Genomic DNA, 132758 nt, shown 5'->3' with positions numbered 1-132758 from the left:
CCTGCCATCTCCTTCCAGGTCTTTAGGTCTCAACTTATGACTGCCTCCAAGAAACACCCCCGACCCCGTGTCCCCCACCAGAACTGGACTAGGTTGGTCTGCTTTCGCAGCCCAGCATTGTCCCCTGTCGTTCCCACCACCCTATTATCACCATGTGAGCACTGAGAACGGTCGGGTCAGTCCATGAGCACATCGTTAGTGACTCACTCATCTGCATTGGAGCTGCCTTCCCTGGGGACGTACATGTCTCTTCCCATTTGTCTTCTGCAGTGACTAATGCTTCTGCTGAGGACTGTTTTTCCCTTGGTTTTACTCTGGGAACCCTGGCTTTTCTGTGTGTGTGTGTGTGTGTGTGTGTGTGTGTAGGCAAGATCGTGTCTCTGAAATCTGGCATAAGATAAAAAGGAATGAGCTTGAGCAAAGAAGGTTTTGTGACTTTGTCTCAGACCCTCCCCAACACCTTTATCCTCATCATAAATGAGGCAGTACTTCCACTTTCTACAGAACATCCCTTAGATTCACTTAAGAAAAAAAGATCAAAAGCTATGAACAGTAAAATGACCATAAACTCAAAACCATCAACAACTGAACCTAAAAAACAAAACTAGGCAAGCAAACAACTAAAACAGGAACAGAATCACAGAAATGGAGATCACATGGAGGGTTATCTGAGGGGGAGGGGAAAGGGTGGAGGAAGTACAGGGAATAAGTATAAATGGTAGGTTCAAAATTGACGGGGGGAAGTTAAGAATAGTATAGGAAATAGAGAAGCCAAAGACCTTATATGTACAACCGTGGATGTGAAGTAAGGGGGGGGGGGGGATGCAGGAAGATTGGGGAGTAGAGGGGGGAGGGGGATAAAGGAGAGGGAAAAAAATGGGATAACTATAGCATAATCAATAAAATACTTTAAAAATCCCTTAGAAGGTGCTTAGCTTGATTTTTCTAGAGCTCAAGTTCCTTTTCTACCTTCTCATTTTTTCCAGTGAAAAGCTTAAGGGCCCTTCTAAGTCAAACTGCATAAGAGGAAGATAGAGGACTTTGGTTCAGATCCTGATCTTGTTCCTTAGTGGTTTCCTCATTTTTACAGAGAAAATGGTGTCCACCTCAAATGTGTGGCAGGGATTAAATGTTAACGGCTAACACTCCATGCCTACTACATGCTGGGCGCCGGGAAGACTCACATGCATCTACCTCCTTATTCCTTACACGACCCCATGAGGCGGGTGCTGAGGTCTTGAGATAATCTTTGTTAAAGTCTCTAACACTTTGGTAGGCATTCACTAAACTTCATCTGAATCAGAATGGTATGGCCTGACCCTTCATGTTGCACATGAGGACACAGGAGTGAAGGGACCTGTCCAACATCAAGAGTCATTTTCACAGTTATATTTTCAGTTCATCTTTCATTAAGCTGCTCTCTGGGCTCATTTGATCCCAATGGGCCACAGACAAGGCAAATAGCCATTCCTTCATCTATCCTGTGTCCACACTCTGCTCCAAGTCGGGGTCTTCCTCCACTCCCCTAAGCCCCCATGCCTTTTCAGACAGGGAGTGGCAACAGAAGCAGCATTTCCAAACACTGGCAGCCTCCACGGCAGCCCGCTGTGCTGGGTATTCCCACCTGTGTGCCGTGGCCGCACGGTTCCTTCAGGGCATGCGCTCAGTGTTCTCCAGACCAAAGTTAGTTATAATAAAATTGCATCCGGGAAATTTACCTTCAAAGCTCATGTGCATTACGCAGAGCCGGGACTTGGCAAAGGGTTGGTTGGACAGGGATAAAGATTTTCCCATCCAGCAGCATTCCCAGGCCGTGGTGAGAGCGGCCGCTGACTCTGTGATCTCTCCGAAACCCTGATTCATGTTCAAAAGATCGAAGAGGTTGATGAGCCCCCGAGGCTTTCTGCTTCCGCTGGGTACCAACGAGCCTCTCCAAACGAAGGGCAGGTGGGAGACAGGCCACTCCCTAAGGAAGCTCCTCCCTTTGTTTCCGCCCAAGAAGCCAGGTGGGGGTGTTCCTCACACCTCATTGTCAGTACCAGTCGTCAGTGTCCTGGCAGCTTGCAGGCACGTGTGGCACGGGGTTGGCCAGGCGAGGCATTCTCTTCCAGCGGTTTCCAACGTGTGTAGGATGTTTGTTTTCCAGCCAGCCTATAAATAAGCACCTTAACAGCAAGCCCCAAAGCATGCCCCAGAGTCCCTAGCACAATGTTCGATAAATAATGCTTATTGGTTTCAGATTAAATAACTGCTTTAGCCTGGGGAGCCTGGCGATGCCCTCAATCCATGGCACTTACATGTTTGTTTATCGTCTGTCTCCCCCTAGTAGCATCTAAACTACATGGGCACCAGGGGGTTGTTTTTGATGACGGCTGTATTCCTAGTGCCCAGGCCAGTTCCCGCTCACTGTAGGCATTTAGTAAGTATCAGAAGGATGGAAAGACAGACAGATGATAGTCCCACACAGGCTTTAGCTCCTGGGTGCTAGACACTATGTTTACTACTTTATTCATGTTACCATTTTAAATCCTCACAATTCTGTTGTGAGGTAAATGTTATTATCCCCTTTTTACAGAAAACAAGGCTTAGAAAGGATAAGGGTACATGGTAACCCAGGTCATGCTGATTACAAAACCTGTTTTTGTTTTTGCGTTTGCTTCTATTTTAGCCACTATGGCAGTGATTCAGCAGATCTGGAGTCAAACTCAGAAATCCAGCAACTTTAGGCCCTGGCTGGGTAGCTCAGTTGGTTAAAGCATCATCCTGGTACACCAAAGGTTGTGGGTTTGATCCCCAGTCACAGCACATAGGAGAAACAACGCATGAATGCATAATTAAGTGGAACAACACATCTCTCTCTCTCTCTAGTCAATGAATAAAAAAATATTAAAACAAAAAAAAAAGGCCTGGCTGGTGTGGTTCAGCAGATTGAGTGCCGGCCTGAGAACTGAAAGGTTGCTGGTTCGATTCCCTGTTAGGGCACATGCCTAGGTCGTGGGCCTGGTCCCCAATAGAGGGTGTGCAAAAGGCAACTGACTGATGTTTCTCTCACACATGGATGTCTCTCTCCCTGTCTTTCTCCCTCCCCTCTCCTCTCTCTGAAAATAAATAAATAAAATCTTTTAAAAAATAAAATAAAAAAGGAAATCCAACAAGTAGCTGGCATTCAGATGATGCTGGTACAGATGGTCCTAAGTCCACACTGAGAAGCACTGTCCTACCCAAAGCTGCTTCCAGAAGACCGAGCCCCCTGGCCGTTTAGATGGGGTGTGGATACAGGGATAGGGAGGACCCAGGCGCCCTCCAAAGCATAGCCACCAGCAAAAGCCCTCCTTAGAAGGAGGATGCCTCACTACCAATAGAGTGCGAACATACCTGGAGACAGAATGTGTTTTTCCCAAAGCAGAGGTCTCCAGAAATCGACGGCAGAGAGTAGGACCGCTGTCCTGCTGTAGCCAGGGACATGTCTCTGTAGGACATGTGCTGTATGGCACCAAGCTGTCCTACACTCACCGTGGCGATGGTGAGTCACCATCCAAAAGGACTGGGGACAGGTCTGACTCTGGCAGCAGCCCACTTTATGAAATGCTTCTAGCTCTCTTTCCCAGGGCCCTGGGGGGTCATACTGAGGAACCAACAGGTTAGAGAAGTCAGCAGAGGCAGCCAGGATACACCATTTACCCTGAGAAGTACCCTACCCCGGCCCCCAGCCTGACACTCAGGCTGGCAGGGACCCACAGTGACTGACACCATCACACCACCCAACACAGCGTGCCTGCAGGTGGACGCCATGCAGCAAGGTGGCCACCCCCTCCAGGACCTGGACACAGGTGCCTCGGCCTCTCCGCTTCCAGGGCCCCGAGGGGAGCTGTGTCCGGTGTGTCTGGTGACACCTCGGCCATCAGCAGGGGGAAGACAAGAGGACCGGGCTGCAGGGTCAGGGGAGGTCAGCTGGGCCACGTTTCCATCAGCAGACAAAGCGCGTGCTGGAGCCCACACAACAGAGACCCAGGGAAAAAATAATTTCATTTTTCTTAAAATAATTCGATCAACATGTATTTGTAATTTTAATCATCTTTATGGGGATAATAGACTTCCTTACATATATCTTGTGGTTTAGAAATGTCTCTCTTTTTGATGCGGGCAAGGCATCCCGAACAGACACGCTTAGTCTACGCTCACGCCCTCAACTTTCTCAAACCGCTGGTTCAGACAAAGTCATGCGAAGGAATGCAGACGGGCACTGCATCTGAGCGGAAAGGCAGCGGGACCAAACCAAGGCAGGAAGTCAAACCTCCAGACGACTAGATTTAGCTCATACTTCTACCCCCATTAGAGAAGACCTAAGAAAAGCTCATTCGTTCATTTTTCCGCCCAATCCCTGGAGACCTTCTGTAACTTGTATCGCGCCGTCACCATTTGCATTCCTTCCGGTAACTGATGTCTGTACTTTCATTTCTCCCTGGGGGGACCAGTGACCTTCTAACTGGGCCCATGTGTGAGTTACCGCACTCCGCCCGCAGGCCACCGCGATTGGTTCGGGGAAGGGCCCGCGGCCCCAGGCAGGCCAACCCGGGCCAACGAGACCCAGTTCTGGGACACCTGTTCTAGCGACTGGGAACCACTCCGTCCTCCACTTCTGACGTAGCCTCTGCTGAGCCTTTTCCCACGCGAAGCCCGAACATGGCGCCAACCCCGAAGACCCCGAGCTCAGAGACGGGTCCAAGCGGCATCGTGTGGCCCCGGATCCCACCGCGCCTCTGCCTTCAGGCTGTGAAGTTCCAGGAGCAATAAATTCTCTCCGTGGCTTCAACAAAATGCAAGCCGCTTGGCGTTGACTTTGGCATTTGGTACCAAAAAAGCACTTTAAGAGGAGTCATTGAGGAGGGGTGGTACAGGCTGAATTATGTCTCCTCAAAATTCCCATGTCAAAGCCGTAACCTCCAGTACCTCATGATGGACGTGGAGAAAGGGCCTTTCAAGAGGTAGTCAAGTTAAAACGAAGTCACATGCCTAGGCGCTAATCTGAAATGACTGGTGTCTTTACAAGAAGAGGAGATTAGGACACAGGAAACACACAGACTGAGGGACAAACATGTGAGGACACAGCCAGAAGGCGGCTGCCCACAAGCCACCCCTGCCTACCTGTTGATCTTGGATGTCCCACCTCCAGAACTGTGATAAAGTCAACTTCTGTTGTTAAGGCCACAGCAGAGCACACATACTACAGAGACCTGTCCCTGGGGCCACAGCAGGACAGCAGTCCCACTTTCTGCCATCGATTTCCGGGGACTTCTGCTTTGGGAAACGCATTTTGTTATGGCAGCCCTGGCAGACTCACATAGGGGCTGCCCAGGGGAAAGGTGAGGCTATTGAATGGCGGGGCCAGGAGGGAGGGGACTCAGGGTGAGGAAGTGGTCAGTCCCCTACCAGGGAAATGAAGCGTGAGCTAAGGAGGAGGGGGAAGCAATAAAGAGAAGAACATGAATTCGAGGGAAATTCCAGGCCAAGTTGACACAGCTTGGTCACTGACAATGTCCAGATGAAGGGAGGGTTATCAGGCTTCTTGCTGGAAGCTGATGGCGCTGTGTCCACTAGGGGAGGGGCGACGTCAGCGGCACCGGGCGGGGATTGTGGCCTGTACCTGCTTGTCCCTTCTCCGTCAGTGCCATTGCCCACACCGGCCTGGTAGCCCCTGGGGCTGGACTTGTCAGTTCCCGTTCACACCTCCTCCACTCCCACAGCCTGGAGCGGTGGTTCCCCAGGTGGGGGCAATGTACTGGGGGGGGCATTTCACACACAGGGGGCATTTAGGGTTTCCACAGTGATTGGAGAACCCAGCTGGCATTCCTGGTAGGAGCCTGCCACGCTGGACATCCTGTGGTGTGCGGTTGGGGTAAGGCCGGGTTTGGTCTAGTTCAGAACTTTACCAAGGGCCGTTCATCGCTTTGAACGACTCAGCCGCCCCCGCCGCACACCTGCACTGGACTCAGCAGCCGCCTAAGGCCACGCGCCCCAGGCTTCTTTTATGTCTTCTGAGTAGTTGGCCAAGCTCTTATATGGAAATATTTATATTACTCTTTTTTTTTAATAAATTGCTTTCCTTTTATTTCTGTCCATTATAGTTAGGGCATTATAATGATTATTTTTAAATTATGTGGGTAAGTAGGTTATATTACCTGGGAATTTCATTTTAGGATAAAAAAGAGCATATTACAAAACATGTGACTAAAGTGTGAGCCTGGGAAGGTGGAGACTCAGCCCTCAGGCTGGGGGCAGCCTCAGTGGAGAGTGGGCTCTGAGGCCTTCCTGCCTCTTCGTCCCAGCAGGCCTGGCCTCTCTTGTTGGCCACTTCTGCCCTATAAGGCCATGTGAGGGCTGAGCTGGCAGAGAAAATGAATGGGCTCCCCGAGCTGGCGCCAGCAGTTCTCACGGCCTCCCAGGAGAGGGCCCCTCCGCGGCGCCAGCCTTCCCCGTGCCCCTGGCCCGAGGGGGGTCCCTGGTTAGAAGATCAGGAGGGAGCTAGACTTTCACATGCAAGAAAGGAACATCGCCTGTCCACAACCCCTGTTAGTTTCCTCTAGACAAGTGTACACATATTTCCCATAGTACAGAGGGTTCCAGAAAATGGGAGTCAGGACAGATCAGAGTCTTGAGGACTCCTAGGACCAAGATGAAGGACAGGGAGGGAAAACTGTCTTGGCCTTTTGCCCGGATCTATGTACTGGGTGTGGCACTTCCGGTGGAGATGGCAAAAGCACTGGCTGGGTGGCTGTGGGCCCCAGCTGGCCTGCCAGCTGGCCTTCCCAAGACCCAGGCAGCTGAGACACAAAGGCCTGGTGTCCAGATCAAGGCCAGACGCTGTGGGGGCAGGGCCGCGGGCGCACAGCACATTCCAGGGGGCCCTCGAAGCAGCAGGGGGGCAGTCAGCACCCCCACCTTCCCAGAGGGCCAGGGCAGGACCCCTCTCCAGGCTCCACTCTTGACCCCGTTTCCGGACGCGCGACTCCTTTGCCCCGTCCTCTCCCACCGGAAGTGCTGCTCAGCGGCCTTGCACTCACCCAGGCGGATGCCAGCCGCTCCCCCACCTCAGGCTCCCGCACCAGTCCTCTCGGGTTTTCACCCCGTGCCCATGTACAAAGAGAACTCAGCTCCCCCTCAAGGGCCCCTGCCCAAGATCCACCCCCCTGCCCACCAGAGAAATGTGAAGATGCTCTGAGAGGCTCCGTTAGTGCGGGCTAGATGGGACCACAGATTTCTGAACAAACAAAGTGACAGCAGCTTAAAGAAGACCGGTGTTTGTTTCCGTCTGTTTATCGCATCTGCGGTAGTCAGTGCAGGGCTGGCCTGGGCCCTGCGTCAGGGACCCACGCTCCTTCTCTCTGGTAGCTTTCCTGGGCTCATTTTTCCAGGACCATCTCAAAGCAGGGTCTGCGAATACCCAGGGGCTAGGGCGACTGAAATGTATGTACCGCAAACACCTGAGCCTGGACAAGACGCTGTTACACTGAGCACTGCTGCAACGTCCCTGCCTGACGCTGCACCTTCCCCGGATCTCAAAGGGCCCTCCTGGGACCTCCTCCATGCTGGAGTCACAGGAGAATGAGGCCACTCCCCTGACTAGAAGGACGTCGGAGGGGGTCGCAGAGCTGGAGGCTGGGGCTCGCTGGCCTGCAGCGGACTCCGTCTCACCGAAGCCTGTGGGAGTCAGAACGCCTTGCTATGAGCCTTTACTCCACGAAGGCAGAGGTGTTTTAGAAACCAAAGGCTGGGTGCAGCCTCCTCAGGAAGCAATGCCATCAGACATGGGGGCCCGAGACTCCAGGGTGACCCCTACCAGGGGGCTTAGTCTGCAGGCCACCAGCTGCTCTGGGCTCCCAGGGTACAGGCGCAGCCCCACAGAGCCGGAGGCAGAGCCCAGAGGAGAGAGACAAGGGTGCGGAAAACGGGGGTTCATCCCGGGGTCCCTCCTCCAGGTCTGTCTGACCGAGGCTGGCTCCCTTCTGACTTCCCTGTAATGGGCGCCAACATAGTCCTTCGGGGTTTGAGCTGTTTGGAGACGGGTTTCTGTCCCGGCCTGAATCTGGGGGAAGGAAGGGCGGTGGCTTGCAGGCAGGAAGGCGGAGGGCGGCCTGGTGGCTGTGCCCGAGGCGGCTCCAGTGCCTCTGCCGCTTGCTCTCTTCCCAGCGTCTGGGCTGGGGGCGGGGGGCGGCCACGGGTGGCCGGTGGCCCGGCGCGGGGAGGAAAACGGCGAAGCCGACGCCGCCGGGTGGGGACCGTCTCCGCTCCACAGCGCGTGTGATTTCTGGGAACCTGTCCGGCCCGCGCTCTGACCACTTTTGGCGCTGGCGCCGCCAGAGTCCGCGTTCCTGGAAGTGGCCGCGGGGGCAGGCGGGCGTGGCCGGGGGCCAGGCCGAGGCTGAGTTTCCACCGGGCGGGGCCCAGGTCGGGTCCGGGTGGCGGCTGCCGTACGACTCTACCCGAGACCCCCGGCTGATCCCATCCCTTCCAGGGCGGAGGTCACTGCAGTGACCCCCACGCCCAAGGTTCGAGTCACTGGGTGGAAACTCCGCGGGCGTCGGACTCACTCCTTTTGGGGGGCAGAGCGGCCGCGGCTCCACTTGGCCCCTGAACCAGCGCGGCTGGCGCGGCCCGCTGCTCCGGCTGAAAGATTTATCTCCCGCGGGCGCCAGCCCCCGGGGAGGCTCGGCCCCGCGGCACCCAGAGCCCGGTCTGCCTGGCGCGGCTGGCCCGGGGGCCCGAAGGGGTCGGGGCGCTGTCCCCGAGACCTGTAGTCCAGCGGGGCCCACACTTGGAGCGCCCGCCGCCACCGCCCAGGTCGCTGCGCCCTCCTCAGGCTTTAGGACTGGGCAGGTTTGGGTGCGGCCTGGGAATGTGCACGTCTCGGCCAATGGGGGGGCCACACTTGGAAAGGCCACGGCACCCCTTCCAAATTCTCTCCTCACCCTCTTAGAGTTTCACTTTTGGTTTCGTGAGTCCGTTAGTAAAAGGCTTCATCCTAGGGGCAAAAGGAGCGCTACACATCAGCCTTGGCCTCAGGTTCAGCCGAGCTGTGGGTCTTTCATTATTGGTGGGGAGAAGGGGAAAAAGGGAGATTTGATGTTACTATGTGCACCTTCTATCATCATGAATTATTCTTTTTATCGAAACGATACATCACCTGAGTTTATGTGGTAGCCCCGCTATGACTATGTCCCACACACCATCTCTAGTCCGTAAGTAGGCCTCATCAGGAAGCCAATAAACGATAATGTGAACTTGGTCTGTTAGGTGGGATAGATAGCTAACTGAGGCAGGGAGGAGTAGGGAGGCACGGCTCACCCACTGACTCAGCCGTCGGAGCCTGGTGCGAGCATGTTGCTGGGTGCTCCAGCACCACCAGGAGCACCATGACGCAGGAGGGGGAAGCCCTTGAAATGCTGTGTATCATTTCCACTCTCCGGGAACAAAAGCCTTTGAACCTGTGCTTTCATCCCAAGGCCCGGAGGGGGAGGGGTCCACAGGGCCCAAAGGAAGAGCCCATAAAACAGCTTCGGTTAATTGCCTATCTCTGGTCACTGTCTGTTTTAAGAGGGAATCCCTAATGCGTACAGAAAGAGTCCATAAATACCTTTGGGTAACTGCCCCAACTTTAATTACCTACCTCCTGCCATGTATCTGTTTTACAACAAGATCAACAAATGGGGTCTGGAGCAAGATAAGGATTTAGGAGAACAGACTCCCACACATACCTAAGTTTGGGTGCTCATGCCATCTCCACCCCCACCCCAAGAGCTGGCACCACCTTGACCAGTCAGTCAATATGTAACTTCTTCACCCCCATCTTCCAAACTATGTAAGTTCTTAGAACAAAGAACTCGCTCAGCTCTCTGGCCTCCGGGCCTCAGGCCACGCAGGCACTTGCCACCCCGGCCGCAGGCCGCCCTTACTCTGCTTTGCCCTGAACCTATGCCTTTCACCACCCCCGTCCCCAACCTCGACAAGGCCTAGTCTCTTCCATGAGAACAGAACAGATTACCAATAAACTCCACTGCACACTAATAGACTTGCTGATCTATAATTTTTTACCGCATCGGCAAAAAGAACTGAGTTTCTGGGAGTTCCTCCTGTAACAGGTCTGGGGCAGGTAAGACTGGCCTTTAGGCTCAGACAACAACGAGGGCAGGCCGTGCTCAGCAGCTCACAGAAATCCTGTCTGAAGCACTCCGTGCAAACGATGAGGACAGCCACACAACTCAAGATGTTCTCTGTGTGCCATGTTTGCTGGTCCTCAAGGTGGGTCGACCTGCTACTTCATTCATTTTAGCACCCTTTCTTCCAGTACAGGCCCACATACCACCTTCTGGGCTGACGTCACGCTTCCCACGATGTATGTTTTTCAACTTGCTTAGCAACTAGTGATACTCCTCACTAAAGAGTGTGTCTGGGAACACCCCCAGTGTGAGTCCTGGCAGAAGGGTACTTGCTTTGAAATGTCTTGGATCCAGATTTGTTCTTCTGGAAGTTTATTTTAAAACCTGGATCTTTTTGTCAGCCTCATCCCGACCACAAACTACTGGGGGCTGTGGTGTGACTCGCATCCCCGGGAGAGGGCAAGGACAGCACTCACAGCCCAGTGGGATTCTGGTCTCCCCCTGCCCGGGCTCTGTGGGGGGAGGTATCCCCGCAGGGCGTGCTCTGATTCCAAGAGATCAAACAGCCCATTCCTCCACCTCTGTTGGAGACTCTGGGCCAGGAAGGCAGATGGATCTGCATCCCCCGCACATCAGGAGTTCTGGGCAGTGACCAAAACAAAATTTTCCTGGAAGGAAATTTTATTTTTCCCTAAGCAGCATCTTGCAGTAGTTCATCTTTTGATTTGTGCCTCCTATTTCACTGAGCTCCTTGTCCAACCTGCTGATTAAATCCAGACGCTGCGCTTGCTCAGAGACGTGTTCTTGGTCTTAAGTCCTCTGCAGGCGCTCTGAGACAAGCTCGGTCCAGCTGGCTGCCGGGTCTGTTTGAGCAGGTCGGCCTTATAGGGCTTAATTTAGGTGGCTTCGTCCTCTCATCCAACTCGGGGGGTGCTGTTTTCCAGCAGCCTCTCTTTGGAGATCTGTACCTTCTTTGTCTGCTTTCATCTCAGCTCTTTGCCCTTCAGTAGAGACAGCGGCCAGGCAGTTAGTTGCCTGCTACAGCTGCAAAGATGACTTCATTCAATAGCTGTGTAACATGTCACAGAGATGCATGGCCTCCCCCCTCCCCAAAGAGCACAAGGGCTGAGGCCAACAGAGAGCTGTCGGCTGCAGAAGACTCAGACTTGTCCCTCCATGAAGGCAGAGCTTGGGCAGGCACCTTGATGTCCGTTGCAAGGCTGGTTAGCTTCCCTAAAGTGTTTTTGCGTATTCCAACAATTCGGCATCCAGTCTTTCCCAGCAGCAGTATCTTGATAATCCTAGAATCTGAGTGTTGGATTTATGCGGATTCATTAAATGATTCTCTCTACTTTTGCCTTTGTTCAAAATCTTCATAATTAAACATTTTAGAAAGTCATCTTGAGCCCATGCCGTTTGGGAAACCTAGAGCAGTCAAACAAGAACATCCCAATTAGGTAGGGCCAATGGGATGCTTGGCAAATCTTAAGAACTGCAAAGGTTAGGTAGTGGGTTCAGCGTATACTTCTCTGAACTCGGAATGTACAGAGCAGAGCCAATTTGGGTAGTGCCCAGGTGGAGCTTCAGACCTAAGCAGTTTCTTAAAAAAAAAATATGTTTATTGATTTGAGAGAGAGAGAAACATTGATTGGTTGCCTCCCATACACATCCCCGTCAGGGCTCAAACCTGCAACCTAGTTATGTGTCCTGACTGGGAACTGAACCCCCAACCTTTTGGTGTATGGGACAATGCTCCAACAAACTGAGCCACACTGGCCAGGGCAGACCTGAGCAGCTTTGCCTTTGTGACAGAAGCGTTCTTTGTACTCACACCAGATTAAATAGGTTAAGTATAGTGAGTGGGCAGTGAGCCTTACCCAAGTCACATAAGGAAAGGTAGTTCTTTTTAATAAACCACTTCCCAGAACAAAAAGGGGTAGAGGGATTTTTTTTAACTGTCACTGTTTTCCATGAGCACAAGGCTCAGATAAATACGACACTGCTAATCTGTAAAGCTCTGAAAATGTTGTCTATGTTATACATGTGGTGTGAGAATTAAAATAATCTGTGTAATTCCTCATCACAATGCTTGGCACACAGAGTCGCCATATTTGGCAGATATTATACAGAACAATGTAATGTTCCGTATGAAAAAAAAAAAAAAGCAATCTTTGGGATATACTTATACCAAAACTTATTTGAAATTAAAATTTAACTGGGTATCCACTATCTTGTCTGGCAACACCAGGCACACAGTGAGTTGACAATAAATGTTAACTTTTATTATCATGAAAAGGAAGATTATTTTCAATACACAGTGCCTGGACAGGCTGTCTCCTCCTGCTAAATACAGCTCTTCTTTGAAGACAATCTCGAAAGAGCTGGGCGGGGCTGGTGGCTTGGGAGATGGTGGCCACAGGCTGTTTTAGGCTTCTTCAAACGCAGGCTCACCTACCTTCTCCATGCCCTCTTCCCTGTCTCCACCTTCTTGGATGCATGGAGATGGAAACATGGATGTGGAAAGACGGAGGCTCCCACGGCAGAGCCTCAACATCTGGAAAGGAAGGATTTTTTTCCGTCTCTAGCCACCTCCCCAGCCTCCAGCCCAGAGTTGGGCAACTTCAGTTCAAAAACACCACGTGCAAAGAGAGGAAGGATTTGAGCTCCAGTTTTATTCCTAAAAATCCAAATACCAAGTGGCGAGGGGAAGGGGAAAAAAAGGCTTCCTCTAAAATCCCTGGAAATTGCTGCAGTGGGATGGAACCCTGATGCTTGGAGCTTCAAGGCAGATCTTGAACATTTTTGGTTGTAAGATGGTCTTGGGTCACTCCTGTAAAATAGAACGAATCCCATCTTTTTCCCTGTGATACAACGAGCTCCTTGAGGCTAGGGGTTAAGCCTGTTCGCGCCCACCCCCAGGGCTGGGAACAGGGCCAGGATCAACGTCAGCGAAAATGAACGCCGGCAAAGTGGTGGACCGTAGAACCGGAGACGCGGACGCTCAGCGTGCGACCTCCAGCGGACAACTTCGCTTTACTTCCGCCTCCAAGGAAGTCCGCCGCCCGAGTTCCCAAAGCTCCCGCTTTTCCTCCCAGTATGCTCCGCGCCGGCCGCGTTCCGTGATTGGCTGCACCTGCCCACGTGATGCCAAGCTGGCGGCAGCGGTTGCCGGGGCGACGGCTGGAGAAGTGGCGGCCCAACGGGGAAGGCGCGGGTCCCCGTGGCTGAGCAGCAGGTAAGCCCGTACTCCGGTGCGGCCGGGCCACCCCCGAGCCCGCCGTCCCCGGGCGGGAGGAGCAGCGGTGGGGCCCGAGGTCCGCGCCTCTCCTGAGCCCTCGCCCGGAGGAAAACCGCGACGCACCAGCCTGGCAGCCGCTGCGAGATGCCTCCGCGTCTCGCCTGCGGTCCAGGGCTCTTACTGCAGCGTGGGCCCGAGGCGGCAGCCCAGACGTACCGAGGACAGGCCCAGCTGCTTCGCGTCACTAGCCCCTGATCTTTGCTGCAGTGGGCCACACTTGGGAGAGGTCCCCAAGTCCTCCAGCTGGGTAGTGGCGGCGCGAGCGGGTGGCCTGGGACTTCTCTATTATCTCCATCAGCTAATCTCCCTTCCCAGGCACCGCAGTTAGACCCAGAGTTTATCCAACCTAAGCAAAAACAGGATGCTTGCTATGCAAATTCTTCTTCCAAACACATCCCATAGTCTTACCCTTAGGCCCAAACCCTATAATACAGAAATTCAGAAGCTGCCACTACAACCCTCAGAAGTGAAGAAGTTTTCTCTAGTTTCTGCGTAAAGTAGAGCAGTGGTTCTCAAACTTGAATGTGCGTAAAAGTCATCCGGAGAACTTGTTCAAAACGATTGTGGGGCATCGCGCCTGCCGTAATATTCTGTAGGGTCAGGGTGGTGCTAGGAACTTCCATTTGCGCAATCACCGCTAGGTGATTCTGATTGAGGCGGTCTGCACTTTGGGTAGTGCTGTGTAGCCACTGGGATCGCTCAGATCGGTCTGGATTGAAATTCCCACGTTGCCACTTACTAGCTGAGTTATAGGGAGCACTTCTACCTCTCTGAGCCTCCGTTGTCTCATCTGTAAAAGGAGAATGTAAGTCATGTTCACCGCCCAGGTTTATCGTGCAAATTAAATGTGAAGCTTTTTGCAGTGTCTGGTATACATTAAACCCTCAATAAATGAACCTATTATAATTCAAAAGTTTAGAGAAGTTTTTCTAAGAATGTCAAGAGTAATAGAATACCCAACAGTGGCTCACCTTCACAGCAGAATCCTATTCAAATGATGGTGGTAAAGAGCTTCTCTGAGAAAGTGATGTTTATTAAGTACAGGGGTTTGCCAGGTAAAGAAAGAAACGGGGAAACTGTCAACAGGCAGTGAGAACAACATGTGCAAAGGCCCTGAGTGAGGAAGGAGCTTGAGGTCTCAGAAACAACAGTTTTCTTGTTCCAGGACCTTCAAAAATGCTATTTCCTCTGCTTGGGCTTCAGTTATTCGTTAAACGTCTTGGATGCCTTTCATGCCAACTTTGCTAGGTTCTGGAGATACAAAATTTAAATACAGGTTCCTGCCTTGGTAAACAGGGTGATGAGAATAACAGTAGAAGTAGATGTAGGGTACAGAGGTACCCCGAGGGGGAGAGAATCTCCTTGATGGGGATGGAAGGGGGTGGGGGTTCATGGAAAGCTTCCTGAGGGCGGTCAAATCTGGATGAAGTTAGTGTGGAGAGTGGAGTTCGCCCATGAGGTGGGGGGAGTTCACCAATCAGAGGGCTTGGAAAGAGCATGGTGTTTGGGGGAATGACTGGGAGTTCACTGTTGGCGGGGGCCTAACTGGGTCAGTGGTAGAAGGAAGCAGGGAGAGGGACGGGGGTGGTGGTCCAGAGAAAGGCAGGAGGGGCGGACGGTCCTCAAACAGCAGCTGCCTTTCTCCTCGCACCTTGGGGACCTGGCAGGCGGGGTCCATATCCTCCCTGGCCCTCTCTGCTACTTCCAGATGGCCGCCCCCCTCCTTTGAAGTACGTGCCCTGGGCTTTCCCACTTGCCAGCCCTCCTTGAGGCTGTCACTCATTGGGGGCACACCTGTCATGGGCACAGCTGCTTCCCTTGAAGGCTGTGGCTCCTGGCTCACTGTCTACCTCTCCGCTCCCTCTACTGCATTTTTGATTTCGGCGTCCTGGCCGCACACGTTTCTCCATCCTCCTTACTTTCAGGCATCTTTCCCTCCATTGTCCTCATCTGCCCACTGTGTGGCCGTGAGCTTTTTATTGCTGCACCCCCTCCACGTTTTGATTGGAAGCACTCGTCCCCCTGCCTGACCCCCCTCTGTCTTTCCCGCTCGCTTTAATGTGCCCTCTTGAGCAGGTCTTTGACCCCATTGCTTTTTCACTGGCTTACAGCCCCTTATGCACCTGCCCTTCCCCCTTCTCAACGAAGCCCCGCTTCAGTGCTCCGCCACTCTTACACTTGTTTTCTCTTTTCCCCGTCTTCTGGAGTAACCGCACCCCGATGAACCTAACTCAGACACGGATGGTGGCTGGAGAAAGCTGAAAATCGGACAGACCTTTTGGCAATGTTTAATATTTTTACTTGGGTGTAGCTCGAGGGATCAGTGACTGTTTATTTACATCAGATTAATTCTAATGCCTAGCCTTCCTTAAAGTACATGAATTGACCTTATCATTAAACTGTCTTCTATTCTAAATACACTTTGTGGTCTTGACTGTTTGAATTACGCATACCACATTACAGCACATTGGAAAGCCCTAAATAAGGAAAATAACCTTCCACAGTCTCAGCAGCAACCTTTGCTTTTTTCATTTACACCACCCTCCAGGCCTGGCCCACCTTCATTTTTATGTGTAGAAATAATTACTAATTACAGAGAGGAAAGAATTACTTTTGACTTTAGCCACTCTATTTCCTAGTGCTGCTGTAATAAAGTACCATGAATTTAATGGCTGGAAACAACACAAGTTTATTATTTTACAAGTCTGGAGGTCAGAAGTCTGAAATGGGTCTTGTTGGACACAAATGAGGGTGTTCATGGGCTTGTTCCTTTCTGGGCACCCCAGAGGAGAATCCCTTCTTTGCCTTTTCTGGCTTCTGGAAGCTTCCTATATGTTCTTTGGCTCCTGGCCCTTCCTCCACCTTCAAAGCCAGCAATGGCTGGCCGAGTCTTCCTCACTGTGCATCGCTCTGGCTCTGACCCTCCCGCCCCCGCTTTCCTTGTAAGGACCCCTGGGCTTACAGCGGGCCCCGCGGATGATCCCGGCTGCCGTCCCTATGGTCAGGCCACGATGGGCAGGCGGAGTGCCACCTGCAGCCTCAGTTTCCCCTTGCCTTGCAGTACGCCGTGCCGCTCGCGGGGATAGGGGTGTGGGGTCCTCGGGAGCTGTCATCCTGCCCACCGCAGCCGCCTTTTTCTGGTTTCACAGGTGGTTAAGTGAGAGCCTTTCTTCTGCCTTGGAGAGACTTTTGCTGTGAGAATTCACAGTAGCCGTTCAGTATGGGAGACATCCTGGCTCATGACTCCGAATTACTTGGACTAGTGAAAGAGGTAGGTATGTCACACCCCAGTCAGGGAAAAGGACCCTGGAAACGGTCGCTGCTGCTGTTCTGTGTGATTCAACTGTCCGTTGGGCGCCGAGAGAGGCGGCGGTGAGCAGGGTTGCGGCGTCCACCTGGAGGTGCAGCTTTGGGATTTGTGGGCATGATCATGAATAAACTCGGAAAGCTGTCCCCACGGAGGGCTGTGGACAGGGCCTGGGCAAACAGCCGCAGTTAGGGGAGGTGGAAGCAGAAGGGTGTGGCTGACAAGCCGGAAGGAGGGCAGGGGGCACGCACAGCAGCGGAGCACAGGGTGCGGGACCAGGGGAGCGGGGCTCCGAGGACGCGGTGACGCGTAGTGCTCTGTGTACAGACCTCTGAACACGTGACACGGCCCAAAGCCATCAGGCTGTCCGGCTGCCCCTCACATACCTTTTGCAGGCTGCTGCACACAAGATTTGTTTCAGATAAACAATGATAATGAACCAGGGAGCTCACACTTTCTAAAAAGCAAACTTTTTTTCTGTAAAGAAACATCTTTTTTTCTTTTTACTTGGTGCCCTGACTGGGAATCAAACCAGCAAACTTTTGGCTGGCAGGCCAGTGCTCAGTCCACTGAGCCACACTAGTCAGGGCACAGAAACATTTTCCACGCCGCTGTCTTTGAAGGCTTTTAGTGCCTATGTGGGTAAGTAAATTCTAAGCTGGATCCCAAATTACTTCTACCAAAGGTGACAGTCCATTAACCCCATTAGAAATGGGTGCTACTACTGAACTAGTACAATTACATCGAAGGCATTTACTTTTTACATATTAAAACAGAGAGCTGTGTATACATTTGTGTTTTCTTTTATAGTATTTAGATTTTGCTGAATTTGAAGAGACGTCCAAAACATTTTCAAAAGAATGCAAAATAAAGGGAAAACCATTGTGTAAAACAGCAGGTGGCACTTTAAGGGACTCCAAATCACTGATAATCCAGGTAAGCATTTACTTTTTAAAAAATTTCTGTTGGTGATCAGGATGCTCTCAATTTGTAAAAATAAAAAATGCTGCCATTTGAGAACATTGGAATCTTCACTGGGGACGTGGTCACAGTGACTTTTTGACTTCTCGGGCGTCCACGCATGGATTAGTAGTGTCACCTTCACGCCTTTGCACCCTGCCTCGGAAGTGGGCAGTGACAAACGGTCTTTCACACACACACTTCGTGGGGAGAAGACAAAGAGGAAACCTTGCTGTGCTTAGACACCGAGACCAATGTGACCCCCACCCTGAGTTGTCTGAGGTTGCCAATTCCAGGTACCGGGGACACAGTGGCGAACAAAACGGGGCCAACGTCTGCCCTACGCGCTTGCGCCCTGCTTGGGGAGACGGGGGCAGGGAGCGGGCAGGCTGATGGGCAGCGTCCTGGCCTGAGCAGCTCTGTGACTACGAGTGAGCTGCCAAGGGCAGACGTCACATGGCCCTCAGCTCTCAGGGTTAGGAGGGCCTCAGAAGTCCTTGCTTGGACCGCTGTTTGGTATCTCCATCCCACTCGTAACATTCTGGGGAAGTTCACCTTGACTGCACGCAGCAGCAAGAGAACAGACCATTTCCTGAGGCAGCATATTTCAGCTTTGCATGATTTTATTCTTTTAATGGGTTTACTTTGTTTCAATATACCCTCTTCCAAGAAAAATTTGAGACTTGTTTTGAGAGGGCCCCAGAGTAGCTGGAAGTTAGGCCACCATTACAGCCTGTCTGCTCCTGGCCCCTGACTTCCTGGAGGCCTGGCAAGGGGTGCAGCTAAGCGGGGACACCGTCGGCATGGCCTGTGGGGCTCCAGGTGGGGCTGTGCCCTCTGCCCAGAGCCCACCTGGGCCCCAGGCCCCTGGACACTGCGCTGCTGCCACACTGATTGGGACTATTAGGAAGTTCTTTCCGTTCTGCCTTGTACCTAAATTCCAAAAAAAAAAAAAAAAAAAAAAATGCAGCAGGTATTTGTGATGGGTCAGTTATTGTTCTTCTTGGGAGGCAGCTGAGGTGGTAACTGCCATGTCCTTTCTCCAGAATTCTCTGCTTCAGCCACCGTGTGGTGAGTTGGGAAGCTGCCTCTGCTCTGTGGAATCAGGCTGCAGCCCCAAGGTTGCACCGGTGCCGGCCTGGGCTCCCTGCCCGCCTCCCGCCTGCTTCTGTGCGGAGGGCCCAGGCTCTCTGGGTGACCGCTTCCCACCATGCCACCTCGGCTGGCTGTGCTTCTGGCAACAGGGCACGTGGCAGCGCCACCTCCCGGGCCTGGGTTTGACCGTGTCAGTGCGGGAGCTCCTGCCACTCGGGCGCTTGGCGCTGTGCTGTCAGCGAGCCACTGACCCGGAGGCTGGTTCCGCTGAGGCCAGCCCGCGCTTACCTGCCGCAGGCTGCGGGTCAGCATGTCCAGAGGGCGGCCGCACTGTATGTGTGCGCCTGCGAGTCCTCTTGTCTGCAAGCCTTTGGCCAGAGCCCGAATCCTTCCATTTCAGAGGCCCTAAATGTCTTGTCGGTTCCTTATAAAGCCCCGATTTGATACTGCAAAGGGGTGGAAAGCCAGGGTCGGCCTGCAGGACCCTCAGCTTATGGAGCTCGAAGCCCTCTGCATCTCCCATTTTCTGTCCTTTACCTTCGAAAAGGAGCCCTGCCTTCCCCACCCCAAAGCCCCGGCGTAGTGGGCTCTCCGAGGCATCGGGCGGGTGCTCGGCCTTGGTGTGTTGGGAGGATGGGCACCCCGTGACGGCTCCGCTGGCTGTCTTCTGTGCAGGAGGACCTCCTTGCGGCGTTTGACAGTGGAGACCAGAAGGCCTTCTTCGGCTTGTGGGAGGAGCACATCCCCGGGTCCCTCCGAGACGGCGACTCCCTCGCCCGGAAGCTGGAATTCTATCTTCACATCCATTTTGCCATCTATCTGCTGAAACACTCCGTGGGGAGACCCGTAGGTTCCCCGTGGGATGCGGGTTGGTCCCAGCAGCGCATTAAGGGAGAACGAGAGCGGCTTTCTTCCAAATGAGCTCTGGTTTAGTTTCACGGCCATTTCATCGCGTTGCTGAGGGCTAGGGGTCTTGTGTTCTGATGAAGGATTTTCCACCTCATTCCCAACAGTTTATTTTCTAATTTACATGGAGAGTTAACGATTTGTGTGATGAACGCTGCATGGTTTTCCTGAATACCTCAAGTTTCTGAAAACTCAGCATACATATACATACATGTATGTCTAAGAACACACATGTAGACCACATATTAGACCATATATTAGAAGAGAAATTTAGGGTAAACAGCAGGAAAATGTGCACCTATTCGTGCAAGTCCGTTCGAGCGCTGAGCTGGATTTAGCTTCCGCAGTCTTTTCCCAGGCAGGGCTGGAGACGTGCGGAGAGGGGAGGCTTGGAGTGCCGAGCAGCCGGTGAAAGGGGAGCAGGGCCGAGCTGGCACTTGACCACGGGCATTTGGTCAGTGGCTTCTCCAGGCATTGCCTGCCTCCCGAGGACCTGGGTTGCTTATTAAGCTGCCGGGGAGCCGCAGGAGGGCTCGGCAACGGGGGAGCAGCCTTCCAGTGTGTTGTCGTGGCCATTTCTGGGCAGTTGCTCCTCTGGGTGGTGCCCACGTGGGCCCAATTGTGAGAGCTTTTCATTGTCTTTGTAGTTATTTCTGCATAAGGTAAAGCAATAAGCATTGTAAATATTTTACGTCTGGTGGTCAGAAGAGGGCTTCACGACGGAGGAGCAGCGAGGGACATTGATCCGAAGAGCGGTCTTCCCCAGCACACGAGGCTGTGAGGGGTGACTGCGGAGAAATTTATTTATTTATATTTAGAGGAGGGGAAGGTGGGGAGAAAGCCTGAGAGAAATCTCGATATGCCTCCTGTGAGTCCCCAACGGGAGACCTGGCCCGCAACCCAGGCCTGTGCCCTGACTGGGGATCGAACTGGCCTCCCCCGTCAGGTCGCAGTCCGGTGCTCAGACCACTGAGCCCCCCCAGCCAGGGTCTCAGTTACCTTAAGGAAGAAAAAGAATGTGATATAGAAACTTCTATTTCAAAAAAACTGTTCACTTTAGAAACCTCTCCTAAGGGAATCATGGGAAGGCACACAAATATTTGTGATCTCTGAAATATGGCAACAGTGCCCATATCAAGTAATGGGGAATTGGTTAAATAAATTGTGGTAGACCCACAATACGAGGTTCGGTCTTGCCATGAACAATGATGTATATGACAAATTTTAAGGATGTGAGAATGGTAATAAAGCAAAAGGCAGCATATTGAACATGTATCTGTTCTCTGATATTCCCGACAGCTCTATGAAGGGGTGAAGTTGGGGCTGAGGGTAGAACGACCAGACAGCACACTTGCCCGGCCAGGTGGGGAGGCTGCTGGTGACATGGCCGCAGAGAGAGGCCAGGGTGGACGGGTGGACAGGGCATCAAGCAGGGGACCTGAAACGCACGTCTTCCCTTCCACGTAGGACAAAGAGGAGCTGGATGACAGGATTTCTTACTTCAAAACCTACCTGGAGACCAGAGGGGCGGCGCTGAGCCAAACCACAGAGTTCCTCCCTTTCTACGCCCTGCCTTTTGTTCCCAACCCAGTGGTGCACCCATCTTTCAAGGAGCTCTTCCAGGTCAGTAACAGCCTGTGACCGCATGTCACAGGCCGGGCAGCACTGCGGTGGCGCCTTGTTTATGCTGGCGGTGTCTGAAAGGAGCTGCACAAAGCGGCAGATGTGCTTCTGTTTTAGTGTAAGGCTGCTCGGATAACTTGCTCTGACACGCTTGTCTTGTGCCGCAAACCGTGATTTGTTTTGCCTCGCCCCGGGCTCGTCAGGCCGCCGTGACTATTTTTAATGGACAGCATCTTAAATCCTGTTGTGTGAGCATTTTCAGGATTGCAAGGACGAGGGATGCAACACGTTGACAATCAGCCTGAAAAAGAACTGGAGTATTTTGCACAATTGCCAGTGATATATATTTTGTTAATAATTTGCATTAACATTCTCACTCACTTGGCATATACTTGGCCACCTGATTTGTACTATTATTTCCATCAGCCTATTTGCCTACATCTCTTTTGTTATACTTTATTAGTTAACATTTCAGCATAATTACTAACAAAAGTTACCTATTATAGTAATTTTTGTTGACTTATAAAATTAATGTGTCCCCACTGAGAATTTTATTGAAATGTATGTTGAGCTTGAACTATTTCGATGTAATGGATTGCCTTTTCTAAAGACGTCACACTGTTTCCAAGAACCTATACGGAGCTTACCCCTCTGTCTTTAACCAACAGTCGCAGTTCTTCTGAGTCAGTGCATTTCGGTTTTCTGGTCCATTACGATTGAGTAAAACAACTTCCATCGCTCTTCCACGGCAGCTGCTGAACAGACTGTTGACTGATTCATCAAAGGCTGGTTGTGAAGCAGCCTAAGTTGAATTCCGTGCTTTCGTGTGTGTGTTTTCTTTGTTTGGCCAGTTCATGGCCAAACAAAGTTTGGTCAGGAGGAGATTTACCTCCTCCTCCTCCTCCTAAAAGGGTTAGGGCGGGGATGAAACTTAAAGGACGTTCGCTGTTCTCACAGCGAAGACCTGTGTTTATGGAATCACAGGGCTGCAGCCCAGCTGGCGCTGAGGCGGGGCCGAGCGGGGGCTAAGGGAGGCCGACGTGGGGCACGGGCGGCAGCCAGGGAAGGAGGCTGGCGCGGCTGAGGCTGCGGCACGCTCAGGAGTGAGAGGCCTCAGCGTTCATGGAGTCGGTTTGTTCCTTTTTCCCCCTTTTGCTGCTCTCTACGTGTGTTCTTCTAATGGTCGTCATAGATACATTAGTGTGTATGCATCATAAAAGCTAAAGCTCCCGCCTTTATTCTCTTCCTGACCATTTCAAGGACCTCAGAACGCATTAGCCTCGTTCAACCCCTGTCCAGTTTATGTGCTATTATTGTCAAATATTTTAGTTACTTCAATCCCGCAAGTTTGAATGTTTTGCTGCTTTATGTAATCAGTGTGTGTACAGCTGCCCCTCCCCCTTGCCAGTGTGCTGCTTCTACTCCGCCTCAGGCCGAGGACCCTCCGTCTGGGATCGCTTTCTGCTCCACGTTGAGCGCCTTCCTTTAAACCCCCTGTGGCTGCGGCCCCCTTGCTTCAGCTCTTGTCTGTCCGAAGGTGCCTTTACTGCGTCTCAGGCAGAGCTCAGGACAGCAGGCCCGCAGTGACCCTCTTCCCGCACCTTGAAAGTATCATTTCGTCCCCCAGCTCCCGCTGTTGCTGTTATTTCACCCCAGTGTGTCTAGGGGCACCCAGATATTTGTTTTGTTTTGTTTTTTAATCTGTCTTGATGTATGTTGGCCAACATCGCCACCCTTTCCTGAGACTCTTTTCTGTGTAGCTGAGCTCAGAGAGCCTAACTGTGTGCTGGTTTCCTGCGGCTGCCATAGCGGGACCACAGACGCGGTATCTTAAAACAACAGGGCCTGATTGCCTCTCAGCCGTGGAGGCCAGAAGTCCAAAATCCAGGCGTCCGGCCGCGGGGCCGTGCTCCCACAGAGCCGCCAGGGGAGGCTCCATCCTTGCCTCTTCCAGCTTCTGGAAGCTTCAGGTGTCACTTGGCTGGTAGCAGCATAACTCCAGTCTCTGGTCTGTCTTTACACAGCCGTCTTCTCTCTGTGTCTGTGTCTGAAATTTCCCTTTTCTACAGAGACGCCATTCATGTGGGCACTAAGAGCCCACCCTGCCCCAGCGCCACCTGAGCTAATGACGCCTTCCGGGCCCATCCCCCGTGACCTCGCAGTCTGAGGTGGGGGCGTCAACATACCTTTTAGGGCACACAGTTCAACTCCCAACACACACATTACAGATAAAATTATCATGTCGTGTCAGGGAATTACAAAATCTTTTTAAAATATGAGACTTTGCTTATCTGGCAGCATGTTTTCGAAAGCCTGGGAAGACCCTGGATAGCCTGGGTGGGGCGGGAGGCGTGGGTGAGGCTGTAGAGCGGGGCTGGAAAGGGGAAGGGTGGGAAGGCCTGTGGCTGTGGGGGGGGGGGGGGGGGGGGGCTGTCACAGAGGGGAGTGGGGAGGAATGTTTAGTGGTAAACAGCTTCATATTGGTGGGACTTCTTATCTATCTATCTTACCTATCTTATCTATCTTATCTATCTATCGAGCAGTAGATATCTTTGTACCAAGACTATAAGGGAAGTTGCCCTGAGAAAGATTGTTGCTTGTCACCCGTTTTTCTTTTACTACTTAAGTCATTACTTTTCTTTCTCAGTGTGTCTTATTTGAGATAAATGATTCCTGTTTAAGGGCCAGCTCAAAGTAAACGTACGTGGTAATTCTTGACAGGGCGGAGCCTCTGAGGGGCCGCCTTTTGTCCGCACTGAGGCGGGGTCTGTGGAAGCGGGCCCCCTTCCCCGGGGCACCGCCGGCGATGGCGGTGGCCATGCGTGCCCGCCAGCGCCACATCCACCTGAACGGGACTGAAGTCCTTTCAGTGTTGAACCTAATAAAGTTGCTGGTCATGCTTGTGTTTAAATCACATGAAGTACTCAAATCATGTACAGGGTTATTTTTTCCCTGTTTATGAAGAACTGTTTTTTCCCTGCCATGGATACTTGGCTCTTCTCTAAACGAACCGGCCGGCTGTCCGAAACCGCGTGTCTGACAGCGCCGGCCTATTGAGCCCGCCAGGCGCAGCTTGACAGTGCCGTTCATGTTCGGTGATCTACCTTTTATTTTATTTTGCTTTTTTTTCCCCTCTCTTCAGGAATCTTGGACTCCAGAATTGAAGTTGAAGTTGGAAAAGTTTCTGGCTTTAATTTTTAAAGCCAGCAACACACCGAGACTTTTAACATTATATGTATCCTTTCGAAGCTGAGGGAGACCTCCGTGGTGTCAGCGTGGCACGCGGGCGTAGACCGCCGCGCAGACGGGGCGACCCAGAGGGCTGCCGTCGGGGCCCGCGCTGCATGGAGCCCCGGTGGGAGGCCGTGCCAGGGCCCGAGTCGGGCCGACCTCCGTGGCAGAGGATCTCTGACACTGCCGTGGGCCTTCTTTCATGCCATGTGTTCTTGGAGCTGTGTTAGTAGGAAAGAAGTGTCTGCCTTTTTGGAAGAGAACTCCCTGGAATAACTGTCCCTTCATTGTAGAAGATCGTTCAAGCACTTTTAAGGCCTTGAGGCCCTGCTATTTGGGCCAAGTGACTTGTTTATCAAATCGGGTCTTTTTAAAAGACAGCTTTATGGAGGTGTAATTTACATACCATAAAAGTGTACAAGTTAATAACGATTTTTTAGCAAACGTATGGAGTTGTGCAGCAGCATCACACTCTAGTTCCAGGCAGACGCTTTTGAGAGTAAGCGGGGGCACGGGCTGGACAGGGTGCCTGCCGGGCAGCCCCAGGGGCACCCGGAGCCCGGCAGGGAAGGGTGGCGCGGTGGCCACCCACGCCTGGGAGGCCGGCTTTCCAAGCCTGTTAGTCATTAAGGACACTTCTCTCCTTTTATCTGAACGAGAATGTGTCACAAGTTATTTCACAACAAGAATATAACATTTGGAATTGTAAAGTGAGTATTTGTTCAAATGTAGTGAAAAATGTAGGCCGCGTTGCTGCCTGCTGTCTCCTGCCTTTCTAACTCTGAAGCATCGGACTCCCTTCTCCTAATAGACCCCTTGGTCCCTGGGGGCCCGTGGCCCATGTCGCCTTCGGCTTCCGTGGCCTTCGGTGGCTCCTGTCGCCTGAGACGGGGCGCGGCCTGCCCAGCTGCAGCTCTTCTTGCTGCCCCTGTAACCCTACAGTTTCATTCCAACACCTGCCTCAACCCCTACCCACCGGGGTGTTGGCACAGCTGATCTGTTGCCTCTCAGAGTTCCATATAAAATGACAGTTTTTAGTGAAATGAGGACTTTTGCAACCTGGCTTATGGTTATTTTAGTGTTCTTTTAAAAGCATTTCTCAGCTTAAACTTAATGGTGCCAATGTGTTAAGATTCTAAAAGAAGTTATTTACGTCCTAAATCATATTAGTTTTATTAATAAAAGCACCCACTTTATAGGAATAATACGAAGATTGAGTTAACACATAAAACTTTGCTTAAAACATCCATCACATCATAAGTGCTTGTTAGCTGTTAGTATTATAAATGTTTTTACATACTTGTCACTCCTCATCCTATTTGCCATGCTTTGAAGCAACTACATTTAAATATAGCAGGTAATTACAAACATTTCTTTTCCTTGTCACATGGAAATATCTGCAGTTCAGTTCAATACATATTAAACTGAGTATCAAGCTAGGAGTTAGGGATCCAAAAAAAAGGCCAGGACCTTGTTCTCTTAGTCAAGTTGGAGGTTTTCCTAAAAACATTTTTTTGATTTAACCGTTATTTTATTTTTTGTGTTACCATTTAGTCCCCTTATACTGCCCCTCCCCCCAAGTTGGTGTTTTAAACAATAAAATGGAGTCTGCTACACGGACAGAACAAGGGGGAGGGGCCGCAGGAAGAGGGACGGTGTGTGCAGAAGCCTGAGCCGGGCGTGGGCATGGGAGGCCGGGAAGGGCTTGCTGTGCGGAGCCGCAGGCCCAGGAGAGGGAGTCGGGGCGAGGCCGGGCCGGCAGGAAGGCGCGTGGGAGGGCCTGCAGGTGGCAAGGCGCCTTTGCAATGTTCTAAGGAGAAAAACACGGTCATGTTATGTTAATAAAAAGTCACTCCTTTTACTCCTGATTATAAAATGGATCGTATTCCTTACAGAAAATTTAGAAAGCACCAAAATGCATTTGCGTACAGACATGCACCCCAAAGGATGTGATGTTTACAATAAAAAGGGTAGATACTTGTATATATGTATGTATTTTTTAGGATTTTTATCAAATGAAGAGCGCATTTCCCTGATAGCATTAAATATTCTTCTTAACAGGGGTGTCCAACTTGCAGCCCAACCCAAAATTACAAATTTACTTAAAACCTTTTTTTTGTTCATCAGTTTTCGTTACTGTTTGTGTATTTAATGTATAGCCCAAGACATCTCCTTCCAGTGTGGCCCAGAGATGCCAAAAGGTTGGACATCCCCTAGCTGTGCACCCAAGAGAAATGAAAACATGTCCACCCAGCAACTTGTACCTGGAGGTTCACAGCGGTATGATGCGGAGGGGCCAAGAAACGCAGAGGACCCGACATCCATTGACTGATGGGTCGATAAATACAATGTAGTATAGCCACACAATGGATATTCTTTGGCAATAAAAAATGAATGAATCACTGATACATGTTGCAACATGTAGGAACCTTGAAAACATTGTTAAGTGAAAGAAGCCAAGAACGAAAGGCTGCATGTCATCCGATTCCATTTGTACGAAAGGCCCAGAAGCAGCCAATCTGCAGACAGTGGTTGGTGCTTGCCTAGGGCCAGGGAGGGTGAGGAGAAGAGGAGTGGGTGCTCATGGATGCAGGGTTTCTTTTTTGGGGCGATAAAAGTGTTCTACAGTTGATCGTATTGATAGTTGCACAGCTCTGAATATACAGAAAACCATTGAAATGTACACTTCCAATGGGTGAGTTATATATGTGCATTACATCTCAATAAAGCTGTTACCAAAAAAAAAAACCCAAAAAACAAAACCCTAAGAAAACCCCCATGAAACGGGTTCACTGCCTTGCTTCCAGTCTCGTGGCGGCCAGGTGTGCAGGAGCCGAGGTTTACACCAGGCCGTCCGGCTCTCAGGGCCTGTGGTCTCTGTTGCCACGCTGTGCCGTTTCCACCCCAGTCCCAGTTTCCTTAGGATGAAGGTTTAGCGCTGAAGTTACAGAGTTAAAGAATCTGAATTCAGATTTGCATTTTTAGTAAACGTCTTGGTACAGTGGGGAGGGTCTTTGGAAGGGAGTAAGGAGACCGGTTAGGGGGCCGTTGAAATAGGACAAGACTCGGATGCGCACAGAAGGAACAGGTGGGGAGAAGAGGATTTATCTGAGAACAAGCCGTCCAAGTGATGAGACGTCGGTAAGGGTCTTAGCTGTCCTGGCTGTTTACAGCAGCAGTGAGACGTGGCCTTCGCTGTCCCGAGGGTCCTCTCAGGTTGGCCACGCGAGGTCAGCGACCCACATGCTTCCCCAATGCCCATTTTCCTGAGCTTCCTTCTCACCCCAGAAGGAGAATGGACAAAGTCACAAAGGTGAATCAATTTTTAAAAGATTTTATTTAGAGGGAAAGGGAGGGAGAAAAAGGGAGAGAAACATCCTACAAGAGAAACATCAGTGGGTTGCCTCTCATACGCGTCCGGACCAGGGACCAGACCCACAACCCAGGCGTGTGACCTGACTGGGAGTTGAACCGGCGACCTTTCATTTTGTGGGAGATGCTCCAACCAACTGAGCCACCCTGGTCAGGGCTAGATTAAAATTTCTTCAATAACTTTGCCACCTCAAGTTTTAAGTAGTGAGATGGAGAGAATTCCACAGATCTGGAAAAGGAAGGCTTTAAATGTCTAAATGTTTGTGAAGTGCTTTGCAATCATTTTTATCTGAGATTCCTTGAGGCCCACTGCTCAGGGAGGCTGGTGTTTTTTAGCTTCGCCTTGCACGTCAGGTGAGTAAGACGGGGAGAGAGAAGCGAAGCCAAGCACCGTGCCAGTGTAACTCTAACGGTACTGCCAGGAACGCCACGGGGCTCGGGAGGAGTTCTCTTAGCATCTTCACTTTGGCCTTGAACCAGTCTAATAGCAGCATGGAGTATCCATGCCTTATGGAGCATTTCCATTTTTTACCTTCCAAGGAGGAATTCCAGTCTTAATTTGCTTAGCAAAAAAAAATGATGGTTTTCCATGATTAGTCATTTTTACCAGAGCTGTTCATTTTGCAGAAAGGTGAGAAAACCTTTAGTTAACATGAAATTGGAAGAGTTGGGGCTCTTTGCCTGAGTTTGTCTTTGACACTGCGTCATGAAAACCGCTTGAGTGGCTGGGCCGATCGGCCGAGTGCTGGAGAGAGCGTGCCACGTGCTTTGGGCTGAGCCCGAGTGCCGCTGGCACCGCCCGCAGTTCCCAGCTGGCGCACGAAATAGCACATCTGCCCTTTCCACGCAGAGGAGTGTGAGCGAGGGTTTCAAATCTTCCTGCCTCTTTTCTTCATGTGTCTTTTTAGGGAGTGAGTTCTGTAACGAAAGGAAGCCTTGGTGAAGGAGTTAGCTCTTTGCCTTCCAGGGAGTTGACACATGAGCGCTGCTTTAGTAGCTTCAGAAGGGAAGAGTTTAAATGTTTTTGCCCTTGGTAGCCTTGCAAGTCCCAGCCCAGCAGTTCTGAATTCTGGGTCTGCCACCTGTCCCACCCCTCCTGCAGCTCAGGGGACAGACCCCGCCGACCCTTCGCGGAGAAGCTGTGGTCCTGTGCCCGAGCACAGGGGAGCAGGGAGCAGATGGGGCTCCTGAGGTCAGCGGGAGATGGGCCCTGGGTTGTGCAGCCTTGGAGCACCTTGAGGGCGCTCCAAGCACACGTACGTGAAAGGTGTTCTAGAAGGAAGACTTTAAATATCACACAGAGCCGGGATTGGGACAACAGTGAGTGAACTTGGGTTTCTCCCATCCAAAGTGTAGCGTTGCAGGGAAAGGGGAGAAGTGGGATGGGGCCGGGAGCAAGGACACCGCTGAAGATGCGCCTTTTCGTTCCCACAGAGCCTGGCGCCGCGCGGCCAGCAAGTGCTGCCCATAGGGAGGGCGCGGGGGGATTCTAAGAAGGAACCTAGAACCTTCCCAGGCTACCTGCGCTAAGTGGGGTGGTTTATGCTTTATCGAACTGGCAGAATGAGCACCTGGAATCTTCTAGATTCTAGTTTTCTCCAGTGTCAGCCAAGCAGCCCTTACTTAAAATGACGAACTGTCCTGCAGTTACGGATTGTCCCCCAAACAACCTCACAGGGCAAAGACAAAGATGTGGGTTTGGTTCAAGTGTTTTGTGACCTAATTATGGAAAGAAATGCTGAGTTTGTTTCTTGTACCTAAAGAGAACTAAAAGAAACTGCGTGGGGTCCAGTCTAGGAAATAAATAGATTTTGTTAGGAAAACCAGAGATGATTCAGTTGAACTACCAGAGACAAGAGATTAAAAAAAAAAAAAAAAAAAAAATCAGTGATTGCAAAGCACTTTGTAACTAAATGTGTCCTGAAATAGAAGTGTTAAACACAAACAGTGTCAAGTTCATTGTTATAGCAAAATATGATAGGACACATGGCACTCCCTTCAGAAAAATGTAATTTTTTATTTTATGGGGTTATTACTTGTTTCATTTTGACATAAATATAAATGTCTTCCTAGAAATGTTGCAGCACCTCCACCAGCAGCTGGTGGAAGCTGAGCGGAGGTCGATGACGTACCTGAAACGGCACAACAAGATCCAGGCAGACTACCACAACCTCATCGGCGTCACGGCGGAGCTGGTGGACTCTCTGGAGGCCACGGTCAGTGGCAAGATGGTAAGGAAGGTCCCCAGTTTCATGTCTTTTCGACATAAGGGTGTTTTATGGGCATGGACCGAGTTGGCACTCGGCCACGCCCAGCCACGCTCTTGCCCCGCTGTTTCTCAGCGCCAATGTGTGCACTGGAGCCATGTGTTTCTCAGGCCGCCTGCCATATTTCATACCTTTTTCCTGACATGTTAATCTCCCAAGTCTTTATTTCTCTACCTGATTCTTAATGTTAGCCAAGAACAAATTGGCAATAGAAAGAAATTGTGTAGTGGCATAGGAATAAAGTGGGATACTCTGCCAGTAGATAGGAAAGCTATAGATTTTCTTTTTTTCTAATTATTTATTTATTGATTTGAGAGAGAGAAAAACTTTGATTTGTTGTTCCACTTATTTATGCCTTCATTGGTTGCTTCTTATATGTGCCCTGACCAGGGGCTGAACCCATGACCTTGGAATATTGGAACAACACTCTAACCAAGTGATCTACCTGGCCAGGGCCTAGATTATCTTATATTGATTTTGTATCCAGCTATCTTTCTAAACTCTGTTTATCTGATAGATTGTTTTAATCGATTCTCATGTGTTCTAGATTGGCAGTCATATCATTCTGAATAATGTTCCTTTTGTTTTGCTTCTTTCATTATTTATCATAACTTTTTTCTTAGCATGTTGACTAAAACATTGGGACATTGTTAAGTAATGTAATCGTGGGCACCTTTGTCCTGTTTCTGACTTCAGTGGGAATGACTCTAGAGTTTTTCATAATAAAAAGTAGAATGCACAATAAAATCTCTCTGTGGAAATACAATTTTTAAGAGATGGATGTGATTTGAAAAATGTAATCCATTTTTTACAATGAATGTAATGTGACAGGGGGAAGGTCTCGCAGTCATTGCAATGGAGGTGGCAGGCGAGGCTGGAGAAAAAGAGAAGCACGTTTATCTTCTGCCTCCCTTCTTATTAAAAAAATACTTGCCATCACCCCGGTGTGCCTGGTGCAGCCAGGATGACCGGACGCCAGGTGTGGCACACTGGCCGGGGCGGGCCTGCGAGCTCCATGGCGGGAGTGTGCAGGCCGAGGCCGCCGACCAGCGGGCTGCGGCAGAGGGGCCTCCGGTATCAAGGCAGAGAGCGGACTCTTAACCAGCTTGTTTTTAATAGAAAAGAAATACATGCTCATGGGGAAAAACTGAAACAATTCAGAGGAGGATATAGTAAAGAGCAAAAGCCCCCTCCCATACCCAGTGCCTTAGCCTCGCTCCTTTATGGATAGTCAAGAGTAACGTTTTCTCCTGTATTATTCTGGAACACTCCTGTATGCAGGCCTGTGTGTGTCCGCGCCCAGCAGCCCGCGTGCACGCAGCCCGCCCAGGCCTCCTTGGGATCCTGTGACCCATTACTCTTCCGAAATGCCGTTCCGCTTCCGATACGTCTTGGAGGCCTTTCCCACTGCCCCTCGTTCTTTGTAATGCCTGTGCCCTCTCCACTGTAAGGGGGGGCCGCAGCTTGTCAGCTCTCTGACGGTGAGCGTTTGGATTTGTTTGCTGTAGCAAAACTGTCACCATGAACATTCTTGTATCTACTGTATACTTTCGAACACAGGTGAGATAAGATCCTAAGGGTGGAATTGCTAGGTCGAAGGCTGTGGGCATTGGTAGATACACCGAACTGTGTCCCCTAAGATTTCAACGGTGCCTGTGCGCCCTCGACGCCCCGCAGGGTGTCGGCGGGCCTGTCTCTCTGCACTCTTGCCAACACAGACGTGATTATATCCTGAGAGCTTTGCCAGCTAGGTAAGCAAAACTTAGTCTTCTGAAGGTTTCAATTTACGTTCCTTTAATTATGAAGGAGGCTGAGTATATTTTCATGTATTTTTTGCCTATTTATATTTTGCTTTTTAGTCCATTTCTTTCTATCCTTTCCTCATGCACCTGTTTTAAGCAAGAAGGTAGCATAATCAAACTCCCTTGTAAGAGAAGTGGTTCCAGAAGTCGAGGGAGGAAACAGTGTCAGGAGAGAGGGGTTGACCCAAAGTCTCAAAAGCCACAGAAAACTCTAGAAAACTATTATAGAACTGAAAAGCATCCAGTGTTTTGAACATTGAGAAGGGCATTGGTTGTGCTTTAACTCCCAAGAGCTCCTACGTTAAAGCAAGATGTCACCCCTGGACCTTACAGAGAGCCTGTTGGGGGACAGCTGGGCGTGCCCAGTGCCTCCGCGGTCCCCGGGTGAGTCTCGTCCTTTCACCGGCTGTCCTCGTGTCCTCTTCACAGATCACCCCCGAGTACCTGCAGAGCATCTGCGTCCGCCTCTTCAGCAACCAGATGCGGCAGAGCCTGGCGCACAGTGTGGACTTCACGAGGCCTGGGACGGTGAGGCTCTGTGCCCCTGGCCTGCACCCCTGCCCCCTTAAAATAACAAAACTGAAAACCTGGAAGGGCAGCGGAAAACAGCATTCAGGAGTCTGCGCCTCAGTGAGCTTTGGGGGTCTAAGAGTTCCCAGGAGGAAAAGAAAGCAGTTTTAAAAAAGCGAGTAGCTGGAAGGTGACCTCCTAGGGCCCGGGGGGGGGGGGGGGCGGGCGGTGCGGCACGGTGTGGGTGTGGGGGGCGGCTCCGCCCACTGGCGCTGATGCTGGTAGGTCCCAGGGCGGCACCGGAGCGAAGCGGTAGGAAACCCAGGGAACTGATTCTCTCTCTGAAGTAGTGGAAGTTGTGTGGCCTGCGGCAGGGACCCCCTCCCTCCCAAGTGCTAACCGTCCGACCCTGCTTGGCTTCCAAGATGAGGTGCTCTCCGCGTGGTTTGGCTGTAGACAGGGCAGGGACTGTCTCTTCTTTTATAACTTTTTACTTGGAGTAATTGCAAATACAGCAAAGTTGCAAAAAGAGCACAGAGTACACTTTGTATTCCCTTTACCCAGATTCAACTGTTGGCAGTTTATTCATTTGTTGGTTTACTTTCTCTACACACATTCTGTTTTCTGAACCATTTGAAGACAGATTACTGAAGAGTTTATTCCTAGTGTATTTCTTTTTTTTCTTTTTCTTTTTGATTTTATTTTTTATTTTTAGAGAGAGGGGGAAGGAGGGAGAGAATCCCTCCTTCGATGTGAGAGAAACAGCGATCAGCCACCTCCCTCACGTGCCCTGACTGGGGACTGAACCTGCGACCCAGGTCTGTGCCCTGACAGGGAGTCAACCCGGGTGTCCTTTTGCTTTGCAGGATGACACCCAACCAACTGAGCCACACTCGTCAGGGCAAGCGTTTATTTCTTAATAGGAGTATTATCTTACATAACCATATGATGTCAACTCCAGTAATTGAATACTGATTCCATATTCTTATCTAACCTGTGCATTTTCCAGTTGTGGGAGTCGAGCCATTTGTGTCCGTTACAGGGCTCTCCCTGACCCTGGTGGCCGGGGCTCGGGGGTCGCATGGTCGTCGCATCCCTTTCGCCTTCTTTACTCTTGAACGTTCCGCGGTCTGTCTTTGTCTTCCGTGACATTGACATTTTAGGAGAATATGGTTCTTCCCCTCTTTTAGAAATAGAACATGTCTCCTCTTATATTTGATGTTTTCTTGTGATTAGATTCAGGTTTGCATCCCAGGCCAAACTGTTGCGTAGGTGATGCTATGTCCCCCTGAGGATAGCTCACCAGGAGGCGCGTGGTGTTGAGTTGGGAGCCTTAACCAGGGGGGGTGAGTGAAAAACACCCGGGGAAGTTTTTGAAGTTCATGAACCCACGGCCCTGGAGCTCACACCAACCTGCTGCTGGTCCAGAGACTGAATGGGTGCAGCCAGGGGCGCTCGACTAGGTAGGAAGTGCCGGGGGCCTGGAGGTGCCCCCCTCCCGGGGCAGGGCCATGACTTCTAATTAAGGGTTTGCATATTACTGTTAGCATCTTCACAAAATATTAGGGCCTTTGGTAGCATTAAAAAGTAATTTATTCCCTACCTCATTCTCAAGTTGGTTTGAAGAAGGTTATTATTATAGTATGAGGAAACACAAATATGAGAAATTTAAAAAATGGAAAATAGAAGTAAAGAAACTGTGGTTAGAATGCGTGAGAACAGAAAGCAGGTTGGTATTTCCTGTGGCTGAGGGGATGGGAGAGTGGGGAAATGCTGGTCTAAGGGTGAGACCTGCTGGCTGTAAGGTGAGTAAGTTCTGGGGATCTGCTGTGCAGCAGGGTGATTACAGCTGACAGTGCTGTGTTGTGTACTTGAAAAGTTGCTAAGGCAGTAGATCTTAAATGCTCTGAGTGCAAGAAACAAAAGGTAACTGTGAGGTAATGGATGTTAACTAACCTTATGGTGGTGATCATTTCACAATATGTACATGTATCAGATCATCCCATTGCACACCTGAAACTTACACAGGGTTATATGTCATTATCTCAACAATGCTGGGGGGGAAAAGTAAATTGCCATTAAAGGAAAATAAGGGTAGGAATAATAAAAGCAAGCCAGAGCTAAGGCCAGTGCAACAATACATGTCACAGGAGGCTGCACACCTGGAGAGACAGGCTCGGGCTGGGCTCTGAGCTTCGCAGCAGCGTGTGCGAAGAAGGGACCTGTGAGCAGTTACGTGAGTTACTTATCAGGAAGAGACAATAGTTCTGTGTTATTTATTATGTAGTGTTTGCTGCCTCCAAGTCCTTGTGTGACGCACGCAACCTAAAAAGCCCAGCAGTAAAATGAATGCCCAGCACACATTCCTAGAACAGGCCATTTCTATGTCACTGGGGTTCCTGATGTGCCCTTTAGACCGTGAGCTTGTCCCAAGCAGGCGTATTACTATTATCATTTAAAAGCAAGGTGAGGCACATTTCTAAAAGAAGGCAGGTGATCAAACAGCTGCTCCCCAGAGTTATTCCAGTGCCTAGCCCTGAGGGTTGTTCCTCTCGTGGATCTTTACAGAAAGGACATAGAAACATGGCTACAAGAGTGGAGGTCCTTGACCACACCCCCGAGGTGCGTGCGGAGGTGGCCCAGGGCTGCGGTGTGTGAGGACTGCACCACGTGGGGACACCTGGCGTTTGAAGCCGCAGAGTCTGTGTTTCGAGCTGAGAGACGCAGCCGTTTTTTTTAATGTCAGTAAAGCACAAAGAGACACCGGGGTTTCAGAAAAGGAACCTCCTTGTGAGCCCTCCCGCGCCAGGATGCGGGGCTCGAGCCACACCCAGAGGACTGGCTGAGTAAAGGCCGTTACGGAGCCGAGTGTTGACTAGCGAAAGTGGTGGCTGTTCAGCAATAATAGCCTAGCAGGGTCTGTGTCTAATAGGACCACTCCTTTCTTCCCTGCCTTCCATTTATTTTTTATTTTTTCAAAGATTTTTTAAAAAGAATTTATTTATTTCTTGTTAGAGAGAGGGGAAAGGAGGGAGAAAAAGAGGGAGAGAAACATAGATGTGCAAGAGAAACATGGATTGGTTGCCTCTTGCACGCCTCTAACTGGGGACCTGGGCCACAACCCAGGCTCGTGCCCTGACCAGGAATCGAACCGGTGACCTTTTCGTTTGTGGATGACACCCAACCCACTGAGCCACACCAGCCAGGGCCCTGCCCTCCATTTATTTACTAATTCAGCAAAAATTTAGTTTATTCCAGGTTTGTGTTATCAAACCCCATCCTGTCTTGTATATGCAGGAATCCCTGTATTTCCTTTTTCCGATGGTGGAGTGGTGTGTCCAGCCTATTTAACACTCTTCTCTTGTTAATAAGGAGCAGTTTAAAAGGGAGAGGGGCTCAGCCTAGCTGACATTTTCCCCCTTAGAAGCTAACATTTGTCCACAGCTAGTCCTGCCACCCTTCCCTGTTCCAGAGCCACAAAGGTGCAGCCCCTCGGCCCCAGAAGCGGGGGGACGGATGAGCTCTGTCACCTGGACACACAGCCTTCCCTTTTTACTGGCCATGAACTTAGGAACAGTCAGTAAAAGCTGCCAACAATCATCTGTCCTTGCTATGGGTGTGGGGTCATGGTAAAAGCACAAAAGAACATTGTCGTTGATTAGGCATAGCTAGAGTCGATGTATGCTATCAGATTTAGAATGTATGAAGAGGAAGTTAGGGGACAGTTTAGACGGGATTTCTAGTGACCGAACTGATGGGATTTAGGATTTGGAAGAAGAAGGAGGTTGTTCTTTAATTTTTTAAGGGAATAAAGTCTACTTTAAATCCAAACAGTACTATTAGTTTCAAGATCAATAGATGGGCACAGACCAGCCTCTTTTTCGGCGTGTCTTGGCCAGCCCCTCCGGGGGGGCTTTGCTGGCCTTGAGTGTTGCGGTCCATTGCACTCTGAAAAGGGGCTTGGCTGGGGCCCATCAGAAAACTGCTAGTATCTGTAACGTTTGGTACATTTTGACAAGGGCTTTTGAATTTGGCTGGTAACAATCTGGTCTTCTGCAACTTCACTCACTGTTGAAAGTTCAGAAGGGCTCAGAAAATAGCTCCCTTCTTCCCCACCGAGTTCTGTACCAACTGAAAAATAGGACAAAGAATAAAGGGAAGAGCAGCTGAAAATATCTTGTTGATACTGACAAAGCTGATATTGGAGAATATGGATTTTATTTGTAGGTAGTGGGCTTCCCTTTTATTTTAAAAATGGCATTCTGTTCAAGGGTCTTAGGGTTTGCAAATTGATAACATACCTAGGGAATACCTAGAGTGTTCCAAAGGAGAAAGAGAAGTTTTTTAAATAGTAAAAAGCACACGTTCGAAAACAGTAGCTCCTGGGAGGTAACCCCCCAGCTGCCCAGTGATCTGGGTGATGGATGCCAGGTGGTCCGAACTGGAAACACTCCTTCTAAGCACGGCAAGTAGTTACCTTGAGAGATACATATATTCCAGCACATGAACATTCTTTTTTAAGTTCTTTAGAGGTTCATCTGTGGCGTTTAGGCATATCCAGGAAACTGATGGTTTCCTCCTTTTGAACCCTGGAATTAAGGAAATGTACCCACCCGGCCATGGGCAGCTCTGAGCAGAGTTGCCCCGTGCTCTCCGGGCAGGCTCATTGCCTGGAATAAGGGGGGCAGGCAGGGTTGGGGGGAAAGATCAGCCTGGGGGAGGCCCCCTGGAGGACCTGCCGTGAGTGGGAAGAGACATGTTTCCATTCTACCCGGTTCACGCCCCGAGAACTGTGTCCCAACATCTGCCCACCTTGGCAACACCAGCGGTCAGACCCAGGTGCTAATATTGTTCCTCCTACTGGGTTAGATGAGTAATTTTGCTGACATTTCAGACTTGTTTTCTGAATTCCTTACTATTTAAACTGACAACAGGAATAGGAAATTCCTTTAATCAAAAAAAAAAAAAATCAAGGGTTAAAAAATATAAAAACGTATATGATCAGGAGCCATTTGAAAGGAGGGTTTGATGGCTCACTCCCAGATGGGAACCGGCCCTGGAGTCTCTCTGAACAAACAGAGGGAAGCAGCGGAGAGAAGCACCGTCAGCGAGGGCCAAGGTGGGGCTCCGTCAGGGTTCCGGAGCACCCACCTTCGGAAGTCAGCCTTTGTTCACTCATTCATTCAGCAAATGTTGCTGAGTGCCCCTGTTTGTCCAAGCACTGTCCCAGGTACTGGGGACACGCTGCCACATCTCCAGCCGGTGTGGAGCTCCGCATCTGCTGAAAGAGAGAGACAGAGAGATCATTGCAAAATAGCCGCCAATCCATAGGCTAAGCGTGGACAATTACCATTTGAGTTCTGTGCTGACATGAAGGGCCCTGCCAGCGACTGAGGTTTCCTCCCTTCTCTGCTTATGTATTTTTTTTTCCTGGAGTTCTTTAAAACCTACTGCAAACATTGTCTCATTTCACCTGTAGATAATTCAATAGTATCTCTAACAGACAAGGGCTTTAAAAAACAAACCAGAATGTAACCCAGTGCCTGATACAATAAACACGTAATTCCTTAGTATTATGTAATATCAGTGTAGTCCATGTTCAGATGTCCCAGCTTCAAAATATTTTTTTACAATTGGTTTGAGTCGACCCAAACAAGTGCCACACACAGCATTTGGTTCTGTTTTAGTTCATGTTTAATAGAGCATTGCCTGTAGTAGCCAAAACAAACAAACAAACAAACCAAAAACCCAAACCCAAAACACCAACTACAACGTGAATGCGCATAAAGTGGGCAAGGATTTGGCCTACAGGCAGAATTAAAGGGGAGTGGGGTGGGAGGGAGATTGTTCATGTTTTTCTATAAACACGCCTATAGTGTTTGCATTGGTACAAAGTACAACACGTATTCAAAGGTAAAATCTTAAAGAAAGGAACAGGATAATTGAGTGATTGTCATTGCTTCCTTCTCCCGCTGCCTCTGACCAGGCAGCTCTAAGCGCCTCTGGGAGTCTGGCTGGGAGAACCCGCCCTTTTATCGCTCATTCCTTGAGGCGGCTTGGGAAATACGTCAGTAGTGTATTGATTAACCTTGGCTTGGGCTAATTTTTAAATCCTAATTGGTCATGGTTGGAGAATTCTGGTGGACCCAAAATTTTGCAAGCCCGTTGATTTTGTACTGTTATTGGGGTTTAGGATTAATGCATTGCCACCCATGTTTAATACGGTCTTTTTCCTTCTGTTCCCTCGCCCCCGCCCTTCCAGGCTTCAACCATGTTAAGAGCCTCCTTGGCACCCATGTAAGTAATCGCTCTCAGAAATCGTTCTTATGGGCAACAGCTGTGGGTAAAACCGGAACTCCAAGCAACGTGCATAAACGTTCACGCGAGCAGCCGAGCCTAGAGGGATGCGTTTGATTAGCTAGAGCTCCAGGTGGACGGTGAAGGACACACCAGGAATTACCAGTGCGGTTGTTAAACCAGAAGTATATTTTAATGTTAATTCTATTTATTTTGGTGAGGTAGCATCAAATGGAAAAAACTGCGGGATATTTCCTATAATCTGTAGAAGTCAGCGTACGGTCACCAGACAGTCCGCAGAGCCTTGCAGTGTCTTAAGTCCTACGTACTCTGCCGAGGGGCCGCAGGGCAGCTGCGTGCGCGCCTGCGCATTCCCTTCCGGTCTGTTCGGTAGTCGCTGTGCGGGAACTTCTTCAGGCGTGTGTGTCGCACCAACAGGAAGTTGAGAGCCATGACACGGCGCTCCTCCCGCCTCCGCCCTGCCCGCGTCTGGCTGACCCTCCCTCTGTCCTCTCTGGGTGGCCGTGTGTAAGGGAGCGCTTCTGGGTGCGCTGCCGGGCTAAGAACCCCGCCTCTGCCGCCCTCGCCGTGACCTTGAACTCACGGAACTTCTCCGTGCCTCAGCCTCCTCACTTGTAAAATGTGAATAATGACTAACTATATTACAGGATTGTAGTGCGAATAAAAATGAGTCACTACGTACAAAGCGCTTAGTGCAGTGTTGGGGACTTAACAAGCTCTCCGGGTGTTTGCTCCTGTTACCCCCAGGGGCCTGAGAGGCAGGGTGACTGGCAGAAGGTAAAGGCGGGTAGTTGGCGGAGAGGGCGCCAGGCCGGACCGCGGAAGCTGGAGGCGGCGGGGGCGGGGGCGGGGGAGGCGTGAGCGGCTCCGCTGGCAGGCAGTGTGGTTGGTAACATCGCCATTATTAGGACCCAAGGATGACGGCGCTTGTTCCCCCGATAGCGCCCCAGCCGCATACACCAGCACTGCCAAATGGGGCTTCACAAACGGGGCTTTTTTTGTCTGGAGCAAGAGATTATTCAAATTTTAGGTTAAAATATTTTTAAATTTTGAAATAATTCCAGAGTTGCAAAAATAGTACAAAGAATGTCCTTGTGCACTTCACCCAGATTCCCCAGCGTTAATGGCTTACGCAAGCCCGGCACAGCTACCGGGGTCAGCTGACCCACAGCGCTCGCTCCCGTCGCCCGTGCCGCTGGCGCCCTGGTCTGGCCCGGCATCCCCGGAGGACCCGTCGGCCCTTCGACGTAGCCGTCCCGTCGTAGTTTCCTTTCGTTTGAAATCGTTCTTTGGTCGTTTTCTTTCATAGCCTTGACACTTTTGAAGGGTACTGGCCAGTTATTTATCAATGAAATTTAAAACGTATCTTTATTAGTTTTTGAATTCACAATAATATCTGTCTCAGGAAAAAAAACGCGGCAGGACAATCAGTGTGCCCGCGTGCCTGGGTCTCCCGCGTGGTGTGTGGCCGGAAGCAGCTGCTCCTCAGCGCGGGCACTGAGGCCTCATTTGCTGACCTCTTTTCTAGTCTTCTCTTCCAGGCCCTAGGAGAGGATCTCATTTTGTCTTTTAAAACGTAACAGTAAAAAAAACTAACGTAATTTTTCCCTCTGTTGTAATACACGCTTATTATAGAAAATGTGAATGCTGTAGAAACACAGGAAGAAGAACGTTGAAAATTCCTGAAATCTCACCCCCCAGAGGCACTGGCTCTGTTGCTGTTCCACCTTTGCACACACGGAGCCCTGCGTCTTTAGTCTTCCCACCGAATCCTTCACGGATCCCCATTTGTTACTGTACAGGGAGCCTTAATGTTTCCTGCATGGTATTGGGAGGATCATATTTTTGTTTTTTAGTTTCTTTATTTTGAAGCAATCACAGACTCACAGGATTGTTGAGTTCCCTGGCCCCCTCGGGGGTGACTTCTTTTTTAAATCCTTACCCAAGGATTTTATTTTATTTTTTTTAATTGCCTTTAAAGAGAGAGGAAGGGAGAGAAAGAAAGAGACAGAAACATTGACGTGAGAAACACCGATTGGTTGCGTGTGCCCTGCCTGCGAATCAAACCCACCATCGTTTGGTTTATGGGACGATGCTCCAAGCAGCTGAGCCACACTGGCCAGGGCGTGAGGTGACACCTAACATGACTGTGATATAGTAACAGAACAAAGGGGTTCACATTGATACAGTACTGTTAACCAGACCCACAGACCACATCACATGTTCATCGGTTTTACAATGCACGGCAGTCTTCTATTCAATAGAACAAGACAGATTGGGAAGAGACCTGGTTTAGTGACAAAGCCTCTGAGGTGGTTCCTTTAGCTTCCAGCCGACCACAGCAGGCCTTGGGTGACCGGCGCTGTGTAGGTCTCTGATCCGAGATCGCCCCTTGTTGAAACCTGGCCGCCCCCAAGGTCTTCAGCTTGGAGTCTTCTCAGGGAGGGTCAGCGAACTGTCCTGCTTACTGTCTGCCTGACAGACGTGTCCCCCTGGCCGCTTCCTCACCACGCCCTCTGTCCCCACGGAGGGCCAGCTGTGCCCCTGACGCCCGTCTGTCCTCACAGTCTCCCCGCTCGGGCCCTCAGTGAAGGGTGTGACGCCCGCTGGGCCATCTCATCCTCATCAAGGGAGCCCTGGCCCGAGGCGAACGCAGTGGTTTCTCAACGGTGCAGGCAGGGCGTCCTCGCTTCAGGGAGAGAGTGCTCCAGAGCCCTGGTACCTACGGCAGGAAAGGCAGAGCTGAGCAAGTTGCAGCTGGGGTGGGGGGCCTGGAGCCCAGGCCTCTCTGAGAGCCTGGAGTTAATTCTAGGGGCGGGGGGTGCACACAGCTGGGCCTCGGCAGGTCCCTGAGCTCTTGGCGACTCTAGGCGGGATGTTGAGATACCCAGGAGCTATGGTGAACTTGCCCTTTGCCCTCTTCTTTCCCTTTGTGCTGCTGAGTAGGAAGTTGAAGGATGTTCCATTACTACCGTCCTTGGATTATGAGAAACTGAAGAAGGATTTGATCTGGGGGAGCGACCGCTTGAAAGCTTTCTTGCTGCAGGCTCTGCGCTGGGTATGTGCCTTCCCATGAAGTTAAAAAAAAAAAAAAAGGAGGGGGGGAGCTGGTTTGCTTGGCTGCTCCCTAGCTTGCGTCTTTTAACCCAGCTCCCAAAGCTCTTTCTCCCTGCTGCCTGCTGACACCAAGAGCTAAAGTAAGAGCAGCTTCTGACTCCCTCGCCTGCCATGGCACCCACTTAAAAAGTGCATTGTACTCTCCTATTAACCGACTGGTGGGCTGCTTACCTCCCCGGGACACCCTGATTTTGTTTGGTTAAATGTGTAGTTACAGGGCCTGCCCGCTCTGTGAACAGTTTCCTCTGCAGTCAGCTTTTCCTTCACTGCTTTTGCTTTTCTTCCGTCCAGCGCTTGACCACGTCCCACCCTGGAGAGCAGAGGGACACCGTGCTGCAAGCCTACGTCAGCAACGACCTCTTGGACTGTCACAGCCACAGCCAGGTCGGTGGGTGATGGGCCAGGCCCAGCAGGCCCGTTTCACGCGAATGGTGGGGGCAGGTTGCGGGGGCGGGAACAGGGCGTCCGTTTCTCTGCACATTTTCGCTCTGGTGGCCGTTTGTCAGCCTTGAGCTTCCATTGGCGCCTTGGATCTGCTCTTCACCCTGGATGTGGCCCACGTGTCACTTCTAATAGAGTCCCCAACAAGCTGGAACTACTCGATTCCATCCTGGAGCTCTGCTCTGTCATTTTTCGTTTTCTCAAGTTCCTAAATCTTTCCTTCACCCCGTTTCCCGTGAGTCCTGGAAACCCATTAGGACGTGTGGCAGGCCACGCAGGTAAGCAAGTCCAGTGTTTTTCGTCTCAGCCTGCCTTAAAACGTGTCCCTAACACCACATCTGTCTATAGCTATGGACCACGTAGTAGGAAAAGCCTGGGATTTCAGTGAGATGAACTGATTTCAGACGTCCACGCCCCCCGCCCCTATACATGGCCCTGAGTGTGTCCCTCTCTGGGAGTGCCCCGTCTCTGGGGAACAGCCAGCACCTGCCTCAGGAGGTTGCCTGGGTGACTGCCTGGGGGTACGAGGTGGGGGCACTGAACTCAGGGCCCAGCACTGAGTGGTCAGGACCCAGTCCCCACCTCCCACCCTCTTACCTGTCACCAGCACCGGCCTCACTGGCCAGGAGGCGGATGGAGGTCTGCAACATGGCTTCTGTGTCAGGAAGACCCTGCATTTCATGGTTTCAGTTAAATAGTTATCTTCCTGTTGTTAAACTTCAGGGAGGGGGCACGGAGTGTCAGCACTTTTTGAGGTCACTGATGAAACAGCGCCCCTGAGAGCTGACTGCAGCGCCCCTGAGAGCTGACTGCGTGGTAATCTGTCGTGCGCATGGGCAGTAGCATTCGAGTTTCTAGTCTCCAGTTGCTTCTTTGAATTTAGTCTTATCGTTCCCAGGAAAGAGTAGTGTTTGGTTTGAAAAACAGTCTCTCAAATTCTGGACTTCTTTTTTTTCTGTTTGTGTTTGCAGTGGCATTGAAGCCATGAGGCATGGAGCAGCTGAATAATACACTGTTATGACTATAAACTCAGATTCAAACAGTAAATTCAACACTGATTCTTTCTGAACTATGACGTTTCATTGACTCTAAGGTGCACACGCCCATTTAGCATCTCTGAAGTCAGACTGTGTTTCTCAGTCGGTGTTTAAGATACAGTTTAATTGGCAGTGCTTATTTCTTTCTTGGTTTTATGTTAAAAACTAATGTCCCTCTAGCCAAAGGTGTCTTACGTTTTCTGATACACATTTCTCAAAGTGCTATAATCTCCAGAGCCACTGAGCATGTATCTTCCTCATGTCACAATTTTTAATTGCTGTGGTTTATCTTTTTTGTAATAAGGAGTGAGCTGGAGTCATCTTAAGATGTTAGAGCAGGAAGACGCTTTACAGAGTGTAACGTGGGTGCTGTGTCTCCATCACACCAACGGCCTTGGCCCTTCTGGCCGGGAGGACCGGCCGAGTGGTTCTCAGAGCTGCAGCATTATGGCCAGGAGAGCTCAGCAAAGCACAGGTCATGGCGCCCCCGCAGTCTCCATTCAGTGGTTGGAGGTGGGCCTGGGAATCTGCATTTCCAGCGAGTTTTCAGGTGATGCTGGTGCTCCTGGTCCCAGACGACACTTTGAGAATCACTGTTCTAGACCAGAAATCTTCACTCAAATCTCTTAAATTGCAAAGAATTGAGTTTTTCATTTTTACTAATTGTTTTTGATGTCATGTAGCTACATTTCAAGTTGCTGGAAGTGCTGCTGTATCAAGTTTCCCACATTTGACATTACCGATCTAACATAATATATGCACTTACACAAAGGCACGAGGCCCTAAACCTAAGGCCTTTTGTCCTATTTTCCAGAATCATGTGGTCAGTTGTGAAATATATCATTAACACAGTGTAGAAAATAGATGTGACCAGTTTAAAGAAAAATAATAAAACAAATACCAATGTTTCCAACTTGGAAGCTTCTAGATTGCATGCCCGTTCCTTCCATCAAGAGGTAACCACCATCTTGACCTTTTTAAAAAATGGTGGTAAAATACCTAAAATATATCATCTTAACCATTTTTAACTCTAGTTCAATGGTGTTAGGTATATTCACCTTATTGTGTAACATATTTCTAGAACTTTTCATCTTGTAAAACTGAAACTCTGCCCTCATTTAACAACAACCCCCCTTGTGCCGCTCCCCCAGCCCCTGGCGACCGTCATCCTCTCTGCCTCTCTGATCTGACTGCCCTCGCACCTCCTGTAAGTGGAATCGTGCAGTATTTGTCTCGTGGTGACTGTGCTTGTTTCTCTTAGTGTGATAACCGCCAAGTTCAGCTGGGTTGTAATAGGTGTCAGAATGCCTTTCCTCTTGAAGGCTGAGTGATATCCTGGGACGTGTGCGCCCCAGAGCTGCTCACCCGTCACCCGTCGATGGACACGGGGGTCACGCCTACCTTTTGGCTGTTGTGAATAGCGCCGCCCTGAACATGGGTGTGCACGTCCTGACTTTTGTCTCGATCACTTCCTTGCTTTTCTTGATAGTTTCCCCATTTAACTATGTGCCCTAAAAAATACAGTGTTGGCCAAGCACACACACCTTGCTCTGCAAGGAAAAGGTACTCTTCCCACGTTAGATGAAGACATGCAGGAGAGGGTGGACTGATCACCCTCGCTGCATCCTGGTCAGACAGAGCTTCCCAGGGCCCTTACTGACCGCCTCTGGGGGCATCTGCAGTGAAGGTCAGGAGAGGATCCTGGAACCACAGGGCACCTGGCAGGGCTGAAATATGTATGAAGGAGGAACCTCCAAAACTTAGAATTTATTTATGAAAAAGTGTGTGTTTATTGTTACCTATGTAAACTTAGTCCCCTTCAAAGTACTCTCCAGTTGTTACAATACAGCTATCGGGACATTTTTTCAACTGCTCACAACAGTTTTTGGACTCATTAATCTTGATGCCTTTTAGAGTTTCTGCCATTTTTTTTGTTCCATCTCTTCAACATTTGCAAAACATTTCCCTTTGAAGACTTTTTTCATCCCGGGAAACAAAAGAAAGTCACTTAGGGTGAGGTCTGGTGAAGAGGGAGGGTGAGGTATGGGGGTCATGCCGTTCTTGGTGAAAAAACTGCTGAACATTCAGCACGGTGTGGGCAGGTGCACTCGTAAATCACACGTCAGGAAATGGGCAAATGCATTTAAAGAGTCTTCAAAAAAAAAAAAAAATTCACTGAGGCTGAACACAGCCTCTCACAACAACGCCAGCTGGTGTACCGATGGGTTCCTAGAGCACTCATGTAGCGTGGGAAGCCTGTACCACCCTCTAAGAAGATACTCCCATGTTTGGGGGGTCTCCCCTCATGTAATCAAGGGGAATGGTGAACTGCTTTGAAATTTTGACTTTTGAGCTCACCTGGTCTGGTTGACCCCTAGTTCTCAGGAGCTGATCACATGAGAACACTTCCGCGGAGTGAAAAGATTGGCCACATCTGGTGATGCACACAGCGGAGTGTGGACAGGGAGCTGGAACTTCATCAGCCGTGGTCTGTGCTATCTAAACACAGACAAGAGCCAGCTCACCAGCCCCAGGCATTTTGTGCTCTGTTTAAAACTGTTCCCTGGTTTACTGCTTTGGAACACTGGAAGTATTTACTAAAAGTGCATGCTCTGTGTCCTAGCAGAATGACTCCTGAGAATAACCCCAACAGAAACGTGTGCATCTGTTCACTAACGTTGCACGAAACTGTGCACAGTAGCTCCACTCGTGAGGACTCGTGAGGATGTTTGGGCTCTAACCCAAACATCCCTCAGCAGTAGGATGGATAAATCACCTGCGATATGCTAATATTTGTACAATTGGATACAGATAGCAACGAGAACAGACACATAACATACAACATGGGTGAATCTCACAAACAGTATTGAATTTAAAAAGTCAGACATAAAACAATACATGTGCATGATTTCATTTATTAAAAAAAATCAAAGGCAGACAAAACCAAGCTGTGATTTGGAAGCCAGGAGAGGTGTTGCCCTTGGGTTGGAAGGGGACCCCCGAGGGCTCCTGGGGCTCTGGAGTGTTCTTTCTGGGTCTGGTTACTGGTTACCCACATGTTCATTTTGTGAAAGCTCACTGAGCTGTGTACTTATGGTCTGTAGTTTTCTGTGTGGACGTTATATTTCAATAAAAACCTCAACTAAATAAAGATGGGGCAATGGCATTAGGCATCTTGGGACACATGCTTTGGTTAATAGCTTCTAGAGAAAGGATGTAAGGGAGTAAATTTTTTGAGACCGTGTATGTCAGAAAATATCTTTATCCTTTGTACAGAATTCTGGGTGGTAAAGAATGTTCCTTCAGAGTTTCGAAGATAGTGCTCCATTGTGTTTTGGGTTCCATGTTGTGGTTGCAAAGTCTAAAGCCGTTTTAATTCCTGATGCTGTGTGTGTGGCCTGTTTCCCTCTCTGGCTGGATGCGGACCCTTCTCTTTATCGTGCTGTGTTACACTCCCCACCGACGTCCTTCAGGAGGCGTGTTTTGACGCGCTGCCTGCGAGGCCTTGGACCCGATCTCGTTCGTTCGTTCTGGGGCCGTTCCCACAGTTGCGTTGGTGCTGAGGCCCTCTGTTTGCTCTGCTCTCTGTCCGAATGTTGGACCTTTTGAACTCGTGCTCTTGTTGCCTTTCCTTTTCTCTCATATTTTCCATATTTTTCTTTTCACTCCACTTTCTGGGAGACTTCCTCATCTTTATTTTACAACCATTCTGTCAAGTTTTACATTTCCTTTTTTATGGTGTTCTGTTGTTTCATGGATACAATTAGCTTCTTATATCTCTAAAGATATTAGCGACAGACTTTTGTTTATTTTCAGTTTTCTTATCCCTGCACAATCTTGTTTCCTCTGAGTTTGCCCTTTCCCCCGCCGCAGCCCCCTGCCCGCCATCTTGTTTGTTTTGGCCCTATTTTCCGTATTAGAAACCTTCCTTGGGTTTCCACTGGGCCTTGGTGACCTGCTCATGTGTAGAGCGGGGGACTGAAAAGCCGAGTGGAAGTTGCAACCATGTAGGTAGCGAGGCACCCCCAAGGGTGAGCCGGTGGCAGTTGTGGGGGCATCTGTTAGGAGCCGCTGACTTCAGGATCTGTAGCTGTTGCCCTTGGGCTGGTCGTTTTCCGCCAAAGCGAGTCTTCTAGTCTTCCACCCACAGGGTAAGGGCCTGGGTGCCAGCGTTCGGGGAGCCTGCAGGGGAGGAGGGCTGGGGTGGCTCTCTGGACCCCTCCCCCCATTTTGGCACAGAAGCTTTCCCACCTGTGCCTGGTGTCCCCCCTCCAGCGACCCCTGTGCTACCTTAACAGGAGAACGCGCCAGACCTCTGGCGAGAGGAGGGTGGCAGTGTAGGAGCAGCATGTGCTGCTGCTCTCCCGCTAACATTCCTGCGTTCCTTCATTCGTTCCTTATTTCCCCCACTTGGTGAGCCTTCTGAGGGTTAAGTGATCTAAATGGGATTAACTCCTCAATGTCGATGTGGCATTCTTGAGTCTGCTCGGTCTGTTCCCATCTGTAGTCCCACTTCCCAAATTGTGCTGTTACAGTGTCTTTTTCTGTTCTCTCAGATCTTGAGAATTCCTGTCATCCTTAAAAATCCATTTACTTTAGTTTTACTGTGGTTTCAGGGAGCAAAATTAGTTGCATGTGTTGGATCTGTTGTACTAACCTGGAAAAACAGCAGCAGCAAGAGCAAATGGCATTGCTGCCTTTGTGGCTGTCACTGTTCTAATGCTTTGTATAATTGATTCCTTTTTAAAATAATTTTTTTTATTTTTTCAATTATATTGAACATATGATATTATATTAGTTTCAGGTGTATGACGTAGTGATTAGATATTTGTATAACTTCAGAAGTCATCACCCCGATTCAGTCTAGTACCTATCACCTAATTCTTTTCATTTAAAAGTTTGAATAACTGATATTTATTAAATCTCAGAACAAATCCGTTGGCAATCAAGATTCCCAGACGAACCGTCTGGTTTCGGTCTGTTTATTTCCCGCGTGGTAAGTGCGCACGGAGGAAGAGCGCGGTGGCCCGCGGCCGGGCCGTGTTGGCCTCTCGCCCTAACACCCTTGCTCTGGCCCCTTGCTGTCCCCACAGAGGACCGTGCTGCAGCTGCTGCAGGGGAGGAGCGACGTGGTGCGCCAGTACATGGCCCGGCTGGTCAACGCCATCGCGTCCCTGGCAGAAGGTGAGCCGCCAGCTCTTCTTCAAGGGAAGGGCAAGGTCTTATTGCTGTTTCTTTTTTTCCTTTAAAAATGGATGATCTTCCCCAAGTTTCTTAGAGATGATATATGTTTCCTCAGTTTATTCCTGTTTAATGTGTGTAAGGGATATGTGAGTGTGTGTGTGTGTGTGTGTGTGTGAAAATTGGATGTTGTCATACTGCTGTAGTTTATGTCAAAGCAAATTTTGACAGTTTGGGGTTTCTTCTGTAAGCCTTCTGGTGTTACTTTGTAAGCTTTCTGGTTTTGTAACATAGGACTTTCTGTGTTGCTTTCAAATATATGTATATGAAATATATACACACATATATATTTCATACACACACACACACACACAGATAATACATTTTCTATAATTTCCTACTTAACGTGAATTCAGTTCAGGGACACATTTAAAACTGATCCCAATAAGCATTGCACCATTTCCTTCAAAAGACTATAACGTCTTAAGAGGATGTAAACGTTCCAAAGATAACATGCCACCATAACTGAATTCAAATGATTTTACAAAGTGTCACAATCTTCCATAGTTCTAGTCTGAGCTCTTTTTAAATGGAATAAAGGGAGTTTCAAATTATAATTATATGATGACACTCCAAAAATTTGTCCGTTCATTTATTTGTACATTCTTCCATCCATTTAGCAAACAGTTATCATAAGGCAGGGTATGTGCCAGGGACCAGTCATATAATAGTGTTGAAATTTATGTTTAGAATTAGTGTCTGTATCAAGCCACAAGTCCACAATTAGCTAGTGACGGTTCAAGCCTTAGTGTAGGAGTCCAGGTCTGGTCCCAACCTGCCCAGGCCGTGGGCATGTCTAGCAGGAGCACAAGGTGCACGGGCCATGGCCAGAAAGCACTGCTTGGTTGCCCGTCTTACCAAGCCTAAGGGGCTCCTACCCGCAGGTCCCCTGCCCCCTTTCTCCACAGAGATTTGACTTGGGGTCCAAGATTTCAGGGGAACACAGGACAGTGCTCCCCTCAAGAGCACAGTGATGAATGAGAAGAGTGCTTTTCTATCATTAGTTAATTAACTAAAACCACCTTTGCAGAACAAATATGTTTTAATAAGTTTTTTTAGAATCTAAAATCATATAAACTCTACTTGTGTTAGGTGCAAATGGTTTGCATAGGAAATGGTTTTGGGACAGCCCTAGGGGAGGCGGGGTAGAGAGTAGAGCAGAAAGGGAAAAGGACTCCTGGCCGTGGACAATAGTGTGGCGATTGTGGGGGAGGGAGGTCTTAGAGGGATAAATGGTAATGGAGAAAATACAATAAAAAAATGATTTTGGAGTATGACCTTAACACCAGATCAATTCTCTCCCTCTTTCGCTCTCCCGCCCCCCCCGGCTGTGTGACCAGGCCGCCTCTACCTTGCCCAGAGCACCAAGGTGCTGCGGATGCTGGAGGAAAGGCTGCGGGAGGAAGACCAGGACGTCGTCACACGGGAGAATATTCTCGGGGCCTTGCAGAAGTTCAGCCTCAGGTGCTGATGCGCAGTAGGTCATGGTGGCTGCTGGGACCTCCAACTGGGGTTTTTGTGAGCCACAATTTTGTGTTTATTCCCTCCCAGTGAAAGGCAGATGACGCTTTTGAGCTAATGCCGAGGGCAGGCTGGGTGACTCCTAAGGCAGAGCTAGAAAGCTTGGCACCAATCCACTAAACCGTCCTCTGCCAGCTGCTGCAGATGGAGAGGGACTTCTTTAAAGTGTCCGTGCAGCCTCCTCACGGGCACGACTATGTTTGGCCCCACGCGAGGTTGAGAGCTGTGCTCCCGAGCATGTGGGCAGAGCTCTGCGCTTGGGCTCGGCGCCTCTGAGACCCTGTGCACATGTCCCTGAGCCTGCTGTGACCTGGAACTGCTCCCCCCCAGAAATTTAAAATCAGACAGCCCTTCTTGAGCCAGATCTGATGTCCACACAGGCCTTTTTTTTAAATCGACAACTTTATGGAGGCGTGCCGTACATACCACCAAATTCTCCCATCTTGAGTGTACAATTCAATGATTTTTAGGGTATGCACAGTTGTGCAACCCTCACCATAATCTAATTTGAGGACATTCCTGTCCTCACAAAAGGAAACTTCAAGCTCATTCACAGTCACTCCGCATTCCGATCCCTGGCCCCAGGTGACTGCTAATCTACATTCTGTAGACTTACCTGCACTGGATATTTGATATAAATGGAATCAGATAACGCGTGTTCTTTGTGCCCAGCTTCTTTCACTTGGCATAATGATTTTGAGATTCATCTGTGTTGTATAGCGTGTCGGCACTTTGTTCCTTAGTATTGCCGAATAATGTTCCGTTATGTGGAGGCCGCATTTTGCTTATCCTCTCGTCAGCTGGTGGAGGTCTGGGGTGTTCCCACTTTTTGGCTCTGACGTGCAGTGCCGCTGAGAGCTTTTGCAGACAGGCCTCTGGGTGGCTGTGTTGTCCTTTCTCCGGGGTAGGTGTCTAGGAGTGGAATTGCTGGGTCCTGTGCTGATTCTTCCAGCATCCCGAGCCCCTCGTGGCCACCTCGCTTCCTCTTTGACTTTATGAAAACTTCTAGTACCTTCAGCCCCTCAGTTCTTCCTGTGTGTCCTCTTCTGAACACACATTCTTCCCATCAAATGTGGGGGACCCACCAGTCTGCCAAGGGACACATGTTTGGCAGGGAAAAGCAGCAGGTATTCAGTTCCTGCGATTTTCCAGGTTCTTGCCAATGAAAATTTCTTATTCTAACTCTCTGAATTGAAAAGAACTGTAAATAACCTCCCATTATTACTTCCCCAGATCACAGAAACATTTCAGTTTGCTTGTAAAGATAACAGCTTGGTGCCGTTTGGAAAAATTTTAGAAATTCAATAGCTGTAGTTGAGTGATTGAGGTAAGATAAGGTGAAGAAATGCTTCTGCCTGGTAATGTGGATATTTCCTGCCAGTTTTGTGCTTTCCTCCAAGCAGTCGCTTCAGCTTCCTGTTCTGGAAACGTGCTCCATGTTTTTGCAGTTTGCCAGGGTCTCCGTGGTGAGTGCAGAATGTCGTCAGGCTTACCGGGAGAGTGCTGTCTTCCTGTGTTCTGATAAATGTCCCTGAGCACGTGGGTGCGAAGGACCGTCCACGTGGTAGCTGTCCCACAACCTGGCCATCGGGAGGTGCGCAGGGGAGATGCATGGAGGTGCCTCCTCCGTGGTGTTTCGGTTTTCCAAGAATTCAGACGACTTCTCGTGGGGATGCTAGGCTTGGTCGCCCCAGTTCTGAAGGCTGGCACGGCGGCCAGCACTGCCCGTGCTGGGGAGGCATCGGGTGTTGTAAGAGGTCACCCCTGGACTGTGGGTGGAAAATAATGCTGCGTAAGTTGTATTACCCAGGTCATTAAATCATCCTTACTCTGTGGAGATCTGGATCAAAATGCTACTGAGCTGGGTTTTTACTTTTTTCTTTTATGTTTTTCTTTCTTTTTACACAGCTCCAAGTGTCTTAAGCTCAATTATAATAGACTAGAGTTTAGTAAAAATCTGTTGGTTGATGAACTATTTCTATGGCTCTGTTTCCTGGATTAAGTAGACAAAAAGCTATCAACAAATATTTTAAATATTGGAAAGGAAACTTTCAAAGCAGGAGGCCTCTTTACTGCCTTATCTCTCTTTAATCTCTTAATAATATCCTGTGATTTGCCGGGTTCCGGCCAATGAAAATTTCTTATTCTCTTTATGAATTGAAAAGAACTATGAGTAATCTCCAGGGTTATTACTTCCTCAGGTCATAAAAACACGTCATTTCTGTTTGTTTATAAAGATAACGGCCTGATGCTGTCTGTTTGGAAAAATTATAGAAATTCAATAGCTGCAGTTGAGTAACAGAGCTAAGACGAATGGTGCAGAATTCATCGCCGTCTCAGCTGTTCGGGCCTGACAGCGAGGCGCCCCCAGCGCCAGCACCCCGCGCACTCGGTCTCCCCTGACCCGCTTTGCACTCCTGTGTGCGACACGCATCGCCAGCTTCAATTTACCCAGAGGCTCTCTCCTCCCAGGCGCCCGCTGCAGACGGCCATGATTCAGGACGGCCTCATCTTCTGGCTGATCGATATCCTGAAGGACCCCGATGGCCTGTCTGACTACACGCTGGAGTACTCGGTGGCTTTGCTCATGAACCTCTGCCTCCGGAGCGCAGGTCTCACCGCCTCCCGTCCCCATGCCCCTGGCTCCAGTGTAGGGGGAGGTGGGGAGTCCTGACCCTTGAATCTGGGTGACCCATCAGCCTGATGGGACTCCTCTTTGTCTCCCCCATAGAAAAGTGAAAACGGGAGGAGTGTAAAGCTTCTCAACTGGGTACAAAGCTGTGAATCCCTGAAGCCTAAGTACCATTCTGGCCTTGAAAAGAATGTTTTATATACAAAAGATATATACAAATACACATATGTAATCACATACATACATATAATGTGTATGTAATGCCTGCATTAAGAGGATATTAAATCAGTTTATGTTTTTCTTAATCTTCATTGTATAATTCGAAGGTAGGAAGTTAAGGATTAGGGTCCCTTTTGTCTGAAGGCAGAGAAGTGTGTTCCCAAGGCTGTGCAGGATTAAGCTGGCAGCTGAGCAGGGAGAGTAAACTGTGCTGCCCAGCCTGAATCACCCACCTCCCCCCAAATGGGGATTCTCACGTGGACGTCACAAGTCATTTATGTGCTGGGTCAACAGAGGCAGTGATTTTACCTTCCTGCCAGTTCCGTCCCATTTAATGATCTGTTCCTTGGGATGAACGAAGCTTCTTTAGAGGAAGTGCCAAGTCCGGCCTGTGGCTGGGCTCGGTCTGGGTAGCCCAGTGTTGGCAGGTTGCCTGTGTAAGTAGCTGAGGGCTGTTTGTTAGATGCCCCGCACCCCCGGATGCTCTGTAATCTGAAGCACCTGTTGTTGACCGAGTACATGACTGTTTCAATCTTTTTTAAAACCTGCACACAAAGTCCTAGCATTAAAATACCCATGAGGTTATTTTTTTAAAAGATTTTATTTATTTATTTTTAGAGAGAGGAAGGTAGAGAAACATCAATGTGTGGATGCGTCTTGAGCGCCCTGTACTGAGGACCTGGCCCGCAACCCAGGCCTGTGCGCTGACTGGCATTCAAACCCGCAACTCTTTGATTTGCAGGCTGGCACTCAATCCACTGAGCCACACCAGCCAGGGCTAAAATATCCATGAGATTATAATCAGCTATTCTCATGGTCATCAGTTTACTTGCAATGAGTGTTGGGGTGATGCCGGATTGCTAAAACTGCTGCGTGGCTTCGATGATGATGCTCGTGCTCAGGGTCGGGGCAGGGGGCGAGGCGTGTGGTCACAGAGGCGAGTAGCTCCGTGCTCTGCCTGAGTAGACAGCCCAGGCGGGCGCCGGCCTGTGCGCACTCCTTCACCCACGGCACCCTTTCAGGGAGGTGCGAAGAATCCCTACAGCATCCCAGAGGAAGCCGCCGGGGCCCAGGTGGGCTGCATGACTCACCCAAGGCCACAGAGCTCATGAGCACAGGAGCCAAGATTCGTATTCCAGTCTGCCTGATGATCAGCTATGCTTCTGAGTTCAGACGAGTCATGTTTTGTTCTGTTTTGCTTTCCTAAGGCAAGAACATGTGTGCCAAGGTGGCAGGCCTCGTGCTGAGAGTCCTTTCGGATCTGCTGGGCCACGAAAACCACGAGGTACTCCACGCTGCTCGCCTGGGCGTGGGGAGGGCTGGCCCGCGGTAGTTTCTGCGCTCTCCCCCCTCCACATATTGGCATCTGCTACGTCCAGGCTTTCACAGCCTCTGAGCCCTGGACCTCTAGCTGGAAGCCCCTCCCCCACTCCCCCTTGGTGCACACTGCTGTCACTGGCGCGTGCTGGCACCCTCCGCAGTGCTGTTTCCCTCCTCGTTGTCCACCCGCGCTCCATTCCTCCCCACCGTGGACAGTGCTCTGTGGTGTTTAATGTGTGTCTGCGGGCGCACAGTCTGCAAGTGCATTTACTGTCGTGTGTGTATTCAGTGTGTAGAAATAGTATTGCACTGGAGAGCCCTACTTTCTTGCTTTTTTTCACGGTGGGTTTTTTTTTTTAAGATTTTATTTTTAGAGAATGGGGAAGGGAGGGAGAAGGAGAGGGAGAGAAATGTCAATGTGAGAGAGAAACATCGACCAGTTCCCTCTCATAAGTGCCCCTACCTGGGGACCAAACCTACAGCCCAGGCGTGTGCCCTGACTGGGGACCAAACCGGCGACATTTCAGCTGCAGAACGACACCCAACCCACCAGGCCACGTCGGTTGGGCCTCACTGCGTTTTTCGGGCCTTTCTGTGTTTCTCTGTGTGCCCCTCTGCGATGAGCAGCTCTCACTGCGCAGAGCAGCCCGCGTTCGCAGCACCCCTGTTTTCCCGGTCCGCCCCCCAGGGGTGTGCATCTGGTTGCCTCCAGCTCTCTGCTGCCCCACTGGTCCCCTGTGGACAGCCCCGCACTTGCCCCTGAGGGCCTGTGCCAGAGCTTCCCTGGCTGCTCACACCCTTGTTATTCCGGCTTACCCCGCACATCAGTCTCAGGTCAGAGTCCTGGAGGCTGTCCCCCAGGATGGCTTCTGCTGTCACAGGTGTCTGCCCCAATGCAGGTATGGTTTTTCAACGTTCTTTAGCTTTTGGGTCACAAGTTCATTCCAAATAAAGTAGAGGTGTGGCTAAACTAATAAACCGTATGACATACTGCTCACCTGCTTTCTACATATGCCTTTGCAAAGAGCGGGGCATCGGCACGATTCTACCTGCAGCCAAAGCCTCAACAAAGATCTGACCTGTGTGGCCAGATCAGGGCCTTAGGAGGGCGGGACTGAGTGTCGCTGAGGCACAGTGAGGCACGTGCCCCCACCTGCCTGCCCCCGGTTCAGGCAGACAGCTCGCGTTCTGTTTGCTTCTCCCCTGTCATGCGTTCCCACGGGCCCATCCGCGGAGAGACCTGGGTGTCTGTTACAGCACGTGCCATGCCCTGGACACTTCAAACCAGTGAACTCTCTGCTGCTTCTGGACCTGAGTGAACTCTGCTCTCCATTTTCTTCAACTCAGGCGGTTAGATCTGGTGGGGAATCCATTCTGTCTCTAATAGTAACGGTTGGTTTCAAGTGTTGGAACCAAAATGTCAGCCCTGGAAACTGAATAGACCAAAGGATTCAGATCATGTTGTGAATGGTTGGCAATGTATTTGCTTTGAAAATGAGATGGGAAATCTACCTATATTGTATTTGAGAGCCTAGAATTGTTTTTGCTACCCAAATAAATGTTACACACATGTATCCTATATACGATAGTTGTAGCCTTAAAGACAAAACCCAGAAGAAAACCCATAAAGAAAAGATGCATATAATTGACCATATGCACATTAAATTTTTGTGCATAGAAAAAGATGCCATAATCAAAGTCAAAAGACAAATGACACCCTGAGAAAAAAATGTGTGTCACATAGGACAAAGTTTTAGATCCCTGATATCTGAAGTACTCCTGTAAATTGATAAGCAAAAGTCAGACCAAAAAAAGAAAAAAAAGCCACCAGCAAAATATGGTAAAGGATATAAACTGGCAATTTACCTAGTAGTAAATCTTGACGATCTATAAACATGAAAAGATGTTTCATTTTGCTAGTCATCAGGGAAATGAAAATAAAAACAACTGTAAGATATCTTTTCTATCCATTAGGATGGTAAAAATGAGGGGTGATAAGCCCAGTGCTGGGAAGTGGTGAGGGTCCATGGCCCCCTTCCCCGTGGGGCGGAGAGAGTGCAGCTTGCACTTACCAGGCGCCGGCGTGCGCCCCGTCCCCTGTGGCCTGAGGTTGGGGTCACCTGTCCTGAAGAGATGACACTGAGGGAGACCTAAGGGCAGCGGGGGAGGCGTGTGTGGTGGCAGAGCAAGGCACCCGTCCGGCGTTCGGGGGGGCCTCCGCTGGGGTCGGTTCCCGCTGACTGTTTAAGGATGAATCGTAGGTTTTCAGGTGGACACATGTGGGAAGTGCACTCAGCAAAGTGCGCTGTTGGAACGAGGGCCAAGGCATGTCCCAGCACAGGGTGGGCGTCCCTTACGTCGCGTGCAACTGCAGTGTGAATTTCCTGGTGGCAGGGAAGGAGGGGCACTGGGTCCTGTGTGCCGTGCTGAGGAGTTAGGCCTGGCCAGGCAGGCTGCGGAAGGGGTCCGAGGCAAGGAGAGGGCCGGTGGTTTGGCCGTGCAGAGGGATTTCGGCAGGGACGTGATGGCGGGGTCGAAGGGCGCACATCAAAGGCAGAGGCTCATTCAGAGGTGTGGGGTGGCCTAGGTCACGGGCGTGCTGTCTGAACAAGGACAGTGGCAGTGTGGATGGGGGTGAGCCTATCCAAGGCAGCTTGGAGACTCTCCAAAGGAGAGTGAAGGAGAGGAGCCAGTGATGACTCCAGAGTTTCCAGCCTGAGTGACCGGCTGATGTGAATGGCGCAGTGGAACAGCAGGAGTACGCTTTGCAAGCAAGGGAACACTTTGGTTCTGGACTCTTTGTTGTAGCCGTCACTGGGACATGCAAACGGAGATGACAGTCATTTGTAGACACTTGCTGTCCGCATCGGCTAGGGTGTCTCAAGTGTGCTGTTTGATAATTGACTTGTACAGTACTTGAGAACTTGCAAATGACCGTTTTTCTTCTCCCCTTAAAGATACAGCCATATGTGAATGGAGCGCTGTACAGCATCCTGTCTATTCCATCCATTCGGGAGGAAGCAAGAGCAATGGTAAGAGACGTGCTTGAGACCTGCATGTGTCAGCTTCTGTCAGTGCCACCGGTCAGAAGCTGACAGCCAGGACTTCCCGGATGAGCCCAGGGAGGGGCTCTCAGACGGTTACGAGCCCCCCGGAATTGTGTACAAAATACCTATTTGCAGTTTTCTGATGATACTGTAGTTTTTATCAGATTCTCAAGGGATCCCCAGCTCCTTCAGTGATTAAGAACCACAGTGTTAGAAAGTTTCCAGCAGGGTTATTTTTGGAAAGTTGTAGACTTTTTTTTTTTTTTTTTTTTAAATTTAAATGACTCATTTAGATTTGGGGTTTGAGGAATGCTTACGGATTTCGTAGTAGCAGAAGCTTAGCAGGAAAATGGTGAAATGGAGAAAACCATCGCTCAGATTGACCTCCTGGATTCCCAGAGGAGCGGCAGCCACGTGAGAACCGGTGCAGTCAAAACGCTTGGACCTGCAGGCGCTCCGCCAGCAGCCGGATGGGACGGCGAGGCTGGTGAGGGTGGCTCACACCGTGCATCCTTGGCTGAGTGGTTTGCCAAATGGTGAATTCAGCACTTAATGTTTACATTAGTGCGGTGTCGGCAGCGCAGAACAGGCCACGGGTGATTACTGTTGCATTCAAAGTTGACAGATGCAGCCAGATCTCACCACCAAACCACTGGAGTTTTGTCCTTTTTCCTTGCAGCACATGAGACCAGGTTAACAGTGTGCATATTAAATGCTGCAATGAAAGGACTGAATATATTTCCAGAGGCTAAATTCCGTTTGAGACCAACAAAACGTTCTTCCGTTGGGTTTTGCTTTCCTAGAGAATTGGTAAATCTTCGAATTGGTCATCTAAATTGCATCACTGGTTATGCCAGAGATAAAAACTTAACAACCATTCTATGTGGTCAGTCAACAATGGGACTTAATTGCCTACTGCTTTTAAGTAAAAAAATCTGCTTTCTCAATACAGAGCAGAGGAAAATAAACTGTATTATGGTATTAATGGACATTCGGGGCGGGGTGGGGGAAATTGTCAGCCAAGCTGAACACAAAGAACAAAACATGTGGGCTGCAGAGAGAGAGAGAGAGAGAGGGAGGAAGGGAGGAAGGAAAGGAAAGGAAAGGAAAGAAAGAAAGAAAGAAAGAAAGAAAGAAAGAAAGAAAGAAAGAAAGAAAGAAAGAAAGAAAGAAAGAAAGAGAAAGAGAAAGAAAGAAAGAAAGAAAGAAAAGAAAAGAAAAGAAAGGGAGGGAGGGAGGGAGGGGAGGAGAGGGGAGGGAGAACGGAGGCCACACAGACTGGAAACCCATGCAAGGCAGCCAGGAGGGAAGACCTGCAACACGAACGGTGGAGAAGGCGGGAGGGACCCACAGAAAAGGGCCTGGGACCAGGTCAGGAGGGGAGACTCGCATTGTAGGACCTTAGAAGATGGCCATTAGAGGTCACCCTGGGCAGGGAGAAAAAGGTGGCAGAAAGGGACAGAGCGCCAGAGATGTGTATGACCACATCCCCAGGGCTCCCTCGGCTGCAGCTGGAGAGGGGAGACAGATACTGGGGCAGAACAAAGGCTGGATAAACAAGGTATCTAGGGAATCCCCAAATGTTTGGAAATTAAAGTGCTGACTGACACTTGTAAGAGTTATCTGTTGCTGCGTAACAAATTATCCGAAAGCTTGGTGACTTAAAAACTTTTTAATTACCCCTCTCACCTTCGGTGGGGCAGAGTTCAAGAGAGCATTAGTAGGGTGGCCTTCGTTAAGAGCCTTGCGTCAGTTTACAGTCTAGACTTGAGCCAGGGCAGCCAAGGCTTGACCAGGGCTGCAGAGTCCGTGTCACAGCGCTTCCGCGGCAGGGCGCTGGCTTCCCCGAGTGAGCCATGCCAGAGGGGCAGAAGGTGCGTGGGGCGGGAGCCGTGGAGTCCTTCATAACCTAGTTCCAGAAGTGCTGTCCCGCCGCTTCCATTCTCGTGTTTACACAGACCAGACCAGCCATGCACGTGTCGGGGGCAGGGAGCCCCTCCAGAGCAGGAATTCCAGTGGCCGGAGGTCCTTGGGGCCATCTTGGAGTCTGGCTGCCACTCATTTCTAAGTCACCTGATCCAAGAAGTCACATCAGGAATAAGGGGCTGTTAATCTTTTCGACATGTATTACAAACATGTCCTATATTTTTCGTTTGTCTTTTCATTATGATGCTTTGCGTTACCTGGTAGCTTTAATTATCATCGAATCTATTAATATTTCCCTTTATAGTTGCTAATAGAAGTTTCTAGACAGCCTCTAAATTATTGAATTATTGACTCTAGAAAGAAAACCTGGACTGTTCATATAAAAGTATAAGCAGTGTAAGTCTCCCTCTGGCATTTTAAGAGGCATTAAGGTCACCAGCCCTGGAGGGACCCCATTAGCCTGGGTGAGGAAACTTTTGGGCACATCACCTAAGCAGCTGCCTGCTTAACTCTTTATAAGAGAGGCCTGTAAGGGAGGTTTTGGCCAACACTTCAACACCCTGAGATTTCCCACACTTCTCTCTTATCCTTGAGGAAGTTTTTAGATCGATCAGGGCATAACATTGTTTTTGCATAGAAGAATAATAAAGATAACCAGACAGCGAGGAAAAGAAGCACCGTAGTCTCACTCAGGCGCAGCGGCTCGCCGCAGCGCTGGGCGGGGGAGGCAGGCAGCCGGGCCTGCCATCCGTTCACTGTCCTCCTGGGAAGCGGCCGGCAGTCTGCGAGGGAAGCCACCGAAGGCTCCGTATCTTGGATTCATGTACTTTCCTCTGGTCATTGATGCAGAGAAGAAGGAGCTCTACCATGAAGATGCTCATTTCAACATTTTTATTGTGTAACACTGAAAAACGGGAAGCAACGTGAATGCCCAGTAACAGAGGAACTGCTAATGAAATTATGGCTCTTTTGCTCAAAATACTAATAACTATTGAAGATGATAATTAGGAAAAGCAGTATGGAAAAATTTTATTGTATAATGAGAGATAAAAGCTGACCATGACGTTATAAGACCGTTTTTGCAACTGTGTAAAACGTTGTGTACTTGTGGACAGTAACAAAGAATACATGGAAAATTATGTTAGTGCCAAATGCTCTTATGGTGGTCTTACATAATAGGAGGGAAAAGGAGAGGAAGACAAATGGGTGCCCTGAAGCCCATTTGAACTTGAAGAGATTGCTGAGGTCTGGGCCCGGGGAGGGGATCTGGTCACCAGCACTGCCCGCAGCCCACTGCACGGCCTCCTGTGCTCGGGGCTGGGGTAGTTGTCGGCCGAGGAGCTCTGCCCTCGGAGGTAAACCCAGCCAGACACCCTGCCCTGGGCTGGAGCAGACTGGTGCCCTTCAGGTGGGAAGGCCCCCGGAGTCTCTGGGAGAGCTGCGGAGCTCAGTTCGAAGACACCCAGCCAGGGGGAAGGACCACGGACTCCACAGGGCTACTCCAGGGACACACCACGGCTTGTACCCTGATGCCCGGGCCCACAGCTCACACCTGGGAAGCCAGAAACTCTGCCTCTGCTGTCCCCAAAGGGCTGGATGTCCCTGCTTCCCACCTGTCACGTCACCAGCTTCCAAATCAGTCTCCTGTGGCTACACGGGATTGGCAGAACCTAAAGCATGTGCCTGGGGGATTTTTTATTAAGAAAAATTCCCCCAAATGACCCTCCTAATTACAGAGCAGGGATTTGTGATTCCCCCACTCCCACTGCCAAGTGACAACTGAACTAGAGCTATACGAAAGAGCAAATGAAAACAAAAAGATCTTTCAGTATACGAGGAGGTGATCATTTTCTAAAGTAACCCCTAGGAAGAAAAAAATAGAGGGGAGCCTGAACACGTTATTTGTCGCTCTCCACTGATAGGAACAGTAAAAAGGCACGGACATTGACTGGTTGGTGGCCATCTGATCCTTGGCCCTTTCGGGTTTATCACACTGCTTTCACTTGGTATGTTCTTCCTCTGCCCTTACCTTGGGTGGGGGTGGGGAATGAGGACACCAGTTTAGGAGGTTGAGAGGCAAAAACTCAGCTCTCCTGACAGCGGAGGGCCTGCTGCTTGGGTAAGACAAACCCCGCGTCTGACTGGCCCCACAGAGGCCTCACTGCCAGCCACACCTTCTTTGAGATGCTCACCTCAACGTAGAAGCTTCCCAGGCTCTTTCCTTCCCGACTGTTCCTCAGGTTCCTCAGCTCCTCCTCGTGGGACATGTCTGTCTCTGCCTCCTAGTTGAGTGCATTTCTCTCTACGGTTCTGTCCTAACCCTCTTCTCACTCTGCTGTCCCTGGAGACCCTTGTTTAGTCCCTTGGCGTCAGCTACCAGCTCTCTCTCCTGAGCCACACACCCTCCCAGACACAAGAAGCGCAGTCTCACCCATTTATTGAGCACCTTCTGAGCACCTCCTGCTCAGAAGTCTGAGCAGAAGAATTTTTATTGTGCACATAGAAGGAAGTGTTTGGGAAGATTAGCTGAAACTATTCCATTGAAAAGTAGTTCCCCCCAAAAAACAAAAATGTTAACAGTTACTCTCTCCAATGCTTTAGGGAATGGAAGACATCCTTCGCTGCTTCATCAAAGAAGGCAACGCTGAAATGATCCGCCAGATTGAATTCATCATCAAGCAGCTTAATTCAGGTCCGTCTAATGCAAGAATCTATGATCTAGATTTTGAATCTTTCACATAGGCCAGGAAGATGCGTGGGCTGTCATAGAGAGCTTGTCATATCTTGGAGTTTATTCAAGAGCCCAGGTGAACCTAGAAACAAAATTTCAACCCGGTAATATAGGCCACATTGTCCCCAAATCAGCAATCACTTATCACAGTGTGGGCTTATAGTCAGTAAAAAGAATTCAAAAGAAATTACAGAAACACTTCTGTAACCATAAGCCCTCTGTGGCTCTGCCGCTCCTGATCCTTCCCCCACCTCCAAAGAGTGCTTCTGGAGTCCTAGGGTAGATGATGAAGGCAGATGCCCATCTTTCTAGCACCACTGTAGAAAATGTCTTCCTTCTTCCACACTCATTCATTCACTCCAGAAAAATTTATGTTGCCACTGATAGCATGGGAGGGTGTGATCTCTCTATCCAGCTTCTGCCATTACTGTGACAGCCCACATCCCATAATAAGCAGAACAGGCCTGTGAGGGAAGTCTTGGATGGGACCAGGGTGGTGAGGAAACTCTCAGCTCTTCCTGTGACTCCTGCCACCTTCATCCTGGCTCGTACGTGTGCCAGAGGCACCTGGCACTCCAGCGTCCACGGCCAAGCGTGCCACCCACGTCTCCCTACGTGTCTGTCCTCGACACCCAACTGTCCACAGCACTGAGAGTGCACAGATCCTTTTCAGCACATGCACAAGGTTTAAAAAATTGAATCTCTTGATCTCTACTCTGATCCCTAGTCAGCAGCTTGACCAAAGCCAAGCAAAAGGGCAATGCCACGCCCGTCCCTCGAGGAAGCCCACAGGTGGCTCTTCCGGCTCATGGTTCACAGCCTGGCAGTCCCACACCCCAGTTAAATCAAAACCTCTGGGGGGCCCCGGGTGTGAAGGGTGTTGAAAGCTTCCAGGCGACTCCAGTGTGCAGCCAAGGTGGCGGACCCCTGCTCGGACGGATGCAGAAGTGGGGAGGCGGGTTGAGGACCTGATGGGGCCCCGGACCAGCAGCAGGCAGCTGGGACAGAGTGGGGGCTTGCGCGCTCGGCTCCCTTTGGGCTGGGGGCCCATTTCCATCTGAACCTCCATCCTCTGGTCTTTGTGGAGCAAGTAGGATCCACCCCAAATTCAGGCAGACATGGGATAGAACTTTATTTTCTACAGCAACCTCGATTCTGATTTTGAACACCCATTCTTCTGGGATGCGGGGGCATCTTTAAAAAAATAAAGTGAAAGGAAACCTTCCCCGCAGCCCTGGCTGAGGTTGCCCCTAACCTCCTCTGGGTGGGCAGGCCCCAGTGGGAGGGTGGCGAAATGCTGGGGCAAGTTGTTCCCTATCTTCTCCGTGGCCACCAGCTGTGCTGGGACCTCCTGCCCCAGCCAGGGTCCCCATGCAGCCGCGCAGCATGTCTGCGCTGGGATTTTCCCTCAAGGTGGACTCTGTTTCCATCTATCATTTATCAAGACTCACCACCTCCATTTCCTGGTCAGTCTTCCTACTTCCTGACTAAAAAACATCTCTTTCTCTTACATAAAACTGGCCGTTGGACCAACATGCCAAAGAATGTGAGGAGGGAGGGGTCAGTTTACATTTCTGTAGGGGATGTGCTTTGGCAAGAAGTTATCTGGGCAGAGCTAAAGCTGTATGACCTTGTGTATCCAGGCAAGGCTTGGGAGGTACCTGCTTAACTCTGTGAGTTCCAGTTGAAATAAAGACTATCTGAAGTATTTTTTATCTCAAGCACCTGGGTTATTCCATGCCCATAGGACAATGGCAAAACCCAGTGGTGATTACCCAGGAGTCCGCTGCTTTGAAACAAAATTAGAAAGTCCTTGACCCTTTGGAGGGAGGTGCAGACACAGACACACAAATAGCCCAGCCCGGGTGGCTGTGGCGTCACGTCGGAGTGAGCTGACCAGCCCCGGGATGGAATCTGGAGAGTGTCCAGCCCAGGCTACGCCCTCCAGTGCGCGTTAGCAGCAGGGCGGGAGCGAGGGGTAGTTTCTAGTTCAAGATCCTTGAAGTGGCATTGCCGCCACCTGCATTTAAAGTTGGGCTTTCTTGCTTTGTTTTAGTATGTTTTTCCCATAGAGTGTTAAGGTCTTTGGGTACAGAAGTCCTGGGGTATCTTAGGAACCTAGCCCACAGGTGGGGGCGGACTGCTCTGGTGAAGCCTAAGTTGGATAATCCCAGCCCTCAGGTAGGGGACCTGCAGACACTGGCCAGTCACTGAAGAAAGGACAGGAAGGCCTGACAGGTCACTGGGCCGGAACAAGGCGGAGCTGGCCTCACTGCTGGGCCCTCAGGAAAGGAAGGAGACCGGCAGCTCCAGCACCAGCTCTGTTAGTTGTTTGGGTGAGGGCGCCTTGTGGGGAGCCACGGCTCCCGGAAGCCCAGATGGGTGGGGCCAAGGTTTGCATGGTACCTCCGTTTACAGGCCTGCATCTTTGCAGGGACAGGAGCCTGTAGGCTGGCCTAACGAAATGTCTGAGTCTTTAAAATAAAATGTATTTTCATATTTGAAAAAGAAAGGTTTATCACCGATAAATAGAAAGTGCAGCATTTCCATTTCAAAAGCCACTCACTAGCAAGCCCTTCACTGAAGGCAGAATGGAGGCAAGGGCCTTAGGTAATTAAGCATCACAGTAACATCCTCCTGTGCACAAGTGGCTTTCTGGACTGAACAGGTTCCATGACAATGACAGGACCCAAGGTAGGCGTGGAGGCATGCAAGCTCCAGCTGCTACTTGTGCATTCTAGTAAAAATGGAGAGGCAGATTCAGAGTTGCTTAGGATGATTTCAAACCGTGGCTGAAATGGTACCAGGAATGCGATTGCTTCGATGGAACCTGCTGGTCATTATGGTGTTTACACATCTCTGTAGAGGCCCAAGGGCGTTGTGGACCAAGGCTTCTAACTCTGTTCACGGCTACTCATTGATCTCTTTCTTTATAGAAGAGCTCCCGGACGGTGTTCTTGAATCTGATGATGACGAAGATGAAGATGATGAAGTAAGTTGGGGGCTGTTGCCAGCATGTAGGAAACTTGTGTCAGACTCTTCTGAGTGCCTTGAAAAGTCAGTCCAGAAATGGGAACTTTCCTCCCCGCTGCATTCCTCAGTTCTGTAGGTCGGCTGCTGTTCCGCTGGGTGCTTCACTCCTGGTCCCGCCAGGGGTGTCGCGCGGCCGCCCCTCTCCGTGCCCACGCCGGCCTTGCACCCTCTCAGCCTCTCGCCGCGTGGCCCCGATCCCTCAGCGGTACAGCCTGGATGCCCTTATCAGTTGGTCGCTAGGCTCCATGAGGGAAGAAGTGAAAGCGTCCAGTGCTCTCTGGGCTCAGTGGTCTCAGGACGCTGCTCCCGCTGCGTTCTGCTCAGGGTACATCCTGGGCTTGTGGGCCAACAGTCAGATCCCACCGACGGGGGGGTTCAGGGCGTGGCCAGGCGGGCGCCATGTCTGAAGCCCCTCGGCCACACAGTGCTGGGGTGGGGTGTCTGTCGCCGGCCCGGGGATGCCGCGCCCCATGGCACCTGGGATCTGTGAGATGTCAGAAGGGAACAGTTCTTCAATAGGAGTCTGTTGCTTTGAAGGGGCCTGAGTCTTCACCTGTCCCTGGACGGGAACAGTGGGCACGAGGTTCCCAGCGAGAATCTGCAGCGTGAGGGATGGGGCTTGGTTCAGAGCTGGCAGAACCAAAGTTGGCCGTCTCTCGATACGGGTTTCCCCAGCTGTTCAAAACCTGCTTGCCTGGTTTTCCAGAACGTCAAAGTTCACAAGTGTTGTGAGTGAGTCTCATGAAACCGTTAGAAAAGGGTGGCTCACGGGCTGAGGGATTTTCAGATGACAGACTCTTTCAGACCTCGAAAAGACATACGGCGTCCTCTCTAGTGCTCCGTGGCTGTAAATGATGTGCGGTCCTTCCATTTCGTGGGGAGTGAATGCTGGAAGCTGTCTTTGTATTGGAGTTGTGGTCTAGCCGTTTAAAAGGTGTGTAAAAGCCAAGTTTCTGTTCCCTGATGTCACCAGCTGGGGCAGACAGTCAACTTCAGAGGCCTCCACCCCCCAGGACAGCTGGGCTGAGATGGGCCTCCCACCTGCCAGTGGCTCTTCCTGGGCTGTAGGTGGCGCCAGTGGGTGTTCCTGCTCCCTGGGCCAGTGGGGTAGGTGCTGTTCTGGACCTCAGCAGGGCAGCCGAGCCAGCACCTCCTCCAGGCCCCTTCCTCCACAAAGAGGGGTCAGAGAGCGGAGAGCAGCCTTGGGTCACCAGAGAGTTAATGATGAACAGACTTTTTCTAGAAGCAGGAAGATAGTCAATATTTTCGGCTCTGCAGGCCACAGGGCCTCTGTTTCAGCCACTCAAAGGCCATTCTAATGCAAGATGGCCATCGGCAGTACATATATGGATGAATGTGGCCGTGTTCACATCAAACTTGATTTGTGGACTGTAAAATTTGAATTCTGTATGATTTTTATATGTCCCTAATTTTTTCTCCAACATTCAAAAGTGTGAAAGTTATTCTGAGCTTGCTGGTCTTCCACAAACAGGCCTCGTGGTCCTGTGGCCAGGCCAGGGCCTGGCCCAGAGCGGGTCTTCCGAGGGCCCTCTGTCACCGCGTGAGGGCTCTTCACTCGTGTAAGAAGGTTTCACAGCACGAGTCCAGGTGACTACGAGGACGCACGTATTACTGCTGGGGACAGGGACACGAGGAAGCGCTCAGCACGGAAGCAGCAGCAGGAGAGCTTCGGCAGGACCGCCTTAGCTCACTGGGAAGTCAGAGAAAAGGGGGCCGTGGAGACAGGTTCAGGGGATCAGCCTGGGACGCGCTGCCAGCTGCCGGCTGCCTGTCCTGGAGTCGAGGAGACGTGAGCCTGTGAAGAAAGAAGCGGGGGCGGGGGGCGGGGGGGGGTGAGGGAGGAAGAGACCGCAGAGGGGACCTGGGTTCTTTGTCCTGAGGCTCTTCTCTCTCTCCTGCCAGGGGACCCTCGGGAGGCCTCAGGGGAGGCTTTCAGCAGGCTGTTCATCAGTTCTCCGCCTGCGTCCCTTCAGGGTCCTGGCCTCCTCTGACTGGTCGGTGGCAGGGCGGGGGGTCTTTAGTCGTTGCAGTTGGTTCTGGCGCCCACCTAGTTCTGCTTTTCTCGGCCTGGAGCTGAAACTCCACTGAGGCCTGGGTGTTGTCTCCAGGGAGGAAAGGTTACCCTCCCTGGTGCTTACTCTCCCAGTTTTGTCCCTGCCAGGCCCTGGGGCCTGGTGACCCCCTGCGCCTGGCCGTCAGTTGCGCTGCCCTTGTGTCCAGCTCTCTGTCTCAGTTTCCCTATTTCACTTGCCAAGGAACTTTCCCAGCTTCTTACTGTCCTGTCTCAGCCTGTGCCCAGCTTCTACCAGCCTGTGGCGCGGGGCCCACTCCCTGCCTCAGTTGGCCTCCTCGGGGCTGTAATAAGGCTCCCCCTCTGTGGCAGGCCCTTCCGCTCTGTTTTAAATTATATTTTGAGCTAATATTTATTTAATTTCAATAACTTTTTGTCACTGTGTCCAAAAGTTCCGCTTAAGATCTATTTTTTCCCTTTCTATGTTACCTCTTTGGGGCTTGTTTTGTTTTGTTGCTCTTAACTCTTTTATTTTTGCATTACAAGGGAAAATTCATTTGGTTCAGCTGTTCTGGTTAATGAGGGAAATTCACCTTTTGGAAGTTTCCCTATGGAAGCAACTATAGCCTATAAATGGAGGAATGAAACTGGAAAAGCCGGCGTTGGGGCTGCCCATCACCTACCAGCCCCAATAAGCGGAGACAGGGATTGGATCTTTGCGGACGCTTTACTCAGACGGCCCAGTCGGCGGGTTTGTGCCCGTACAGGCCGCACTGCGTGTCCTCGCGAGCCAGCCTTTTTACAAACGAGAACAAAGTGTGGTGAGGGATTTGCAATTCAGGGAAAATGAGGTTTTAAAAAACCCCATAGGGTTCTGGCCCTGGGCGGTCGCCCCGCCTGGGACCACAAAGCCCCAGGCAGCTCCGACATCTTTAGCTGCCTTAGCTTTACCCCAGGGGGCTGTCTGTCCCTCCCTGGAGCTCACTGGCTGGACATCACCTTGATTGCTTACGGTCTCGGTCTCTCGGTCTCTCGAGCAGCACAAAGATCAGTCAGTCACTGTGATTTCCCGGGTCAGGGTGGGCCGTGTCTGCGGCTCCCGAAGCAGCAGCTTTTCCACAGGCATTTGCTGCTTAGGCTTATCAGTTTCCTGAAATGGAGATTTTCCAACTTTTGAGTCCCCCTTCAGGAATATGGAGATCTTTTAATTTTCTGGATTTTTTGCAGCTCTAGAGAATTTTATTTCAAGAGGGTAGTGTTTGAAAATACTTGTGGTAACTAGAGTTTTCAGAAGGTTCCTGGAAGGGGTTTAGTTGGGAAATTGTAAGGAGTCGTTTGGGTCCTCTAACTGGACTCTCTGTGATGAACACAGTGACCATCTGTGATGACCTGATGAGCAGGTCAGCAGATCCTAGACTCTCCCTCCCTCGCCATCCTGACCCTGCGCCGCCGAGCATTGGCCAGGGTCGCCTGCTCTATTGTACTCAGCTTTCACCGAGAGTAGGTGCTGCTTTTAAAGTTGCCTTTTAAAATTAGGGAAGGATGGAGCGTGGGAGAGAAAGATGCTTAGACCAAAGGAAAACATCCGAAATCCATTTGAACAAGTGGCCCTGTTGTTCAAATGTGGCTGTCAACCTCCCCGGGTGACAATTTGAAAGGAGACGGCACAGTGATTTTCAGAGCCTCACAGTCATCCTTCATCTTGCTCAGCAATAAAAAAATTTTTTTTAATTTAATATTTAGACCCAAAACCCGGATAGCAGAGCCATCGTTTTCGGTTGGTGCTTTGCGCCTCCCAAGGTCCAGTGGCCCTGTGGGGGAGGGGCCGGACCCTGGGGGGCGCGGCGACATGCCCCCTTCACCTCACACGGAGCTGGCATCTGTGCACTTATGGTCTCGGCCACAGGTCCTGCTCCACTGGACACTCTCTAATTTATAAATATGGAACAACTTGTTCTGATTGTGCTTACTTAGTTACGACTAAGTATACATACTTTCATGTGCCAGAATTAAAAAATTTAAAGCTGGAGCTAGAAATGTTTTTTCTGCCTTGTAGGCTGTCCAGGATATAATGTCAAATGGAAAAAGGCAATTGCAAAGTAATGTGCCCAGTATGCGTCTACTTCAGAAAAAATAAACATATAAACACACATCCTTATGAATTACATGTGTGCTTATAAATCCGCGTAGGTGTGGAAGTTACGCCCTCTTTGCTGACACTGGAAACTGTGTACGTAAGGTGGTAGGGAGGAGGAAGTGTGGGTGAGAGGTGAAGCAACGCCTGCCAACTTGGCGCAGATGCGACGGGAGGTGAGAAGTGGCAAGGGCACAAGGGGTGAGTGGACAGAGGTCCGTTGCTGGGCACCGTTGTAGCCTAATGGGGCCAGAGCCAAACAGAGCGGTTGGGAGAGCACTTAGGACGGGAGGGAACGGAGCTAATACGTAAGTGCCGCTCTTTCCACAAATCTGGCTGCGTGGAAGTCAGTCACATGAGAGGAGGGGGATGGTAGCTGGGGGGAGCATTTTTGTCTGGTTTTGAGAGAGACCTAAGCATGTTAAAATGCCGATGGGACGGACCCAGGCCCTGGCCACGTGGCTTAGTTGGTCGGAGCATCATCCCTACACCGAAAGGTTGGGGGTTCTGTCCCCAGTCAGGGCACATATGTGGGTTGCGGGTTCTGCCACCAGTTGGGGTGCGTACAGGAGGCAACCAACCCACGTTCCTCTTATATCGATGTACCTGTCTCTCCCCCCTCCGCCCTCTAAAATGAATACGCATATCCTCAGTGAGGATTTTTTAAAAATTCTAGCTTTAAAAAGAAATGCTGATGGGAAGGATCTAGTCGAGAGCAAGGGCCTGACCATTCGAGGCAGGAGGGGAGACAGAGGCTGGCGTCAGGGTGGGGTTTTATTATTTTCTAAATTGCTTCCTGTACTCTCTTGGCCCTCAAGCTCCAAACTCATTTGGACCTCCAGAGAAGGAAAACCATCACTAGATAGGCTTGCACAGGACACACAAGAGGATGGACTAAACGCAACTACAACCTGAAGGTTCAGGGCCAACTCATCTAGTGCTTTGAAGAAATGGATTATTTAATACAATTTATGTTTATATTAACTTGTGTAACACGTTCCCAAAGGAGCCCTGGTTCCAACGTCCTTGACTCAAATGACTCGTGTCTCTTTATTGCGGTTAAGTCGAGCTCCCTTGTGCCAGCCTGTGAGTGGCTTTCTACGTGGAGGTGAAAGCCCTTCCTGTGCTATTCCGGACACTGATTTTAAGACAAATATTCTCCCCTCTTAACAAAATAGGTTTAAATGCCAGGTGAAATCAGCCATGGACTTTTGCTTGCTGGTTGCCATCAAATGACAGTCATGTGCTCAGCAGCTTCCTTCTCGGCCGACTTCTCGTGTCTGAGTCATTCATGTATTTACTCAGCAAATATGTTAGGGCCTTGGAATAACATTATTCTAGTAAAAGATGAGGAAGGGATGCAAAAGAAATCTAAGAGTATCAGTGGTTTTAAAATAAACTCTAATTGGTCTTAAAATTTTACTTCATCTTAACTGGCGTATAATACTCTTCAAATGTGTTCTGTTGCCTAAGACACAGTAAGGTCAATTATTGACATCTATAAAACTGAGGGAAAGATAGCATCCCTCATATTTCTGGTTCTTCTTTGTAATTTCATCCTTGGAATACATTCCTCTCTTCCCTGAGCCAGAGAACTTTCTGACAAGTCAGGTTTGTGTTTTTCAGCATCTTTTCATATTAATGGTGCAGCTATAGGTTAAGAAAGGAAGTCCTCTGATCTCCTTTTTTTAAACCAGTGACCCATCCTTTAAAAATAAGACAAAGATATTATAAACAAATGTTTCTTTTATTCTTTATTTTGGAATGAATGAGTCTTTTTTTTTAAATAGAGTGTTTAATATTTTACTATTTATTTATTTTTAGAGGGGGGAAGGGAAAGAGTAAGAGGGCGAGAGAAACATCAATGTGTGCTTGCCTCTTGTGCACCCCCCACTGTAGACCTAGGTGGCAACCCAGGCCTGTGCCCTGACTGGGATTCAAACCAGCGACCTTTGGGTTCACAGGCCAGCACTCAATCCACTGAGCCACACCAGCTGGGGCAGAATCCTAAATTTTTAAATACAGTTTTAGATAAATTTTTAAAACTTAGAAGTTTGTTTTTAATTATAAAAATAGTTTGAGGACATGTTACACATGGTTAATATAAACATAAATCGTATTAAATAATCCATTTCTTCAAAGCACTAGATGAGATGTGCTTGCGCCCTTAGATTATAGTTGCATTGAGTCCATTCTCTTACGTGTCCTGTCTAAGCTGATCTAATGATGCAAAATAAAACAACAAGGGTACTTCTAGCCTGTTTCTGCATAGGAAAAAGAAAAACTTCAAGATGTCAAAATACTGATTATTGGGCGATAATGACCATACTAATTATACTAGATATAACAATAGCTGGGAAAAGCGCAGCAGAACTACAGAGCGCACATTTGTCTCGGAGAGTCTAGAAAACACAGGGACACCCACGCATGCATCAAATTGGCTCTCGGAGCCACGTCATCACTTGTCACTTAGCCTCTGAAAAACTTCACTGTGCAGGTAAGAGACAAGGAAAAAGACAAGTCTTATTATATTAAAATAATTATGTATTGTTTTATACTGTAAACTATAATAAATATGTAAATGTATTATGTGATATAGAATGATAATATGTCATTGTGAGCATAGTTTAGACGTCAGAGACCCCCGAATGGGTCTTGAGGCCTCTGAAGGTTCCCCAGGCCACACTTTGAGAACCATTGGTTTACAGGTTTGTTATATACAATGTCTATGCAATTGGGTATTAAAATGTTCTCCTCATTAAATAGGTGTGATGGTTTTTCACCTGTTCCTCGGGGTCAGAAGTTGTCTCCTCAGCCCTTCTGCCCCCATGCCTTGCGCCTGGCCCCATGGCATGTGCACAGCCTCTGAGGAAAGGAAGCTGGGCAGATGCAGGGAGGGGCTGGCCGGTGGCTGGGTCTGCCACTGACCACCCCTCCCCCAAGGTGGCTGCGGTAAACTCAGACCCAGTGACTTCTCATGTAGTTGACTGAGACAGGAAGGCTAGACTTTCTTTTCTCTTAACCATATTTCCTAAAGCATCATTCGTTCCTTTAGAAAAATTCGGTGTCACTAATTTTCAAGGTAAAACTCAATACGATGCTCTCTTTAGATGCATTTACCAGTACGAGGCCCTGGGTGGAAACAGTGTCCAAAGAAAGGCAGCCTCAGGCAGCAGACCTGGATCTGGCTTTGCTGAGGGTGGGCAAGATCAAAGCCTCGGCACAACATGCTGTAAGCCCTTGGTGAACGAGAGCACCCATTATATCGTCACAGTGCCCGCATCCACGTCCGCAACAGGCTGACACTGTCCTCGGCCTCGGCCCCGTGCCTGGCTGGGAAGAACCACATTAAGCACCCATGTTTCTCCACCGGGCATCCCATGGTGCTCTGGCTCTGGGAAGTGGGGTGGCCGGAGAGGAGCCTCAGGTATAGCTGCAGCCGCAGGTGGTCTACAGTGGGATCTATTAATAGGAAATTTGAGGTCCAGTAAGGCTAACAGATCAGAAGACAATAGCCTTTGAAAAGATACTTTGTTACAGCTCCCCAGAGGTGGGGTATGCCGTGTCCTGGGGGGGTGGGGGCGGTGCCAGGGTCCCAGGGAGGCGGAGAGGGAAGGGAAGGGTGGCTTCTGTGGGAGGGGATGGGGCGAGGCGCGGGGCCGGTGCGCACGCGAGTGAGTCCAGCAGGCTCTGGGCGGACGGCGGCCCCGGCCGCCTGGTGCCCGGTCCTGGGCTGATCAGGGCAGGTGGGTATGGCCCTGGAACGAGGGTCCATCCATCCAGTTGGGGGGTGTGGGCTCTGGATTGCTTGGTTTGCATTTGAAACGTCTGCTCCCAAGTGAGTTGTTGACTCCCTGGGAACTGGTCTCAGAGGTCGAAGTGTCAGAACAGGGCAAAGGAAGCCGGGGTAACCTGCGGGCTCGCAGAGGCGGCCCTGCCGAGCTTCCCGGCCTCCCCTCCCTCTTCTCCCTGAACAGGACTCTGCGAGCAGGAAGGAGCGCAGAGGCCTCGCGTGGCCTCACCTTCCCTGTGGTTCTTCCTACTTCCTTCCCCCCACTATTGCTGCTGCTGGGTTCCCCGTCGGGGACAGTTACTGCATCCTCATATGTGGCCGTAAGATTCGCACTGAGCCCCTTCATATTCACCCCAGCTGAGAAAGGCCAAAGCCTTTCCGAAGGAACTTTTATTTAAAAACTTAGCCAGTAAGAGAACGTTAGAGTTTTCCAGTTCCAGCTCTCAGCAGCAGAGGAGGTGGCCACCCCGCTGAGGAAGCCCAGGGCCAGGGTGCGGGCGACACCAGCCAAGGAGGGCTCACTCTGGCCTCAGCGGGGGGCACGCAGCGTGGGGAGTGGGGGGCGGGGGACAGGCCCGCTCGGAGACCTGTGGCCAGACTGAAGAAAATGGAGAAGCACCGAGCATTTGAGCCCGGGAAGGGTGTTAACAGAGCTCTGCCTCAGGGAAATTCATCTTGGGCCAGTGTTAACTTAGCTTAAGATCCAGAAAGGTCAGAAACACTTAGCAGTGCTTCCTGCATGCCGGTCGGCCAAGAGCTTTCCAAGCTTCCTTCCAGGTATTCCTCACACCTCCTCCGTCCAGGGGGTTCTATCATTTGCCCTATTTTATGGCGGAGAAACCAGCATTGAGAGAGGTTCAGAAGCTCGTTCCTGGGGCCCTAAGTGGTGGAACCGAGATTCAAGCCCCGGGAAGGTGTGCGGGCCTGTGTGCCTGCCCTGCCTTCTGCTGCCTGCTCCGTGGGGGGCGCTGTTAGGCTTGGCCAGAGGCAGGGGGATGTTCTGCAGAGGCTCCCTGAGGGAAGAACTGGCAGAAATGGGTGACTGCAGGGCATGTCCTTAGGCTGGAACCGAAGGCTGGAACCTTGGGCCCCAGAGAGCTGGGAGGGTGGCGAGGCCTTGGGGTGGGGGGCATGATGGGCCAGGGTGAGACTGGATTCTGTGTGGAAGGCACACACCCGTGTCTGGCGGGGACAGACGGTGGTGGGACCTGGAATCAGCCCGTTTCTCACCAGGCCCCCTCTGGTGCCCTCGCCACTGCGGGGCACTTGGGCCAGGACCTCTTTTCTCCTTGGCCGCCGTCACACTGAACCTGTGGGGCGGCCGGCCCACCTGATACTGCTTCAGATGCACGTCCGAAGAGCCACCAGCCGGCCTGCCAGGGTTGGTGTGCTTGGCGAGGTGCCGGCACACTTTTAATTCCATTACCTAATTGGCAAAGAGCCGTCTGTCTGATGTCTGCCTTGCCTGCTGGGCCTTTCCATTATTTAACCAAGTCCAAAAAAAAAAAAAAGAACAGTGTTCCCAATTAAAACTTTTGCTTTCTTCTGGTTCTAAATTTGTTTATTTCTATAACGTGGCCCCTGTGCTCTCAAGCCTTGGATGGGATGAACCAGCCAACAGGCTGACTCATGGCGCTGCCCTCATTTCCACTGTGGTTTCTATGGGAATAGACGTCCGACGGCTCAAAACAAGGTGAGGGCTCGGAGACACCTGATGATTCCCAGGCATTTACACACCTTATTTGTCCAACATGTTTCCATGGGAACAGGTGCACAAACGGTTGACCAGTGCTCTACAGTAAACTATTTCTTATCTAAATTTTTACAAATACCAAAGCAGCGCATGGCTTTTTCCTATGATCCCAGATTTCTGGGATAGTAGTACTTTTTTGTAATGAGACATGTATATTTCTCATTTTGACCTATTTGATAAATCCTTATACTTAAGTGCATTCTACCTGATTTCATTTTAAAATTTTTATGAATAAACTTGTTTCTACTTACCCAATCAAATCATTCACTTGCCATTCAAAGATGAAACACATAGTGTTTTAGGTCTGGGAATGCAACTTGGGAAAAAATAGCATGTGACGTGTCATCCCTTCCAACCTCAGAATCCAAGGCCTCGGTGTCCCAGGTAGTAAGTAGGACTTTGCCTGCATCACTGTGACTTGGTTGTGGGGACTCAGGATCTGTGTGACTCAGGGCATGTTTTAGTTGGCATCTAAATTCTGTGTGCCACATATGAAACATAAAATACTGAATGTGTGTGCTATATAAAACACAGAAATAGAAGCAATTTTCTGTTAATAGTGAACAAAATGAGCAATGTAGCATATTCAATTTTGCAGAATGACAGAAACTGCAAGAGGGGCATTCGTTAAGCAGTTGTGAGTCACGGCATGTTACCCTTGGGCTATGCTGTGCTGCTGAGAGTCACACAGACATGAGTCAGACCTTTGAAGGGAAAAGCAGGGTGAGTTCCTCTGAAATAGAAAAACCCAGAAGCAGAGTAAAAGTTAACATTGCCCTGTGGTGGGCACACTGCAGAGAATTAGTTATGTAACTTATTTAGTAGCTGCTCGTGTGCTACCTTTTGGCATTTATTTTGATATTGCATGATTGATTCATCTTTTTTTTCTTAGTTGCTATTTATTCACACTGCCTTTTATTCTCCACTAGTGAACTCAAAGTGCTACCAGGACAGGGACAGTGTCCGCTTTGTTCTCCAGGGCTCCCCGCTGCTTGGCGTGGCTGTGGCACACATTGGCTGTTGACAGGAATTCACGGAGTAAAGGCGCACAGCAGACTGTTGGGCGGAGCCCTGGTAGAGTCCCCCCAGGGAGGACTTCTCCCTGCAGAGAACTCCCCAGCAGAAGGTGAGCAGGCAGGTTCACGTGACCCCAGCCCCGGAGGCTTTGCACACAGTGCACACATCTGTATAGCCACCATTCTGGTCATTAGAAGCCCCCTCGAGTCTTCACCCTGCTTTTCAAGCTTGTAGCAATGGAATCACACAGGTTGATATACTCTGAGTACAGCTCAGTTGCTGCGTGTTGGTGAGTGTACCACTTAGCCTTTGCTAACCAGTACAAACCGTGCCAGATCTTGGTGGCTTCAAAGAGCAAGTCTTTTCCTCCTGATTCTGCGGGTCTGCTGGGCAGATGCCTCCGCTGGTTCCATCCCACCCCACTCCCCTGGCTGCCTCTGGCTGGGGGTCAGCAGGGTAGGAAGGTCCGCAGTGGCCTCCCTCGTGGCCTGGCAGCTGGGCCTCTCCCCTCCAGTGGGTTTGCGGGGCATCTTTCTAGGACCATCCTCACCAAGAGGGTGGAGGCCCCGGAACTCTCATGGCCTCGCTTCTGTCACATCCTACTGGTCAAGGTCCCCGCCAGCCCAGACTAAAGAGATAAGGAAATAACTCCACCCCTGCGTGGGAGGCTGGTGCGCTCTGCAGAGGGGTGTGTGGGAGGGCGCTGTGGCTCTTCTTCCACCACAGGGAGGTTCAGTACAGAACCAGCCATTTTAGGGCAACCTTTGCATACATGGCAAACATTTTGTGGTTTCAAAAAAAACCTGAGAAGTTGTTTACAATTGAAGTGAGAGTTTTAGCAATCCAAATTGACATTTGTTTCCACCTAAATTTTAACCAAGTGGGAGAAGCCAACTGCTTATTTCAGTCTGAATCTCACCCTAAACTAGTCTTACTGGTGTCTATCCTCAGTCCTCAATTTCAGAAACTTCATTTTCTTCTAACATCCAGACAGTAGTGTTGAAAGGAGTAAGTGAAATAATCAGCATAAAACCTGAGCAGGGAGCCTGGCGTATAAACGCTGTGTTCAGACAGCAGTAGCTTTTCTGTTTCCTCCTGCTGCACTGAAGTCGATTGAGCTCTGGGAACCTTACAAAAACCGATGTAGCGAAAACTCAGCTATTTAACAAACATTTATTAAGCACCCATTGTATGCCAGGGACTACTCTAGGTCCTTACTTATTTTTCTATTTGTTCTACCGGTTACTGAAAGAGGGGTGCAGAACTCTCCGATTGTACTTGGAGCTTTGCCTGAAGGGGGGCAGTCCGACCCCTTCTCCCTCTGGGGCTGGGGGACAAGTCTACTCCAGGACCCCGGGGGCGGGGGAGTTGACACCGAGCCCGGGGCGCCGTCTGGGTCCCTGAGAGCTGTCTCCTTGGCAGGCCAGCTCATTGCCGCTCACGGGGTGTTGGGTCAGATTCTCCTCTGGCGTCATGTGTGCATTTGACCAAGTGCGCTGTGTCCTGCTTCCAAGTCCAAGGTGACAGGGAACAGACAGGGCCAAGCACAGAAGCCTCCTTGTCCCCATGTCATCAGGCAACAGCAATGGCACAGGCTCCGTGCACGTCGCAGTGAGTTTTAACATCACCGGTGCGACCCAGAGGCGGGCTGGGTGGATGGGGACGGAAGTCTGCTGGGGCAGGGCCCCGTGTGCTGCCGGCCGGAGCTGGAGGTGGAGCTGGGGCAGGCGGGCGCTCCAGGCGGGGCTGGGGTGGCAGCAGGAAGGAGCGACAGGGGAAGCTCTCCGTGGGTCGGAGACGGGGAGGGAGGGAGGCTGTTGCTGGACAGACTTCCGGTACAGCTGGCCCATGAGGTTTCCCTGAAAAACCAAATTCGGATTCCCACTCCCCGACCCCATTACTCCCCTCAGTCCCGAGGAACTTGAGAAACTCTGACAAATTCTTACTTTTCAAATCCGCTTCATCCGGATTCTATCAGGGCTTTGAGGTTCGTCTAAACGTTATTTCAGAACATACGTGGTTCATTGGATATAGTTTCTCCTTTGGACATTCTTGCCGGCGTGTAAGAAAATACCTTCCTTGTGCCAAGGTGCGTTTGCCGTTCTGGGCTGGTAGTTTCTTGTTCGCCTGCCCGACCTCTACTCACTCAGGGTTGGGGGGCACACTTAGTCCCGGAGTCCATTTTCCCCTTAGCCCCTCGTTAGTCAGCTGAGCTCACTTGGATGACCCCTGGTTAGAAGCAGCGTATGGTGGCCGCACACTGGTATGGCGTTGGCCTTCTCCCTCTGTCCCACAAAAGCTTCCCCTGCTGTTCACTTCCAGTCCTGCTGAGCCTGCAAGTCTCCTCTGATTACGTATTTTAATACGCTTGGCTTTTCACAGAGCGACTTTGCCATTGCTGCCATGTATCTTGCTGCTTTCGCTTAGACTTCAGAAACGGTTTAAGCCAGCAAATTGAGCAGCTAAAGCAATGGGTTAGAGTAGAAGAAGTCAAGAAGTAAAGGTCTGGGAGTTTCTCTGGTCTCCGTCACATGGGCATTCACTGAGCTGGGCCACTCGTTAGAGCGGCCACCATTACCCCGATGGGCTTTGCGAATGGGGAAGTCGCTGTCTAGGACAACCTCTGAGCATCACGGTGTGTCCCCAGGGATCCTGGGCCCGCTCCGGCCCCGCCCTGGGCACACGCTCCCAGGGAGGCGCAGCACGGGAAGGGCCCACTCCGCCAGGGGAAGCCCGCCGAGCACACTGCCTGCCCAGTCACCTCGGCCCACCTGTCCTCTCCCACGTGGAGCGTTTCTCCCTTATTGTCACAAAGAGTGAGATTTACCATTCAGTGTTCTAAGGGGTCTCAAATTTAAACCGTCGGTAGCAGCCTTATAATTATTTCAAGCGGAGAACACACTCGATACTTTCGCTTGTCACATGGAAAACCCCCTGAACCCATTCCGCTCTCTGCATCATATCTGTAAGAATCTGAGTTTTCAAACGCATTTAATGGTTAACCTTAGTTTTTTTTCTCAGGCCAATGGCTTAGAATCTGGTTTGTCTGGAGTATTATGTATCTAAGGCCTCCAGTTAAGAATCTTGTAGCGTCATAAGATCACTGAGCGGCTGCGGGGAAGCCTCGTATTAGAACACCTAAATTCATCTCACCTCAAGTGCCTTTTCTGTGAGGCATTCTTAGTTTCTTGGAGGAATCGGCTACCCCGGAGGCCGGGCCGCCGTAACCCGACGCGTCCTGCTGACGCACCCACTGACCCGGTCGTGTTAGTCCAGTGCCTTCCCACAATGGTGCTTAAACCCCGCCCCAATGAGACATTTATTCTCGAGGCATTTCCTTATTCATCACCTCCTTCTTTCCCAAAGGAGACTTCAAACTGTGTTTTGTTTGGAATTCACAGGCAGCTGAGGGCGGGGCAGTAGTTAGGGTGGCTGGTGTCGTTTTCACAGGGGCCCCTGGCCCGGGGCCTCACCATCCGAGTGAGGCGAAAAAGTCCTGGCCACTTATACCGGGGAAGCGAAAGGAAAGCGGTTGCCTCATGACAGCTAGAAAGCCCGAGTTGTAGTTGCCACTGAATGCGCCCTAGGCTTCCTGTCGCAGAGAGTCCTCCTAGCACTCAGATGCTCTGATCCCTCGGCCAGAGGGCCTGCCCTCCGCAGGCATGTGCCTGGTAGGCCCTGTCCCGCACGGCCACCGCACCTCGCGGTTTCCTCCACCCTCCCCTCTGCAGAGAGGTTCCTGAGCATCACTGGGAACGGAGTGAATAGCCCTGAATTAAACTCTCGCTTCTCTTTGTTAAATTGCCCTTTCCAGCCCAACTGGCTCGCTGAGCTCACAGTTACTCTTGATGTCTCAGGAGCCCTGACGATGCCTCTCCATTTCTTTTCCACTGATATTAGTGTTTCTTAGAAAAACGGTGACAGTGACTTGTTTGTATCTCTGCTTAAATGGCTTTTCAACATCAGAGAACTGAAGGAATCCCCTCTGTCAGTAAGTCGAGATTGTAAAGGAGGCAGCAAGATGGTCTCATTTGCTGGATGGAGAAACCGAGGCACTGACAAGCGTCATGGCCTTCCAGGTTACAGCCTCTAACCTTTCTTAACCAAGGACTGTCCATCAAAGGGTGCGCCTCATGCTCATGCTCTTAGGTCCCTGCGTGTAACAGCAGCACAGCGTTCTCAGAAGCAGCAGGAGTGCTTGCCTGTGCTTCACCAGCAGAGAAACTGGGGGGCGGGGGGCCCGCCTGCCCACATGCACCCAGCAAGCCGCAGCCTGGGTTGGCCGCCGTTAAAGGGCTGTGTGTACTAGGGACCAAATGCAGGACACGTCCTCTGTTTTGGGAGGTTAGGGAAGGCCAATTCATGACCAATAAATTTCACTATAAAGTACTTTTAATGAAAAAAACTTCAACTCGTTTTAACTAAAAAAAACAAAATGAAGTAAGTGTTTGGGTGACTGTCTTACTGACTTGTTTTTGAACAAGCTGATAAATCAAGCTCTCGCGTGGGATCCCCAGTGCTGCCCAAGGTACAGGCTGCCCGCAGGTGAGTGTACTTGTCCGGGCACTTGTTTGTGGTCCAGGGCAAAGAAATGCTCTCGCCAGCTTCTACCACGGCGAGCCGTCGACCACTCATGCCCCACTAGAGCGGAGTTGTGGACGTTGGCTTTGTTCCTTCACATTTCAGGTTCCATCGTGGCAGGGAAGGGGCATATCACCAATACCTCTGTGGAATCGTGATGAGTTCGCCCATTTCCAGCTGGTGCCTCCAAGGCTTCGTTCCCTGGAGAAGAGCTGAAACGCACCCCCGCTGCCCAGGGCACCCTGCCACTCACTGCACCGCAGAGCCACTGCTTTTGTTCCCAGGGAGCAGTCGCTCTCCTGAGATAATCACAGGTGGCTCACACTATTTGGTCGCTGAGGTGTTGGTATTTTAGGAAACCGAGCTCAAAGCCGGGGCAGCTGAATGAATCTTGCCCGGCTGTCCCAGGGCTGACCTCAGGGAGGCCTCGGAGATCGCGTTGCTGCTACGGGTCCCCGAGTGAAATTTCAGGATGGTGGGTACCCAGCGCTTGGCAGAGCTGCCCGGGAGAAGGCAGCTCCCGGGCCGGGGGTCAGGCTGGCCACGAGCCTGGCGTTCCAGGGAGGACCAGAGATGCTCTGCGACAGACAGAGAGAGCGAGCGGGATGAGACCATGGCCCGTTCCCTGTCTCCTCGAGCTCAGCCTCAACCAGACACTGGGGACCCGCAGGCCTCAGAAGACCTGCTCAGTCCAGCCTGTGCCTCCACAGGAGCAGGCTGCTCTGCAGGGCCCCCGGTGGCCAAGCCCCAGGGCCAGGCTGTCACCATGGACTGTCACCATGGACTGACACTTCTCTCAGGTCCGGTTTCCACATTGGACAGAATGACAAAGGACAGGTCCACACAGAGGCACTGCGAGAGGTGAGGGGTGAAGTGCTACGGAAATGCAAGGCGGGCTCCTCCGTGCTTCTGTGGTGAGCGGGTGCCCCGTAAATGCTCTCCCGTGTGCGCTGGCGGGAGTCGACGCGGCCCAGGCCACCGGTAAGACGGGCCGCTGTCAGGGAAGGCTCTGGGTTGGTCTGGAGCCTGCTGGCTCTGGTCTGCCTTTGGGAACCACTTAGAATAAGTCTAATCCCCTTTTCTTAAGACAGCTCTTCCTGGTTGACACTGTCTATGATGTCAGGTGGCGCTGACTATCTGGGTCCTAAAAAGTGCCTGGAGAGGCAGGGCTGCAGCCCCCAACCACCACCCCCCGCAGCATCGGCCCTACCCAGAGGCAGCCCTCCTGGGAGTGTGAGCCTTTGGGTCCCTTGGAAACCGACTCAGAAAAATCCAGTTCACAAATGACAAGGGCATCTAGAATGACTGGAAATTAGCTTGAAAGTAAAACAAGGAACTCGTGTTTGCAGAACAGAGCTTTCTCTTCCTGTTGGCAAGTGTAGAGGAGCCAAATTACAGGGTGTTGAGTGGACAAGGAATCGGGAAGGATCAGTTAGATGACCTCCGGGACTGTTGTCGCCAGGGTGTGCTGGCCTGCATCTCCCATCCGCCTCGAGACCAGCACTTGGGCTGCCAGCTCCCTCCAGGGCTCCCCCCTGCCGACTCCCGCCATAGCAGGCCAGGTCCCTGAGTTCATAGGAACACAGTCCTTCCTTAGTGCCTCTGTCAGCAAAGGCCTGGTCTGTTTTGTACTGATCTTTACCATTTAACCTGCAAAGTCAGCGCGATCTCTGAAGTCTTGGCGGGGGTGGGAGAGAGGACCCCAGGGTCCCCGATGCTGCGAACAGTGCTCAGCTGGCATTTGATTAGGCACAGGTGTGTAACATCTCTTATATGCTGCTGTTTTGTTCGTAACTCCTCTCTTTTTACAGTTGGAAACTTGAGATTATTATAGATTCACATGCAATTGTTAGAAATAATACAGAAAAATTCTGTTCCCTTTACCCAGTTCCATCCAACGGTAAAGCTTGCAAAGCTGTGCTCTAACACCCTAGCCATGATGCTACCAGTGATGCATTCAAGACCTAGAAGGTTTCTGTCATCACAAGGATCTTTGTGGCCACGCCCTACCTTCCCACCCCCGTTTCCTGTTAACCCCTGGCTACCCCTGATCTGTTCTCCATTTCCACACTTTTGTCATTTCAAGCACATTATGTAAGTGGCCCTGACCAGTGTGGCTCCATCGGTTGGACGTTGTGCCTCAAAGCAAAAGGTCACCCTCTTGGATATGGTTCGATTCCCAGTCAGGGCAGGTGTCTGGGTTGCGGGTTCAGTCCCCAGTCGGGGCACATGTGAGAGGCAGCCAATCGAAGTTTCTCTCCCTCTCTTTCTCCCTCCTTTCCCCTCTCTCTAAAAATAAATAAAACCTTTTTTTAAAAAAAGAATGTTATGTAGGTGGAACAGCCCATAACTGTCAAGGACTGGCCCTTCTACACACAGCGCTGCACCTGAGGGCCGTCCAGGCGGGCGTGCACCCGTGGCTCGCGGCACATGTGCCGCCGTGTGTTCAACCGCCCTCCTGTGGAAGGACAGCAGCTTTATTTGCAATATCCCCAGTTTTGGGATATTGCAAATAAAGCTTCTATAAACATTCACATCCAGACATTTGTGTGACAGTGGTTTCCATTTCCCTGGGATAAATGCCCAAGAGCATTGTTGCTGGGTGGCACGGATTTGCACGTTCAGCTTTTTACGAAATTGCCCAACTGTTTTCCCAGGTGGCTGGAGCGCTTCCATATTCCCGTTAACAACGTGTCAGTGACCTGGGTTCTCCGCATCCCCACCAGTGTTTGGTGCTGTTGCCGGTGTTTATTTTAGCCATTCTGGTGGGCGTGGAGGGATAGCTCACTGTGGTTTCAATGTGCATGTCCCTAATGGCTAATGTCCTGTGACCTTGTCAAATTCAGTCATTAATTCAAGGAGTCTGGGGAAGAGGCAGTTCCCTGGGATTGTCTACATAGACAATCATATCATCAGCAAATGGAGACAGTGCGATTTCTTCCTTTCAGAGCTGCTTGCTTTTTATTTCCCTTTTTCACCGTATTGCTCTAGCTAGAACTTTTCGCACTACGTGGAAAAGAACCATGAGTTCAATTTCCTTGGTAGTTATAGGACTACTCCAGTCACCTGTTTCCTTTGGAGGGGCTTGACGTAAGATGCGCTTTTCTCCCTCCGTTGCCGGATGGGTCTGTCTGCAGTGGCCCCTTCTATTCCTTTTGCTGCCTGCAGGGCCTATGGCGATAGCTCCTGTCTCATTCCCAAATTGGTCATTCGTTTTCTTCTTTCTTTTTCTTTGTCAAGCTTGCTAGAGTCTTGACATTTTTATTAATCTTTTTAAAAAACCCAGCTTGTTTCACAGATTTTGTTATTTTTTATTTTCATCGATTTCTGCTCTTTTTATTATTCCCTTCCTTTTGCCTGCTTTGAGTTTATTTTATTTTTCTGTTTGTGAGATCTTCTGTTTTTTAATTTCTCTCAGTGCTCTCTGCTGTTGCTCAGTGAAGCGTGTTTATGATGGCTGCTTTAAATCCCATGTCAGATAAGTGTAGCATCTCTGTTATTTTTGATGTTGGCATCGATTCGTTGTCTCTCTTCATTCTCTTTGAGAGTCCCCTGGTTCCTGGTATGATGAGTGGGTTTTTGTTTAGACCTGGGTATTTTGTGCATGATGTTAGGAGACTTTGGATCACGTTCAGACCTTGTTCTAGCTCCTCCTGACATCGCCCTGGCAGGCAAGGCCGGCCCATCCCCTTCCTGCTCATGTGGTACAGGCCCCCCTCACCCCTTCGACTCCCGGGTGCTGGGAGGGGCGGAGGCTCCTCGGTCCTGCAGGGCAGGGTGGGATGGGAGTTCTGGGTCCCTCCTAGGCCCCTGCCTCCCCGGCTGCCGGGTAGGGATGCCTCGTTACCGCTCCCCATGCGCCCCCGGCCACCATGGGACCGTGGTGACCAGTGGAGAAAATCTTGACTCTCCACTAAAGGGGGCACATCTCGTTACTGCCGAGCAGGCGTGGAAGTCCAGACTCCACACGTGGTCTCCACTCTCACCTCCGGGTGGGAGGCCTCGTTACCGGCCAGCAGGGATGAAATTCCCCCCCTTGTCCTTCTCTGCTATCACCGCAGTGGGGGGTGTTGGGCACCCCATTACAGCTTGGCACGGGCAGAAGCCTGGGCCCCCCGAGGCCCTCGCTGGTGTGACTGGGGGTGGGGCAGCCGTGTGCCCTGTGGTGCTTGGTTATCTTCCAAAAGTTCTGCTGAGCTAAGATCCCCTTCTCCTGGTCCTTTGGCTAGAAGGGGCAGCTTTTGAGGGGAGTTGTTAGTTTGTTTAGTAGTTGTTGTTGTTGTTTGTCTTCCCAGTTAACGTTCCTGGGTGGCTGGCTCTTTTAGCTCCAAGTCTGAAATCTGAAAGGTGAAAAGGAAGCCCGAGGACGCGCCACCCCTCCTCCCTGTGCCCCAGCCAGCCCGCCTCCTCTCCATTTCTCGGGGCCTCCTGTGTTTCCATGTAGTGCCCCGTGTTTTGGGTTGTACTTAGTGGGAAGAATAGGGAAAGGTATGTCCACGCCTCCTTCCCCAAAGCAAAAGCACCCCTCTCTCTGCTGAGTCCTCCTTTTGTCTGTCAACTGCTGGAGAAAGGCAAGCCTGTACTAGGCAGCTCTGCTCCCCTCATAAGGCCTGTGCACACGAAGGTGCTTAACAGTGGTTTGCAGGGTGACCAATCTGGCTGTTGACACGGTCCCTTGACCTCGTGGAGAGAGGGATTCTGGGACCTGCGACAAGGCAGGACTGATGCACATCCTGTGGGCCCTCTTCACAGCTGGGGTCCTGGACGTGCTCCGTGGACACTGAGTGCCCTAACGAGGGGGCCGGCGCCCTCCCATCCTCTTCATGGGAACGGGTGGCAGGGGGTGGGGGTTATGTGCAGAGGGCAGTCTGTCCCGAGCCCCTTTGAAATGCAGACCTGTGCGTTGCTGTGGCTGATGCCTTCTCATTCATGGCAGGTGTCCCCTTGGGGACCCGCCCATCTGGGAGCTTGCGGCTGGCATCCAGAGCAGTCACCCCATGTCTCCTTTGAAACAGGAGGACCGTGACACCATGGAAGCCGACCTGGACAAAGACGAGCTGATCCAGCCCCAGCTTGGAGAACTCTCAGGCGAGAAGCTTCTGACCACGGAGTACTTGGGAGTGAGTACGGCGTGGCAGGGCGGGGTCCTGAGATAGAAGAGTGGGAGAGGGACCGTAGGTGGCTGGAGGCCCTGCCACAGCACGCGAGGGTCTGGTCTGGTCTGTGATGACACTGTGTTCACGGGAAGTTCCGTATTGGCCAGTTTGTCTCCAGTGGCCCCAGCTACCTGTTGCAAACAGACCCGCTGGTGAACAGAAGAGGGGTTAGACCATGACCACAGGGCACACGCTGGGGACCTTCATGGCACCGGAAGGTCTGCCCTCCTCAGCAGCACTCGCCTAGCCTGATGCTTTTCTCGTGCCTCATCTGCCAGAAGGGAGGGTTGTGGTGGATGTGGAAGCCGCCTCACACGGCTGATGGCGGAGACCATCAGACAGGCGGTCGCCCACCAAAGCAGAGGGTGGAGAGAGCGAGAGAGGGGCTGAGGGCAGAGGGCTGATCCAGCATGGCAGGGGCGGGGGGCGGGGGGGCCCCCGAGAGGGACAGAACGGGAACCATCTGAGGGGCCTGGGGAGAGGCCGGAGGACACAGGCCGGCGGGGACGGCCGGGGAGGTCAGTCCCGTGTTTGAGCAGCCTGTGGAGCTGCGTGTCTGTGGTGGTCGAAATCTGAACTCCGCCAGCTCCCGGGTGGCCCTGGCGCGCAGCCAGCTCCGGGAGCCCCTGCTGACCCCGCACCAGCGAAGCAGGGACGGCGCGCCAGGAGGGAGCTGCCACTCCACCCGCCAGGACAGGGCAGGGTCGGGGCCTCGGGCACCCCCTCGATCAGAGAGCGCAGGGCTGAGCCGGCGGGATGCCGGGGCATCAGGCTTCTGAAGGGAGGAGCCATTACAAGGGATGAGGGCCCGTCCAGACCGAAGCCCTGTGACTACCGGCGGCTAAGCCCCTGGGGTGAAGGGCAGTGGCGTTAGCAGGAGCTCGGGCACCTCGGAGCCGCGGGTTGCCTGGCTCAGTCACGTGGGCCCTGCAACCTCGGATGAGGTGGTTGGTGTGGAGCAGAAGGCAGAGACAGTGACTTGGGAGGGAAAACCACGTGGGGTGCAGGCGTCGGAGCCGTCACAGGATGAGCAGAGCAGGACGCACCTGTCCGGTCCCAGTGCTGCCCCCCGCAGCCCAGGCCCTCATCACCCCGCCCCGGGCCCCGGGCCCAGGCCCTTGAGATCTTAGACGGGGGCTGTGTGACAGGGAGGTCGGACCAGAGGACGGTACTAGCGGCTGCAGTTGAGGCGGCCTCTTCTCCGAACTGCGCCAGTGACGGGCAGAACTGGGACCACGCTTCCGCCCCGTTCGGAAAGCTTCCTTGCGCGTCACTTCCTCCAGAGCGTAGAGGCCCCTCCCAGCGTCTCGCTCCCGTCGGCTTCCCACCCCCCCGCCCCGCCCCCGACGGCTGCCCCACGCCCGGCGCGGCTGGCCGCTGTCCCCACGGTGTAGGTGATGCCTGTTGATTTTTTCCATAGGAAATTGACCCTTTTTCCCCTTCTCCCTACCTTGAATAATAGTATATAAACCCAAACAAGTCTTCAGTAAAAATCAAGAAATCACAGATGTAATTCCAATTTAAAAAAATAAATTTAACTTTATCCTTTGAAATAATTATAGACTCACAGGAAGTTGAAAAACCTGCAGAGGGTTGGCTTGCCCCTTGACCCAGTGTCCCCAGGCCTTAGGTAACTGTAGCACGTGGCCGAACCAGGAAACTGAGGCGCGCACCACCCGCCGACTTTACTCAGACCTCACCAGCTGTACCGTGATTTCTTTGTTAAACAACTTTCCTTAATTATTAACATAATATAAGCACATTACAGGAAACTTGGAAAATAGGAGGAGGACCATTCTTGGCTCTGTTAGGCCGCACAGCCACCACCAGCGTCCGGCGTCTGTCACTGAGTCCTTGCACCGTCCTCGCATACTTTTAGCAAAATTGAAAGTATCATTTATGTGCAGTATTATAACCTTTTACTTAATGTTTTAAATAAACATTTTCTTTATAACTCAGTCTTTATCATGGTCAATGGCTATAGAATATTTCAGATGAATATGCCACATTTTACTTAATTCTTCCCCTGTTACTGGGACAGTCAGACTGTTCCAGTTTTACTCTACAATAATTTTTTCACAAGCAACTTTGTTTATTTAACATTTTCCATATTTTGTTTTTTTTTCACTAGAATTGACACCCAAGGATATGAACATTTTTACAACTCTTGATATAAAATACCTAATTCCTTTCCAAAAGAGCTGTCTCAAACTTCCATGCCACTAACATTTTAAACAATTGCTTGCAGTCGGGGCGGGGCGGGGGGATCATTTCTTTCATTGTCACTTATTGAATGATTTCTTCTCGGTGAAATTGTAGTTTCTAATTATTTATGTTGGACACTCAAAAAGAGTCAAGAGGCTTTGGCTAGAAATTAGTGATGAAGATTTATTCAAGGGTCTTAGGGTTTGTAAACCAGAGGCAGCGCTAGGCAGTACCCGGAGCCTTCCGAGGAAAGAAGGAAGCTGAGGGCTCTGGCAGCAAAAGGCGCATTCCTGAGAGGACGGGGTCCTGCGCTCTCAGCCTCTGGATTGGTCAGAGAGGGTCATCCTGCGGAGGAGCCGTGGCCTGGAGCCTGGATGACGGATGGTCTGGAGACCCAGCGTTCCTCCCCAGGCCTTCGGGGGTGGTCGGGGGTTGTCTGGCGGTGTGATGTGCGTCCAGGCACTGATGCAGGACTGGAAAGTTCAAGAATCCAAGTGCCCGGGCTCGTTAAAGCAGGAACAGAAGCGTTTCCTCAGGCCTCAACCCTCTTGATTTTAGTACTTTAGCAACTTGAGTATGGGGACTTCATTTTATTTCTTCAGTCTATTCCTCGCTCGTGAGGTTGGTCATTTTCCTATTTTCTGGTGGTATTTTCTGTTTTATGGCTTAGCTATCTGAATTCTTTGCCCAATTATCTTTTTAGTCTTTTACTTATTAAGTTGTAAGAGCTCCTTATCTAGCGAAAAGGTTTACCTTTAATTGGTTGAATTTACTGCAAATATTTATTTTCAGTATGTTGTTTACCCGTTAATTTGGCCTATCTTTAGTATACTATATATGCGGAAATGTTGATTTTTCATCAAACTAAATCTTTTTTTTCCCCTCTCGCTTTCAAAAGTCAGCCCTCTCCAAAGATGTGATACTACTATATTCCACTGTTTCATCTCCTTTTTTCCACTGCTCAGTTTTTTAAAAATTTATGCCACTAAATGGTATAATATGCCAACCTCAGGGGAAACTTTCTGCACACTGTGGCATGGTCCTTCCTTGTTGATTTGCAAAGCCTCGTGTCACTGGAGACGACCCACACGAGCTCCTGGGTCGGCCCTCGGGGCGCGTTCTCCAGCCCACCTCCTCTTTCCCCCCGCAGATCCTGACCAACTCAGGGAAGACGCGGCGGAAGGGGCCGGCCAGCGCGCAGTGGGGTGGCGGCGAGCCCCTGCGCCGGCCCGTCACCCCCGGCGGCCACAGGAACGGGCACCCACTGTAAGTCCAGGCGAACGGAGGCAGGGATTTATTTTCTTAGGCTTCATTTTAATCAACTGCAGTGTAAGGTGTATGTATATGAAATTTTAAAATAAAACGTTCCTATCGAAAAGCATTTCTCTCTTTATTGGTGCCTTTGGGGCTTTTTGAAGGAGTTGGAATCTCCCTTTCCCCCCACCTCCCCGCCAGGTTTTTTTTCCCCCCCGAAAAGGGAAGTGGCTGGATCGCAGGACCCCCAGGGCCGCCAGCCGTCCTCCAGGAGAAGCCAAGGGTGGGCCCTTGCAATTTCAAAGGAAGGGACCAGCAGAGTAGTGGGCCCACCCAGAAAGGACGTGCGTGGCTTCTGTTCTGCAGCCTCTCGCTGCAGCGTGGGGCTCTTTGTTGGGATGGAGTGTCACAGGTTAAGACACCAAATCAACTCATATTTAGATGGATTTTTAAAGCGACTATAAGCATGTTTAGCTGCCAAGCCTTATTCATAGACTTACTTTTACCCTGTTTACATAAACAAAACTTGAGTCTGCTTACCCAGAGCCCCTGGTCCCCCTGGGGACCCAAGGGCCTAGACAGACGCCTGTGTGCTCTGGGGGCCCAGCGTGGCTGGGGAGAAGCATCTTCCATGGCCCCTTTTCCTGCCCAGAGAATGCGGGAAAGGAACAGGTATGAACAGAGGCTTAGGGAGAGCAGGCCAAAAGGCCTGCATTTGTTCATTAAACACGTATGGGCCGTAAAAGATTCCCAATGAATATGCCCTACTTTACTTAGAAATCCCCTAGACCTGGACATGTTTGTGGTTTCCTGTTTTACTTCATAGTAATTTGTAATAAACAACCAGGTGCAGGAGATAGGGCACGAAACCAAGCACAGAAAATGCCCGCTCCCACGGAGCACTGGGCACCGCGCCTCAGACGCCAGAGCCCCCGCCCCCGGCTCCTGCCAAGTACCATTGCCTGTCTGGTGCCTGGCCTACCATTTCAAGGCCCGCATCATGGATTGCTGCTCTGAGATCTGTTTGATTTGATTTCAAAACTAGTTATCGTGTCCTTTGTGTTTCAAGGTTTTTATTTTTAATTAGTAATATACTACCTAATATAATACCTTTAATCTCTTAAACTGACAACCAGTATTTTTTAGCCAGAGAAAAGTTGAAAGAGTGTTACAAGGAAGAGCTTCCAGCTGTTAACACTTTGCTACCTTTGCACGCTCAGCTCTCTCAAGCTCTTGCTCTTTTCTATGTGCATAATATACACATATACATTTTCATGCTGAACTGTTTGAAAAAAGGTTGCAGCCTTTCAGCACATGTCTCCTAAGAATAAGAACATCCTGTACTTAACGGCATTATCACACCTAAGAAAGGTAACATTAATTTAATAGTATTGTATCGTATGTTAAGATTCCCTGATTGTCCACAGAATGTCATTTATATCTGAGGAGTTTGGTGGATTTTTTTTTTAATCCTCACCCAAGGATACATTTATAGATTTTAGGGTGGGGGGAGAGGGAGAAACATTGATGTGAGAGAGAAACATCGATCAGTTGCCTCCTGTATCACAACCGGGACAGAACCTGCAACCTAGGTACGTGCCCTGACTGGGGACCAAACCAGCAACCTTTTGGTTCAGAGGATGACGCCCAGCCAACCGAGCCACACCTACCAGGGTTGTGGGGGTTTTTTGATCCAGAATATAGCCAAGTGTCCACTACTAGTAAATCCAGTTTATAAAGATAACGTCTTTTTGAATGGAAGAAGTTACAGGAGCTAATAAATTCATCTTGGTCGACATGGGAAAGAGGACACCAAACCATTTTTAAAAAATATTTATAAATTATCTTTTAAAATTATTATCACCCTGGCTTCCCAGAGAGGCGAGACTGACATTAGATTATCTTAGTCAGAGAGAGGGATAGAGGGGGCCTAAGAAATACAACGGGCCCAGTTAATTCTTGAGTCAGATGTTCTCCTTGGCAGAGAAAGACGGACATTTTTCCAGGCCTGGGAGTGTGCGTGGCTGTCGGCTCACTGGCGGACGTGGTCGCTGCAAGGAGTGAGAGCCCTCGTCCTCCCGAATGGTGGCCTTCCCACTGTAGCAGGGCAAGTGCCTGTCCCCCGCTCCCCGCACTGGGCGAGTTCAATAGACACGTCTGTCGGTCTGTGCCAGACGCTGTGCTGACTGCGGGGGATGCAAAACTACATGAGGTGGGAGGCCCGTCTCTGCGTCCCGCAGAGCACGCACCTAGGAGGGGCGGGAGAGGTGGCAGGCGTGATGTGATCAGGAGGGGACGGCAGAGTGCAGGGGTGGCAGACAGAACATTCTGGAGCTTTAGGTCAGCCCCCTTAAAAAGTCAATATACTGGGCCCTGGCTGGTGTGGCTCCATGGACTGAGCACGAGCCCGTGAACAGGGGGTTGCCAGTTCGATTCCCAGTCAGCGCACAGGCCTGGGTTGCGAGCCAGGTCCCCAGTTGGCGAGAGGCCACCACACATTGACGTTTTTCTCCCTCTCTTTCTGCCTCCCTTCCCGTCTCTCTAAAATTAAATAAATAAAATCTTTTTTTTTTTAATCAAAATACTGTCCACGCACACCAGCCCCCTCCGAGAATGCAGTGTTGCCAGGACCCCGCAATGGCCCGCATCACACGCATTCGAGATGCGAGTGCTTTGGGAGTCAGTGACCCCGCTTCTAGGACTTTATACTGAGAAGAAGTCAGAATTCTGCAGATACATATAAAAGGGTGTTATCGTCACATTACATATAAAATGAAAAATTATCTAAGTGTCCAAAGTAGGAGGCTGATTACAGCCATTACATATTCACCCAACACAGCATTGAAAACAGTGTTTTAGAAAAATATTCAATGCACGAGAAGAGCCTTACAACATATTGCTAAGTGAAAAAGCAAATTAAAAATAGCGTGGATCACCTGAAACCTATATAATTTTATTAACCCATGTCATCCCAATAAATTCAAAAGTAAAAAAAAAGTAGTGCGGAGCTAGCCTATGGCCACTCACAGTGATCCCAAGTTTTTGTATTTTTTTTTAGTATATATATTTGCATTTTTAAAAAGGTATCAAAGGGTAATAGTAGTTATGTCTAGGTTTTGGGAGGGCAGGACATGCTATAGATTCTATACATTTTCTTCATTTTTCATGATAAACACAGGTTTTATAATCAAGGAAAGACAGGTTGAAAATGGAAACAAACCCAGCAGTCCTTGTGCAGCGGGGGCCCTCCCTCCCTGACCGGGCGCCGAGCGCGTGCCTCCCCCGCCCCGGCCCCACTCAGCCTGCTTTCTCCTGGGCCCAGCCTCAGTCCTCCATGCATTCTAGAACCCCTTCTCCTCCCGCCCCCGCCCAAACTTCACGCCATCTTCCTGTAGCGCTCCTGGCTCCGTCTCCAACCCCTCCCACTGCCTCCCTCACCACCGGCCCTCTCTGGCTATTGCCGGCCCATTCTCCTCTCCCCACGGGGTCCGCAATGACTTCGGCAAGTTGTTGTTGCCTGGGCCAGGGTGGCCTTCCTGCAGTGACCCCTAAGGACACGCCGCACCCCTCCCAGTTGCCACTGCAGACGACGCCTGCCCTGGGAGCTCTCCTGCCTCCGCGTCCTGCGGCCACTGTGGGCTGCCCGCCCACCCCGTCACCCCTCGTCCTAAATGCCACTTCTGCAGGCCCCGCTTAAGGTCCCCATCCCGTCCTGCTTGTTCCTTGCTTTCCATTAAGCACCACCGACCCTGCGTCTCTAACTCCAGCCCAGGCTTGTCCCCCCAGCGCTCCCATTTTAGCGTTTTCGAGGTGAACACTGCCGTCCTCCGGGCCCCCTGCTTCAGGGAAGGGTGTTACTGCCCCCAGACGCCCGAGCCAGACTCCAGCCCGTGGCCTGCGGAGCCCTCTGCTCCGCACATGCCCCCCCAGCCCCAGCCCTAGCCCTTCTCTCTGCCCTCCTGAGCCACTCTCCCAACCAGCCTCCCTGCCGCGGCCCGCCCTCCAAGAGCACAGGCAGAATGAATGACCTTTCTAGCACGTCATCATGGAATGTCAGTTCTGCGACTCCTATTTCCTTTAGAGATCAAATATAATCGAACCCTGGCCCACAGGGTCCTTCTCGATGGATCCCTCCCCCAACCTCAGCCCTGGAAGCTCCCCGGGGACACCCAGCACCCGGCAGCCGCCAGTCTTTGTGGTGCCTTAAATCTTTCTGTACCAAGGCAGCCTAAGTAGTTCTCTGCCCCTTCACCTTGCTCATGGCGCTACCCCTGCTGGGAAAACTTCCCTTTTTGGGCCCCAGGTCAGAGCTCAGGTCTGGCTGAATGACACAGACAGACACACGCAGGGTGTTTCCTGTCCTCTCAGGGCGGTTGTCTGTCTTTGCTACTGAAACCGACATTCAAGACCAGCCATTTCGCAGGGCTCTCTCCGGGGACAAGCGGGCAAAGGCTTGCTGGGCCGTGCCCCCTGCTGCGGCAGGCGGCTGGTGCCTCCTCACTGAGGGGGCTGGGTGCCCTGCTGCTGTGGGTGCAGGCCTGGCCCAGAGGGTCCCTGCCCGCCCCCTGGGATGTGCTCGCCCAGGCCCCGCCTCTCCCGCCGGGCGGGGGTTCTGGTGCAGCAGAACAGCCACTACGGGTCGGCTGGATGAACGGGTCTCTGCCCGCCGCCTGCCCGGCCAGGTGCCGAGTGAGGTCCCGCACTGCACCGTGTAGGTAGCGTCCCAGGACACCAGCCCTTCCAGGCCTTGTGTCTGCCTAACTCCAGTTGTCCTGACTGACGTGACAGGTCACGTCTTTTCTGATCAGATTCATCCCTTCACTAATCTGCTTCGTCCTTGGAGAAGAAAAACCAGAAGCCTGGGCCTTAAATTGGTTGAAATGTCATGCCCCACGTTGCCCAAAGCCAAAAAGATAGAATTGCATCTTTGAAAGCTACCAAGCCACATCATCACTGTAAAAGAGCTAAGCTAACATGCGCGAGGTAAGGGCGCTTCCTAGTTTCTGCCAATACCCCCAAAAAGGTTTAATATCTGCCAACATCAGTTTTTGCAAAAGAATTTCCAGTACTTCCACTTTCTGTGTGTGTTTGTGATGCTACAAGGTAGTCAGCAGTCCAATGTCTGTCGCTCGCGGCATTGATTGCAGTTTTCCGCTGTTTTCCTCCAGGCTGGAAGACCATCCTGTTTCTCCCCAGAGGCCCCGACCTACCAGAAACGGCTGCCTCCCGTCCCCGCCCAAGGCCCACCTTCCAGTCTGCAAGTGGGGGGAGCCTGGTGCTTCGGAGCCTCGCGTTTTGACTTCACGTAAGAACAGTGGCAGCCGGCGGGGATGGCTGGGGGCTGCCGATTTCTAGGATGTAATGAAGCAGCCACGGCTGCAGACCCAAAGAGGCGGGGCCTCCCACTGGCTCCTGGGAGCCCTCTGAGCTCAGCCACCGCCCTGTCAGAGGCCCGTGTGCCTGTGGCCCCACAGCCGGACCTGCCTGTGGCTTTTCCTCCAGGCCCCCGACTCTCAGAGCGCAGTGTGGCCTCTCACGTCTGCAGGCTATTTGGGCCAGATTTCTGATTGGGGAAAAACTCGTTTAAGGTGATGTTCCAGAGTAGGAACCTCAAAACGGTGTGGACCTATGACCGAGGTGGGTCCCTCACACTTGGAGCTGAGGTGGTCAGCAACAAGCAGCAAGGACCGCCGTGGGACTAGTTTGCAAGCACATTCTGAAGCATCTAGCCGAGTGCACCAGAGACCGGTGCGCGGTACAAGCGCCTCTCAGATGCCAGGAAAAACATATGCGTTGCCTCAGAAACGTACAAAGTATTTTTTTTTAATTTTCAAGAGGAAATTAAAAGGATATGAGCAAGCCAGATAAGACTCTAATCTCCATTCAAATAGGAAAACAACAGGGGAGCAGGTCAGATTCCTGCTGACTATTCCAGTATTCCAGTATGAGGAACGTCTGAGAAATTCTATCATCTGTTCACTTTTGGATCCCAACGCTTCCAAACCGGGGCTTGAGCAGCAGGCCCGTGGGTCACAGCATGCGAAGAAAGCCAGGCCGTTCTGGACTCGGGGCGGGGGTGGGGGCGTCTCCTGATGCTGAGCACTTCTACAGGTCCTGCCAAGTTGGCTGTCTGTCATTTTACACGTGTTCTGTTAGAGCTGTAAACTCGAATCCGCCTTCACTCTGAGGCGACTGGCTCCATCTTATCCAAGGGCTTCTGCCTCCAGGGTGGGGGTTGCCAGTGGTCTGACGGTTCTGCCGACTTGGCCTAACGCCATTGAGTTTTTAATGGTTTCAAGTTCCGTAGGCCTGGACCGCCAAAAAGTTGCACTTTGGGTAACTTATTAATCAGTAACATCCTAGTTTTACCAAAATGACCACCAGCGTGGCCCCCTGCCTTGCGCTGGTTGCAAGCATGTCCTATCTGACGGAAAGATTTATCATGCTATTTCCTGCCAAGTGGCGGCATGGGAGGTTGTCAGGGACAGAGGGGGCGGCGCGGCAGCTGATGTTGTTGGCGATGGCGACATTATTGTTATTTTCAAGAACAAGATGCTGGGTCTGTCAGGGTGAAGGCCCAGGTGAATTCTGGTTCCTCAGATAAAGGCAGCGGGCGCCCACCAGCGCCTCAGCCCTGGCGATCGATCACTGGCTGTCCCAGTGCCTCGTCCTCGGAGGCCGCAGCTGCGCACCAGCCCCTCCAGGTGGGCGACCTGGCGCCAGAGCAGCTGCGCTTCCCAAATCCTGCTGTGGGGGCACCTGTCGGCCTGCTCTGAACGCTGCCACCGCCACTGAGACCATGTTCCCTGTGCCCCGCCCTCCGCCTGCTCCTGTTTTCTCAGGACTCACCCTGTGCCCAGCCACTCCCCCCGCCCCCCGGCTCTACGGACCCCTGTCTGCCCTCCACCTGCCAGAGACCAGACATGTCAGCCAGGCTGCCGTCGGCCTCGGGGCAGCCCCTGGTTTCCCCTTTAAAATCCTTTTACTTAACAGAAGCTCTTCCCTTGGAGAAGCCAAGCCTCCAGAGCACAGAGTCCGTCTCTGGGGCACATGCTGTTCTTCCTTCCGCCTTGTTTCAGGCCTGCCCAGTGCTGCCACCCCAGGTCCTAGGTCCCTGGGCCAGGGTCAGCTCCCGGCGGGTCTCGCCACCGCCACCTCTTCCCCCGGCCACCCAGCCTCTGCATGTAGAGGGGTGGCAAGTGGGCTTTGGCGCCGGCGCTCAGGGTGCTATGTGGCAACTGGGTGTGAGGCTGAGGCTGGGTTCGGCCAACCCATGCTGATGAGCAAGCGGGGAGGAGGGCAGCGCGGGGGCCTCCGTGGTCCTCAGTGTCTTCGTCTCATCCCGTCCCGTCGGGAGCCTGATCTGACTTCCTCCGGACCCTCCCGTCGTGTGGTCCTGTGTCTCCAACCCTTTCTTCCACGTCTCCGGTCTTGCTCACCTTGTCCCCCTGGCCCATCTGGCTTCGCCCAGACACTCCACACAGGTCCCCTCCAGCGTGACTTGCCACTGAGCCCGACCCCCTGGCCCTCACTCACGCTGGACATTAATGCCCTGCCGGGACCCTGAGTGGGAACCCCTGACCAGGACCTGCCCATAAAGGAAACGCCCTCCATGCCTGTGCGTTCAGTCAGCACTCGGGCAGAACTCAGATGAGGAGCCCGGGGATCCTCAAGCGGCTTGATCGGAGGAACATGAGGCTGCAAAGCACATTCCTTTCAAGCAAAGGACTCAGCCCCATGGTGCCAAAAGGAAATTGTTCCCCAGGGGAAAAGCCAAGCATGTGGGCTGAGGGAAATTATTCTCATTTCCCCAACAACCAAGACGACCTTGAATATTACCTCACGTGCCAGGGTTCAAAGGCCCAGCTGTGTGGGAGACGGATGAGCAGGCAGGAAAACAGTGCTTTGGCCCAGGAGGCCTCGGGGCCACGCAGGCAGCTGCCCTCTCCCCGCAGCTCCCCACTCGCCTGCCCGCTCGCTCGCTCGCACGGGGCCCTGTGCTCACACGCTTCTCCTGCGGCGAGACTGACCGTCTGCAGGGCGGCCAGCAGTGGAAGGAAGGGCAACCGCTGCTCGGTGGATGAACCGAAACCACTGAGGGTCTCGGGACAGCGCGGCTTAGTTCCTCTTCTCTCCTACGGGAAAGGGGGCTGGGTGGGGGTGAGCTGGCCCCCCGACCGCCTGAGAAAGCCCCCAGCCCTGGAGGGCCGCCTGCCCCTGGGTGCCACCCCGTAACACCGTGAATGGTAGCCCCGCGTTGTCTGTGGCTCCACCCAGTTAGGATTTCACCCCAAGCTCCTGTTTCCCGGGCCTTAGAAGCCCACTGGGGCGACAGCCCAGACAGGCTGGCGGGGGGTGCATTGGAGAACGGACCGCAGACGCCGAAGTTCCAGTTCCAGGCCCGGCTCTCGTCGGAGACGGTCCGGTCAGCAGAGCCACCCATTGGGTTTCACACCAGAAACAGATTCTCGTTTGGGTCAAAAGGGAGTCATCTGCAATTCGGAGCTGTGTCCCTTGCTACAGGTTTGAGGAGACCTGCCGGAGAGGTTTATTTTATATTTAAGATAAGGCAGGGGCCACACTGTGGAGGCGCTAGAGGTTTTTAAAGGAGCGGAAAGGATTAAGGAAGCAGCGAGTCCGGACCTGGCCGCAGCAGTGCTCCGAGGGGCGCCTGGGCCCCTTCGGCTGTAGAAGAGGGGGAGGCGGGGCCCAGCCCGTCCCAGGCCCCGGGGGAGCTCCTCCTTGCAGTGGAGGGTCCTCTGGGCCTTCCCCGGCACCTCCCCGTGAAGGCCTCCAGGGGGGCCCGGGCAGGGGGGGCAAGGAGGTGGCAGCCCAGTGCTGCCGGTGGGTGGCCTGGGGGATTCGGGCCTGGGGCGGCTCCAGGTAAAGAAAGCCCCGCCTCCGGGGCCTCCAGAGTCAGCCAATAAAACTACAGGACACCCGGGTGAATTTGAATTTCAGAAAAACACCAATAATTTTTCCGTGTGTCTCTGTGCTCCTGTGTGGTGGGGCCAAGCAGCGGGGCCGGAAGGCAACTCCATGTTTTGTGGGCTTTCCCATGAGACGGAGAGGGGCAGCTGGGGAGGCCACGGGCTGATGGCCTGCGCGTTCCCATGTGCACGTGTTCCAGCAGAGCGCACCCACTGCACCCCCTGATCCGACTGTACCCCACGTGGCTGCCCCGCCAGTTCCCAGGCTGCACAAGGAAACAGGCCCCCATCCCTCACCGCCAGGACCCATCAGGGGCTGTGGCCTGGGGCATGTGCTTTCCTTGGCTTTGCAGCCCAGCGCGGGAAAGAGCCCCCTCCAAGAGGTTCCAGAACAGAAGCCAACTGCGCTCTCTCTCCTTCCCCCAGCCTGCAGGGATGCCAAGCCGGGAGAGTGGTGGCCAGGACATCGGGGAGAGCCTCGCCTGCCCCCCTCGGCGGCCCCCACTCAGCCGAGGGGGGTGCCCTGGGCCCCAGGCGGTGGAGAAGCCACCAGGTAGGGACGGGAGGTGTCCCGAGAAGGCGCCTCTGAGGCCCAACCTGACGGTGGGAGAAAGGGAGCGTTTCTCTGGCGCCTGAAGGGAGGTGCAGGGACGCCCGGGGAGTGCAGCCGCCACGCCTGCTAATCTCAGGGTGAGGGGACCGTCACCTGAGAACCATCTGTCCTCAGACCGGAAGGAGAGGAAACTCATAAACGTGCCCAAGGGACCGGTTGTAAGAGCTGTCAGGTGAACACGTCTGGGGCCGTATGTCACGCAGGGTAACTGGAGGGCAGCGTCCAAGCTCAGCCACGTGCTTTGGAGGCGCGGGCGGACGGGCAGGAAGATGGAGGGCCGGGCCAGGAAGTGGGCTGACTGCCTCACACAGAAGCGGCAGCGCACCCGCCGCCCCCGAGCAAAGGAAAAGAAGGTGTTTTCTCTCCCTCTGCACCAAGTGACCACAAACTGGCCCTTGATGCCTCGCTGCGGGGCTTTAGAATCTAGAAAGGCCCTTTCAGGGTCAGGAGCCTCAAACCCAGCCAGTCTCTTGAGCACCGGGCGCCTGCAGCGCCCCCTGCCCCCTCCTCCTGGCCACTCAGAGCCCGGGGAGCTGAGGGTCCTGAGACAGAGAGGCCAACCTACTGCACTAAAACATTGGGCCGGCGGCGCATTGACCGTGACTGTGCCTCGGAGTCTCTGAACTGAAGGCACGGTGCCCCAGCGACTGGTCAGGCCCCTGTGCCCGCGTGTTTCTAGACCCGGGAAGCATGTCTATCAGTGCGCCCGCAGCGAGCCCCAGAGAGCAGGCCCCCGCCTCAGCTGGGGTGGGGGCTGGCTGGGCCAGATCAGCAGCTCCTTCTGCAGCGGGGCCTTGGGGGTCTGGGTCTGAGCGTGGGGGCGCCGGGCCTGAAGCCACCTCCGTCCCGCGCAGAGGTTCCCCGTCGCAGGGTAGAGGGGTCAGGGAACCCGGCCTGCTGGCCCTCCCCTTCCTGGGCCTCCGGCCCCTCCCCCACCCCCGCAGGTTCCCGCTGGAACCCGACGGGAGTGGGAATTTTAGCTGAGTTCTAGAGGCGGAGGGAACACCCGGAGCTGCCACTGCCACCAAGAACAAGCAGAGGCCCTGCGGAGTGGCACCCGAAGTGGAGAAAGTCAGAGGAAGGGGCAGGGGAGGAAGGAGGGATGGGAAGGGTTGGAGCCCCTCCCCCTGGAGAGCAGAACTGGGAGGGGCTGAGCAGGACAGACTTGGGGACCTGGACTGCGGTGGGGACTCAGTTCTGGGCGGGACAGAGGGTGCAAGGGTGGCAGGCTGAGCCCGAGGCTGGGGAAGGGTGGGGGTGAGGGAGCAGGGTGCCAGGCGTCTGATCTCCTCCAGCTCACACCTGACCGGCTGGGGACCTGGGCACCCGCCTCCCTCCCAGTGGCTGAGGGTGAGCTCTGGGACTGGAAATGCCCGAGGCCCAGCCGGTCAGGTTTCTCCGGCTCACGGCTGAATGGCACCCGCCTGAAGTGGGGGGCTCAAAATGAGAGACCTCGCAGGTGGGCCAGAGCCGAGGCGGGACCGCAGCTGCCCTGGCCTTCCAGGTCCCAGAGCGGCTGCGGCTCCGCCAGGCCAAGCCGGGCCTGCTAGGACCCATTCTTAGTCCTTCCTGCAAATGCTGAGTCATTTCTGACACTCATCACTGGGGACAATCCTCTCTCCCCAGAAATAACTGTTTCCATAGTAGACGGGGGACCCCAAAGGCTCTTTTCATAGAAACATCCCCCCTTGTTACACATAGTGGGGTTACCAGTTGGCCCTCCAAGCTTCTTTTGGGCACAAATGCCCCCCCGGGGTTATACCCATGGGTGCCCTTTCCTCCATGTCGGTCCCTTGAGTTCAGCTCTTATTGGGGGCGGGGGGCTCTGTTTGAGAAAGAGGGGGATGGAAAGAGGCCACAGTGTCTTGCAGTTCCATCTTCCCCTCCCCCACTGGCGATCGCCCTGCCTGGAATATTCTTTCCATACCCGCAGCCGCCTCTTCACCAGGCTGCTCCATGTATCAGCTAAGTAGTTCTTCCTCTTGTCCGACCTCGAAGTCCAGTCACACCGCTGCATTCCAGGGCCACAGAGCCGACTGTGTGGTCACGTGGCCCATGACCAGCCCCAGCATCCTCAAAGGCAGGGGCTACGTGCAGGGTGTTTGTCCCAGTGTTTTCTCGCCTGGCCTAGAGCTGGTTCTTAACATATTTGTTGGGTGAATCAGTAGGAGGAAGGCAGAGATAGTGGCTCTCGGCATGGCTGGCTGGGTTTGTCCCTCAGCGTCCCCCAACACCTCTCTCCCTGTCTCTAGGGTGAGGACAGCCCTGCCCCAAGAGACGAGCTGGCTGGGTGGGCGTGCCTGGCCGCTCAGACCTGCAGGTTTGGGTGAATGGTAAATGGAACTGTTGCTCCCCTCCTGTGCCTTAGGCCTGACTCTGAGGTGGTTTGAAAACCACCGCAGCCCCAGCCCCCTTCAGGTGGGTGGCCTCCCACACGGGTCTCTCTGCGAATTGCCTTCTCGGAGCCCGGGAGTACCAGGTTCAGGCCCCACCATCCCACTGCCTCCCCCACCCGCCCCCTGGCCAAGTTTTCCTTTTATTAAAAAAAAAATTTGCTTCTCAGACCCTTAGCATTGAGTAGCTGGGGAACGACACTGTTAACCAGGATTTAAAAATACATTTATTTTTTAATTTTTAAAAAAGCATTTAACCGAAAAGAGCCAAGGTGCTCCCCTGTGAAATCTGTCCGTCCAGCCCGCGAGGGCACCTGCGCCGCGGAATGTGCGGGAGCTGGTTTCCAGCTGCCCCCCCGGGCAAGGTGAGGGGCCACAGTGCCCGGATGGTCTCACGGTCCCCCCAGCCCCCGTTGTCCGCTGCTGTCTGCCAAGCGCCCTGCTCGGCGAGACGCCGGCTCACGGATCGGAGCCCCGCTGGACAGGAAGGGCGCTGGCCTGGGCGCCCCCCACCCCAGGTGGCCCGAGGCCAGGGGAGGAGTGGGCTCCTCAGGTCCAGTCCTGGGCCACGACCAGGAGCAAACAGTGGCAAAGACCCTGTCCCGCCACAGACAGGAAATGACTCTTCTGCAAGTATTTCAGCTTTTAAAAAATGAGATGAGATTTTTACATAGGTTTGCACATGTGCTTTGTCCCCCTCACATTCATCCCAAGAGGATGTGTGGCAGTTCACGATGACACGTACACAGTGCTTCCAGCCAAAGGAAACCACAGCCCAGGAGGCCCGGAAATGGGGCCAGAGAGCGCACACTGACACCTGGGAACCCTGCCACAGGTGCTCCCACCTCATGGGTGAATTCTGCGCAGGTGCTCCCACCTCATGTGGGAACCCTGCCGCAGGTGCTCCACCTCATGTGGGAACCCCGCCGCAGGTGCTCCTACTTCACCTGTGAACCCTGCCACAGGTGCTCCCACTTCATGCTGTGTTCTCTCCCCAGTCCCTCTTCCCTTTTCAGGGCTTTGTTAGGAAACACCCGCAGCGATGACCGATGGGGAGCAGGGTCTCCCGGGGGCCCCTGATGACCTTCCTTTGTACCTTAACGCAAAGGGTGGCTTGGAGAAGTGGAATAACACAGGATCCTCTGCCCAGGGGATTATGACTCAGCCGAATTCCAGGCACAAGTGGAGATAAAGTATCTCCAGAAGCCTTTTATTGCTCTTCCCTTCCTGCACAATGTTCTATTGATAAGCAGAGGTCTTATAAGCAGACTAGGCCTTTCAGTAAATAGTTACCTATCTTTCAGGACACCTCCCAATTTACGCCTATGTTGAAATTTACCTTTTTTCCTAGTACCCAGCACCCTGTGTTTCTGCAGCAAGTTACTTTTTCTGAGTCAGAGGGCACTGCCGTCCTGAACTTCCCTTCCACGTGCTTCTTCTGCTCGGCCCTTAATCTGGCCTCATCTCCTGCCAAACCATCGCTATTTCCTGGCTGTGGCTCCCGGCTGCCCAGGCTGCTGAGCTCACGGCGCTGGGGGGATGGGGAGCCCAGAGGCCTCTTGGGGCCAGGCTGACCCTTACCAACAGGCATCCACCCCTATGTCTCACAGTGTCCTTCCCAGGAGGCCCTGACACCAACACCCCTGCAGAGTTTAATGACAGTGGCCGGCATCCTCAGTCAACACCGCCTCCGCCCGTGTCCCCAGCAGCAGCCCCTGGGTAGTTTGGAGAACCTCTTGGGGGTGGACTCTGCCAAGCCAAGGGGTGGCTGCCTGGTGCTCGGCTGACGGTCCCTCCCTCCACCGCTAGTGGGAGGAGCCAGCCAGAGGGAGCCCCTGTCTGAGGGTGCCCCCAGCAGCAACGCTACGCCGGCCAAACAAGGTCATATTCTAGGGCAAAGAGGAGGCTGGCTTTTAAGGTGTGTTAGTCAGGGTTCTTCAGAGAAACAGAAGCAACAGGATGTGTGTGTGTATGTGTGTGGGTATATACAGAGAGATTTATTTTTAAGGAATCAGCTCACATGATCGTACAGTCTTGAAAAGTCCAAAATCTGCAGTGGGGGGCGGGCCACCAGGCTGGGGGCTCAGGGGAGAGCTGAAACTCCAGTCCAAAGGCTGGCCGATGGCAGGGCTCCTCTCTGGTCAGGGGAAGTCAGTCTTTTCTACTCAGGCCTTCGGCCGATTGGGTAAGGCCCACCCACATTATGGAGAGCAATCTGCTTTATTTCCAAAGCCCACCTATTTAAATGTTAATCTCATCCACAAAATACCTACACAGAAACAGCCAGAATTATCCCTGAACAACTACCCGGGCACATGGCCCCACCACGTTGGCACGTAAAATGAACCCACACGGAAGGGTTCTGACGCGTGCGCTGCTGAAGGATAGGGCCCTTTTCTGGCCGCCCGGGGGCCGGGAGATTCTGGGTGCCTGAGCCCTGCTGTGCAGGCCTTTCTCTCCCTGTACTTCTTGCCAGCTCACCTCAGCTGCCCTCAGCCCTGCAACTTGACTTTACTGCCCATCAGCTCCAAGGCCCCATGGGCTTTCAAGCTGGCCAGACACCCCGGGTCTGCCTGGCTAGCCCCCCTCCCCCCGGCCCCGGCCGCCCCATCCTGTGACCATGTGGTGGGACACCCCCAGGCAGCCTGAGACTCCGCCTCTGCCATCACCACTGCCTGGAGTAGCTTCCACTGCTCACCTGAGTAGTTTACTAGTTCCTCTCAGTTGTTTCTTTTTATTGTTTTTTAAAGGGACTTTTTGAAAAGATTTTATTTATTTTTAGAGAGGGAAAGGGAGGGAGAAAAAGAGGGAGAGAAACATCCATGTGTGGTTGCCTCTTGTACACTCCCTACTGGGGACCAGGCCCGCCACCCAGGCCTGTGCCCTGAGTGGGAATCGAACCCGCGACCCTTTGGTTCTCAGGCCAGCGCTCGGTCTACTGAGCCACACCAGCCAGGCCACTGCTGTTCCTCTTTAAAATGTAGAAGGGCTACCTTTAAAAATGGCCACGATGGCCATTTTTATGTGTATTTCACCACAACTTAAAAATAATCAACTGCTGTAAGAATGATAAAAAAATCAAGATTAAAATAGAAAAATAGAGGGGGGGGAGTCATTTTAATGAAATGAGGCTGGGTAGGAAAGCGTCAGTGACACCGCTCATTCACTGTCAGAGCCTTTGTTCCCTGACCCAACGGCCCCCTCCGGGCTCCCCAGTGCTGCTGGCGGGAATCAGGCGCTCCCTCGGGGTCGCGGGAAGGCGTCCCAGGGACCCGTGTGCGGGAGACTGTGGCATGGCGAGATGGTTTATTCAGCCAGAGGACCCTAGATTGCACATTTTGTTCTAGGGAATTCTCATCGGCCTTCACCTGCCAGCCCCAGACCCCCTGCACCCCGGAGATCCTGGACCTGAACCCACCCAAGGCCAAGACCTCGGCTCTGGCCGCCCCGTTCTCCTCGTGTGGCCCCCGGCAGGCCAGCCGCCCCGGCTCCACCACGGCCTCCCTGAGGGGCCCGCAGAGTAAGTCAGCCTGGAGGGAAGGGCTCTGGGCTCCCCCCGCCCCCCGTGGGACTAGGGCCCCAGCCGGGCTTCCTTGGGCCTAAGAACCCGTTCTTCATTGTTCCCTCCATTTATGGAATTGCCTTGGGCCCCAGGGACTCATACACAAGACCGTGGAGTGCAGCCCTCCTGGCGAGGCCACTCAGATAAGAAGCCCCTCTGCGGGCTTGCCGTGGTCTGCCCCCCAAGCCAAGGGGCCCGGCCACCCCGCCGCCTCGAGGGCTGGCCAGTGGGGGGCCTCCAGAGGGACTGAGAGGCTGTCCCTGGGGGTCCCCCTCCTGCCCTTTGGCTCACTGTAAAACCTCTCCTTTCTCTCTCTGTCCCCTCCCAGCTAGCTGATCACCCTCCTCCACTCCCCAGCTGAGCCCGGACCTTTCCACAGAGCTTTATTAAAAATAAGGGGAAACAAAAGAGAAACCGGACCTTCCAACAGAGCTTTATTAAAAATAAGGGGAAACAAAAGAGAAACCGAACAAAAGGATGTCCTGCAGCATCAATCAGTCACACTCAGGATATGCGCATCTCTGTGACTGGGCCTCCCCCAGGCCCCCCTGCCTTCCTGACGTGGCCCCGGGCGCGGCCACCTGGGGGCCGCTGGGCGGGAAGTGTGTGTGTGGTTCACGCCATGGCTGGGACGCCCATCTGCTGGGAAACACGCCCCAGCACCCGCCTCTCGGGGCAGGCCGCCGGCTTCCTCACACGGGCTCAGAGCGAGCGCCCGGCCGGCCCGCTCCAGCCTGCGGGGGCCGGGCTGCACCGGACCAGTGCCGAGGGCCGTGCTGCTCGCAGGAGCAACAGCCCACAGCTGACAGGCCGCCCGTGTGGCGGGCTCAGCGAGCCGGGACTTACGTCCCGTGGCCTCAGCAAACAGGAGCGCTCGCCAGCAAGACTCACGGACACCCCGCACCAAGCAGCCTGCTTCCTGTGAGCAAAGCGTGTGACCAAACCAGTCATGCCCTGGCCGCAGAGCAGGTGACCCAGGGGAGGGAAGGCCCCCTGTATTTTGTTTGCGCAGAGCCGACTGAAAGGAGGAATTGTGAGGGACAGAGGGGGCTCTGTACGGGGACGCCCCGCGCTGGCCGCCTGCTCTGGCTCTTCCTCTGGCTCTTCCTCTCCGGGCAGCCACGCTCACAGGAGGTGAGAAGGGCTTCTTCCCCAGTGTCACCACCCCCCGCGGCCCAGCCAGCCTCCTCCCGTTTTCGCCGGCCAGCCGCTGCAGGCGGCAGGTGTGAAGCGGCCGTTGTGTGTGAACCACTGGTGGCGGGGAGGATGGCCGGCCCCCAGACAGCGCGGAGCAGGCCCAGCGCCGCCCTGTGACCCCGGCTCCTCTTCCCCTCCTGGCTCGGCCAGACAGGCTGTGTGGGACGTCCTGTCACTGCCCCTCCCTGAGGGCCTCACAGGCACATAGCTGGGTGGACAGCGGGGCCGGGCCAGCGAGCGGGGCCTCCGTGCGCCCGGGACAGCTCAGCCAGGGCACGGCCACGGCCGCGGCAGGGACCGGCCCTCCTTACTCGGACCAACTACGAGGAAACAGCAGTGATTTAGAGTAAGAGAAACTCATCCTCAAGCCATAGGCCCCGGCAGCAGCCTTGCTATTTTCTTCCCCTTGTACAGTCTGGTAAGAACGCGGTTTGTCCCCGCCTACGGCTCGGAATGTGGCTGACCCGAGCTGCCCTGCGCTTCTGCCCACGCGGCTCAAGGCTCAGAGTGCCAACCAGCTCACAGCCCATCTCCTCACCTCCGTTAAGACGGGGACCATGATGGCTCCACTGGCAAAACGGCAGGTTCCCGCTGGGGGCGGCCTGTGCTCGCTTCTTGCCCAGGTGACAGCAGGGCCCAACCCTTAGGACAGAGGAAGGCAACTCGCCCACAGAGCCACCAAGGCCCACGCATCTGGAACGGCACCGCAGCTGATAGCAGCCTCTGACCTCTCCTAAAATAGAAATATTGGAATAAATTAATCAGTATTTAGATGGCACTCGTGTGTGTATGTGTGTGTGTGTGTGAACATAATCACGTCTTCCCTTGGGCACTCCTTCCGCCCTGGCCGGGCCCTTCGCGGCAGACAGCGTTGCCCCACTGGACGTCAGGGAAGGAAAGGCGTGCGGTTTTCAGTGGCCTCCTGACTGCTCGGCAGAACTGTCCCATGAGATGCCCATGAACTAGTCACAGGCCGGCACCTCGGGTTACTCTCGTGAGCTCTTGGCAGTGGCACAAGGCTGGGCACGTTGGAACTTGACGGTTGTAGGACTGGCCCTGCGGCCACATCTTCATTCCCTGGAAACATGGGCGCCCCTCCCTGTTCCGGGGGAAGAAGCGTTGGAGGGCGCGGCTCTGCCTTCCGGGATGCCAGCCTCCAGGCACTCTCTGCATTCCTGGCTTGTCCCAAGGAGGGAGAAAGGGAAAACTCAAATGCTTATCCTCCGGGGGTGTCTATGTGAGTGGAGACTGGGTCCCCGAAGTGGAATCACTTCCTGGGGAGCCATTGAAAAGGCAGAGGAACGCCATGGAAAGTAGTCTTTCCCGTTCTCCACAGCGAGCCCACCCCCTCCAGATTCCTCAGATGCCACCGACTGGCACGGCCTTCCCCCTGCCTTAGCGTGGGAGCGGCTGGCTCCAGAAATCCGGGGGAGTGGGAGGCAGCTCTGTTTCCGCCCAGCGTCTCCCTGGTGTGAAGGCTGATTCTCCCTCCAGCCTTCAGATGGGCTGAAGTCTGATTTGGAAACGTCTGGCCATTTCGGGGGGGGGGGGGGGGGAATAGATCATCTTTTAGAGATGAGGGGAGTATCCTACTCAGAGTCAAACTAAACTGAGCTCCCCAGGAGCGGCCGGGTGGCGCTCCTGGGGAAAGTAAATAGTGCCGCAGAACCACACCCCGGGGAGCACTGATGCAGCCTCACACCTCTACGCCCAAAGCCGACAGCTAGAAAGAGGCTTTGTAAAATACCCACAACTTTCTCCTAAGCACGTCCCGCTGTCTGCAGGCCTCACTGAGCTGGCTGGGGTCGGATTCAAACAAGATCTAAGGGGAGGGAGGCGATCAGTTGCAGGTTTCCCCTGCTATTCGAAGTAGAGCTTTCCTTGAATACCTTCATAAGCCAAAGTGAGGAAACAATTAGCGTAAATGGTAAGGAAAAGCTTTTGAGCATTCCCAGACCCAAAATTCAACACACACACAATGTCTTTATGTCAGTCACTGTGAGCAAAACACTTAATTGCACCCAGTTTTACACTAAGCGTTATACCCTTACATGCTCTCTCAGGTTTCTCTGATACCCTGGGTCTTGCAAACAGATGCGCAGAGTAAATCGAGGTAGAGCCCAGGTGCGCACAGACCCAGTTCGAAGCTGCGGCAGCTGGACGCCGTGACGCCGCGATGCCGAGTGCGGTTGCGGGGAAGGCGCCTGGCGGCGCCACCCTGCCACTCCGCTGCTGCCGCTGCCTCCGCGAGGGCACCCAGCTGGGATGCCCTTTTCCCTACTCGCCTTTTTTTGTAACAGGAAAATCCTCCCCGCATTTCTTCCGATTGGTGAAAGCCGGTACTGGTATAGGACTTCTGTAAAACTGAACTTGGAAAAGCAGGCCGTTCCTGCACGTGGATAAACCACTTCCCAGGTCATCGGGGGATCTTACCATCCAGCCCCTGGGACCAGCCCATGAGTGCTACCGGGGAAGCCACAGAGAGAAGCCTGTGGGGCTTTTGAAGAATGGAGGGCCCTGACTGGGGCGGCTCAGCCGGTTGGGCATCATCCTGCAAACCGAAAGGTCGCCAGTTCGATTCCTGGTCAACGTGCCTGCCTGGGTTGCAGGCCAGGTCCCTGGTCAGGGTACATGCAAGAGGCAACTGATCAATGTTTCCCTCTCGCATTGATGTTTCTCTTTCTCTCTTTCTCCTTTCCTTTCCCACTCTCTAAAAATAAATAAAATCTTTTTAAAAAAGAAAAAGAAAAACGGTGGGTCTCTGGAAGGCTTGCCCCTGGAAGCTGACCCCAACGCTCTGTTCACTGGCCCCTTATTTCTCCTCAGTAGGCCTTGAGTTCATTTGCTTAATCCATAGCTGGTAGAAATGTCTGGAACCAACGTATATGACGGCCCTGGGTGGGAATATAATAGTCAGGCGGAGGTTTGAAATCCAGTGTAATACCAGGGGTCACTCAGGAAGTTGGGAAGGATTTGGCCTAAATCAAAAGACCTAAATAAACGATGGACACACAAATAAATAAGAATGATACCAAAAAAAAAAAAAAAAATCCATGACAATATATTCAACTTTTTCATAAAAACAAGATCTGACCCTGCACCTGAATGACCATACCTTGTTTTGCGAAACCCTAATCCCAACCCTGAGTCCAATGACACTTTTATTACAAAAAACAGGCAGCCAGCTCATGGGCCAGCATTCACTGATTCAATTTTTTTTAATATTGCATTAAAATATTATTTATCTTGGCTACTAAGCTTGCCCCCCCCCCTTTCTTTTTGAGTGCAAGGCAAACGCTCCCCAAGCCTCCTGCTGTCCCCGCCTGGGTCCTGGGGGCCCCTCCCGCTCCCTCCCCTGTGCCCACAGGCCGGGGGCCGGGTCTGCCCAGTCTTCCCCTCTCCAGACACTGGCAGTGCTGAGTGGTGCTTGGAGGTATTCCGTTCGCTTTTGCACATAAAACACCCCCAAAACTTAGCGGCTGAAGACAATGGACAAGCTTTGCAATTCTGCGGATCAGCTGAGGGGGCTGGGCTGGGCGGGCCATGCTGTTGGGCTCGGCCAAACCCCAGGGTGCATCCACGGTCAGAAGGCAGTCAAGGCCCTGGTTCACAGCTGGCCGTGGCCGCGGCCTCGCCCTGGGCCCTTCCCACGGGCCCCTCGTCCTGCGGCAAGGCAGCCCGGCCCATTCCCCTGGTGCTCCCAGAGCTCCAGCCACCGAGAGAGAGGGTACACCCAAGTGCTGTTCAAGTTCCTCCTCCCCACTGGCCAAAGCGGGTCCCTTGGCCAAGGCCAATGTTTGTGGCTACGGGGAAACTGAACAAACCTGGGCGTGACCAGAACAGCCTACCATATGGAAGGTGCTCAGAACTTGCCTCACCTGTCAGAACCAAATCTATCTGAGCTGCTTTTCCACTGTGGCGTAGCCTCCCTACCTTAATTCAGTCCAGTAAACATCCTGTGGCGCTGCTCTGCGCTGGGATGGGCAGCATTGTGATTTTGTTAAGTTAATATTTGTGAATGGAGCCCTGGGTGAAAGGCCACAGAGGACAGCGAAATAGAGGAGTTAGTCACTCACAGGTCCCGGAGGAGGCCCATGGCTCGCCTCGAGGGGCCGCACAGGAGGGTCGAGGCCGAGCAGGGGCAGTGCCGGCAGCAGGACCCGAGCATGCGCCTTGAGGAGGGTTCCTGGACTAAGGCCGGACTGGTCAATTCCAACCAGAAAGGGCAGGGCTTGTGTCGCATGGTGGTGGTCTTGTCTGAGGGGTACACAGGGGAAGGCACTGGGAGGTGAGGGGCGATGACGAGGCCATGGGGAAGTCACGCCAGGAACTGACAGTTATTCTGACCCCCAGGGCTGTGATGTAGGGCATGCGCCATCGGCTGAAGGCCCCTGCGGCCGCCTAGCCACATAAAGTGGGTGTCGCTGCTACAGCGTCCAGGAGCAGTTTAGCTAAACGCTTAACAGGAGACACGGGTCCTCTGGCCCTCGAGTTGCTCCCCGTCCGGTAGGGAGAACTCCTGGCCTCTGCAGATGGCCACGGCTCAGGGCAGAGCCCAGCGCCAGGTTGGAATGGTGGAGGGCAGTCACCACAGTCACCAGAGCAGGAGGAGATGCAGGAGATGCCTGAAAGCGGTGCCCCAGGGCGTGGGGCCGAGGTCAGTCCGGCACCAGGAAGAGCTGAGGCCCCCAGTTGGATGCTGAAGGCACGGCGGTCGGGGGAGGCCCTGGAGAAGGGAGAGGGGCAAGTTGACAGCATGAGCTCTAAGGGGGGCGGCTGGAGCAGAGCCAGGGAGCAGGGCGAGCCCTGGGAGCCGGGGGCACCAGGCCCTCCTCTGGGACCGAGCAGCAGCGGAGTGTGCTGAGCCCGCGAGTGCCTGCACGTTCGGGTGTTGAACATGGCCATTGCCAAAACTCAAATTACATAAACTTACAATGAAATAAATTCTATTAAAAACAAAGGTAAGGCCCTGGCAGGTAGCTCAGCTGATCAGAGCATCATCCCGCAACACCAAGGTTGTCGGTTTGATCCCCGGTCAGGACACACGCGAGACCCAATCAACGAATGTAAAATAAGTGGAACAACAAACCGATGCTTCTTTCTTCTCTCTCTCTCAAAAATAAAAATTTTTTTTTGAATAAAACTTTTAGCCCTGGTTGGTGTGGCCCAGTGGATTGAGTGCCGGTCTGCAGACCGAAAGGTTATCGATTTGGTTCCCGGTCAGGGCTTATGCCTGGGTTGTGGGCTGGGTCCCCAGTTGGTGGCATGTGAGAGGCAACCGATTGATATCTCTCTCACATACTGATGTTTCTCTCCCTCTCTTTCTTCCTCCCATTCTCTCTCTGTAAATAAATAAAAAATCTTTTATAAATAAATAAAAATTTTAAAGAAAACAAAAGTAGCTCAGTTGGTTAGAACATTGTCCTGTAATACACCAAGGTTGTGGGTTCAATCCCTGGTCAGGACACATACAAGAATCAACCAATGACTGCATCAGTAAGTGGAACAACAAATAGACGTTTCTTTTTCTCCCCTCCTCTCTCTAAAGATCAATAAAAATATAACAAAAAACAAAAAACAAAGGTAATAAACACTTGAAACTCATGCCTTTCTAATTGTTTCATTATGTTGACTATTGTCTGTGTCCTGGAGGCTACGTATATCTGCTGTATCTGAGTAGGAGAGAGATGCCGTAACGACGGCTGCATCTCTTCCCCGCTCTCTGCTCCGCCATGTCACTTTGGCGGCCTGAAACTGGCCGTACTAGGGATACTCACACCACGGAAACGGGCAAACATGACAAATGAGGGCTTCGCCCCTTTCCCCCCATCCGAAGCCAGTTACCAGACCTTTCCTAGCACACCCTGGGCAGAGGAGTGTGCAAGGAGGTGCAGGCTGAGGCGAAAGGTTGGGTGGCCCGGGGACCGTGCTGGGGACAGTGTGGGTCCCCTCGAGTGGCAAGCCCAAAAGGTGACGTGGGCAGTGGTCTGGCCACTGTTCTGGAAGCCTCTGTCCATATCTGTTTCTACACATTCTCAGATCTCTGGTGTTGGTCTGAAACGCCAGTGTCATTTCACTTCCGGCTGTCACCCTCCAGGAACCGGGCTGCGGCCCATGTCCCGGTTGCATGATAACTGAGGACCACCGGGTGGTTAGCAGGGCGCTTCTTCAACACCTTCCCACTGGGCACACTGCTGCTCGCACTTCCGCTGACTCTGTGTGGCCCAGGAACACCCGCGTGCGTGCTGAAGAGTGTGGCTCTGCTCCTGCCAGGAACCGCCAGGTCCAGAGGGGCAGGGCCCGGGCACCCTGGGGACCCTGGGTTTTCTTGCGGGAAACAGGGCACTAGTGCCTGAGCCAAAGACGAGAAGGGTGAGGGCAAAGGAGGCTGGAGTCACCTGAAACTAATGTAATAGTGTATGTCGACTGTAATTTTTTTTAAAAAAGGTGCCGGAGCGTGAGGGGACACTCTCACCATTCCTGGGTGGCGACACTGAAATGCTGGCTGCCAGGGGCCCCGTGCCCGTCTGCAGGCCGAGAGCACACGGGCCGCCGTCCAGGGAGAGGCAGAGGCGGTGGCCGCGCAGTCTCTGGTGGCCCTTGTCTCCAGCAACGCCGGCCCTGTTCTGATTGCCAGCAAATCCCTGTCTATTATTATTATTATCCCCATCGAAGGATATGCTTTTATTGATTTTGTTTTTTTACCATTTGTAAAAAGATTTTATTTATTTATTCTTAGACAGGAAGGGAGGGAGAAAGAGAGGGAGAGAAATATCAATGTGTGGTTGCCTTTTGCACGCCCCCAACTGGGGACCTGGCCTGCAACCCAGGCGTGTGCCCTGAAGGGGACTCCAACCAGCGACGTTTTGGGTCTCAGGCCGCACTCAGTCCACTGAGCTGCACCAGCCAGGGCCGTTTTCATTGATTTCAGAGAAAGAGGAAGTGGGGGAGAGAGAGAGAAACATTGATGCGAAAGAGAAGCGTGGATCAGTTGCCTCCTGCACCTGCCCTGATGTGGATTGAACCCACAACCTAGGCGTGTGCCCTGACCAGAAGTCGAAACCACGACCTTTTGGTGTTCCGGGATAAGGCTCCAACCAACCGAGCCACCCAGCCAAGGCCTTATTAATGTTATTTTTTTAATGATTCTTCAATCTGGGTGTCACTAGTGATCCAAATATTTAAAACTAAAAGAGTGACCCTCCTCATCTAGCCTTGGGAGTTGCTGGTCGAGTTGTGTGTGTCAAATGGTCCCCCATCTTCCTTCAAAACCTCCCTGAAATCAGAAGCTGGAACAAAGTATCTGCAACCCTGGTTCAGAAATGTTTCCTTGAGCGGCCACGCCCCAACCCTGGCCAGCGGCCCTGCCCCTCCGCCCCCGGTCCTCACAGGGAAATGCATTTAGCTGGGTGCCTTCTGTTTCTTTAGCAGCAAACACATCTCTCATGACGTTCCAGACCACTCCACCCTCGTACTTCCAGCTTTCCACCTTCCCTGGTGTTTCTAAATGCTGAGGCTCTCCTCTGCGGCAGGCATGAATGATGGCTAGGAAGGGACAAGCGAGGTGACCATGAGGCCAGGTGGCTGGGGAGTTCAGGTGGGACCGGTGGTGATGCCACTGTGCCATGGTCATGGTTCCTGGGGGCCAGACTGTCATGAGCATCTTGTTCAAGATATAGTCTGTCCTGTAAATCAGCCAGGCAACCACTCGGCCGGCTGCCTGTGAGCAGCCCAGCACCAAGGATGAGACAAGAGTCACACGAGGTGCCTATGCTGTTCACTCAGCTTTTATTGAATACAGGTCACTCAAAGTAGAACGTCAACATACAATAATATCGTACTCGCACTCCAACAATCTAAGAGGGAATATCACACACACACACACACACACACACACACACACACACAGAGCAGTCTATGGGGGATGATGAACCCGAGTCCCAGAGTCTCAGTCTGCAGGTCCGGCAGACAGCACAGTGGGTGAGGGAGTTGTCAGCCTCCTGCAAGGAAGGACCTCCGGAGCCAGGTGGGCAGCAGGGCAGGCGAAGTCCTCAGTCCAGCAGGGCAGAGCCTCCGGTGGCCGATGCCAAGGGAGAGCAGCGTGGCATGGAGCAGCGCTCCGGGGCGTGGAGCTGGCTGTCTCCGCAGTTGTCCGGAGCCTGCCTCGGTTATACCTTGAGAGTGGTGGGCTCCACGCTTCTAGGTCCTTTTGATAACTGTCTTGGCGCCCCTGATGCCAAGGGTGGAATTTCCCCAGGGGCCTATGACTGGTCCCGCTCTGCAGACAGCTCCTCTGACCATGCGTGCAGATATCTAAGTGTGTCTCCTTGCCAGATGTGTCTGCTCTGACCACGTGGGCAGACATGTCTCCTTGTCAGATGTACTTACTCTGACTTAGGTAATTTTCCCCTTGAACCCAGTGTCATGGCTGACGTTTAAGGTAGCGTAAGTGACTCTAGTTCTACATATTTGGTGCTCTCTCAGTCGGACCCCTGCCCTTTTACGGGTCCTGCTCTCCGCACAGACCCCCTCCACAGCCTCGGTCGTGTGGATCGATGTTCCTGAGAAGAGTCTAAGGTCACCATATAGCAGGGGCAGCAACAGGCCAAGCAAACTGGACCGAAAAGTTCAAGGTCATAGCTGCAATTAAATGCAGCTTCTCAGAAACAGACTGGCCCAGGGCTGCAATACACGGGAGCTCACCGCGGGCATGCAAGCCCTTGGGACTGCTGCCCAGGAGGGGACAGCGGGCACTGAAATGCCTCCGCTGCCTCTGTGCCCCACCTGGGGCAGCTCTGGCCTTGTCCCCCTCTGTGCCCCAGAGCAGGCCTCCTGGCACTGGGCTCCAGGTCCAGCCCCCTGACCTCACTCAAGACCCCCACTTGGAACAGTTTCTTCCTCCTTTGTTGGTTCCTTAGCACCTGTAATCAGAGGCTCGCCACACCTTCCCGTGTTCAGGAAAGATCCCGAGTCCCCTCTCCAGAATCCTGGGTCCCCTGGCTCTGACAATGCCCCCCATCCTCTCCTGCCCCTCATCCCATCCCTGCACTGACGTGATTCCTTCCAGCTCCTCCTCTCTCATCCGCCGGGGTTGCTGCCAACGTTCCAGCCCCGGCTCCAGCAGACAGACGGCAGCTCAGGAAGTGGGGAGGCACCCGGGAGGAACTCTCCCACCCCAGGGACCAGAGGGCCAGCATAGAGGAGGGGGAGGGGGGCTCCTAGTTCTGTAAACCTTCGGAAGCCAGACGGCATCCTGGGTCTAGAGCAGCCTCAAAGCAAGAGCACACTGGGCTGCAGACCTGCGGTCCACGGCCAGGCCACAACGGCTTCCGCCTCACATCCCAGAAAGCGGCAGTTTCCAGTCGGAGAAATGACTCCGGCAGGGTCTCCCGCCCTGTTTAGACGGGGAGAGCAGCAGGGGGTGGGGGTGGGGAGAAGATGCCTCTCCGGAGTGGGCCGGGGACCCCTGAGGACGTGGCTTCCCTGGAAGTGGAGGAGCTCAGCCGCCCAGGGCCCAGGGCCTGGCTCTCCCACAGGAAGCCTGAGGCTCTTTTGAGGGTGTCCTGTCCATGGGGAACAGGGTGGGAACGGGAGCCCAACTGTCCCTGTCCTGCTGGAAGCTTCCTTGGTCAAGCAGGCCTGGGTGTAGGACTTCACCTTCGTAAAGAAGGCCTAGCTGACAGGGGCCCAGGATCGGTCAGCATCACTCTCCTGGGCGGTCAATTCCCCGAAGCCTGGCCTCCCGGCTTCATTCCTTCTGTGTCCAAAGCCTGAGACCCCGAGGGCGGCCGGGAGACCCCACAGCCCCCTGCAGCCCACACACCTTCCAGGCATACAGCGTCACTTTGTGCCCAACTGTGTGCCCAACTGCGCTGGGCAAACCTGGAGCGGTGGAGCCGGGAGAGCCACCCAGCCCCCGCCCCACCCTGCTCCCCGCCCCCTGCCTTGTCAGCCCGCTTTCCCCGGCAGAGGGATGCCCTCCCAGGGGCTGGTGCAGTCTGGGTCTCCAGGGGGCAGGGACACAGCCCGGACTTGTGTATCATATGCGTCTGCATTTTCACTTTCTGGACAGGGTCCCTCCCGCGTTCTGAGACCCCACGCTGTGCCAGGGACGCCCGATGCGCAGCCAGGCAGTGGGGGATGGGAGATGCGGGGGCTGAGCTGGGCGAGGACGGAATGCCTGCAGGGCCCTGGGGAGGCCTCAGCCCCAGGGGTCACAGCGTTGGGCTGCTTTTGGCTCCCGCTCCAGCCTCCGTCTCCTTGGTCAACTCGTGCCTCGGCCACTGCCTGCCCTTTCCCATGCACCCCCATTCCTTCTTGGGCCTCTGCTGGCACATCAGCTCCCAGGAGACTTTTGCTGCCCTCCCTGTCACCGCACAGGCACACTGTGGGTCCTCACTGGTGAGCTCTGAGAAGGCAGGAGCGCCTGGGCTGCTCCCCACATGGCCCTATCTGGGGGGACACACACTCAAACCTGAACTGCAGGAGTCACCTGGGCAGGGCCGGGCCGGGCCGGGGGCCTGGCATCTGCGTGTCTGCTGAGCGGCCCACCACACCCTGAGCGCCAGGGCTTTAGGTCTCACTTCAGGGCTCCGTCCTGAGCTCCCCACACTCTGGAGTGACTTTGGCTGTGCCTTTCCCACGAACAACAAACTTCCTCCAAGAGCCACAGTCTTGTTCTTCTTTTTTAAGATTTTATTTATAGAGATAGGGAAAGGGAGGGAGAAAGAGAGGGAGAGAAATATCGATCAGTTGCCTCTTGCATGAGCCCCAACCGGGGACCAGGCTCGCAACCCAGGGAGGTGCCCTGACCAGGAATCGAACCGGCAACCTTTCGCTTTGTAGAATAATGCTCAACCCACTGAGGAACGCCAGTCAGGGCTGTTTGGGCTTCTTTTTAACAGCTTAATTGAGGTGCCATTGACATACAGTCCACTGTATGTGTCTAAAGTGTGCACTGTGGTAAAATGCGGTATGAAACCATCACCACTAGCAACAGAGTGAACAGACCCATCACCCTTCAAGCTCCTGAATCTCTCCTCCCACCTCTCCCCCATCTCCAGGCGGCTGTTTTTTCTGTCATTATGGGCTTGTTCGCATTTTCTAGAATTTTGCATACATACAGAATATAATCACACCTTAGGTATGTGTTTGTGTCTGCCTTCTTTCACTCAGCGTAATTATCTTGAGAGTCCTTCCTGTTGTGGCATGTATCTATAATTTAGTCCTTTTCGTGACTGCGTAGTATTCCACAATCTACCACATTGGTATATTGGGCTGTTGTGAACATTCATGTACAAGTCTTTGGATGGGCGTGCATTTTGTTTCTCTTTCGTAAATAATCAAGAGTGAATCGGCTGGGTCATGTGGTAAGTGTATGTTTAACTTATTAAGACACTGTCCAACTGTTTTCCAAAGTTGTGCCAATTTATATTCCCACCAGCTGTGTACAAGAGTTTCAGGGGCTCCACACCCTCAAGCAACACTTGACGTGGTCAGTCTTGTTAATTCAGACCTCCTAGTAGGTGTGTAGTGGTCTTGCATTTTTCATGTGATTGTTTGCCATCTGAATCCATTCAAATGTTTGGCTCATTTTTTCACTGGGTTTTTTTTGTTTTCTAATCATTACTGGGCTTTCTATTCTGTACCATTGATGTATGTGTCTGTTTTTGTACCAGTGCCATACAGTTTTCATTGCTATAGTTTTGTAATATGGTTTAAATCAGAAAATGCAATACCTTCAGCTTTGTTGCTCTTTCTCAAGACTGCTTTGGTTATCTGAAGTTTTTTGTGGGTCCATGTCCCTGTAAGGGTTTTTGTCTATGAAAAATGCCATTGGGATTTTGATAGTAGGGCCCTGGAGGGACAGCCAGCTCAGATCCGTGTCTTTATTTGCTATGGTTTTGTGGGTCTTGTAGATGCAAGCCCTGTAGACTTTCAGAGCTAGGTATTTGGGGCCTACTCCCCAAGTGGAAGCCCTAAAAGTTGGGTCCGAACTCTTCACCCCTCAGGGAGAAGCTGGGAGTTGTGAGTTTGCTACCGGTTGCGTGGCGCTGTGCTGGGCGTGGATATATGGTGAGAGGGTGTCTCAGCCCTTCCTACCCTTTTCAATGTGTGTGTTTTCTTGTCCTGTGTGTAGCTGCGGGGGGAGGTAAGCGCAGGGGTCCTTTTGCTGCCCTCTTGGACTGGAACCCCTATGTCTTCTGACCTTGCCGACCTTCACAAGCTTCAACCCAGCCACTCCAGGACACTCTCGGACAAATCATTTTTCCCTGACTCCCATGCAATGGCTCTGTCCCGTCACCTCAGCCCTGCTTAAGGGAAAGGGAGGAATCCAGCTTGGTGAGGAAGGGGCAGTGCTGGGCCACCTGAGCCTTCTGGAAGAACTGCCTCAGACTTTCACAGGCTCGGTCCAAAAGGGCCTATCTCCCCGCCAGCACCCTTTGCTGTCCCCCCAGCCTGTTTGGTGGTAGCTACCCCCAGCTTCAGGGTGCCCCATCTCCTACCAGCCCGTGAGGACAGGCTGTTTGGGAAACAGAAGAAGTCATAAAACTAATGGCATCGGTCAGGAGTCTTTGGACATGGGTGACAAAAAACAGCAACAAGAAGTTATTGGCGCCTGCGACCAAGCCCAGGGAGGCAGGGCGGCCCCAACTCTCAAGGCCTGTGTTCGTTCCTCACGCTGCAGTGCCATCCTCCCTCCACACCCGTGGCAGCTTGAGGCAACTCAGATTTCTTCTCCCAGACTTCCGTACATCAGAAGCCCCGGTGGGCTCAGCCAGTTTCTCCGCTCAGAATTTTACAAGGTTCAACTCAGCTGTTGGCCAGCTGCGTCCTCATGGGGCGGCTGGGGCAGAATCTGCCCCAAGCGCCATCAGACTGTGGGCGGAATCCAGTTCCGTGTGATCGCAGGCCTGAGGCCTCGTCTCCTCCCTGGCTCTAGCTCCCAGAGGCCTCTCTCTGGTCTCTGGGCCACAAGTGTGTCCCTGTATTTCAGGCCAGTGAAGGCGGGTCAAATCACTCTCACGCCTGGAATCTCTCTGACTTTCCTTTTGCTGCCTCTTGGCTGCTTCCAGCCAGAAAGAGTTCTCTGCTGTCAAAGGCTCCTGTGGTAGATGGGACCCACCTGGGCAATCAGGCTTGCCACCCTACATACCTGCATCCCTTCTGCAGGCAGGCTAACACAGCCACGGATCCTGGCACTGGGCGCGGACATCTCTGCGGGCCGGGCACCATGTGGCCAACCGCCGGGCCTCCTGAGCAAGGCTCCAGGCCAGTTTCTGTTTTGTTCTGAGTGTTTTGTTCTCTCCCACTGCAGAGAGAGCTGCTGCGGAGCATGTGGTACCACATTTCCCCAAGACGTTCAGAGTCACACCCTCAACAGTTCTGTGACCAGAGAGCCGAGGAGTGTCCCTCTCCCAGTTCCTCCTTGAAACTCCCTGGGCAGAGCCCTGACTGGCCCAGTGCAGGGCCAGGGCCCGCCCCTTGTCAGAGTGGGAGGGGACACAAGGGACAGCGATGGACACCCCCCCCCCCGAGATTGGAGAAGGGAGGGATGCTGGGTACAAAACCCCCTTGGGGACCCCTCTCCTGGGTGCCTGCTCAGCCATCTCCTCATACTCACTGGAGCTCTGCAAGGTCAGCTCCGACCTGCTCTGGGCCTCGTTTGTCTCCTCAGGAAAATGGGAATAATAAAAACCCATGCTTGGCCAGGCTGCTCAGGGCCGCTGCAGAAGCAGGCGGGAAGGTGTGCAAGAAGAGTCTGTTTTTTTTTTCCTGGTCCCAGAAAGAGATGAAAGTGGGGGCGGGGAGAGAGAGAGAGAGAGAAATATCAATGGGTTACCTCCCACATGCACCCGGACTGGGGACCAAATCTGCAATCTGTAACCTAGGCACGTGCTCTGACTGGGAATCAAACCTGAGACCTTTCAGTTTACAGGATGACACCCCAACCAACTGAGCCACACCGGCCAGGTCAAAAGAAGAGCCTCTGTAGGACAGAGGAGGCCCTAGACCAGAGCCTGGGAGGGACCTGAGGACTCTGAGTCTCACTGGCCCCTGTGGCTCTGTCCCCTCGGCGGAAGCAGCACCATGGTGACAGCTCTCAAGCCTGCACTGGTGGGAGCAAAGCTGCCCAGAATGCACCTGGCCAGGCTCGGGCCATGAAAAGGCAGCCATTCAGGGCTGGCTTGGACAAGAGCCGGGTGACGAGAGACAGGAGCCCTGTGCTCTGCAGAGGAAGGTGGCCTCCCCGTGGGGCTGAGCTGCCAGGCTGGGAGGCCAGGCTGGCTCACCGGGGAGGGGGAGGCGCCGCAGAGGGAAGACTAAGCTAGTGTTTGAGGCTGAGGGGCTGAAAGGAGGCTGTGTGTGCCCAAGCCAGCCGCCTGGCGGGCGAGGATGTGAGTCATTGGTGGCCTGGGGGGAGGGGGCAGCCCAGCTGTCCTGGACGAGGGGGCACAATGCCCACCCGAGTGTGAATGCCCTGCAGTGTGAGTTAGCACGGTGTGCTGGGGGTGGGGCGGGGCTTTGCGGATCTGTTGGGCGGCCCAAGCCTCCCTGAGGTGGGCACACCCAGCCGTCCTCTGACCTCTGACGGGCAGAGGCAGGTCCGCCCCTCCCTGCCAGGGTCTCCCAGGCAGCCAGTGCTGGCCGTCACGCGCTGGGCTATTGAGTGGACAGGGCCGGTGCCTCCCCTCCCCCGAGCGGCGGGGAACACGGAGAGGCCTGTCCCTGCGCTCCGCTGTGCCAGCGTGGTAGGACAGGTAGAGGAGGGAGGGACAGACAGACAGGACGCCAGCCAGGGGAGCGGGCCCCTACTCCGAGGGTGGAGACGTTAGAGGCAAGTTTTGAAAGATGAGCAGTTCAGTCAATTCGGAAGGGGGGAGGGAGTGCATTGAGCAGGGGGAAGCTGGGATGTGCTGACGGCAGAGGAAAGCCAGGGAGGCTAGGGTGCGGGACAGGGAGATGTGGGTGGGGTTAGGGCCTTTGGGCAGGGCCCGGCAGAGGCTCCTGGAGGCAGGGCCGGACCTGGGCTTGAGGACCTGGGACAGATGAAGAGACTGTTCATGGGTGCAGCAGGGATCTGCCTGGTCCGGGCCTGTTCGGACATCCCCAAGGGCCCGCCACACAGGGTGTCGCCAGCAGCAGAGGAGCTGGTTGAGAGAGGCCCCTCCAGCCTGGGAAAGGCCATAGGCCGGGGTGCATGTGCGTGCGAAGGTGTGTGTCCCTGTGTGTGATGAGTGTCTGTGGATGTGTCTAGGTGTGTGTGTACACCTCTCACTGGAAATATGTTTGTGTGTCTGTGTGTGCTTCTACATGAGTACACATGTATCTCATGTGCATGAGTGTGAGTGCATGTGCGTGCCTCTTCAACACGCACGCTTTTGTGTGAACGTGCGAGTGTGTCTAACTTACGTTTGTATGTGTTGCATGTGTCTCTGAGTGTGAGAACGTCAGCGTGTATGTCCCTGAGCGTGTACGGGTCTGGGTCTGGGCCACTTGCACACCTCTGTGGCTGTGTGTGTGTGTGTGTGTGTGTGTGTGTGTGTCTGCCGTGACTGTGCATTTGCCTCTTCTCTCTGTGTCTCTGTGAGTGTGCCCACCACGCCCTGGGCCCGGGTCCCGGGCCGCACTTGGGAGCACTCCTTCCATCCGCCCGCCTCTCCGCCGCAGCCCGCCCGCTGCTGCTCCCTGGGCCTCCTTGAACTCCGCTGTCCAGCTCCAGCCCCACTCGACCAGCTTCCACACCTCAAAGCTATGGGTGGGCTTGGCTGCCCCAGACCATCCCGTGGGAACCCAGGTCCAGAGAGGGGGCGAGAGTGCCCCGCCCCTAAAGGAGCTCCGCCCGCCCCACCCTCACCCCCACCCCCACTGGCCAGTCTGGGGCCAGGAGAGAAAGGCGTGTGGGGAAAACATGCGGAGACGTTTCCCACCCAGCCACCACCCCTCTCTTCTTCTTTCTAGGGCTCCTGGTCACAGAGGGTCTGTCTTCCTGGGCACTTTTAGAGTCCAATCGAGCAGGAGGATTGACCAGCATCTCCTCCCCTGCCTTCTTGATAGCAGCTTCCTCTGAAGGATCTACCCCTTTCAAGCGGTTCCTGTGGGGCTGCTAATCCCTGGGCCCTGTCCCAACCACAGCAGGAAACACGTGACTCAGGCCTGGCCAATCGCACTATTCCAGCCTCCCTAGACAGGATCACTGGGCACATGACTAAAGTGAGACCAATGAGAGCCTGACCCTGGAATTTTATATATGGAGGTCAGAGCAGGTGGGGAAATGCTCTTTCCTCGGGGTCCTCAAGATGGAGCGATGAACCCGAGGCCGTCCGTGATCCCGCCTTTCCCCTCCTCCTCACAGCAGCAGCCCATGGGTGTAGGAGAGAGCAAGCGGCAGGCGGGCTGTACCGGGGGTGGGCTGTGGGGAGAGGCCAAGGGAGAGCAAGGGACAGGGGTTTCCCATCATAGAAGCCAATAAATTCCTTTTGCTCGAGCTACTTTGAGCTGGGTCTCTGTCATTCACACCCAGAGGAGCCCTGGACATCCCTGCCCCAGCCACGGGCCTGGGTCCCCAGGGGCACAGGAGTACCCCAACACTTCCTGCAGTCCGTGTCTGGCATTCTCAGGTCCCACGCTTTCCCACTCTTTTCAAGCTCCTAACCCCACCTCTGCTTCCTCGACTGCCCCTTGCTTCACCCAGAAAGTGAAGTCCTCAACCCGCCCCGCTCTGCAGTCTCCAGTCTCTCCAGAGCTGCCTCCGGGCTCTGTGGTCCCTCTCCCCAGGCTCACGGCGGGACGCCTCTACCGCACCCCGCCCCACCCCGCCGCCCGCGCCGGCCCTTGCCCATGGGAGCTGGAGCTGGAGGGTTCAGTGCAGGTCATCCCCAAACCTGCCTGTACCTCAGAACCATCTGGGAAGCCAGAAAAATGCAGCTGCCCAGGTTCCCTCAGGTTCTCTGCTGGCAGGCCCTGAATTTTGATTTTGAAACATCTTACTGGTTAGCGCAACATCACCTTCTTGATGGCTGGGTCATCTTAGCTTAATCGGGCTTAGCTAAGCTTGGCCACAGAAGGGCACCTCAGGTCCGCGGCAATAGGGTGTTGTCAGTTGTGTTGCTTGGAGGGGGACCCTGCAAGGAGTCTCATTTAACTCCCTCCTGACATCTCTCACCCTTGTGATCAGGGCGTCTCCTTGACCCAATCTGTCCTTCGACGAGGGCACCTCCCAGACCCCAAATTAGACCACTGATGCTTTGAAAACCCTGTCCTCCCTGCCCCCTGAGCTCCCCTACTCTCTGCCAGCTCCTTCTTGGCCTTTTTCTCTTCCTCCTTTGCGTGTTAGGCTCCTCCTGAGACTCCCCTCAACCTCCATGCCTGCGCAGCCCCTTCCAGGGTGCCCTGCAGAATGAGTCAGGGTTTCTGCAGCAGATATGGGTGGTCTCCAAGGACCAGAGGTCCTCCTCACATGGTATATCACAATGACATAGATGCCACCCCGCTGAAAACGTGTATTAGCAGGAAGCACAAAATAGACCTCCCATCACTGCCAAGGTGCCCTGGGGAGCCTCACTCTGTCCTTTGCAGGAAAGCCTCTCTCTGGGTGAAGTCAAGGACACGACGACAAAGGACTGGCTAAGCCTCCAATCGGGCCATTGTATGGGGCATGCTGGACCAATGAGAGCGCGTTCTGGACCCAGGGCACTGCCTGCTGGGTTGCCCAGGCAGGGGCACACATCTTCAAGGACATGCCTTGTACTAAAGAGAGATGGCTTCCGACACTCCAGTGCTAATTAGCAGACCCCCTGGCGGACAGTAGCCCACCACACTTGAAGCGCCGGCCATGGCTGCCCCTGGGGTGCAGACTTGACTCATGGTCTTTAAAGACTAAGGTGATCTCTGGTTGGTGTGGCTCAGTGGATTGAGTGCTGGCCTGCAAACTGAAAGGTGCCGGTTCGATTCCCCGTCACAGCACATGCCTGGGTTGTGGGCCAGGTCCCCAGCTGGGGGCGTGTGAGAGGCAACCGATCGATGTATGTCTCAACACATCGATGTTTCTCTCCCTCTCTTTCTCCCTCCCAGCCCCTCTCCCTAAATCTTTATTTTAAAAATCTAATTTTTATTGAAAATTAATTTTAAATAATAATTAATTTTATTTGTATTTAAATACATAAAAATGCAATGAAATGTGACTGTATTTCTGGGTCTCCCCAAGGCAGCCCCACGTTGTCCGGTTAAGAGCTGACTTAGGGGTGGGCTGGGCGAGGGAGGGCAAAGGGGGAAAAACTGGGGCAACTGTAATAGAATAAATAAGAATAAAAACAATAAAGAAAAAAAGAAAAAACATTTTTGTATCTCTATGAGATGACAGATGTTAAGTGAACTTACTGTGGTAATCGTTTCACAATGTATGTAAGCCAAGTCATTATTCTGTGCTGTACGTCAACTATCTCTCACTAAAACTGAAAGAAAAAAAGGAGTTGACTCTGGGCAAACTCTGGTCCATCAGATTCCACCCCCCCTACCCCCATCCAAGGGCAAGGCAGGTCCTTGGTCTCAATGAGGCAGGTGAGCCTCATTGTCATCGGATCAAACCAGCAGGGTCTGTATTGTTCTGACTGACCCGGGAGGGTGGCCGGGGGCTGACCGAGGGAGCAGGGATGAGCGAAGGGAAATGGGAGAGGAGCCAGGGAGCAGGGTGGGGCAGGGGGAAGAAGCAGGAGAGGGAGGGGAGCCTCATGGGCCTCTCCAACAGCTGGCCTCCCAGAGTTTCCTTTCCCAGGGCTGAACACCAGCCTGAGAGGAGCAGAGGATCCAGTGACAGGGACACCTACCCCACCCGCACCACGGCTTGGGACTCCTGCCATCTCCCACTGCCCTCTGGGGCTACAGATGCACCAACTCCCCCCCGCGCCCCCCCCCCCCCCCCCCCATCTCCTGGTTCTGCAGTTTCCACGTGCTTCCTGCCAGGGCTGTGGGGCGGGGAAGTTTCCATCCACAGAGTGACCTCCCCTTTCCCAGGGGCCTTGCTCAAGCACCCCGGCGGCTGTGGCTTGAGATAACAGCAGGAATCTATCAGGGCTCTGCCCCGGGGGCAGGGCCCAAGCGAGGGGCCAGGACCAGTGAAGTGGGTCCAGACTGATCAGCCAGCTGGGGAGCCTGTCCCGCCGGGGGTGAGAGTTGACTAGGGCCTGCCCGGGTCACACCCCCCCCACCCTCCAGTCAGGGCTCAGCGTGCAATTGTCAGCTCTGCCCCCTCTGAGCTCCACCTGGACATGGATGAAATGACCCCATGATGACAAACTTCCTCTCAAAGAACCAGATTCCACTGGCAAACACCCAGTTGACCGAGGACGCCCCCCCCCCCACATCCCGACCTCCTTGGACCCTGGTGGGCTCTGGGGCCTTCTGGGTGGGTTATTAATAGTAACAATAACAATATTAATAGCAGGCGGCCTGTGATGATGCCACCACGCAGGAGACACTAATCTGCATGCTTCACATGCGTCATCTCATATAACCACTCACAGGAAATTGAGTCTCAAGGGGCTAAGCCACCAGCCCCTAGTGACAGCCAGGAAGTACACAGCCCTCCCCTGTGGTCCTCAAACCTGTTTCCAGGAACAGCTGCCCCTCCCCAGGCACCTGAGGAGACCCCATGGCTTCCGGGTGAAAGGTCAGTGCTGAGGCAGGTGGTCCAGCCGGCAGCCAGGCCCGCCCAGAGCCCTCCCCCAAGGTCATACCTACAGGGTGAAAGGGGAGAACCCAGAGGTCTGGGCAGTGGGGAGAAGTCCTGGGTGCCCCGTGGGATGGGCGGTCACTCAGCGGCAGGCGGGCCCGGCCCTGGAACCTGGGGCGCTGCTGGGCTCGGGGTTGTCTTGTGGAATTCCTGCAGGAAGGCTCCCCACGCCTTGACTGGAGTCTATAACACTCAGGAGAATGCTATAGCGCCTGGGAGTTTTTCACCCTCTCTAAAGGGCTTTTGAGCCCTAGAGCAAAGGCTGAACCGGCCTCAGGGGCCTCACGGGCCTCAGGGGGACTGGGGCCCAGTCTGAAAGCTGCTCCCGGTCCCTGCTGTCCCAGACAGAAAGTCCCCGAGCCTACCTCCCAAGCCAGGCAGGCGCCCTGGGTCTGCTCATTAATCACTGGACGTGGCCCACAGGGCTTTTCCCTCCTGGCACCTGCATTGGCTCCGTTGTAAAGTGGAAATAACAGCAGCACAGGCATTTAGGGTTAAGTGAGTCAGTCGTGAGGCAGCCTAGAGCTGTGGTGGCCATATTGAAACCGCTTGGTGAATGACTTACCGTTTAGTGTGACTTACTGGGCTGTGAAATTCTTGCGTTTCAATTCTGTGGGCATTTTGAAGGCCCTACTGTGTGCTCAGTGCCGGGGCCTCAGCACAGAGCGGGCCTAGAACAGACATGGGGGGAACGCAGGGCAGTGGAAGTGTTTACTTGGTAGAAGATTCTGGAAGTCACCTGGATGGGAACGCCCATCACCCCAAACCCGGCTGAGCCAAGAATGCCCCTCCAAGTCTGTCTAGTGCAGCCCACCCCGTGGGAGGAGCTGGGTCTGGCACACACATAGATCAAGAAAGGCTTGAGGACAAAAAGGGATTTGAGTGAAGTAGCTGTTGATGGATGAAAAGAGAGGTAGCTGCGCCAGACAGACAGGCTTTCCCTTGATGGGAGCTCCCGGAGGAGGGACGGACCCCGGATGTGGAGAGGGCCGCTGCCTGGGGGTACAGAGGAGGGTCCTGAACCCCAGTCTGCCTCTGCCTCTGCCTCCCCTACCAAGGGAAAGTCCGAATGGGACCAGAGGGAATTGCCCTCCGACCCCACTCCCTCACCTCCGACCCCATCCCCTCACCCCTGTCCCCCAGCGGGGGAGGTTGGAGGTGGATGGTATCCGGGTTTCTACGCATCCAGATGGGCTGGTGACTGCAGGGAAGGTCCACTGAGGAAACTGCGTACCCGGGAGGGAAGCCCCGACTCGGCCACCCCTGCTCGGACGGGGCGACCTCAGGCGACTCCAGAACCTCGGGTTCCTCCTCCGAGAAATGGGCGATTCCCTCCTGGCCACAGCGTGGCGGGCTCGGCGCGCACGGCCGGGACCGAGGGCCGGGGGCGCCGAAGGGGTTAACGCACCTGGGCTGCCACCGCCCCTCCCGGCCCCTCCCCCCGCCGCTGGGGAAGAGAAAGTCAGGCGGGGGCGCGGCCCTGCCTCGGCCCCTGCCCGCCCTGTCCCTGTCCCGCCTGCCTTGCCCAAGCCGCGCGCCCAGAGCAGCGACCCGCGCCCTCCGCTCCTCTGCCGCCCCAGCCCGGGCCGCCATGTCTTTAGGGTGAGTGGGGGCTCGCGGACCGTCGGGATGGGGGGCCTGGGATGGGGGACGGGAACCCCAGGCTTCACCTTCCCCAGAGACGTGGGGTGCGGCACAGGTCGCCGGGCGGCTCCCGGGCATGGGTGTCCGGGGCTGGCCACAGTTTCCCTGGGACAGACGGACTCGCCCAGCGGTGGCGGGAGATGCCCGGCAGTGCTCGGCGCCTGGACCCACCGGTCGGCGGCCGCGGGACCGCGGAGCCCCTGCGCCCAGCCCTCCCCGCGGTCCCAGATCCCCCAGATCCCACAGCGTGAGCTGGGGACTCAAGGTCTCGCCGGCAGCTGGGTTCCTGTTTCCATTCCGACGGCCTCCTGCGTCCTGGGCGATCCCGGTCCTCTACCCCCAGTGGCTCTCTTCCCTTCCCGGGGTGCAGGGGCCTCGCCGCCTCTCCCTCCCCTGGGGTGACGCCACTGGACTGCTGCCTCCCATACTAGGATGTGGGGGCTTCCCTGAAAGCCCCAGGCAGGAGAACCGGAGCGCTCTGCTCCCCCACCCTCCCAGTGGGAGTCTTAGGTCACACGCAGTGCCCCCCCACCCCCGTACCTGAGGTGACCCAGCCTTCCTGCAACCTCACACACAGGAAACCTTGGGACCCCCTGGGGAAAGCGTGGCTCCAGTGGGGCTCAACCTCCCTTTCCCTGGGTCCCGGCTCCTTCAACCGGCCAGTCCTGGGGCCACTGGCTTCTCAGCAGCGCTCCTTTCTTGCCACATCGCAGTCTGTCTCTGCCCGTGGCCCTGCACCTCCCCACTTCGAGTTCAGGGACATCTCCCCACCAGCCTGGCCGGACCCGGCCTCTCATTCCTGGCCTGCCCTTCCCCTGGAGCCGTAGCCCCTGTGTCTCCATAGGAGAGACCAGAGCAGGTGCCCGGCCACCCCCAGAGTGTGAGCTGAAGAGTGTCCTGAGGTCCAGGGCCTGCCAGCCCTCCTGGCAAAAAGCTCTAATTTCTGCTTCTGAAGTGGGTATGATAGGGGTTCCCTGGGCAAGCAGGGTCCCTGGAAGGTGGGGTCCAACTGTGCGTCCCTCCCAGGGAGCCGAGCGTCTCCCTTAGAGCCATGTTTATGGAGGGGTTCAGCCTGGGGGCTTAGGGGACAGTGGTCCCGCTCGGAGATGCCCTGGGCTGTTTCCTTTTTTGTGGGTCTGATTAAGGGGGTGGAGGAAAGAGGAACAGATTTCTGCAGGTCCCAGGTTAGAGCCTGCTCCCGAAGTCCCCCATAGCATTGAGGGGCTGAACTTTCAGGCTGCGGAGCAGGTCCTGCCTGCCCCTCCCAGAGGTTCACCTGAAAGGCTCCGGTCGCCCGGAAAACAAAAGCAAAAGTGGGGCCTTGCTGGGGGGTGGAGAACAGGGCAGAGGGCTGTGCTCCTGTCCTGGAAGACGAAATCTTGGTTTGGGGAGGTGAAGGGACCCCCGCAAAGTCATTTAGCTTGTAAGCGGCAGGGCACCCTGGCTCCCCAGCGCTGCATGGAAGCCCCCGGGGCCCGGAGAGAGGGAGAGGAAGCAGAGCCCTGTTCCGACTGCCTAGGGCCCTGGGACTAGAGCCCGTGCCCCGGACCCGCTTGCCCATCTAGGGCTACAGCCCCGCCCCAGGGCTTCTGGGAGGGTCACAAGGACTCGTCTGTGTGTCCTCTGTGTCCCCCGCCCCCAGGAAGAGAATCATCTACAAGAGTGTGTGCCTGTCCCTGGCCTTGCTTGTGGCCATAGCAGTATTACAGCGCAGCCTGACCCCCAGCCAGTTTCTGCAAGAGCCCCCGCCACCGACCGTAGGGCCGCAGGAGGCCCGGAAACCAAGTGGACACCTGGTGAACCCCAATGGCTTCTGGAAGAGGTCGAAGGATTTGGTCACCCCCGTGTCCATGGCCTCTCAGGGGCCTCAGGCCTGGGACGTGACCACAACCAACTGCTCAGCCAACGTCAACCTGAGCCACCAGTCCTGGTTCCAGGGCCTGGAGCCGCACTTCCAGCAGTTCCTGCTCTATCGCCATTGCCGATTCTTCCCCATGCTGCTGAACCACCCGGAAAAGTGCAACGGCGACGTCTACCTGCTGGTGGTCGTCAAGTCGGTCATCACGCAGCATGACCGCCGGGAGGCCATCCGCCAGACCTGGGGCCTCGAGCAGGAGTCGGTGGGCAGGGGCCGCGGTGCCAGGCGCACCCTCTTCCTGCTGGGCACAGCCTCCAAGCAGGAGGAGCGCACCCACTACCAGCAGCTGCTGGCCTATGAGGACCGTCTCTATGGCGACATCCTGCAGTGGGACTTCCTTGACAGCTTTTTCAACCTGACCCTCAAGGAGATCCACTTCCTCAAGTGGCTTGACATCTACTGCCCCAACGTCCACTTCGTCTTCAAGGGTGACGACGACGTCTTTGTTAATCCCACCAATGTGCTGGAATTCCTGGCTGACCGGCAGCCACAGGAGGACCTGTTTGTGGGCGATGTCCTGCAGCACGCTCGGCCCATCCGCCGAAAGGACAACAAGTACTACATCCCCGGGGCTCTGTACAGCAAGGCCAGCTACCCGCCCTACGCCGGCGGAGGCGGCTTCCTAATGGCCGGGGGCCTGGCCCGGCGCCTACACCACGCCTGCGACACCGTGGAGCTTTACCCCATCGACGACGTCTTCCTGGGCATGTGTCTGGAGGTGCTGGGCGTGCATCCCGTGGCCCACGAGGGCTTCAAGACTTTCGGCATCTCACGGAACCGCAACAGCCGCATGAACAAGGAGCCGTGCTTTTTCCGCTCCATGCTGGTCGTGCACAAGCTGCTGCCTGCCGAGCTGCTGGCCATGTGGGGGCTGGTGCACAGCAACCTCACCTGCTCCCGCAAGCTCCAGGTGCTCTGACCCGGACCGGGCCGCCAGCGTCGGCTGGAGCTACAGTGCCAGGGCCTACAGAGCCTTCGGTCCCCTGCAGGGCAGTGGAGGAACTGGGCCTTATGTGCTCCTGGGCGTGGCAGGGCACAGGTGGCCAGAGGGGCTTCCCTGTGTGGACACTCCAGAAAGCAGAGCTGAGGCCCAGGGACATTTGGAAGTGCCCAGACTGGACAAGGTCCTCCAGGGTGCGAAGCTGCTGGCGGCCCCCCTAACCTGGGTTCATTGCCTCGCCCCTCTGACCTGGTGGGAGGCCCTGGTGGCCTCTGAAGGAATCCTGTGCTCAGGGACCGGGGGCAGGCCAGGCCAGGCCCTGGATGGCTCTGTGGCTGTCCTCTTTCTTCACAGAATGTGCTCCCCCCGTGAAATGCCTCAGTCTCCCCAGAGGCCCAAGCGACACTTTCAGGGGAAGCTAAGCCCTGTGCAGGCTCACAGGCCTCCCAAGTCCACGCCCCTGGGTCTCCTGGAGACAGGGCCCCAGAACAGCCTCCCGCACCTTCCCTCCCCCGCCCCCGGGCCTGCCTGGAGTTGGCCACTCAGCCTCCTCTGCCCCCAGGTGGTTCAGTCCTGGCTGCATCCTGGGCTGTTCCATCCCGCCCCCATCCGGAAGCACAGCCTGCCGCTCGTACTACCTCAGCGATCCTCAGAACCTCTGGATGGATAGCAGCCCCCCACCCTTGCCCCCCAACACCGGGCCAGAGAGCAGCGCTCTGTCCCCGAAGCCACGGTGCTGCCTGACCAGCCCCAGCTGAGGGCCCTTGGGCGGCCCCACTGAGGCCCAGCCCCCTGGCCCGAAACCAGCCGGTTTGGCCCTGGAAGTGAACATACCTCTAATACTATGAAGTTTTATTTATGAAGGATTTGGAGGGAGAAGGCGCCAGGCCTCAGGAAATGGCGGTGTTTTCCCTTCATTCATCCCAGCAGGACGTCTCCTCCGCGGGGCACTTTGACCCCCCCCAGGGCATCCCTGTGCCCAGCACAGCCCACTCCAGGGCCAAGCAGACCAGTGTCTGCCCCTGTGAAGGCAGCGTGTCCTTGTGGGCCACCCTCCCAGGTTCGGGGGTCCTTGGGGGTGGGCGCAGAAGGGTGCCACCTCGTATCTCTGGGTAAAGTCACCTGGGAAAATGGCTCTGTTTTCCCAATAAAAGGGGACTGTTTTTTTTCTGGTGTGAAACTTCCTGTTCCCACTTCCATCAGCGGGCCTGTCTGGGGCCAGGTTTGCCAGATTTCAGAAAATACAGCTTGTCCCTTGTTCTCGGCTGGTGGGTACACAGGGACCCCTTGAAGGGCCGCAGAGGGAGGTGAGCGCCAGGATGAACAGGCCACGAGGGCCGGAGCCAAGAGAGATGGTCCCTGGACTGGGGTGGGGGCCGTGGGGGGGCGCCGTGCTCAGAGCGCCCCCACGGAGGGCAAGGCCAGAGTCGATATGATACTAAGCTGCTGCTGCAGGACCGTGCAGTTGAGCGGGGGCGTGTGGGGGCTGGTGGGCTCCCCACGGCCCTTCAGTCCACCTGGATGCATTGATGAGGTTGACAAGAAACACTGAAACTGTGTCTGTGGGGGGTGGGGGCTGAGGGAACACCATGGTGCGGGGCACCTTGGCCCCTGCCGCTTCTTTCCAGGATGGGGAGGGCGGTCGCCCCAGGAGAAGGGTCACAGGGCTGTAGTTGGCAAACTAGCACCCCCCTGCCGGTGCCGGCTCAGGCTCAGGCATCCGGGTAGGCTGGGTGCCCCGACACAGACACAGACACGGCTCTCCCCTGGGTTGGCGACAGGAATGGCTGGATCCTAACGTAACACAGCGTCTTAGAGCACAGAAGGGGTGCAAGACTAACTGGACGTCCATCGTGGACCCCGCCGCCCTTGGAGAAGAAAAGGGGCCGTCGCTGTGTCTCTCTCTTCCTCCTCAGCGTGGATCCCCCGCACCTCCCCGCAGGTCGCCTGGCCACGAAATGTTCAGGGCCCGGTGCAAAATGAAGGTGTGGGGCCCCTGGTTTTAAAAAGTTAGAGCTATCGAGATCACCGCAGCAGAGTTAAGCTGAACAGGGCCTCCCGATGCGGGGCCTCGTGACTGCACGGGCCCAGTGTGCCGTCACTCACCCTCTGAGGCCGGGCCCTGCCAGGGCTGCAGGAAGCAGAGCTGGGCGCCCAGGCCTCTGTCTTCTTGGAGCTCAGTCCAGCCAGGGCAGGAGCAATGGAGGGACGGCCAGGAGACGGGGACGTGCGAGGGCCACTCGCTCAGGCCTAGGCCAGGGTCCAAGGGCAGCAGCAACGTGAGGGAAGAGGCGCCGGCTGGTGAGGGGAGGGTAGTTGGCTGCGCCTCTGAGGGCGGAGGGCCCTCCTCAGGGGCTGGGGCTGGGGCTGGGGCTGGGGTGTGAGAAGGGAAAGCAGCTGGGGTGGGAGGCAGGGCCCATCACAGGCTGGGGCTGCGGCGGGGCATTCAGGTGTGACCCTGAGAAGAGCCTGGGCAAGCAGCAAGCACCAGGCGGCCTGCAGGTGCACCCTCTTCTCCAGGCTGATCCCGCTGATCCCAGGGATGGGAACTTCCTCAGCCTCTGCCCTGGGGCGGCCTTGCTCTTGACCCCGTTTCAGACCTCAGGGGCCTGCGCTAGGCTGGGGCGCCAGTGGAGCACAACAAAAGGAAGGGAGAGAGGAAGGCAGGAGGCCAGTGTAGCAGGACCCCCAGAGCAGGGCGGGCAGCAGGCTTCACCCCTGCGCCTGACAGCAGACCTGCCTCCAAGGGAACAGTGGGTGGAAGAGGATGGAGGGCCAGGCCGGGCTCTAGGGCAG

At 53.2% G+C, this 132758-nt stretch overlaps 2 protein-coding genes across 2 annotated transcripts; both read left to right on the top strand.

Annotated features, from left to right (window-relative positions):
- Positions 1–13333: 13333 nt before the first annotated feature.
- On the top strand, positions 13334–89049 carry ARMC9 (armadillo repeat containing 9). The gene is made up of 21 exons (XM_054570665.1): positions 13334–13389; positions 16602–16723; positions 17570–17695; positions 19490–19660; positions 21188–21343; positions 24486–24578; positions 27863–27887; positions 30020–30177; positions 32445–32543; positions 38788–38822; positions 41790–41901; positions 42252–42344; positions 48532–48622; positions 50020–50143; positions 52673–52812; positions 54260–54336; positions 57329–57403; positions 61946–62036; positions 65012–65067; positions 85434–85538; positions 88930–89049. The coding sequence occupies exons 2-21, from the start codon at positions 16673–16675 to the stop codon at positions 89047–89049; spliced, it is 1998 nt and encodes a 665-aa protein (XP_054426640.1). The 5' UTR covers positions 13334–13389; positions 16602–16672.
- A 37995-nt stretch (positions 89050–127044) lies between these two features.
- On the top strand, positions 127045–130065 carry B3GNT7 (UDP-GlcNAc:betaGal beta-1,3-N-acetylglucosaminyltransferase 7). The gene is made up of 2 exons (XM_054570655.1): positions 127045–127062; positions 128747–130065. The coding sequence occupies exons 1-2, from the start codon at positions 127052–127054 to the stop codon at positions 129939–129941; spliced, it is 1206 nt and encodes a 401-aa protein (XP_054426630.1). The 5' UTR covers positions 127045–127051; the 3' UTR covers positions 129942–130065.
- The last annotated feature ends 2693 nt before the right edge of the window (positions 130066–132758 follow it).

The sequence above is a fragment of the Pteronotus mesoamericanus genome, unplaced genomic scaffold (genome assembly GCF_021234165.1).
Source record: "Pteronotus mesoamericanus isolate MK-2021 breed Mesoamerican mustached bat unplaced genomic scaffold, CSHL_Meso_final contig_1018, whole genome shotgun sequence".
NCBI lineage: Eukaryota > Metazoa > Chordata > Mammalia > Chiroptera > Mormoopidae > Pteronotus > Pteronotus mesoamericanus.
The sequence above is the reverse complement of the archived record's forward strand: the minus strand, read 5'-3'. Positions and strand labels throughout refer to the sequence as shown.

What these genes read in the sequence shown, in the direction of transcription:
- ARMC9 (XM_054570665.1), top strand. Translation starts at nt 16,673, where the DNA reads ATGGGAGACATCCTGGCTCATGACTCCGAATTACTTGGACTAGTGAAA. An exon ending in TACTTGGACTAGTGAAAGAG is followed by an intron (nt 16,724 to 17,569) that starts GTAGGTATGTCA and finishes TTTCTTTTATAG; the next exon opens with TATTTAGATTTTGCTGAATT. An exon ending in ACTTCACGAGGCCTGGGACG is followed by an intron (nt 32,544 to 38,787) that starts GTGAGGCTCTGT and finishes CCGCCCTTCCAG; the next exon opens with GCTTCAACCATGTTAAGAGC.